Source organism: Lagenorhynchus albirostris, chromosome 9 (assembly GCF_949774975.1).
Source record: "Lagenorhynchus albirostris chromosome 9, mLagAlb1.1, whole genome shotgun sequence".
Taxonomy (NCBI): Eukaryota; Metazoa; Chordata; class Mammalia; order Artiodactyla; family Delphinidae; genus Lagenorhynchus; species Lagenorhynchus albirostris.
Window position 1 is genome coordinate 48,652,058 of NC_083103.1, and position 144,179 is coordinate 48,796,236.

General features: G+C 41.3%; 8 protein-coding genes, 1 long non-coding RNA gene and 1 pseudogene across 13 annotated transcripts; 5 read left to right on the plus strand and 5 right to left on the minus strand.

The window, feature by feature from the left end:
• The first annotated feature begins 8,430 nt into the window (after positions 1-8,430).
• Positions 8,431-9,375, plus strand: LOC132525284 (olfactory receptor 51F2-like). The gene has a single exon (XM_060157822.1). The coding sequence runs from the start codon at positions 8,431-8,433 to the stop codon at positions 9,373-9,375; it is 945 nt and encodes a 314-aa protein (XP_060013805.1).
• Positions 9,376-16,190: 6,815 nt separating this feature from the next.
• Positions 16,191-18,945, plus strand: LOC132525285 (olfactory receptor 51E2). Its single transcript, XM_060157823.1, has one exon. The coding sequence runs from the start codon at positions 16,206-16,208 to the stop codon at positions 17,166-17,168; it is 963 nt and encodes a 320-aa protein (XP_060013806.1). The 5' UTR covers positions 16,191-16,205; the 3' UTR covers positions 17,169-18,945.
• An 8,884-nt stretch (positions 18,946-27,829) lies between these two features.
• LOC132525286 (olfactory receptor 51I2-like) lies at positions 27,830-30,852 on the plus strand. Its single transcript, XM_060157824.1, is given in 4 exon segments — positions 27,830-27,925; positions 29,219-29,332; positions 29,334-29,971; positions 29,974-30,852. Coding segments are annotated over 3 exon segments (945 nt in total). The 5' UTR covers positions 27,830-27,925; positions 29,219-29,264; the 3' UTR covers positions 30,213-30,852.
• Positions 28,520-33,334, minus strand: LOC132525287 (uncharacterized). Its single transcript, XR_009542214.1, has 3 exons — positions 33,223-33,334; positions 31,985-32,090; positions 28,520-28,579 (listed from the first exon to the last, which is right to left on the minus strand). It is a non-coding gene; the product is annotated as an uncharacterized LOC132525287 (long non-coding RNA).
• Positions 33,335-38,978: 5,644 nt separating this feature from the next.
• LOC132525288 (olfactory receptor 51I2-like) lies at positions 38,979-39,996 on the plus strand. Its single transcript, XM_060157825.1, is given in 3 exon segments — positions 38,979-39,152; positions 39,155-39,755; positions 39,758-39,996. Coding segments are annotated over 3 exon segments (963 nt in total). The 5' UTR covers positions 38,979-39,029.
• A 2,444-nt stretch (positions 39,997-42,440) lies between these two features.
• LOC132525289 (olfactory receptor 51E1) lies at positions 42,441-53,494 on the minus strand. Of its 2 annotated transcripts, none has more exons than XM_060157827.1 (2): positions 53,434-53,494; positions 42,441-45,407 (listed from the first exon to the last, which is right to left on the minus strand). In XM_060157827.1, exon 2 carries the CDS (start codon positions 45,363-45,365, stop codon positions 44,412-44,414), a length of 954 nt encoding a protein of 317 aa, XP_060013810.1. In that variant the 5' UTR covers positions 45,366-45,407; positions 53,434-53,494; the 3' UTR covers positions 42,441-44,411. The 2 variants fall into 2 exon arrangements, with proteins under 2 accessions (XP_060013810.1, XP_060013811.1); XM_060157828.1 differs by having other exon boundaries at positions 53,454-53,481.
• A 5,117-nt stretch (positions 53,495-58,611) lies between these two features.
• Positions 58,612-59,581, minus strand: LOC132525290 (olfactory receptor 51D1). Its single transcript, XM_060157829.1, is given in 6 exon segments — positions 58,612-58,716; positions 58,718-59,232; positions 59,235-59,284; positions 59,286-59,439; positions 59,442-59,484; positions 59,486-59,581. Coding segments are annotated over 6 exon segments (963 nt in total).
• A 10,502-nt stretch (positions 59,582-70,083) lies between these two features.
• TRIM68 (tripartite motif containing 68) lies at positions 70,084-80,303 on the plus strand. Of its 4 annotated transcripts, XM_060159827.1 has the most exons (8): positions 70,084-70,134; positions 72,702-73,183; positions 74,785-74,880; positions 75,729-75,989; positions 76,456-76,478; positions 77,073-77,173; positions 77,366-77,506; positions 77,847-80,303. In XM_060159827.1, exons 2-8 carry the CDS (start codon positions 72,758-72,760, stop codon positions 78,008-78,010), a joined length of 1,212 nt encoding a protein of 403 aa, XP_060015810.1. In that variant the 5' UTR covers positions 70,084-70,134; positions 72,702-72,757; the 3' UTR covers positions 78,011-80,303. The 4 variants fall into 4 exon arrangements, with proteins under 4 accessions (XP_060015810.1, XP_060015807.1, XP_060015809.1 ...); XM_060159824.1 differs by having other exon boundaries at positions 77,366-80,303; XM_060159826.1 differs by having other exon boundaries at positions 75,729-75,890; positions 77,366-80,303.
• A 2,658-nt stretch (positions 80,304-82,961) lies between these two features.
• On the minus strand, positions 82,962-84,020 carry LOC132525291 (olfactory receptor 52I2-like). Its single transcript, XM_060157830.1, is given in 2 exon segments — positions 82,962-83,926; positions 83,929-84,020. Coding segments are annotated over 2 exon segments (993 nt in total). The 5' UTR covers positions 83,957-84,020.
• Positions 84,021-134,961: 50,941 nt separating this feature from the next.
• Positions 134,962-144,179, minus strand: part of LOC132526499 (olfactory receptor 52M1-like) — a 19,733-nt pseudogene continuing 10,515 nt past the window's right edge.

The window sequence follows — 144,179 nt, forward strand, 5'->3', positions numbered from 1 at the left end:
AGAGATAATTGTGACCTGGATAAGGAAGGCATTTTTGGAGGTGATGGAGAGTGATTAAATTCTGGTTATATTTTCAATGATATTGGCATGATTTGCCAATGGTTTGTATACAGAGTGTAAGAGGTAGAAATCAAGGATGAGTCTAAGACCCATCTACCCAACAGTGGTCCAGAAATGGTGGAAATATCTGAGGATCTAAAGGTACCATAAATAGACAAGATGGATAGCCCATAGAAATCTGTGGTTACTATTTACTAAAGACTAAAGAAGACAGTATTCACCTCACATCAGATGCACTCAGATGTGTAAAAATGGTACAGATGAACCTATTTGCAGGGCAGGAATAGAGACACAGATGTAGAGAATGGACATGTGGACACGGGGCGGGGGAAAGGGAGGGTGGGACGAATTGGGAGATTAGGATTGACATATATACACTACCAAGTGTAAAATAGATAGCTAGTGGGAACCTGCTATATAGCACAGGGAGCTCAGCTCGGTGCTCTGTGATGACCTAGATGGGTGGGATGGGTGGGGGTGGGAGGGAGGTCCAAGAGGGAGGGGATACATGTATACATATAGCTGATTCACTTCGTTGTACAGCAGAAACTAGCACAACATTATAAAGCAACTATACTCCAATAAAAAAAAATCCTCCAAATTTGAACACAAGTAGGGAGAACTCCAAATTATTGTGATTACTTTTCTTCCATCTAGTGGCCTGGGACTTTAAAACAGAATACAGGCTGAATTATGAAAAGATAAATAAACTTTATTTTCTGCACACTTAAATGACAGACTGAGATTATCTACTACATTTACCAACACTTGGTTCAGTCTCTGAGAAAAACTTATCATTGGTTATTGGTATTGGTAATTATTGGTTAACCTGTCTGTTTTCTACAGTAAACTAGGAGTCACTGGACAGTAAGAACTATTGTTGTATTATTTCTTTTTTACCTCCAGCCCTTTGCATGATGTTTGGAATACAGGACACTTTTATGAAATGTATAGATAAATAAATAATTTTTTCTTAGTTGAAAGAAGAGACTGCTAAAAGCACAGGTAGGTTAATGAAACAGGACTGCTGTTAATGATAGATCCTAGGGTTATGGGGTGGAATATGATTTACACTCACAATAGCAGAGGCCTTTTAGCAGTCAGCTATAAATTTTCATTTTAAAAAATCCTCTTCATGGTGATTGCAAATGGGCATGGGGTTTCTTTCTGGGGTGATGAAAATTTTCTAAAATTAGACTGTGATGATTGTTGTTGCACAACTCTGTGAATTTACTAGAACCTATTAAATAGTACACTTTATTTTTTAACATCTTTATTGGAGTATAATTGCCTTACAATGGTGTGTTAGTTTCTGCTTTATAACAAAGTGAATCAGTTATACATATACATATGTTCCCATATCTCTTCGCTCTTGCATCCCTCTCTCTCCCACCCTCCCTATCCCACTACTCTACGTGATCACAAAGCACTGAGTTGATCTCCATGTGCTATGTGGCTGCTTCCCCCTAGCTATCTATTTTACGTTTGGTAGTGTATATATGTCCATGTCACTCTCTCACTTGGTCCCAGCTTACCCTTCCCCCGCCCCATGTCCTCAAGCACATATATACAATGGAATATTACCCAGCCATAAAAAGAAATGAAATTGAGTTATTTGTAGTGAGGTGGGTGGACCTAGAGACTGTCATACAGAGTGAAGTAAGTCAGAAAGAGGAAAATAAATACTGTATGCTAACACATATATATGGAATCTAAAAAAAAAAAATAGTACACTTTAAATGGGGGAATTTATGGTGTGCGTCTTCTATCTCCAAACTGTTCTTATAAAAAAATCCTTCAATAAAAGGGCTCAGGACAAAAAATTACATCAGCTTATAAAGCACACAGCCACAGAAAGCAATTGCATAATGGAAGATACAAAAATACTGTATGAGGCAAAATAAGCCTTGTGGGAACCTCTATACCCTGGAGACACAGTGAATGACACCACTGCCGGGAATTGGCCTCTCAGCTCTGTGACTGTCTCCAACCAGGCGGGCAAGAAGTCTCCTCATAAGCTTGGCCCTCCCCTGGATCAAAAGCCTCCCCAGCATTCTGGGTCAGCCTGAGAGGGACAGAAAAATTGCTGCACAGGTCCTGTAAGTAAAATCATTTTGTTCAATGAAAAAGCTCAACTCTAGACAAGCCAAACTTTCTTACCCACAGAGGAGAGTTTCCTCACCCTGTGCAGAACTAGATTAGATAATGGGATGGTGGGCTGAGGCAGATGGTAGAATTTGTAGAATTATTTATTCTCAGGGAATCTATAGAGAAATGGCATTTTGTTCTGCCAGGTGTGGGTGGGATACCCTGTTGCTCATTAGTCAAATGACTTAATCAGTTGCTAATATATTTATCCCAGTCAGTGGTTTGGTGCTCAAGAAAACCAAAGAGGTCTTCAGGGGCTGAAAACCTCATTTCTAAGCCCAGAGATTCTTATTAAAAATGGAAAAGTACCAATTTTGAACATCTACTGCATGCTAGGTACTGTACTAGACACAGTGTCTATTTTATCTCGTAGATAAGGAAACTGAATCAAAGAAAGTTTACATTACTTGTAGGTTTCAGTGCATGAGCATTGGAATTAAAAAGAAATAGGAGCATGAACATTGGAATTAAAAAGAAATAGGTCTAGAATCCCAGCTCTGCTATTCACTAGTTGTATTGATCCTGTATATGTTTCATAACTTCTCTGAACTCAGTTTCTTTAACAGAAAAGTGATTTAATAATACTTGCCACATGGTATTGTAGTAAGAATGAAAAGATAAAATGTTTATAGAGTTCTTGGCAAAGTAACATTCACAGAACAAGTTACTAAATGGTAGCTGTTGTTATAAAATTTTTTGTTATTGCTGCCATACAAGATCTCAAAACTAGTTGGTTTTTGAGCAAGGATCTAAACCCAGATCAGTCACACAATACGTGCCATTGGCAATGACTTGGACAATACTGATAATGCCATATGGTCTATCTAATTCAGCAGTTAAAGACATAGCCACAAGCTGCAGCTCATGGCAGTGCAATGAAAGAAGAGCATCATTGTGATCTAAGTGGACAGGAAAATTAGTGGAGAGACTATAGCTTATTTCTCACAAGAGAAAATGAAGGTTGTGCAGCGATTGGAGAGGACGAATGGGGATGATGTGCAGGGATTGAACAGATTCGATTGTGATAGCTACAGAAAAAGAGTAACTTGGGGGAACTTTTGTGCTTCCTCCTAATAATATCCATTAGTCCTCCTTTATTTGTTGATATGAACAGTTTTGTGTTCTCAATTTAAGACAATTGCAATGAAATACAGCTTCAAGGTCCCACTACCAACCAGGCTGGTATTACTTAGCCTTCATATATAGACCTCCTGAGGCTCCAGTTTTTGACATTTCCGAAGTAGAATCAATACAAATTTAACGACAATGTGTATGTTGCAGATGAGAGAGAGAGGGAGAAGAGTGTGTGGTGTGTGCATGAGGTAGACAATTCTAAGCTGATGATTTGCTAGAATTTGATGTCATTTACTGATAAATGAAGCATTGGAGAGAGAGCCAGGTTTGGAATTGGACAGGGAGTGAGGTCTTTGTGGCTCTTACTGAGGTTGAGGTGTCTGAGGATGTATGAGTAGAGATATCCCTCAGCTATAGATAAAACAGTTTATTCACATTTTATTCACTGGCACTAAGCAGTGAGCTTTGATTTGTTCTCCAAACTGCTACCAGTTCTTTTTCTAAATCATCAATTTGATCTCCTCACTCTAGTTCCATGATTCATTACTGTCTTCAAGTTTAAGCCTAGAAATCTTGCCACAGCTTCAAAGATTCTATTAACTTTTGAAATACAGAACTCAGGAGAGGCCATAATTAGATTTAAGGTTTGCAAGTCATCTGGATATAAGTGCTATTTAAAACCATGGGAATAACTACTATATCCCAAGGAGAATATATGGAGAGCAAGAAAGAAAAGGAGCTCCTTGGAAGAAAAACAGACTCCTAAAGAACAGCAAAATTACAAGAAAGAGAACAAAAATATTATTTGTTGGGTTTCCCTGGTGGCGCAGTGGTTGAGAGCCCGCCTGCCGATGCAGGGGACACGGGTTCGTGCCCCGGTGTGGGAAGATCCCACATGCCGTGGAGCAACTAAGCCCATGAGCTATGGCCGCTGAGCCTGTGCATCCCTGTGCTCCACAATGGGAGAGGCCACAACAGTGAGAGGCCCGTGTACCACAAAAAAAAAAGAAAAGAAAAGAAAAACAAATATATTATTTGATAAACGGGGGTGGGGGGGAATCTCACAGAATCACTACCATCGAAGCTAATAAAGGAGAAAGTTTCAAAGTGGAGGTAGTCAACACTGAGACAATTTGAGATAAAGGAGAGGAAAACAAATGTGAAAATAAACCTTTGCACTTGGTATTTAGAAAGTCATTGGTGACATCAGTTGGAGAAATTTCTGAGAGTCATTAGGGGAAGAATCCAGATCGTTACTGAAGGTGAAGAAATAATAAAAGCAGACTGTCTTTCAAAGAACAATTTTGTTATTATAAAAGATATGGCAGGAAATTGAGAGAGAAACAGTATTTATATCTTATTTCTCCCACTAGCTAAGCACAATGGCCAATTATGAAAGATGTTCAATATGTCTTGGTTGCATTGAATGTGTTGACAACATTGATATAAATGTGTGGGAAGCTTTCATTAATAGATTGGGGTAAAACTTGAGTATTGCAGACTGCAGAAAAGAAGTCAATGGTACTAAATAAGATGCTAACAAAGGAAAGGAATTTTGTTGGTGTTAAATTAGAAGAGATGAAGAATGATTTATTTACTTATTCATAAAATATTTGGAAATGCCTGGCTTTTGATGTTCTGAAACTAAAATCCAAGTCCCTTATCCTTTCCATGGAATTCAAGATTTCAATGTCCTTCCCCCCACCAGCCTTCTCTTGCTTCATTTCCCACAGCACCCAGCTTCACATTTAAGGCTCAGCATATTGATTTTCTTGTAGTCAGCCAACAAACTGTATTGTGTCATTATTACATTCAGCTTCTGCTCCCTTGTTATGTATGTCAAGAATACCTCTTTCCTGCTTTCCATCCTTGTGAACTCACACCCACCCATCAAAACTTTACACAGTTAAAATTCATCTACTCTGTTAAGATTTCTTGGAACTAATTCCTCTTGACACACAGCCAAACACATTCATGTATACACGCACTCAGATTCTGTCACTCCACACTAATTTCTGTCTTATCTAAAGCATCTTACCCTTGTGCACTCTATAACTAGTGGCATTTCTTCGTCTCTGATTCCTCTGATACACACGTTGCCGAATATAGTGTCTGGCATGTAGTAGGTGTTCAAAATTGGTAATTTTTTATTTTCAGAGGAGTCCCTGGACTCATTAAAGATAAGGTTTTCAGGGCTTCCCTGGTGGCGCAGTGGTTGAGAGTCCGCCTGCCGATGCAGGGGACACGGGTTCGTGCCCCGCTCCGGGAAGATCCCACATGCCGCGGAGTGGCTGGGTCCGTGAGCCGTGGCTGCTGAGCCTGCGCGTCCGGAGCCTGTGCTCTGCAACGGGAGAGGCCACAACAGTGAGTGGCCCACGTACCGCAAAAAAAAAAAAAAAAAAAAAAAAAGGTAAGGTTTTCAGCCTTATAAAGATGAGGTCCTGACAACCTCTCTGGTTTCCTCAGGCACCAAAGCACCGTTATTTTATTTGCTTCGTACCCTTAGTGCTGACACAATACACACTGAGCTCCCAGTTTGATGTTGGAATGAATGAAGTGTTTATGACGGTTGATCAAGTGCTTAGGTGGGGTTATTGGCTATGAAAGGAATAAGGAAACCTCTGTGTCTGAGCCCAGCATGGATGATGAGAGGGTGCAGGGATTTATGGTTGTAGACCAATGAAAAAGAAGGAATCAAGGGAGTTCTCTTCTGCCAGGCTCAGCACAGATCAGTTCAACCTGCACTGTGAAAGGGAAGGGAAAAAATGATAAGAAGAATGAAAACGAGCAGTGAATAAATTGAATTACTGAAATAATGTAAGGGGAACCATGAAGATGTTAGGGTGAAAGAGAAATTGTTCAGATAGCAATTTATTTTTTTAAACTTATCTCTTATAAAATTTCCTAGAACTCAGTGACAAAAAGTGCAACTCAGTCATTGCATATCACCGTGAAAATCACTGTGATAGGCAGAATTAATTGACAGAGGCCTTCTGCACTCTCATAATCGTTTTTATTATTCATCATAACACACTGGATGTTGGAGTTATTTATAAACAGCAACATTCATTCTCCCTTACTTGATTATAAACTCTTAAAGAGGGGTTTTGTTTGTATTATATCTTAGCTTCTAACACAGCACTGTGCACAGAGTAGGTGTTCAGAAAATGTCTCTGAGAGTGTAAGGCAAGAGCAAAGGAAGAGATATTACAAGTTCATTCTGGCTCCACGTTTTCACATATGCCACTCTAAAAGCCTTGGAATACTTCATCTTGACATACACAAAACATAGAAATCTTTCAAGCACTGATTTTCTTGGAAAGCCTTCTCCAAATACCCCAAACCTTTTGTACACAGAATTGAAGTGATCCCTTTTTCATGATTACTCTTCTTCCCAGTAACCCCAGGAAGTTGTTAACTTGAAAAACTGAATCCAAGGTTCTGTGAATTAATAATAAATAAACAGGTCAAAGGCTTGTGGAAAATGAGAGGTGAACCCATTCTTTTCAATTATTATAAGTATCATTAATTTGATAGGTTTTTAGTTTATCTTTCTGATCAAGACATACTTTTTAAAAGTAAAAGCTATAAAAATGTTTGTCAGAAATCAATCTATTTATGAAAAGTACTAATAGAACTTGTTAATCTTTCAAATTTTCAGAGTTAATTGTGAAATGCATGCCAGTTGGGCAAGACCATATCTACTTCGTTTCTATACATTTGTCAAATTCATGACACTCAATAAACAATCATTGGAAGTAGTATCCAAAAAAATTCCCTTTTTAAATAAATGTTCCCTTTTTTGTTAACTCTCATTTCCATTATGAGGTTTGATAACACATTTGACAGTAATTTGATTGGTTCTCTGAGGACACTCTCATTATTCTAAACTGGAAACTCTAAAGTCATAGTTCACTGATTTGGTCAACTCATGTAACTTAACACTCTTTTTTTCTCTAATTTTCCATTAATTTGAATTAAAAATTTCCCATTGTTAAAACTAAGAGATTAATTTAGGGAATTCTTGAGGTTGCACTTTGGGTGAACTTGTGAGGTCTGGAAACACTTAGGTTCCCCTGAGGAACATTAACATTGGCTACAAGTTCATTCTTGTAAGTACAAGTTCATTCCGACTCAACACTTTCACATATGCCATTCTAAAAGCCTTGGAATAATCTAATAAACTAATCTCTGTTTTCCCCCAGACCCCCTCTTCCAACTCATACAGACCCATTTACCCAGTCTGCAATTCTCTACTCAATGAAAAAAGAAATATAATGTTTGCAACAAAGTTTTATATTCCCCTCCAAAGCTAAACAATAACGTTCTATTAGGTGTCACCTGAGAAGTATGTCTTAACAAAATGGAGAAAATCTGTTCTTTGCTAATGGAGAAAAGGTAGTCTTCAAGCAGATTGAAGAAAGAAATATATTTGAACATGGCAGCACATTATAACAAGTGGGGGTAGAGGCCTCTGTAGGTGATAGGTCTGAGTTCTAACTCTACATCTCTCTCAAATGCAATTCCAGATGCTGTACTGCAAGAGTCACTTGAAAGGTTAGATACTGTAGGCACCTGCTCATGACTGCACTGATGCCTAAGCCATTTATTACCACTTTATATGTGTTGCTTTGCATTATAAGTATCTCTTTCTCAATATTTTCTGGCTTCCCAAATTGTCTGTAAGCTTCACTGCTTTCTGTTCTCATGGCCAATGTAATATTGCTGCTCCAAAGCCCCAGTCTATTTTTCTCTGATGCCAACTATACAGAAAAACATCCCAAAGAAGATGGAATATGATTGGCCAATCTTGGGTAAAGCGTCTTTTCTTAGTCCAGGCATCTTTGGCTAGAGGAAAAGATCACATAGTATAAACCTAGCTACCAGCAAAGGGCCCCAGGGAAGAAAAATCATGGGCTGGGGAAAATACAAAAAAAAAAAAAAAAAGAGTACCTACTACAACAGTTGAAATCTTATAATTATTTTATCAATCTAAATGAGCCATTCATACTTACATAGTATATAGACATTCATCTGTGGTTAGTTTTTGGTTGAATAAAATTATTTGTAATTGGATTAATTTTTTAAATGTAGGTTTTTTTGCTTATTCCAGAATTTCATCTTGGAATTCCGTACTTTTAATCCAGCATGTCAAACTTCCAGAATATCACATCCTCTTCCGTTATTTTCCTGCTAACTGGTGTTCCTGGGCTGGAAGCCTTCCACACCTGGATCTCCATTCCCTTCTGTTTTCTCCATGTAACAGCTCTCTCAGGAAACAGCCTGATTCTATTTGCCATTGTTACTCAGCCCAGCCTTCATGAGCCCATGTATTATTTCCTCTCCATGTTGTCTACCATTGACCTTGGCTTGTCCGTATACACTCTGGTCACCATGTTGGGTATATTCTGGTTCAATGCCAGGGAGATCAGCTTTACTGCCTGCTTGTCACAGATGTTCTTTGTTAAACTCTTCACTCTCATGGAATTATCAGTGCTGTTGGCCATGGCTTTTGATCGTTTTGTCGCCATCTCTAATCCCATCAGGTATGCCACCATTTTAACTGACTCCAGAATAATTCAAATTGGAGTGACAATTGTGATCAGGGGGACACTAACACTGACACCAATGGTAGCAATTCTTATGAGACTGTCTTTCTGCCACAGCCACGTGCTCCACTACTCTTACTGCTTCCACCCTCATGTGATGAAGCCCTCATGCACAGACACCAGGATCAACAATGCAATTGGGCTGACTGCCATGACCTCTACTGTTGGTGTGGACTCAATTCTCATCCCCCTTTCTTATGTTTTGATCATTAAGACTATCCTCAGCATCACATCCCCAGAAGAGAGGAAGAAAGCCTTCAGCACCTGTATCTCCCATACTGGGGCTATTGCTATTTTCTATATTCCATTGATCAGTCTCTCCTTTGTTCACAGATTTGGGAAACAAGGCCCAGCCTATGTACATACTATGATTGCTAACACCTACCTGCTGATCCCCCCAGTCATGAACCCCATCATCTATAGTGTGAAGACCAAGCAGATACGCAGAGCTGTGATAAAAATTCTCCATTCCAAAGGCACATAGAATCATAGAATTCTAGAGACAGTCTGTGTCAGGTCATATTATCAATAGAAAAGTAAATCTGGTGTTTGTTGAAGCTAAGTGTGCAAATATTTAAAATCAAAGATGAAATATATTTAGAAAATCAGCTTGACTGACCTCTGTATTTTACAAATGAGGAGACAAGAGACATAAGAATGGGAGGAATGAAGAGCCTGTCTAGAATTTCTCCTCTGATCACTGTTTGTTCTAAAGAGTTTATCCTGCTTATGCTTGTTTATCCTGCCAGTAGTCTTTCTCTTTTTACTTTAAACATTCACGGCAGTTAGAATGGCACAGTATGAAAAAGTGACTCCTTTTTGAGAAATAGGTAGTATTTTTTAACTGTAATAATAATTGTAACTAGCATTTATTATTTCCTTTGACCAGTCATAGTTCTGTTTTTTACATATATTAACACATTTTTATATTCAAAACATTTACAAGGTAGTTACTTTTACTATCAATGGGAAAGTTGAAGCACAAAAATGTTAAGTAACTTATTTAAACAGCTAGTAAGTGACAAAGCTATATTTCACATCCACAGGCAAACTGACTCCAGGGTCCCCCCACTCTTAACTTTAATGCTGTATTGCTGTATATAATATAAACTATATATATATTTATATATCTAGACTATATTTATATATAATATAAATATTTATGTATATTATATATAATATAAACAAGATAATATACATTTATACATGAATTAATTAACTTGTACTGAGGGACATAATTTAGTCAAACAAACAAAAAACAAAACTCTGTTCTCTAGAAATTTTCAACCAATTTATGGAAGAAAAGCCCGAAACAAAATCTTCAAACCTCACAAATGTATTTCTACCTGATGTTCTTCCCCAACTAAGCATATTCTAAAATTTCTTTCTGCCCTCTGTCAACATTCTGTCCCAGCAGAAACTGAAAAGTGACTAGAATTGCAAAGGAATTACAACTTGTGTTATCTACTTAGAATTGTTTTAACTTGTAGCATATTTTTATGTAATGGCTTAATCCAGCAAGTTAATTATTTTTTCCAAGCTGGGTATATCCAATAATTCTAGAAATTTTAAAGTACATATTTCAATAATACATTGGTGTCACTCACTAATGGTGGGCCCTATAGCTGGTATCAGATCCAGCAAGGAAGTAGAAGTAGTCATTCAAATCTACAGGGAATTTATTAAGTGACTACAGTACCGGCTACTAAATAATTAGGATGATGTCAAAATCCTCAGCATATTTGACAATAATATTTTTAGTCTCAATTACTGCTAGTCTTTATCTTCCTGATCTTTGTACGTTGGAATGTCTCAGGACTTTGTTTTCAGACCTGGCTTATTCTTTGTTATATTCTCATTTTTGGTCATCTCATCTAGCATCATGTCTTTAAATACCATCTATATGCTGGCAAATCCCAAATTAATATCTACAGTCCAGACTCATATCTAATTGCCTATGCATCACTATCTTCACTTGAACATCTAACAATCATCTTAGACTCATCATGTCCAAAACCATATCCTAATATTCACATCAAGGAAAAAACATTCTCAACCACAGTCTTCCATAACTCAGAAACTCTGCCTTTCAAGTTGCTGTGAAAGAACACTTGGAGTTATTCCTGATACCTGTCTGTCTCTCCCATTCCACATCCAACATTTTCGCAAATGCTGACGACTCTTTCTTCCAGGTATTCCAGATGTTGCTATCTGGAGTACAACTGCTTTCTACTACCTCAACTGCTACCCCCATGATCCAAGTCATCATCATCTTGAACTTGAAATATTATAGTCTCCTGGTGGATCTTCCTTTAATCCACTTTTCCTTTACAGTACAGTAAAATAAAATAAAATTACAGTAAAGTAAACTAATCCCCCCCGTAGTTAGATGGATTATTTTAATACACAAGACAAATCATGTCACTTCCTCTGCACAGCATGTTCCAGAAGCCCCCTGTCTTACCCAGGGAACATTCACAGTCATTATAATATCTTGTAAGGATTTATGTGTTCTGGCTCCTCTCCATAATCTCAACTTCATCTCCAACTACTCTCCCCTTTATTTACTCTACTACACCCACATAGCCTCCAAATATTCCCTTAAACTCACCAAGCATGCTTCATCTTCAGACTTTGCACTTGCAGACTTTGCACTTGCAGACTTTGCACTTGCAGTTCTCCTTACTCGGGATGTTCTTCCTCCAGATGCCCCCTTGGCTTACTGCCTCTTACCATGCAGGCTCTGCTCATGTGTCCCCTTACTACAGGGCCCTTTATATTATAAAAAATAATAATGACAACACACCTCTCCCTCAATTCCTGCCTGATTTACTCTCTCTTCCTTACCTACCTTGTTTTAATTTCTAGCACTTTCACCCTCTCCCCAACATATTACATACCTGTTTATTTCTTGTCTCGTTTCCCCATTGCAAGGTAAGTTCTTTGGGAATAAGAACTCTTTGTTTCATTTACGTTATCTTCCAGACCCTAAAACAAGGCCTGCCTGATAGAAAAATCATAACATCTCTGGATGCTGTGGCTCCATTTACCTCTCAAGTTTCATTGCTTCCTCTCTATGCTCCAGGCACAACAAACAACTTGCATTTCCTTAGCCCTGATTGCTCTATCTCACTTTCAAGTCTTTGCACAAGCTGTCACCTCCACCTACAGCACCCTCACTCTCTCCCTTCTCCTGACTTAGAATAGAAGTGACTTTCCTTCAGAGATGTTTTCACGACTTCTCAAGTCTGTCTGGTGTCCTTCTGAGGTGCTCCTACAGCACCTTCCTCCTGACATCCCTTTTTAGACTCTACTGTAACCGTTCTCCCCACAGCAGACTCTGCCCACTTCTCAAGACCAGGGACCATGTCTTAGTCACTATTGGACATAAGTAAAAAAGTACAGATGATGTGGACTTACAGACTGGATTTTTGCTTGTTTTTTTCTACACGTGACGTAAGATGGGTCATGGAGAAAGGGAGGAGAGAAAGAAAGAGGGGCTTGGGCTAGAGAAGAAGGATGGGGTGCCCAGAGTCCTAAACATGGGAAGGAGAGGGAGCTTCAGTTTTAAGAACTGGACAGTCAAGATGTCCTCACTACTTCTACAGAGGTTTCTCCCCCAGCACACCTGCCACCCACTAACGTGTGAAAAGCCCCACTGTCCAACAATCCTAGAAACTTGTAAGTTTCCATTCCTAGGAAGTGAGTGTGTAATCTGGACACGTGGGGAATGGGTGTTGCAGAGTAAATGTCATCTGTGACCCAAGTGGACAAGCTCACCATGAATTGGAGACTTCCCTAAAAGCCAGAACAGTGGTGGATACATGGCCACTGTTGCAGTTACCTGAACCCAGAGTCCAAGTGAAAATCCTGTAAATCCTTTAAGGCCCTATATTATCCAATTCCCCATTACCTCTCTGATTCTATCAGCCTACTATTCTTGCCCTGGTTCCCTCTGCTCAGGAACACTGGCCTACCAGATACTTTCCCTTCTCAGGAACTTTACTTGCAGTTTCTGTTCCTTCTTCCTGGAATGGTCTTCATCGAATATCTCCATAAATATATTTCTCACTCCCTCAGGCTTCTGAAATGTTTTCATTATGTGTGGCCTTCTGCACATAATGTTGTGCAGGAGCTTCACTTAAAATGTCAACTACCCCCTTGATATTTATCTGCTCCCTTCTTCCCTTTATTTTTCTCCATAAGACTACCTAACATCCTATTTCACTTTTTATATCAACTCCATTTATTGTCTGTCCCCCTAACCAGAATACTGCATGAGGGTGGGGATTTGTGTGTGTGGCATCTATTTTTCTTATTACATTGTAGGCCCCTGATAAATATTTGTTGAATGTGAATGAATAAAGAGTCAGAATACCTTGTTCTCAGGCCAATATTATAATTCATTAACTATGTGATCTAAGCAAAGAGGCTTTATGTCATGTATTCTTTATCTGTGACCCAGGTGCAAGGAAAAGTGGCTTCCCTACCTCAAGGTCTGTGTCATCAACTGAAACAAAAGCTGGGAAAAGAAAAGCTCAGGAGGTGCACGACCTTATTTTGAATTATGGGACTACATTTTTGTGTACCCATCTCGGTAAAGATGTTGTGAACTCCTAGAGCCCAAGGACCTAACTATATACCCACGTTGTGTCTAGCAAAGTAGCTGATGAGGAAAAGCACTAACCACTGTGGCTAACTGGAGTTTGAGTTACTTGGAGGAGCGGAAATAGATTGTCTAGAGTCCTATATGTGTAAGTGCGGGAGTCATGGCAGAGGCGGTAGGTCCCTGGTGATCGCCCTCCCACCCACCAGACTGAAACAGTGGGAAGCCAGTGGGAGTGACACACAAGTGGCCATGGAGGTATTGTCCCCTGTCTGGGCCCTCAATCTATATTCCCCTAGCCTGTCCCCGTGGGCTTCATGGGCAGAGTTATAAATAAACCTGTGCTTGAAAGGAAAAGTCAGATTCAGCTGCATCTCAACAGGACTGTACCATATTCAAGTGAGTGCATCTTCACTGGGGTCAAGCAGACCAAGGTCCCTGCCATCCTGAGGGACCTCGAAGGCCCCACAAACTGTCTCATGGCAGGGGAAGGGGAAGCCCTTGCATCCCACACATACCTTCATGGGCCAAGACAAAATGTTCCAGAGCATTAGCTGACATCCAGAAAGGCTAGTGAGAGTAAATGCAACAACCACATTCAGACCCAAATTGAAGCTGAAACTGGGTCTGGCCAGGGGTCACTTTAGGCAGAAGGCCAGAGCACATAGGAGGGAAACATGAGGTCTTCTGGGATAGGTAACTGGGGAGATGTGATGATGGCCCCAAGTCTTAGGCTGTTACCAGCAAAGCAGAAAAGGGGCCCTGCGGAGAGAAGAGTCAGGGAGGTATCTGACTCTGAGACAAGCAGTGACCCTTCTGTCTGTCAGTGCTGATGCAGTAGCTTCAGAGGCCCTGAGAAAGGGGAAGTGTGTTACTGTGCTCCCCTTGCTACCCTCCGTGCCTGTAAGCATCTGCATCTGAAAAAGGCTTTTCATTCTCTGACAGCAACTGAGTGGGCCAAATCTGGGATCTAATATTTGCCAAGGAAGGTAGCTGTAATATCTTGGCACATGCTCTGAGAATGGAGAAGAACAAAGAGTAAACAGAGGTGTAGATTTTCTGACCTTTGAACCTTGGATCTGTTCTTCCTTGCTTATCCAAGATGAGGATAAACCAATTTAAAATTTTAGTTTTCATTTTATCATATTATATTCTAAGACCCATGTTTTCCAAACTCTCTCCACTAAGGCCAAATAGAAGGGCATGTCCCAGTAGCAGAAAGGACCCAGGTTAGGAGTGAAGAAGAATCCTGGGGGGAGGTGAACAGGTTAACCTGAATACCACTGATGAAGACACCTGCAGAGTTTATTCTCAAGATTGAGAAACTCTTCTTGAAGCTAAGCCCTTAGCTCTTTAGAGACAATTAGCTCTAAATACCAGGGCATCTAGGGAGCCTATCAGGGAGACAGTTTGATGATAGGTCAGAGAACAGGGTGAGGCAGGGCAACACCGGGCTTCCTAAAAAAGAAATGTCTCGCCTAACATGAATGGTCAGCAGAGGTTCCAAGAAAGATAAAGCTCTAGGAGTATTAGGACTCAATCAAGTTCTCTTTGTGGCAATGAGAGTGGCCTTAGAGGCAGCTTTTAAGTGTGGAGGAACCCATCAGCCAGGAACAGAGAGAAGAGCCTTCGCAGAGACCATGCCTGGCCACTAGGATCCTGCCAGCACCTCCATCTCCCAGGAATTCATTGGAGGGAGCTACTGCCTTTCATTTGATGACCCCAGATAAGTTTCCTTGTTACCTTAAGAGATTGATTTTGGCCTTTTTTTCTTAGTTTTTATTTTGTGTTTTTATTTTTTAATCACAATTGTGTTTTTTTCCTCTTCCACTGACCTTAGACCTGGGGACCTGGAATCCTGAAGATTTGCAAACAAAACAAAACCAAAAACCTCCCTATTCCCATTGTTTGGAACACCTTTTATTCCCTTCTCTGTCTGCTTAATTTTCACTCATGTTTCAAGATTAAACAGAAGGACCATCTTTTTTCAGGAAGATTCCTCTGATCATGCCTTTCACCCTCCCATGCATTAAATGCACATCTTTTGCTTACACTTATCCCAAGATTCTAATATTTGGGTTACTTGTCTATCTTTCACCCTAGACAGGGCATCTGAAGGGCAAAAGATGTGTCTTTGACTCTGTATCATCAGCATCTATCAAATAGCCTCCATATATAATAAGTCCTATAAGTAAATGCTTACAGAACCGATGAATGATTGAAGGGAAGGGAGGGGAAGGGAAGGGTAGGGAAAGGAAGGGTAAAAGGAAAACACAGCCTCTCAGGAAGAGTTTCCAGGTAAGGTATCTCTTAACACCTAGCTGAGAAAAGGGCAGCCCAGTATGCAGACAGTGAAGGTATGGGCCAGGATGAGTCATTCAGGGAACTTGGGAAGGATAGATTTTGAGATAAGCATTGTTATCTCCAGGTTCCCTTTTACAAGTGTAAATGGACTTAGAGAGTAGTGAATGATAAATGAATTTGAGCTGTCACTTTCCCTCTTGGCAGGAGGCTTCAAAGAGCCTTCGTATGAGAGAGCCCAAATGACTTGGAGAAGCAGAAAGAGAGAGTAGGGGAGGGAGAGCTAAGGTGCATTCAGTTCCCAGGTCTCCAGGGCCAGCCTCTCTGATTGTGCTCCTTATCCTAACAGGCTAGCAGGCTGCCAGTGTGACCTCACCTGCGCCAGTGCCCCCTTCTCCGTGCCAGCTATGAGTGCCTGCAACTTCACACATACCACCTTTGTGCTTATTGGTATCCCAGGACTAGAAGAAGCTCATTTCTGGATCGGCTTCCCCCTGCTTTCTATGTATGCCGTGGCAGTGTTTGGAAACTGCATCGTGGTCTTCATCGTAAGGATGGAGCGCAGCCTGCACGTTCCCATGTACCTCTTTCTCTGCATGCTGGCAGCCATCGACCTGGCCTTGTCCACAGCCACCATGCCCAAGATCCTAGCCCTCTTCTGGTTTGATTCCCGGGAGATTACCTTTGACGCCTGTATGACCCAGATGTTCTTTATTCATGCTCTCTCAGCCATTGAGTCCACCATCCTGCTGGCCATGGCTTTTGACCGTTATATAGCCATCTGCCACCCACTGCGCCATGCCGCAGTGCTCAACAATAGAGTGACAGCCCAGATTGGCATGGTGGCCGTGGCCCGTGGATCCCTCTTTTTCATCCCATTGCCTCTGCTCATCAAACGGCTAGCCTTCTGCCAATCCAACGTGCTCTCACATTCCTATTGTGTGCACCAGGATGTAATGAAGTTGGCCTATGCAGACACATTGCCCAATGTGGTCTATGGTCTTACCGCCATTCTGGTGGTCATGGGTATGGATGCCCTGTTCATCTCTTTGTCCTATTTTCTGATTCTACGAACAGTTCTGCAGCTGCCTTCCAAGTCAGAACGGGCCAAGGCCTTTGGAACCTGTGTGTCCCACATTGGTGTGGTACTGGCCTTCTATGTGCCTCTCATTGGCCTCTCAGTGGTGCACCGCTTTGGAAACAGCCTTGATCCCACTGTGCATGTTCTCATGGGTGATGTCTATCTACTTCTGCCTCCAGTGATCAATCCCATTATTTATGGTGTCAAGACCAAACAGATCAGAAAGCGGGTGCTAGCTGTGTTTAAGATCAGCTGTGACAAGGACTTTGCGGCTGTGGGAGGCAGGTGACCCTTACCATGGCAATTTTATCCTTAATGGCTTGATATAATGATTTCCTAATGTTAGCTTAATCCCAGTTGCCCATAAACACATCAGTGCTTTTCTCTGGTTGGCTTCCAAACACTTGCTCTGCTTGGGGTGAAATTGTTGAGGCTACCATAATTCTTTTCCACAGGTAAAAATACTATTGACATCCTTATTATATAAAAGGCTTAAATAATAAAATAAATCAATAGTAAAAGAACATAAAGAAGAGTGACAAAAAGTAGAATTGGTTTTGAAACAAAGGAAAAATTGTTCTGACTAATAATCCAAGAACCCTATAGTAAAACAATACGTAACATTTTTGCCGATTAAATTACAGTTTTTATTAATGAAAATTCACAATGAAAGAGTTTGTGTTGAAACACATATCCTCGAGCATCACAGCTGATGGTGTAATTGGCAAAATATAGCAAGCACTTTTAAAAAGTTACATGCTTTAGGGAATTCCCTGGCGGTCCAGTGGTTAAGACTCTGCGCTTCCACTGCAGGGGGCACAGGTTCAATCCCTGGTCAGGGAACTAAAGATCCCACATGCCATGTGGAGTGGTCAATAAATAAATAAATGTTACAGGCTTTAATGCTGTAATCTCATTTTTGAAAATTTATTCTAACGAAATATCTCTACCTATGTGGTAGGTACTGTTTTTGACCCCTGTTACCAGTGAAAGAAATGAGGTTTACATTAACAAGAAAGCTAAGTCACACAGCTTGTGGGTGCTGTGCCATGATCTGAAATTTAATTTCATAACCAAATACAGTTATTTAATATCCATGCTATCTTGCTTCCTGTTTAACATCTGCCATTCATTTCCTCAGCCTGTGTAAATCCTGTTTTCTCTCTGCAGTGTGCCTTATGAGGTGAATGACTGTATCTGTATTGAGTGGTGACCCTGCCCTTGTTGTGAGCAACAAATCTAGGTTACTCTTCATGTTTTACAGTGACCCTTCATGTTCTACAGCCTGCTTCTTTCCAGATTAAGGGAGAAGATATCTTCTCAATCATGTCTCCCTTTTTTAAAGTGTATTCTATATCTGTCAAACATTTCCAATGTCTGAGTTTCAACTTAGGTATAAGATATTATAAATTTTATTTAAAATTTTTCTAAGTGTAACACCTATTTCTTTCATGTTTATAGAATCCCATAAACTCAGATTTGGAGATGTGAGAAGTTCCCTGGTCTTCTTTCCCACCAGTGCAGAAATCTGAATGCATCTTTTCTCAAGATGGGCTATTCCCATTGTATAGTTGAGAAGGTCTGATGAGAAGCTAAAATCTGAAGGCAATCATTGGGCCTATGTGTTCCCTCAGTAGTTTCACCGAACAAGTCTTAGGTGGGGGATTAGGGTGGATAAACCATGGGGGAGACTCCAACCTGTGGGCTCTTTCTTAGGAGGAAGGAACCTCGGACTCTTAACCTCTCTTCTGGAGAAGGGTCTTCCTAGCATATGTATCTGTGAGCATCCAGTTGTGATTCCCTGCCCAGAGGCAGTAGAATAGGCTTCAAAGTCTTGCAGCTAATCAATGCAAAAAGACCAGGGCTGAGAGAAAGAGACAAAATGGAAGAACTGGATGATTTCCCTAAAGAAACGAAGGGGTGCTCATGCTCTGCAAAAGTGGAGATTCAGGTATTAGGCCTCACCCCAAATAATGAGGTCAGGAGCCTCGTTTTATGAGATCGAACCACCTATGTCTCTCCTCACAACTTCCATCCTCTTTTATTTTCCTGTGTATTACTCTGCCTCGAATCATACCCTCCTGGCTATTGCCATATACCTAAGAGGATGACAATTTAATAAAGTGTGTATCTCATGCTCCCAAATTCCTCACTGTTCACTGCAATACAATTTATTCATAGTCTATTGCTGTCTCCCCTACCCCTCCCTCCACCCTAATTTTCACTTTTTTAAAAGTAGTCCAACGTCTTATATTCATAGCAACACTATTCACAATAGCCAAAAATGTGGAAATAACCCAAGTGTTATTCAACGTATGAATGGATAAACAAAATTAGTATATACATACAATGGAATATTATTCAGCCATAAAAAAGAACAAAATAATGATACGTTCTACAACATGGATGAATCCTGAGAACATGATGCTAAGTGAAACAAGCTAGACACAAAATGACAAATACTGTATGATTCCACTTATATAAGGTACTAAAAATTCATTGAGACAGAAAGTAGAATAGAGGTTACCAGGGGCTAGGGAGAAGGGAGAACGAGGGGTTATTGTTTAATGGGTACTAAGTTTGGGATGATGAAAAAGTTCTAGAAATGGATAGTGCTGATGGTTGCATAACAATGTGAAAATACTTAATCTCACTGTATTGTACACCTAAAACAATTTGTTAGAATGGTACATTTTATGTATGTTTTGCTATGATAAATAATTATCAAAGAAAGAATATAAAACATATCACCATCAATTTAATAACAAGAACATATTGAAATGATTGCATTTTGGATACACTGCGTTAAAGGAAATATATTATTAAGATTTTTTAAAAAAGTATCCCAAAGAGGAAGATACTTAATCCCCATATTGAGAGGAGGACAGATCCTTGGGATGAGATTTAGGAGCTCAGAACCCCTCTTCTGCCACTAAGTGGTGACCTTGTCTAAATCACATCACATCTCTTTGAACGAAGTTTGTAAACTTGATGATTAAGTTAGATAAACTCTAAATCCCATCTCTATCCTAAATATTACGTGCTCTGAGCATTAAGAAGCCAGGAACAATTCTAAAGGTCCTGCAAGTCTGAAGCTCTCCAGGGTCTCCTTGGGAACTGCTTTCTGACCCACATAAGAAAACCAGCCCCCTTCCCTGAGGCCACACATGCTATTTACCCAAACACAGTATTTATCAACTTGATCTCCTACTCCCCGATTCTGCCAATTATAGCTCTTTCCAAAAATCAAAACTTCTCTCAAAGACTGAGGCTTTTCCACACAGGAGATATTCACGGGCTCTCTGAAAGGAAGCCCCGTCCAACAGAGAGAGCAAACCATTCTGACTCGTCAAGTCAATTCACTCCCTGTGAGGTTCGTTTCCCTCTTCTGTTTATTAGGAGCAATAATAGAATCGACCACTCAGTGATTTTGTGAGGATTATGTGCAATTATCCAGCACAACGCTTAGTGCAATATTTAATACATAGTATGAACTCAATAAATACTTATTATTATTATCATCATCATCATCAGGGAGGAGGTGGATAATAATTCCTGCCTCTCAGGGACATTGAGGGGATAGAAATGTGGGTTTCTGCCTTTGGCAAGCAAGGCACACAGATTTTTTTTAAACACTCATCTGATCACATTAGCCTGGGAGCTTGGAGTTTAGGACCTGGGCTTTTTTCCTCTCTTTCTCTTATACCAGTACCAGGACTAAGATTTGGGAGATGGGATAAAGGAAGGGAGTGTAGTAGATAGGGGAGGTGGGACTTACATGGGATTCAAATTGGATTGAAATGACTGATTTTATGCACTACAGGAGGAAGATCAACAGAAAGGCCATAGTTTTCAAAGTTGTCCCTGGAAAATGTGATTGCATCCTAGAAGGTGACAAACTAAAGGGGGTTTATGACCATTGCTTATTGCTTGTTCACACAGACCAGGGTCCTGGGAGAGTGTTTGCATTTTGTTTCCCAATGACCTGGAAGGGCTTCCAGGAGGAGGGCCTCTGGATGCTTGGGGAGCTGAGTCAACTCGTCGAGGTAGTCGCAGGCAGCCCCTTCCATGAGAGACCTCTTGGTCTCAGGCAAGTGTTCACTGTAGTGAGAGTATCTTTCCCAGTGAAAAAAGGTCTCCAGGGACTGAGGACCATAAAAGCACTGCCTTGTTCCCAGCCATGTTTATGTTGGCCTGGACAGTGGACAGCACCAGTTTAGGTAGGCAATTCCCCATGAGAGCCAAAGTGTCTGAGGTTGCCCTGTAATCAGGACAGCTCCCATCACTCCCCAGTAATTACATGTAGCCCCCATCTCTGAGCAGCACATCATTTATCCCACACTGGACTGACAAGAAATAAGGACAGAACATAAGTTTGTTTTTTTGTTTTGGGGGATAGATATTTCCTCAGGCTTTTTTTATTATTAGAAGAAAAGATTTACTCTCAATACACATTTAGGACCAGAGATTACCAGAATCAACATATCTGAGATTCTTTCCAATGATGATCACCACGAATTCTCCCAACTGATGCCAGAATTCATGCCCAATGCCTATTTTTTAATGTCATTTAACATTAAACGTTCGAGGATAACTTACAGTGTTCTAGGCTCTGTAAAAAAATGAGAAGGATACAAAAATAAACAATAGTGGATATTGTAGTGTATGTCAGATATTATCCGAAAGAAAAGAGATAACAAATGTTGGCAAGGATGTAGAGAAAAAGGAACATTTGTGCACTGTTAATGGGACTGTAAATTGGTGCAGCCACTATGGAAAACAGTATGGAGATCACTCAAGAAATTAAAAATAAAAATGCCATAAGCAAGCATTACCTCAAAGAGATATCTGCACTCCCATATTGATTGCAGCATTATTCACAATAGCCAATGTATGGAAACAACCTAAGTGTCTGTCAGTGGATGACTGGATGGAGAAAATGTGATATACATGTATATTACATATACATATTATATATATATATATAAAATATACGGAATGTTACTCAGCCTTTAAACAGAAAGAAATCCTGACATTTATGACAAGATGGATGAAACTGGAAGGAATTATGCTAAATGAAATAATTCAGACAGAGATAGACAAATAGGGCACATTATCACTTATATGTGGAATCAAGATGAAAAAACGTCAAACTCAAAGAAACAGAGAGTAGAAAGGTGGTTGTCAGAGGCTGGGGTAGGGGAGGTGCAAATAGGGAAACACTGGTAAAAGAATACAAACTCTTAGTTATAAGATGAGTAAGTTCTGAGGATCTAATGTATAACATGATGACTGTAGTTAATAATACTATATTGTATAATTGAAAATTGCTAAGGAAGTATAACTTAAGTGTTCTCAGCGAAAAAAAAATTTGTACTTGAGATAATTTGTTAATTAACTGGCTGGTGGGAATCCAATTCTTTCACAATGTATATGTATATATAATCATCACATTGTACATTTTAAATATATTGCAGTTTTATTTGTTAATTAGATCTCAATACATTCATAAATTAACTCAAAGTCAATCACTGACCTAAATGTAAAACTTTTTAGATGTATGTATAAATCTGTAAAACTCTTAGAAAAACATAAATGAAAATCTTCAGGATTTAGGGCAAAGCCTTCTTAGTCTTGACACCAAAAACATAATTCATTTAAGGAAAAACTGATAAATTAAGCTTCACTAAAAATAAAAATTGCTGTTATGTCAAAGACTCAGTTAAAAGGATAAAAAGACACTATACGGAGTGTGAGAATATGTGTATGCAAATTATATATCCGAAAAAGGCCTAGTATCTAGAATATAAAAAACTCTTAAAATTCAACTAGAAAAAAATTCTAATTAAAAATTGGCAAAAAACATAAAGTGATATTTCATGGGAAAAGATACATAGATGCAAATAAACACATGAAAAGATGTTCAAAGTTATTAGCCAGTAGGAAATGAAAATTAAAACCATGGTGAGATATCAATACACATCGGCTAGCATGGCTAACTGTTTTTACAAATATGAAAACATCAGATGCTAGCAAGGATGTGGGGAAATTGGATACTTAATTCATTGCTGATGAAATGTGAAATGGTATAGCCAGCCATTTTGAAAAACATTTTGGTAGTTTCTAAAAAAACTAAACATGCAACTGATATATGGCTGAGCATTTGCACTCTGGTATTGATCTCAGAGAAATGAATTATTTGCACTGAAAGCTTGTACACAAATGTTTATAGTAACTTTAAAATAATAGCCAAAAACTGGAAACAACACATATGTTCTTCAACAGATGAATGGTTAAGCAAACAGTTTAATATGCCCTACAATATTGTTAGGCATTTAAAAAGAATAAACTATTGAAGATGATGGAGTAGGAAGAAGACCCTGAGCTTAATTCCTCCCACGGGTAGACCAAAATTACAACTATTTACAGAGCAACTATTTATGAGAATGACCTGAGGACTAGCAGAAAAGATTTTCCACAGCTAAAGATATAAAGAAGAAACCTCAATAAGATGGGTAGGAGGGGCAGAGAGAGTGTAGTCAAGACTCACATCCCTGGGAAGGCAATGAACAAACAGAAGGATAATCACAATAGAGGTTCTCCCCAAGAAAAAAAAAATCCAAGTCCTACATCAGGCTCTCCAGTTCAGGGGTCTTGTATCAGAAAGATGAAACCCTGGAACATCTGGCTTTGAAGGCCAGTGGGATTTGCGTATGGGAGAGGTAGAGGGCTGTAGGAAACAGCGACTCTGCTCTTAAAGAGCACACACAAAATCCCCATGCTCTGAGTCCCAGCAGAAATTAAGGAAATAATCCCACTTACAATTACATCAAAAAGAATAAAATAACCTAGGAATAAATCTAACCAAGGAAGTACAGTAACAGACCTTTACTTGGAAAACTATAAGACTGATGAAAGAAATTGAAGATGACAAACAAATGGAGATATATGTGTTCATGAATTGGAAGAATTAATATTGTTAAAATGGCTATACTACCAAAGGCAACTTACAGATTCAACACAATTCCTATCAAAATGCCAGTGACATTTTTCACAGTACTAGAACAAATAATTCTAAAATTTGTATGGAAACACAAAAAAGACCCCCAATAACTAAAAGAATCTTGAGAAAGAAGAACAAACCTGGTGGTATCACACGTCCTAATTTCAAATTACACTACAAAGCTACAGTAATCAAAACAGTATGGTACCAGCACAAAAACAGACACATAGATCATAGAACAAAATAGAGAGCCCAGAAATAAACCCACACTTAAATGGGCAATTAATCTATGACAAAGGAGGGAAGATTATACAATGGAGAAAAGACAGCCTCTTCAATAAATGGTGTTGGGAAAACTGGACAACTGTATGCAAAAGAATCATACTGGACTACTTTCTCACACCATATACAAAAATAAACTCAAAATGGATTAAAGACTTAAATGTAAGACCTAAAACTATAAAATGTCTAGAAGAAACATAGGCAGTACACTCTTTGACATAAGTCTTAGGAATAATTTTTGGATATGTCTTTTCAGTCAAGGGCAACAAAAACAAAAATAAACAAATAAAACTACATCAAACTAAAAAGCTTTCCTTTATACATCAGAGGAAACTATCAACAAACCCAAAAGGCAGCCTACTTAATGGTGAGAAGATATTTGCAAATGATGTAACTGATAATGGGCTAATATCCAAAAATATACAAAGAACTCATAGACTCAACATAAAAACAAACAAGCAAACTTATTAAAAAATGGGCATAGAACCTGAATAAACAGTTTTCAAAAGAAATACAGATGGGCAACAGACACATGAAAAGATGCTCAACATCACTAATAATCAGGGAAAAGCAAATCAAAACCACAAAGAGCCACCACTTAACACCAGTCAGAACGGCTATCAACAAAAACAACAAATAACAACTGTTGACAAAGATGTGTAGAAAAGGGAACCCTCTTGCACTGTTTGTGGGAATGTAAATTGGTGCAGCCACTATGGAAAACAGTATGGGAGTTACTCAAAAAATTAAAATTAAAACTACCAAATGGTCCAGCAATTCCACTTCTGTGTTTTTATTCTGAAGAAAACAAAAACACTTATTTGAAAAGATGTATGCACCCCTATGTTCATTGCTGCATTATTTACAATAACAAAGACATGGAAGCAGCCTAAGTGTCCATTGATAAATGAATGGATAAAGAAGATGTGGTATATACAATGGAATATTACTCAGCCATAAAAAAGAACGAAGTCTTGCCATTTGCAATAACATGGATGGACCTGGAGGATATCATGCTAAGTGAAATAGTCATACAGAAAAAGACAAATATTATATAACTTCACTTATATGTGAAATCTAAAAAACAAACAAACAAAAACAGAGTCATAGATACAGAGAACAAACTGGTGCTTGCCAGAGTGGAGAGGCGTGGAAGGATGAGTGAAATAAGTAAGAGAGATTAAGAGGTATAAACTTCTAGTTATAAAATAAGTAAGCCGGGCTTCCCTGGTGGCACAGTGGTTGAGAGTCCGCCTGCCGATGCAGGGGACGCGGGTTCATGCCCCGGTCTGGGAAGATCCCACATGCCGCGGAGCAGCTAGGCCCGTGAGCCATGGCCACTGAGCCTGCACGTCCGGAGGCTGTGTTCCGCAACGGGAGAGGCCACAACAGTGAGAGACCCGCGTACCGCAAAAATAAATAAATAAATAAGCCATGAGGATGTCATGTACAGCATAGGGAATATAGTCAGTAATACTGCAATAACGTTGTATGGTGACAGATGGTAACTAGATTTATCATGGTAATCATTTTGTAATGTATAAAAATATCGAATCACTATGTCAGACATCTGAAACTAATACAATATTATAAATCAATTATGCTTCAATTTTAAAAAGGCATGAACTATTAATACATGGAATAAGCTGGATAAATCTCCGGATTATTATGCTGAGTGAGAAAAAATCCCAAAAGATTATATACTGTATCACTTCATTTATATAACAGTCTTGCATTGACAAAATTATAGAGATAAAGAACACACTAGTGATTGCTAGGGATTAAAAAGGGGATGGAGACGGAGGGAAGTGGGTGTGACCATAAAAGAAAAAAATGAGGGAGTCTTGTGATGATGGAAATTTTAAGTATCATGACTGTAGCAATGTCGATATCCTTATTTTGATATTGTACTATTGTTTTGCAAGATATTAATTTTGGGGGAATTGAGTGAAGGATACATGGAATCTCTGTATTAAGTCTTACAACTGCTTATGCATCTACAACTGCTCAAAAAGATTTTTTTAAAAATCTTGAAGTGTCTCAGTTTCTGCTATGGCATTCAGAATTTTTTGCTGTAAGTGACGGGCAGCCAACAAAGAAGTGGTTAAAAGGATGGAGATGGGGTTGACATGAAACACACATGCTTTAGAATGGTCTCTCTGGCAGGGTGTGGCTGTAGGAGTGGAAGCAGGTAAGAGAGCAGATGGGCTGGGCAAGACTCTTAGAGATGGCACACTTGATGGCCTTTGTTTCTCACTGTGAAGTTAGGAACAGTAACAAATTAGCTACGGAGAGTAAGATGGCAGGTTGGATAAACAGCTTGAGAAGAATGGTGACAATTTAAAAACTGAAAGGAAAATTATGGAGTACTGCTAAAGTCTCAGCTCAGGTTAATGACCATGACTTTGTTTGGATGTAAGATTTCAAAGTTAAGTAATTTTTCCTAAGTTTACCGATCACCTCTGGAGGAGAAAGGGAGACAGACTGGGCCCAGTTCAGATGGGAGAGTGCAGCCAAAATCAAAGAGGAGAAAAGTCAAATGTTTTCATAGAAAGCAGCACCAGGTGAATGAGTGTAGTCCAAATTGATATAGGAAAAAGCTGAGGTCAGAGCTATTTTGGAGTAGAGCTCTCAAGAAAGTGAGAAAGAAGGGACATAGAACTTGTATGTGGTGAGAAACTGAGCAAGAAACAGAGAAGAAATTGAACAGTTCTTTCTTTCTTTCTGGTTGCATTGGGTCTTCGTTGCTGTGTGCAGGCTTCTCATTGCGGTGGCTTCTCTTGTTGCAGAGCATGGGCTCTAGGCACACGGGCTCAGTAGTTGTGGCTCGCAGGCTCTAGAGCGCAGGCTCAGTAGTTGTGGCGCACGGGCTTAGTTGCTCCATGGCATGTGGGATCTTCCCGGACCAGGGCTCGAACCTGTGTCTCCTGCATTGGCAGGGGGATTCTTAACCACTGCACCACCAGGGAAGCACTGAACCAGTTCTTAATGGCTCTGAAGTTCATATACTTTCCACTAAGTTCCCTCCTTTTTGAACCTGTTGGATTCAGCAGGTCAGCCCCAGGATAGGAGTGTGAGCAGAGTCTGTGCTAGCCCCAGTCTGGAGCTACAAGCCTAGAGTCTTGGAGTCTGTCCCAGAATGAGACCTGAGAGTTTAGAACAGGATCTGTGGGCCTTTCAGAAGTCTGCCCTCTCCCCACTTGCTCTAGGAAGGCTTCCCTGATTCCCTCTGCCTGGGTTAGGCCAACACTACTAGGCTCCCAACACACCACTCCATAGCCCCCACCCTCTACAACAACTGGCTGCTCCTGCCAGATTCGTCCTGGGGCCTGGCTAAGAGGAGGCTGTCTTCAGGAATATTGTCTTGGAAGGATTTCAAATGCAAATGGGCTGTTGAAGCAGATAGTCTTGGAAGATCATTCAAACTTGGTGGGGTATTGTAGAATCTATGAGTCTGTCTCATTTTCCCCCTTATTGTTTGGTTCCTCCAACCACTTCCTGGTTCCAAAAGCTAGCCTGAACTTGTTCACTCCTCAGGGACCTGAGTGGAGTGACTCCTCTGTGGCTCAAGCCTGGCCTTCCCTGGAGATGGGCACTGCCGCTAAACATCCCAAAGACATCCTGGGCTCTTGCAGGATGTGGAGTGGCAGAACAGCTGGGGACAACAGCCAGGTTGAGTAACCTGGACCCTCAACACACCCTCTTCTCCACTTCCAGGATGGGTGGCCACCAGCACCTCATCCTCGACCATCCAGGTGGAGGTAACAGTGGGAAAGGTCTGGAAGTCAGGCAGAAGAAAGAGACATAACCAGTCTTGAACAATAGGAGACAGTAGTGCCATCTTGAAAAGAGGGGCTGAAGGAGGCTACCTTCCCGAGGGTCAGGAAGCTTACAACTCAGAGAAGAAGTGGAATCCCAGTCCACATTTCCAGGGAGAGCCGTCCCTCGTAGTCTCTGCAGAAAGAGAGTAGATGAGGGGAAGTGTCAAGTTCTCTCGGCATCTGGTATTCATTTTCCTTATTTATTATCAACCCATTTTATACTGTAATATCAAAAAATTAATTTGGTTCATGATTTCTTTATTTCAAAAAATTTTATAAAGAATTTTCCTCTCTCTTGAATAATTCCTTATCTCAAAGAGTATTTTTACATATCTTTAACTTGTTTTATCCCTTATAATTGTTTACAAAATATGTCTGCACAAGTTCTGTGTTGGAACTTCTCTGTTTATTTGTTTTTGAATGGAATGAGTTCCACCAGGTTTTGATGTGCTTAGAAATAGTGTCTGAGAGAGAAGGGATGGAGGACTCCAGAACTACACTGTCAGCAACTTTACTTCACTGCATTTTCTTTAAAAGGCTTCTACCAGAATATGCACAATCCTCTGCTCCAGAGGGACAATGCTTGTCACCCTCCTAAAATAAAGAAAAAAAGAGAGGTCAGTCCTACTTTCAGAGTGAGTTGATTATGTTGGCTAGATATGACATAACTGTAGACCCCAGGATTCAGACTAAAGCCCCTTGTAGTTCTCTGACCTATTTTTGGTGGATTTTTCATCTCTGCTAAAAGATATTTGTGAGGCTGTTTCCCTTACATTCTTTTATTAACCTACCTTTAAAGAGTTTTTTGTTTGCTTATTTACTTGTTTTGTTTTATATTGAGATTTAAAAGAAAATCCAAGAAAAACAGTTATAATAAGCCCATGCTGTCAACCCTTCAGGCTTCCACAGTATGTTTGAAATTTATTTCCATGAGGCCACTGCTTCTTGTTTAAAAATAGAGCGTTTTTTATTAGACTCTTTACGATCATCTCATATTTTTAAAGAAAGCACTGCTTTCTTCAATATGTGTAGAGATCAGCATTTCACGTATGAAATGCTACTTTTGTAGTCAGTGGGTTTAAATTATACTTATTCTCTAGTTTGCTTTTAGATGGAGTACATTTTTCAATCTCTTTCACATTTCATATTTGCTGTTGTGTGTGAACCCATGTCACCTAATATCAGAGCTGGTGTTTTCCCAATGCTTTTGTCTTGTCTTATTTTTCTGCCCAGATTGAAGAGGTCCCCTCTTTCTGAAGAACTCATCTGTGCCCCAAGGATGCTCCCTTCCCAGTCCTTTGCCAACATCTTCTTCTTCCAGCCACCTGCTTTCCGAATGATTGGCATCAGGGCTGGAGGCCATTCATGGCTGGATCTCCATCCCCTTCTCCTCCACGTTCACTGCGGCCCTCACTGGAAACTGCCTGATCCTCTTGGCTGTGAGGAGGACCCCCAGCCTGTACCAGCCCATGTACTACTTCCTGTCTATGCTGGCCCTCGTCGGTGTGGGCCTCACCTTGTCCACAATGCCCACCACGCTGGCTGGGCTCTGGTTTGACCATCGGCTCATCAGCTTCAATGCCTGTCTGGGCCAGATGTTCTTCTTCCACTTCTCTGTGGTGGAGTCCTCAGTGCTCCTAGCCATATCTTTTGACTGCTTTGTGGCCATCTCCAACCCCCTGCGCTATGCAGCTGTCCTCACAAACAATGTCATCATCAGGATGGGGCTGGCCTGTGCTACCCTGTCTCTCTTCCCAGTGCCATTCCTACTTAAATGTCTGAACTTCTGCCCTAATAAGACCCTCTTATCCCATTCATTCTGTTTCCATCCTGACGTGATGAGAAGAGCCTGTGCTGACATCACCATAAACATCCTCTATGGGTTCTACGTGGTACTGTCCCCTGGGGGCATAGATTCCCTGCTCATTGTCCTGTCCTACACTCTCATCCTGCCCACGGTCCTAGGGCTGGCCTCTCCCAGGGAGCTCATCGGGCCCTCAACACATGTGTCTCCCATATCCTGGCTGTCTTTGTCTTCTTTATTCCAGGTATCACCTTGTCCATGATCCACCATTTTGGGAGGCACCTGCTCCCCATTGTACATGCCCTTGTTGCCTATGTGTACCTGCTGGTGCCCCCTGTGCTCAACCCCATCATCTACAATGTCAAGTCCAAGCCCATCAGGGAGGCCATGCTCAGGGTCCTGAGGGGGAAAGGTCAGAGTTGATGATGCAGGATGCCTGCAGGATTGGGACCCTGAAAAGAGTTTGGTAAGCCAAAAAAATAAACTTCTGGATAGATCAAGTCCCACCCATAGTTTCGTTTTGGGCATCTGGGAAAAAAAATAATAGATAATTATGAGAGACTTTCATTTTTTTAGTCTCTCACTTATTTCACATATATTTTCTCAATGCTAACTTCTTTCAGGTCCTATGTTAAGTACCAGGAACACAGAAATGATTTATAAATGGTCTTGCCCTTCAAACATCTCACCTTTGAATATATATGAAAAATACCCAAGGTGGATTTCCCTGGTGGCACAGTGGTTAAGAATCCGCCTGCCAATACAGGGGACATGGGTTCGATCCCTGGTCCAGGAAGATCCCACATGCCGCGAAGCAAATAAGCCTGTGCACCACAACTACTGAGCCTGCGCTCTACAGCCCGCAAGGCACCATACTGAGCCCATGTGCCACAGCTACTGAAGCCTGCATGCCTAGAGCCTGTGCTCTGCAACAAGAGAAGCCGCCGCAATGAGAAGCCCATGCACCGCAACCAAAAGTAGCCTCCGCTCACCACAACTAGAGAAAGCCTACGGGCAGCAACGAAGACCCAATGCAGCAAAAAAAAAAAAAAAAAAAAAAAAAGCCCAAATAAGAAAGTGTTTAATACAGTGTAATAAGCTCATTGTTAAAGGTTTGTGCAGAATTCTGGGTAAGCAGAGGAACAAGTTATTTACCTCAGTGTGCTTTGGCTTTCTCTACAATGGGAATATTATAGTGTCTATCTTATAATGTTGTTATAAGGATCAAGGTGTGGAACGTAATGTACAACATATAGTAAATACCAATAAAAGTTTTCTCTTGTTATTATTGTATTAATCACTCATTTATTCATCAGAACCAATGTTTGATCTCTGGCTAATTTCTGAGACCTCAGAAATGAACCAGACTCAAATTTTTGCCTTTGAGAACCTCATTGCCTATTTGAGTAAAGAGAAAATAAGTAGGCAACTATGATAACAAGTAATAAGTTATTGATGCAGGGTAAGCACAGGGATGTGTAAGAAAAAAAAAACCCAGTAGAACTGTCTGGTTTATGCGTTTTCTGGAGGCTCTGTCTGGGCTAGATCCTTTGAAAAATAGAGTATATTATGCAGATGCGGGAATACGGAGTAGTTTGGGGCAAGTGGAGAAAGAGTAGGAGAGGATACTGCAAATGGAGGAAACAGCAAGTTTGCTTTCTTAGAAGAACAAATGGTTTAGTGTGATTAGAGAAGAGAAGTGGCAAAAGATGAGGCTGGAGTAGAAGGCAGGGCTCAAGCAAGCAGAACTTTTAAAAATATAGTATATGCAAAGGGAGTTGGGTCTCTTCCTGGGTACAAGTATGGTGCTGCTTCCAGTGGGTCATGCTCCACTATAAAGAGCAAATGGGATTTTGAAGTGAGATCTTAAAGGAATCTTTGTATGTTTATACAGCACTTACTATCTTCTACTTTATATCCTAGTGATAAGGAAATTACAGTGACTCCCATATCAAGGACTTTTTCTTTTTCTTATTTGTCTCCTAGAAGTAAAGGCCCAGCAGAGAATTTGTGCTTGGTGATGATTTGCCAGAGTGAATTTTCCAAAGACTAAAAGGGCAGAACCACACCCAGAAGAGAACTCAGTATTCTAGGTCTGCTGAAACTTTAGAGTTTTTTATTAAGTTGAAATAGGCTGTGAACCGATGGAAAGAATATTAGACTAGACATCAGAAGACTTAGATTCTAGTACTGACCTTGATATTATTTTCTTCCCTGTGTTCTTTTGAAAAACACTTTCTCAAGTCAGAGTATTAGTTTCTGCATTTGAAATATAGGGATAATAATACTTCCTTCATTCCACTACAAGAGGGATAAGATAATAAAATGAGGAAAAGAAATAACAAGGTTCTTGAAATCCAAAATAAAGTACATTTCTTTAAGCAAATATAGTTCCTAAAGTTTCATTTCTTCCCCTGTTTTTTATAGTTTGTGATGAAATTTAAAGAAAATATCCCCGTGACCATTGGTCAAAGTTTGGGGGACTACTCTTAGACAGAGGAAATCAAGGTGGATATAAGAAGAGGAAAATTGAGAAGTTAAATGGTACACAGTTTGGAAAATGCCCTCTTCCTAAAGTCTAAAACTCTTAGGACTGTATGTAAGACTCTTAGGTTGATTTCTCCCAGAAGCAAATTTTGAGACAAGACTTAATTACAAGTAGTCTATTCAAGAGGTTTTTCCAGGAAGTATTGTTAAAATAGAGAGAGAGAGAAGTAAGCAAACCAGTAAGGGTGAGTGATCGAACGTGTTACCTGTGTGAATAAAAGGGGTGAAAACGCAAGGAGTAATTTGGAAACACAGTGTAGAATATGCTTCAGAGTTATTACCACTGTGGAGCCAGGAAGGTGAGATATTTACCCTCCTGTTTGTCATTGGCTGAGAGCTGCTCCCTAGCACTTCATGTCTGCCCCTGTGTGATGGAAAGAAACCCTCCAAGTGGGGACTCATAATTGGGATGCAGGAGGATGCTGTCGGGATAGAAAAGTGAGTGTTGAGGGTTATGGGAGGGGTACTCGGTGTACACCACACTCTTCACCTGGCATCACTCTGATCACAGGTTTACACTAAGTTAACTGCATCCATCACTCATCCTTCACGGTGGTGGCAATTTCAGAAAGAGAAGGAAAGGAAAAAGATTTATAACTAAATGTATAGAGGAACAATCTAGAGGTCCCATTACTCCGACTGGTCCCAAGGTAAAATTAATATTCATAATTTCCCTCTTTTACCACCCATTCTAGATTCCACCCTTTCATGGTCAGACTTCTTACCCAACAGCAAGCAACCCAGACCTTTTCCTTAAGGAAGGCGCCACCTTTATAAGCAACTTATTCGTGTTGGTCTCTAATGTTAACAAGTCAGACATTCAGCAGTGGCAGTAACTAGATTTGCCTTGGGGAAAGGGAGTTTATTTCACTGGACTGTTGCTTACTTCCATCTCTGTCACCCTGGTCACTCAGTATAAGGGCCCATCATGCAGGCACTGGGGTGAGGAGGGACTGAAGCTTGTTGGGCACTGGATGTGTCATCCTGTCATCCTGTTTACCTGGTTGTTCAGCGCTTCCTTTAGGATGGAGACTCTCCGGTGAGCATTAATGTGAGACATAGATTTGCACATTTTAGTTACATTCTCATATAGCCATTCACATATCTTCCCCAGACTTTTTTGTTTTCAATCTTCCAATATTTCTTCTTTCAGGCCTCCTCACTATTCTACAGGACCACCTCTGAATAAAACTGTAGTGAGGCAGCACTATTTGTTTTACTTCTACCTACATATTAAGCCACTCCAACCGTGAATCAGGCCCAGCTTACTTCCTCCTCCATCAGTTAGACATAGGGAAATCCCCATGAGACTGTAGGTACAGCTGAGGAAGAGGCATTGATGCAAAAGAGACAGGTGACAGGAAGTCTAGGCTACATGTTTATGTAACTCACTTGTGCCTGCTAAACTTGTACCAGTATAATTCATAGTACTGTCCGTACTCACCCTTACGACATAAGTAGGCCTGACAATAGCCATTTAAAATAGGCAATTTTAGTCACATAGTCACTTGATGTCCCATGATCAAGTGTTTAATTCCTATTAGGGTCCAGTAACATTCCTATACCTGTCTTTTGAACAGAGAGGACTCTGCTGGAGACAGCATGGCCTTGCTCCAGAATCCTAGGAGTCTGTGCTGCACCTCTCCTATTAGGGCTTTATGGAGACTTCACACATATTTATCTACCACAGATACACAGGCATCATGGTTTTACCAAGTTATATGGCCCAAGTGACATAGATTTTTGCATCACTTGCTGCAAAGCCCTCTCTTGTTCTAGGCCCTCTCAAAACTGACAGCCTGCTACACACCTGTTGAATTATTCCTAAGGGTATATATGCTCTCTCTAAAATCCAAGGAAAACTAAAAGGTGCTGTGCCTCTTTGCTGACAGCAGGAAAGACAAGGTGCAATAACATGCCTTTTGCCTTGGAGAAGGTATGCTGACAGGACACAGAACACTAAACCTATAAGAACTTCACTGATGTGTCAGGCGGCCTAATGTTTGAGGACTTTATCTCCCACTCTGTGATGTGTATATGTCTTAAGAGTGTATTCAGAGTACTTACCAATTCCTGGTTTCCAAAACCTTGGTTAGTTATCTCAATATCCATGTCCAAACATCATGTTCCTTCAGTTCTTAAAAGCCCTTTTGGTGAAAAGCATCTTTCCTTCTGTGACATAGGCATTGCTTCTTTTCTCATGACCTACTGAGTGTTCCATCTAGGTATTAATCACAAGTAGTCTTACCCCCATGTTGGCTAACTCTGCCTCTTTCCAGAAAATAGAAAGATACTCTTTTTAAAAATGAGGTAAACAGTACAGATGGGTCACTGAAGCATGTCAGTGAACCTTTTGAAAGCATGTCTTAGAGAGGGCTGGGTTAGATAACCAGAGTCTCTACATACCCGAGAGTTCTGATGGCTCATGTCTCTAATCTCCCTGGGTTTTCCTTTCTCCTGAGAGCTCCCTTCAGCCTCCTCCATCTTCCTTACCCTCTCATCACATGTTCCCATTCCAGGGGTGAAGCTCAGCAGAGAGTAATTTCTCTGTGACACAAAGCTTGATGTCCCTGGAGATGGGCTGCATTTCCCTGCAGCAGCATAAAAGGGGAGTGTCTTGGCTGCAGGGTCTTCCTGGGCTTCTATAGGATATGGTACAACAAAACAGCCTGGGGAAGCAGCCAGGGTGAGTAGCCAGGACTGAGACTCAGACCCTTCTCTATGCCCAGAGTCCTGGAGGGTACCTCTTTTACCTCCTCCTCTCCTCCTCCAAAACAAGAGTCAAATAGAAATAAATGACAGAAGGCAGAGGTAGCAGAGAAATATGGACACAGGGGGTATTGAGTATCCTCAATGGTAGTTTCATATTCTGCATAAGGGAGAGATCAAGGAGAATCTCTTGCTGAGGCTTCTGATTAGCTCAGAGAAGGGCTCAGAGTCCCAGACTTTATTTCTAAGAATGACACCTATATTGACGATCTGAATTGGTAATGGTTGAGGATGCAAAATCTTTTCTGGGCTGCCATTCTAGAAAAAGAGAAATGTTCATGCTTGGCAACACACAAGCATAGTCTGCAAATCTCTTTAGTAAAATTTTCATTCATTCATTCATCAAAACAACCAAATTCCCAAGATATACCATATATTGTGCTGAATGGAGCCTTATCAATATAAATCAGAATTACTGTTCTTCGGAGGCTCAAGCTAGCTGAGAGGAGAGAGAAATCAGAAATTACCATGTAAGTGACTGAATGATTGAATGGGGTTTCTAAGAGACATGAATGAACAAACAGCAGGGAAGAAAGAAATGGTTGGGCGTGGGGGAGGGTTGTTTAGCAAAAACAAAAGGTTAGGAGCAAGAAAACCTTAGGGGAAGGATATTTAGAGGAGGGAAAAAAAAAAGAATAAAGTAAAGAGGTGGGAAATTTAAAAATAACTCTATTTCAGGACCACTGGATCTTGCAATCATAGAATGCCAGAATTAGAAAGATGGATAATCTAGTCCAGTTCCCTTTTACAGGTGAGGAAATTGAGCACCATAAGGAGAAAGTGACAAATTTTTAGTAAGCCTGGCAACAGGGTGCAATCTGTGACAAACAGATTTGGAAGAACAAGGTATTTTCTGGCAAACAGAACCAAGATTAGATCATTCTACGCTCTCTCCTCACTAGACACTTGACTTCTCTAAGCCTCAGTGTCTTCACTGATATATATGGAGAAAGATCTGTCTCATGATGTTGTTTCAGAGTTGAGGGAATTCATTGTTCATAAAAACTTGACTAATTTCTAATATGTGTCTTATATAACCAGCACAACTCAATGATATAGTGGCATAGCTGGGTCCAGAAATCTCTTCTCTAATTCTCTACATTAAAATAAGTTGAAATGCATCATATCTGTTTCATGCTGTATGATAGTTTTACTCCAGCAATTACAAACCATGGAGAGAAAACCAAGGGTCTCTGCCCTTGCAGTTGCCCCAGAGATGCTAGAGCCTTGAAGGAATATACATCCAAGTGACAGTACAGAGCTCCAGCTGAATGCACTGATGGACTGGCCTAGAGAATGATTAAGAAGTTCAGTGGAGCAGGGATATGCCAATTTCAATGCGGTGCCTTAGGAAAATTGAGCTGATTAAAGCAGTTCAAGAAATCTGCAAGAGGAGGGGAGTGGTGGACAGAAATGATACCAGCCAAGCAGCCACCCTAAGAAAACCATAAGAGAAATGATGAGATTATGAGCAATTGAATTAGGGGCTGAAAAATGGGAAGGAGAGCACAGATGTAAGGCATATTGGGCAGATAGAATGAGTTGATGAAAAGACATCCATTATCTTTAATTTTAAGCAGATCATCCAATGGTAAGATTGTAAGTACACATAGTGTCTGTGAGAGCCCCCATCACACTTCTCAAAGCAGAGTATGGATAGACCCAAATACCTGAGATTCATTGTTGACCTGTTATGAATTCATTTTTTCAGACATTTAACCAAACACTTCATTGGAAATTTCTTCTATGCCCAGTCTTCCATAAATCAAATGTGTTTCTGATTCTATGATGCATTATTGTCTGGAAAGACCTCAACCACACTCTTCTTCAAAATCAACCACTGATCCTAGTATCTGGAGGATAAGGAAACAGAAATTTTCTTTTATTTCCTCTCTTTCATGAGTTTGTAGTTTGATTATTGATTCTGTCATTTATTTATTCAAACAAGCAAATATTTGAGAATCTGCTCTGTGCCAGGCACTGCACTATGCAAGAGCTATGTGTCAGCAAATAAAACCATATGGCTGCTCTATTCATGGCTCATACAGTCTAGCAAGAGAGAACAAAAGATTTCAAGGAAAGAAGCAATCATAAAATTATAAAATGTGTAGAATGGTATAAAGGAAATTAAGAACGTGTGGGGTAAGGATAATGGGCTCTGGGCACCTACTTAGTGAGAGTCATCACAAATGGTCTCTGGGAAAATGATATTTAAGATCTAAAGACTGAGGAGCCAGCCATGAGAAAAGCAAAGAGAGGGATATTGGATGAACAGGAAAGCCCCAAAGTGAAGAAGTAACTTGGCTTTTTTAATAAACTGAAATAAGGTCAGTGTCGTTAAAGAATACTGAGCAAGCGTTAGTCCGTTACGTGATAAGGGTGGAGAGTTAGGCAGATACAAGATGCTAGGGGTTGGGAGGGATAAACTGGGAGATTGGCACTGACATATACGCACTACTGTATATAAAATAGATAACTAATAAGAACCCTAATAGCACAGGGAACTCTACTCAATACTCTGTAATAGCTTATATGGGAAAAGAATCCAAAAAAAAAAAAAAAAAAGAGTGGACATATGTATATGTATAACTGATTCACTTTGCTGTACACCTGAAACTAACACAACATTGTAAATCAACTATACTCCAATAAAATTTTTTTTAAAAAAATGATGGGTCAATATCATCATATGTCATCATATCACAAGCATTTTATCAGAGTGCACTGGGGAATGATTGAAGGGTGTTAAGCAAGGGAGTAACATAATCCAGTCTCTTCCCTGAGCCTCAGTTACATCATCCCTAAAGTAGGGATAGTAATCCCTTCGGGGTCTACATCACAGGATAATCGTGAAGATTAAAGGAATAATATACAGTGAAAGATTTAGAGATATACAACATGTTAGACAATAACAACAAAAATCATGTCTGTGGTGCTTTGCATTTAAGACAATTTTTCACATACTTTGTCTCATTTAAAGAAGAGGTCACAGAAAAGAATATTGGATTTGGAATGAGAGAGACTCAGATTCAACATCCAGGACTACAATATATGAGCCGTTCATTCAGAAGTCAGCCACTAGAGTTGAGTCTCAGTTTCCTCATCTGTATAATAGGAGGGGGAAGACGGCCTTGTCCAAAGTCTCTGTTGATTCTGAGATGGAGAAATTCAGTCAAAAATGCTTAAGTGCAAATCAATTTATTATACTCAAAAATGTATCATACAAAAGTCAAGAGCAAGAAAAACATGTGACCTTAGGAAGTGGTTTCAGGAAGTGCAAAGCCATCTCCATGGGGGAAAAAAAGCAGCTTCTCACTCCTTCAGACACTCTTTCTATGGGACTACAGGAACTCTCATCTTTGTCTCTTTCTGCATATCTGATTCAATGATCCTCATCTCTCTCCAAACAGGTATTCTCCTTTTCTCCCTATGCACATGGAAATAACACATCCTCAATCTGGCCAACAAGTAGACAATGACCAGTTTCTCTGAACTCTAATCACTGTTTCCTGCAGAGAAATTTCATTTCGTCAGTCATACCAGAGCTCAATGTTAAGGATGATGAACTTTTGCAGGATAGATAAGATTATGTAATAGTGACATGACTCTTAGGGCCCAGTACTGTGGCTGAGAGGGAACAGCCTTAAAAAGAAATTTATGATTTTTATAATAAAGTGAGAGAATCTAGGTAAATGCATTAGCATAGTATATGAAATATAATATAATAGGGAGTCAGTGAAGATTTAAATTGTTATCATTATTAGGTTTTAAACATATTGGTGAATAGTATAACCAGTTATAGAATTGATTTTTAGAATTGGGACTCAATACTAGATTTTTCTTTCCTATCATCCTGGATTCTCTAAGTGTCTACCCAGATTGAAGAGATCACATCTTTCTGGAGACCTCATCTATCCCACAAGGATGCTCCCTTCCTGGTCCTTTGGCAACATCTCCTTCTTCCAGCCACCTGCTTTCCTGATGATTGGCATTCCAGGGCTGGAGGTTGTTCATGGCTGGATCTCCATCCCCTTCTCCTCCATGTACAGAGCAGCCCAGCCCTCACTGGAAACTGCCTGATCCTCTTGGCTGTGAGGAGGACCCCCAAACTGCACCAGCCCATGTACTACTTCCTGTCCATACTGGTGGTCACCGTTGTGGGCCTCACCCTGTCCACAATGCCCACCACCCTGGCTGTGTTCTCGTTTGACCATTAGCTCATTGGCTTCAATGCCTGCTTGGTCCAAATGTTCTTCCTCCACTCTTTCTCCATGGTGGAGTCCTCAGTGCTCCTGGCCATGTCATTTGACCACTTTGTGGCCATCTCCAACCCCCTGCGCTATGCAGCTGTCCTCACAAACAATGTCATCATCAGGATGGGGCTGGCCATTGTGGCCTGTGCTACCCTGTCTCTCTTCCCAGGACCATTCCTACTTAAATGTCTGAACTTCTGCCCTAATAAGACCCTCTTATCCCATTCATTCTGTTTCCATCCTGATGTGATGAGAAGAGCCTGTGCTGACATTACCATAAACATCCTCTATGGGTTCTATGTGGTACTGTCCCCTGGGGGCATAGAGTCCCTTCTCATTGTCCTATCCTACACTCTCATCCTGCCCACGGTCCTAGGGCTGGCCTCTCCCAGGGAGCTCATCGGGCCCTCAACACCTGTGTCTCCCATATCCTGGCTGTCTTTGTCTTCTTTATTCCAGGTATCACCATGTCCATGATCCACCATTTTGGGAGGCACATGCTCCCCATTGTACATGCCTTTGTTGCCTATGTGTATCTGCTGGTGCCCCCTGTGCTCAACCCCATCATCTACAATGTCAAGTCCAAGCCCATCAGGGAGGCCATGCTCAGGGTTCTGAGGGGGAAATACCAAGGCTGATGTAATTATGAAATATCGCAGGGTCTGGGTATCAAAAAAGACACTTTCTATAGCCTCATAGGAACCTGCTACCCTCAGCAAACACTGAAAATTCCTAGTCTATGCTAATACAGTGGGAAGACCATCAGGCTTCTTCACGATACAAATGGATGTTCACCATTTACTTTGTACTAGAAGCAATGCTGTGGATTAAAGACTGAGAAATATGTTAAATATGGTCATTTCTTTATAGAAACTCACAATCTTGTGCCAGGATAAAGGCATGTAAATACACAATTAGACTGTAGACTTATACATACCATAATAAAGTTCAGTGCAAGAGATTACTAGGGACTGCAAATCCGTTCTTGCCAGAACTGTCCTGGGAAGATCGGACAAACCTCTACAAAGGGGAGAATGTTTTTATTTCATCTTGAAAAAATATATAGGGTTTTTCTAGGCAAATTATGAATTAACAAAGAGGAAAATCTAGGGCAAAAACACATGAAAAAGGCATTTTTAATTTTTTCATGAAGTTTTATTGAATAAGTGAATAAATAAATGTGTTGATCATGTGATATGGTACCACCCACCTCAGCGCTAACTCTTCTTATAACCCCTCTCGGGAATGTCCTTTTCTCCAAGAGACCCCCTTGCTTGACAGATTCCATAATGAAGTCTGACACTGACAATTGCATCCTCTTCTATAACCCCATTTCAGATCTGCTCCAGATTATCCACACCCTCATTCTTCAACTTTGTTAGAGTTAAAAACCCTACATCCTTGTTGGCTCCCTTAGGAAGGGAAATGGCAAGTTCTGCATCAGCTTCATTCCCTTTGGATCAAATCTAAGATGAAAAGCTGAGTTGCCAGGGGAGTGGACAAGAAGTTTGAAAGTACTTTGTTTAAGAGATGAACAATGAGTATCAACTCTGAAAGCCTAAACCAATGTTATAATATAATCCTTTCCCAAGTTCAGATCTGCCTATGTCAAGAAGGCCAAAAAAAAAAAAAAGAAGGCGGCCAGACATAGTGGAAGGCAATGACTCTTCACATGTATGTCTATTGCATCCAAGAGAGTCTTATCTCAATGTAATTAAAGGAGTGATATAAGATACCTTATTATCTTAAATAGATACAACTCAGAGGTCTCACTCAAACCTTTCTGAACTGGAAATGGTCCAGTTCTAAAGGTCTTTCAAGAAGTCTGGGAACATTGAAGAGGGAATACTTCTTTTGGCCTGACAAATCATAAACAGCTTCATTTAATAATGTGTTACTAAAAAGAAAAATGGCAAAAATCAAATCAGACAACAGAAATAGAGTGAAACAGAGGCTTTAAAAGTACATAAAATCAATGAGAGACACCAAGTAAAGTAGCTGAATAATATGGTATGTGGAAAAATTAGAGATATTATACTGGAAAAGTAAGATGGGAACAGGTACAAAAGGGGAAAGGAGGCTACTGTCATTCTGAGAAGTGCAAATTTTTATGGGAAGTAATAAAAGATCTCCGATGATTTTTAAGCAGGGAAGTTAATCAGAGTTGTGTTTGGAAAAATTCCTATAAGCTATGTGGGATTTAGGACTGATGCAAAAGATGTTTAAGGCGAGGAGACCAGTGTGGAGGTTTTGACAAGTGTCCAGGCAACAGGGGAGTATCTTGACTAGAGAATAGCTAGTCAGAATTGAGAACACAAGACATGTTTACAAATCATTTTTAGGTAAAACCTAAAAAAAATGAATAAGGGACTTGCAGACTGAAATTCCATATTATGCAGACTTCTCTAGGGCCCAACAAAGGTCCAATAGCTGAGATGGTGGGGCCAGAGACGAGAATATCCAAATAAAGGAAATGGGGACGGTAAAATGATGCCCATGTAAAACGTATATGATGAAGGTCTTTAAACATACCCTAACTTCTAGCCAAATCTCCTACAAGAGGCAGGCTTTTCCTCTTATCCTAGTTCTTAACTCCAGGCTCTTCTGGATGACCCAGTAAGTATTTATGAAGTAAATGACCGGATATAGTTTTGTCTCTGTATCTGGCATTTAGTACTTATTGAGAAACACAAGAAGGTGGTGGTGGTGGTGATGTGGTTGTGGATGTGTGTGTGGATGTGTGTTTGTATTTACATTCACCAAATGGTTAATCCATTTAGGATCAAAACCGTGAAACTTTATCCTGAGCATACAAACTATCATAAACTTGGAATCCTTTTTGAAATCTAAGATAGTGGCAGCATCCCCAGGAAAAGAAAACTATATGTGTCTGTCTGATTTATCTCTTTATTATCCACCTATCTATGTCTCCAATGGGATTTCAGACAATAAAATACAGATACACACATTCATCATATGTGCATACAGAAGCATGTACACAAACACTTATTAAAAATCTGGAAGAATAAACACCAAAACACCAACAATAATTTTTTTAAGGTGACAAGTTTATTGGAGTTTTTATTATATTTTTATTTCTTTTATATTTTCAGAGTGTCTAAGATTTTTGTTTACAGTGATCATATACTGGTTTCCTAATATGAAAAAAAATCTGTCTCTTTCTCCCTCTTCTCTCTCTTTCATTCTGTTTCTTTCTTTCAATTTCAATGTCAAGGCACTATCAGGAACTGGGATGACCCTCCAAACAGTTCAAAGTGACCAAAGCCAGCACTGACTCTAGTTTATGTCCCATGTTCTGCTGGCCATCACTCACCTGGGCATAGCAGATTCCATACTGCTCAAAATTCTCATCTTCTGGATTCCAGTCCAAGAAATTAGATATGCTCTTTCCATATCCTCTGTACCAAGTAGTCCTGTGCTACTAGCTATAGCTGGAAGAGTCTGGCCGGCCATGTGCCATGCTCTCTACTATACTACCTGCTTCTCACACTTACCTACCTCTCTTTTGGATGGAGATCTCATTCCTCCCCCATTCATTCCTACTGTACTCCTATAGTGCCCACACCCCTCCTTCCCATTCTGCTTCTTCTGGGAGTGCTGTGCTTGGCTTGTAGGGCTCCTGGGTGGGCCTCTGGAACCATACTCATGCTAAGTACAGCTAACAGGGATGCAGTCTTTACTGAGCTCTCCTATGGTCTTGATCTCTGAGCTTTGATGCTGTGGGCATTCCCTGAAGGGTAGCTCAGAGCCCTGGGAATACATGGTGTTCGCTTATATACTCTATTCACTTTCTTTGGACCTATGTTTGATTAAGCCTGCTTCCTGGCTAGCCACCCAGGCCACTGGCCCTACTCAGTCTCACAATACTTCCTGCTCTTGACTCCCTGGTCTATAACCAACCCTGCTCTTTCTGCCATGAGCTTCTAGGTTTTCTCAGCTGCATCTCTCCATGTAGAGTCTCTCCAGATATCCAGTGAATGTCCCTACTGTTAATTATACTATTTCCCAAACTAGCCACTGTTTGGGAATTACCCAAACATACTCCTGTTGCTACTACACAAGTACAATGGCAAATAGGCCAGGAACTATTGAGATTAAAGCCATCAGCAACATTAACAGGAAATTCCTAAATACAATACTGGATGAGTGAGAAAGGAACTTAAATACCTCCCCTAGAAAATGCAAGACTCTGGAATGTCTAACTCACTATCCCACTAGTCTAACATTCCCTCCTCACAATATGGGATTGGGCATCAAAAGACAATTTTTTTTGAGCCTGCATGATCTCATTGAACATCAGTTCCCCCACTGGTACAATGGGGATAACTAATCATATTCCTGCCTAAATCAAAAGGTTGATAAGAAAATTGGAAATGAAGGAAAAATTTTCACAGTCTATGAAAATGCTCAGGATACAATATATCATCTTTCATTAATGTAGATAAATATAATCTTTTGTGAATTTACTTTCAATCTTTTCTTAAGGATTGCTACTCAGAAGAAGAGAAATTATTTTTTCTCTGTGGTCATTTTGAAGAGGGAAATCCAGGTATGTCTCCTTTCCTAAGATCCAAAGTGGTAGGGCATTCTGAAGAGGAAATCATGGTTTTAAACCAGATTATCTAATTGTATTATATTCTCGTATTTATTTTATTTTTGCCTTGCCTAAGCCTTTGGTAAATGTCTTTTAGAAATATCACCCTTATTTCAGAATGCTATAAACTATCAGTGCAAGCAACCACATGAATTTTTTGGACTTGAGAATTGGACTGAATGGTTAAGTGGGAAGTAATAATCCTCCAACCACAACTACCTCAAAGAACTAAAGGGTAAAATAACATTTAAAAATAAGGATTGGAAGTATACAGTTCTGCTGCCCCTACTCAGATGGAGATTCTCCAATCAGTTTCATCTTTGAAGGATCAGTTGTGCTTTCATTAAGAATTTTTCTCCTAATACTGTCTTCCAAAATGTTGATATTAAAATCTGAATTGAAGGACTTCCTGTGAAAAAGAACTTTGATTCCTGACACCTAGGGATCTGAAGTGTGTGTGGTCACATGCAAAAGACGAAGGATACGCTGCCGGATCTCCTTTGTCTTCACTCCATACACAATAGGGTTGAGCACGGGAGGAACAAGCAGATAGGTGTTGGCCATGATGACAGGCAGGAGGGAGTCATGCCGCTTGTCAAACCGGTGCACCATAGACAACCCAATGAAAGGTACATAGAATATGAAAACAGCACACACATGAGAGACACAAGTACCAAATGCCTTTGCCTGGGCTTCATGTGTCAAGCCCAACACAGTCTTGAGGATAAGCAGATACGACAAGGAGATGAGAAGTGAGTCCAGGCCAATGGCAGAGATGATGACAATGAGGCCATAGATGATATTGACGCGGATGTCAGCACAGGCCAGCTTCATGACATCTTGGTGTAGGCAGTAGGAATGGGAAAGGATATTGGAGCGGCAGAAGGGCAGATGTTTGATGAAGAAAGGCAGGGGTGCCATAAGTGCAACACCCCGTACCACAGCAGCCATGCCGATCTTGGTAACACGAGGCAATGTTAGCACAGTGGCATGGCGTAGTGGGTGGCAGATTGCCACATAGCGGTCAAAGGCCATGGCCAGCAGCACCGTGGACTCCATGCCAGATAAGGAGTGGATGGCAAACATCTGTAGCAGACAAGCATCAAACTGTATGGTAGTGGAATTGAACCAGAAGATGGCCATCATTTTGGGCATGGATGAGGTGGAGATGAGGACATCAAGGCCAGAAAGCATGCAAAGAAAGATATACATGGGTTCGTGTAGGCTATGCTCCGTCCACACAATGTAGATGATTGTCAAGTTACCTAGCACAGCGATAAAGTAGAGGGAGCACAATGGGAAGGCCAACCAGAACTGAGCTTCTTCCAATCCTGGCAGGCCTATTAGAATGAAATATGTGGCACTGGATTCGTTGCCACTGGGATCCACCATAGTGAAGATGCTGAGCTGAGACCAATGCCAGGCGGGTAGAGGCTGGAATACAAAGATAAGTCATTGTCAGATCCTCCAGAATTCCACTGCCATTTTTCTTTTCCTCCACCCTGATGTCCTATTCTCTGACCAGAACTCCAACTTCATTGCCTATCCAAACTCTGATTCTATTCTAAACTCAGCCTAACTATCCTTCATAACTCAAGGCCCAAATGAGCATTCATCCAGTCTTTCTTACTAACCCCACCTCCGAAGTTAATTCTGAAAACAAATGAAATATTAAAGTAAAAATTCTAAGCATTTTAAATCTTTTAGTTCACCAAGGATAGGTTATTGACTAAGTACACATCAGACTTAGATGATAAAAATTCCCATCACTTCTATCTTATCCTACTTTATGCTCCCCTATGCTGAATATCCACTGTAATTCTAATTATATCATTAGACTATCATTAAGACTAATCCCAGTCCAATGTAGCAATACTCTAGTAACATAGATTAATGCTGAAATCTAACCTTATCACTAATCCTAATGATCTCACCAATTCTAGCCTTAACCCTAACTTTAACAATAACCTAAGACTTAACTTTAGTTGTTATTTAAAACTTAATGTAAAACTTCATACACCTATTTTATTATGATAACCCTTAATTTAATTTTAAAAAAAAGACACTAACTTCATCCTGAACTCTAACTCTACATTTCACTCTTGCCCAAATGTCCACCCAAAGTCTTACACTTGTTCAGACTGCCCAGATTATGTCATAAAAGGAACAATGACTGCAATGAATGCCAATGGTGTCCCACTCGGATTCCCTTCACCAAGTCAATGCATCTATATCCCATTTGCAGTGGGTGTTGAGTACTAAAGGCTCAGAGTTCTCCCTTTCTAGAGAAAATTTTCCTTGATCAAATGAGAGGTACTTCACCCAGGAAGTTATGTTATCCCCACCAGAGCACATCTAGAAGTCAATGAGTGCCTAACACAAAGATACAAAAGGCCGGCCTTCTTGTCTTCAGGTGGGACCAAAGCTGTGATGTAATGTGTGCTTCAGAGCTTCTTGAGGAACCAAAGCTGAAGCTGGTCTCCAACTGAGATCACAGCCTCACATAATTTTCTTTCCCTGCTCTATCCTATTTCCCTCACTCAACTTCTCATGACAATATATCCTTTAAACAAGAATTTCTACCTCAAGCTCTGTTTCTAGGGTACCCACCAGGCTTAAGAGAGTGGGACTGACACAGAGGACTAAACCTGAAAGATGATGGCATTAAAAGCACTGGAGGAACAATCAATCCTATACCAGGGTTCCAATATCCTTGAATCTGGCTATTAAAGTGATGGATATAAGTACAGATTGCTGAGGTGGGAAATGTCAGATTTGAGTTTTCTCAGATTATATCTCTCTGTTGAAACAATTACAGAGTTAACTAACTTCCTCCCTTTTTTCCTTTCCTCCATTCACAAATATTCACATGCTCCTACTAGTTATTAGATTATATAATTGTAGTTACACACACTATATATGTGTATGTATTCTCTCTCTCTCTCTCTCTCTCTCTCTCTCTCTCTATATATATATATATATATATATATATATATATATATATATATATATAGCTGTCTCCTCTTCCCATTAGGAAAATAGTGACACTTATCGCTAGGGTATATTTAAGATAATTTTATCTTGGTAAGAAAAAAAGAAGGGTTAGGTTCTTAAGATCTGGCCCTTGACAACTGGGGTAGGGGCTTCTGCACGGGCTACCAGACAGCAGTTGAATGCACAGAAGAGCTCATGGGCAGCATCAGGAGGGGCTTACACCATTCACTGGGCTCAGGATGTGTTGATGGTCTTTGTTCCACTGTTGAGCTGTCACCCAGAGGGTCCCTCAGACACAAAGGAGAAGACACTGGGAGCATGAATTTTAGAACAGAGAGTGACAGAGTTTAAACAACTGGAGGGAGAAGATATAAGGAGCCATGCTTAACCAAGAACTTCAGGCTAAGAGGCCAAAGTCTTCCGTGTCACTTAAATCTTCTGTACTGACCTTTCCATAGCATATGACACTGTGATCAGTTCCTTCCTTCTTAAAATTTCTCCTTGTTCCTTCTGCTTCTCCTCATTTCTCTCTGATTACTAGTTCTTGGTTCTTTCTGGGTCTTCAGCCTCCTCCACTTGACCTTTAAGCATACTTTTAAATGATAATGCTCTCAGAATTTTATCCTCAGATCTCTTCTCTCTATATACACTCTCCCCGGGCCATCTCATCTCCTTCAGTAAACCCATTATTTACGTATAAACTATTGATTCCCAAATCTACTTGGGAAGGCCTGAATTATCTTTTGTGATCAGATCTATAATTCTAGTCACTAAAAGAGTCCACTGAGTTGTCTCTCAAGCACATCAAACTCTCCATGTCTGAAGATCAAAGTCTTCCAGAGGCAGTATTGTATAGCTTAATGTTAAGAGTATGAGCTCTGAAATCGATCCTGGATTCAAATTCCAGTCAACAGCTATGTTAGCTGTGTGATCTGGGGCAAATCATTTAATCTTTCTAAGCCTCAGTTTCTTTATTGTTAAAATTACGATAACAGTCACTGCCTAATAGAAGTCAACGTGAGGATTAAATGAGATGAGTGTAATGCTTTTAACACAATGCCTGGAACAAAGTAAATATGCAAAAAATTATATCTGTTGTTGTTAACTGTTTTCCTGTAGTGTTTCTTTTTTTCTCTTAAGGTGGCCTAAACAGACACATGAGCTAAGTACCCTGATTCTCATGGCCATGACCCTAGTGTTAACTTTGTCATCGGCACAAGCCCAATAATCTTCTACCCACATGAAATCAGGTCACCATTTATTGTTTAAAAAATACCTTTGTAAGCTCCAAATTAATTCTGGAATAAAGACTAAACTACTAGGGTGGGACAAAGCTCTGTCTTTCAGCATTCAGCCCTAGTTTCTCTCTCACCACTCCTCACCATGGTCCGTATGCTCCAGGCATGCTGGAATACATGCCATTTCATAAATGTAGCATTGATCCCATGCCTCTGTGTCTACTTGTCTTTTTTACTTCTCTTCCCTTTGTCATGGCCCTCCCAGATCTCCCTCCTTAAGTTCCCACTGGGCAAAATCTTATCTTCCACATCCTGGTTTACTGTCTCTTTCCTATGCACTTTCTTAAGTCTCTTTCCCTTGGGTATGATTAAATGTTTCCTGCTCTGGACTCCCAAAGAAATTTGTTTAGGTCTCTTTTTATGCATTTACCATCCTGAACTGGAATTATTGCTATGTTTATTTCCCACTAAATTATTAATTCCTTAATGTCAGGGACCCTATCATATTGATTAATTAGTGTTTAGTTACTGTTGGTTGAAAATAAACATTATATTATAAAAGGAGTTTTATCAAAAGAAGAATTCCTCAATAAGTGTCTAACAAGGGTAGCACAGCCAAGGGGTAAGAAAGACTGCCATTTGTCTGAACTATAGAGATTTTTGAGAAGGAATGAAGACTGTTTGGAAGGTTAGGGCATGGTGGTCATAAGTTCAGAACAAGAAACTTTAGAGTCAAACAGAAAAGACCTTTCTTACCCAGGGAGCCAGAGGGCATGAGAATGGGCATGTGGAGAACAGGGCAAGTGCAAAGCCTTGGCTCTAAATAAATGCAAAGTGGGCATGCAGCATAGTCTGTGCCCAAGAGAGGGGGTGACCTAGGATCCCTGACTGGAGACATTAGCAAAAAGGCTCTAGTGCTCCAGAGGGTCAGATATCAATACCATCCAGAAATTTTACATGGACAGAGAAGGTAAAGCTGGGCAATTCCCAGGATAAAAATGTGCTGCCTTAGGAAACATACTGAGGAAGAATCATGGGTTGGCACATTCAACCCTATTACCTAGGAGGGTAAAGTGACGTGTTGAGCAGAACCCTGGGACTAGAAATGAGAGTCTTGGGTCTAAGTAAACGCAGAGGACATTAATAACCTCATTGTGTTGCTGCAAAATTAATGAGGTCAGGAATGTCAAAAGATGTCATAAAACAGCATCACAGGGTACAAAGCACTTTTTTTCATATTTCCATAAAAATGGGGAATAAGTCTCTGAAAATGTCTGAAGTTTCCAAAAACTTTTTATCCCCCTTCCATCTGTCACCTTAACTGCCACTTCGCCTCAAGCACACACTTATACACACACACACACACACTAGCAGCCAGTCTCTCACAATGGCAAAGACTAAGCACTGAGATGAAGATACTGAAACACAAAGTTGAAGCCCTGAGATTCAGCTGGCCTGAAAGGGAGGCACCTCCACAGCACGAAGTGGGCAGTTCTCACTGGAGGTCAAATCAGGATGGACCTCAGAAGGCGGCAGCGGGAGAGAAATGAAGGAATAGAGAGGGGAGCCAACCGGAGGACCCAAGCATCACCCTTCAGACTCTCCAGCCCTGAAGTACCCTCATCTCCCACAGTCCTGCCAGCTGACTACCAGCCTGAGCAGCTTTTAGCAATTAGAACCATAACACACACTCAGATAACATTTGGAGGCTCTGAAGGAAACTGGAGCTAAATCACTCTATTTTGAAAACAAAACATAATCAAGGAAAAATAAACAAAGAGAGGGGTCTTTTTCTTTATTAGAAAGCCTGCACTGCCTTAACCCCCAGGGAGTAGCCCTGTGCTTGAGATTTTCTCTGAAAAGTCACACTATTTTAGCAAGTCTCAGGAAGTTTATTGGAGAACTGTGAAGAACATCTTAGACCTTTCTTGAGGACGGGGCATCCGGAGCCTCCAGTGATACAGAATAGAAATCTACATCGAGGCCTTCAATCCTCCCCATTCCTTCCCCCAGCCTCTAGGACTCTGTCCCCCAGTGCCCTCACAGCCCCCATACCAGCCCATCCTCACATTCTTTCCCAGAGCTCTCTGAATGCCTTCCATCTCAGACACGTGTGGAAAAGCAGTCAGGGATACAGACCCATAGAACAATGAGGTTACTGCCAGCATTGATTCTATTGTTTTTAGGATTATAACAGAAATCACTGAATACCTACAGAATGCCAGACACTGTATAAATATTATCTAACCCAAGAGCAATTCTGCATAATAGGACTTCTATGTATCATTTCTACATTATAGGTGTAAAAACTGAGTCCCCAAGAAGTTAAATAATATTCCCAGAGGTTTAGTAGCTGACCGGTAAAAGAGATATTTGACCTAGACTGTTCAATTCCAACACCTGTACATTTTCCCTTTAACCGGCTTTGTGTTGCAACTTCTGAAAACAAATAAAATCTGCCCAAGAGGCAGGGTAGAAGAAGGGCTTGGTAAGTAGGACACCTGGCCCAGCTAGACTCTTGGAAGGGAAACCAAGAGGGCAGTAAAGAGGACCCTCCTGGACCGGGACTTGGGTGCTCTCCCCTTTTCAGCCTCAACTCCTCGGGCTGTGACTTGGGAAGGGCCCACAGTGGAAAGTAAAAAGGTTTATCCTCTACTGAGTACTTTCTTCTCAAACAATAGAGGCCTCTCATCAACCTGTCAGGCAGGTAACATTAATCCCATTTGACAGATAAGGATGTTGAGGGTTAGTTAGAGCTCTCAGCTTCAAATCCATGTGCTTTCCAATAGGCCAAGCTACTGCCCTGCCCCTTTCCCAGTTTCCTTTTGAATAAACCAATGGTTTTTAAGGATTATTTCAATGTTAATCTCCAAAGAATCCAAAATTTGGTCCAGAAGGCCTCTCTAAGACTCAGGACACCTGACCAGGTCTCCCCACTTAGGTTCAGTGGCTAAACACACAGAATGTTCCATGCCGAGAGCAGTGGGGTAGGGGCCTCTTGTGCCCCTGCCAGCCGCTATGGGAACACCTGGAAGAAAATGTCCTTGGAGGGAAGCCCAGGAATACCTGGGAACCTCTGGCTCTTACTCCCAGGCCCAGAGAGGGAAGGCAGACCTCAGGGGTGATGCTGTGGCTGGCAAGGATGATCAGAGCTCATCACTCAGTTCATGGAGAGGGAGCCCTTCTCTTAACACTCCATGAGGGTGCTGGCCCCAGAATCCTATCCACCCCAAATCTCCTGCATCTTCTGTCCCTCATACCTTGCTTGGATTTGATAATGCAGATGAACCCTTATAGGGCCTTGGCCATTCTTTTTAGAATGGCCGCGAGGAGATTGGAAAGATGAGAGATTGCAATTTCTGACTCACAAAAAGCGGTGTGAGGTTCCCACTCCCACTCTCCTCACTCAAGTCAGCCTGGCCCTCCAAAATCACCCCCAGGCAAGCTCCAGGGGTCCAGGGCCCTGCTGATCCATTTCCCAGGTAGAACCAGAGCCAATAAGATTCCCACACACCTTCAAAGTTTGACCTAGTTATCAGGACCCTTCTAGGCTTCTCTGAGTGTTGCCTACATGCGATGGAAAAGCCTGATCTGGGACTTTGATTGGTACACTGATTTCTTTTTTTTTTCCCCAAAATTAGTGACTGAATGACTACGCCAGACTCCGTGCTAAGCGCTGGAGATACTGAAATACAGAGTAAACAAGTCATGGTTCAGCCCTCTGTGGTGGGGAGACATTAAGACAAATATGCAGCTATCATAACACGTTGTGTGTGATAAATGCTAGGACAGGGGTAAGTACAAGAGCCTCGGGAGCAAAGCAGACAATAGCTCACCAAGTTATCAGGCTCAGAGGGCTTCCCTGAGGAGGTGACATCTGAGCCAAGACTTGCAGGGCCAGTCACAGTTAAGCTGGCAGGGTTGGGGGCATGGGGACAGCAGCATTCAGTGAGATGACAAAACACATTAAGCGCCTACTATGTGCCCAAAACTGGAGATAAAACAGTGGATAAAACAGCAAAGATCATTGCTCTCATGGAGCTCAAGCCTAGGAGAGCCATAACAGAAGGTAAAGAAATAAGCAAGAACATTTCAGGTAAAGATAAGTGCACTGAAGATAAAACAGAGTGATGGATAGAAAAGGACAGCGGCGAGGCACCCTTATGTGAGAAGCAGGTCAGTGAAGGCCTCTCTGCGGCAGTGATATATGAGCTGAGAGCTGGGTGATGAGAAAACACCAGCCATTCTAAGATCGAGGCAAAGAGTGTTTCAGGCAGAGGAGGCAAGAGAAAAAGGTCTTCTGCTTTGGGGGTTCCCAGAAGGAAGAAGGTCAAGGTGGCCCATGTATCAAGAGCACAGGAGAGTTGTAAGAGATGAGGTCAGAGAGGAGGGCAGGGGCCAGATCGTGTAGGGGCTTGCAGGACATGGCAAGGAGCTTTGATTTAATTCTGAGTGACTTGGGGGAATTTAAGCAATAGACCTGACCTAATTTGTTTTCAAAAGTGCATTCTGGCGAACGCAAAGACCCAGAGAGAAAGAGAACACACGCTGTTTGAAAAGCTGCAAGTGGTTCAGTGGGAAGAGGGGGGTGGGAGGTTAAACGAGTGCAAGGCAGGGGCAGTCGCAGTATGGACACAAAATCCACTTTTTAAATGGGCTGAAGACTGAACCCTGATCCTAGACACAGACAGGGTCAGGATCAGAGCCCCGGGAAGATTGCTAAGTCTCAGTCCCAGCCACAGCCTGACTCCTGATGCAAAGTACAACGTGAGCCTGGACCCCATTCAGAGCCCACAACCCAAACAGAGCTACGGTCTGACCCCGGATCACAAAGTGAGCTTTGACCACACTAACGACCTGAGTGGGACTGGCTGTGTTCTCACACTGAACCCCAATCAAACTCTAGCTCAGTCCCAGCCCCATCTGTTCTCTGCCCCCATCACTTTCATTTAGGCCAATTCCCGCCAGGCTCTACATGGGCACCCCAGTAAACCGATCACTAGAAAATTTCTTGAAAACTGCCGAGGAAGCATCCAACACCACCCATGCTTCCCTTCACCACACGAACATAGAAATTGCTAAGTCTGTCTGTCCTTTGAGTCAGGGACCTCCTTTACATCCCCGGTCCTACCCCTGGACTTCTGGTTCTTCCAGGCCTGGTTTCTCATTCACTCAGCAGGGCTAATGAGGGACCCCTAGCTGCAAGAAACCCACACACCCGGACTCACCCCCAGTCTCCTGCATTCACCTCAACTGCGCTGAAGGAACGTGTGCCCTTTTCTCCAGGACTCTTCCAGAAGCAGTCTGGCAGGCTGCACTGAAGAGCAGCCCTCTCTGTCTCCGCCCCCTCCTTTGAGCCTCCCACATCAGGCTTTTTTATTCTGTCATACCTCCTCCCTCCTTTGGCTTCTCCCTGCTGGGGGTCAGGGTGCTGCCAGAGGGTCTATCAGCAGGTACCACTTGTACCCAACTGTGGGACTGGTGTCCTTCTTGGCTTCTGTGTTCTGGGAAGGTGTGCTTGGAGTACGGGGAAGGAGGGGCAGTGGGTAGAGGGGTCTCTAGAATCCTCCCCAGATGGGCCCTCTGCCAGCTGGGATATTTCTGCCAGTTCCCATGTGAAGTTAGACAGAGTGAATGAGTGAGGAAAAGCTAGCAGAAACTCATGTGTGTGGCCATGGCCTTTGCGAGGAGTTTTCTCCAAGTTTCTTACCAGGCTTATCAAACTCAGCCAGAGGAAAAGCAGGGTGTACTTTCAGGGGAACCCCAAGATTAAGTGCCAACTCATCGCCTTCCTGAAGCTTTCCCTGACCTTCTTTCCATTGGTGGTGCCGCTTGGGTCCTTGCTGGGCCTGGATCTCAATGGACCCACCTGCTTTTCCCCAGAGCTCTAGGGCTGCACCTTCTTTGTCCCCCAGGCTCTGGGGACTGTCTCTAGCTAATGCATAACAGGGATCCCTGGGGACCATGCCTCTGCCTTCCACTCCCTGGCCTTGAGTTCCTGAACTTCTTGTTGAGGAAGGAGGACGTGGTTTCCTTAACCCTCCCTTACCTCCAACCCCAGCCATATAAGACATCTGTTTTTCTCTTAAGGGCAAAAATAGTGAGAGGACATTTTAGAGAGTTAGAGAACAGTTTGAATGTGAAACGAAATACCTCGCATATTTAAATGTTTTTAAAAAGTCTATTAATAAAGCAAAGTAAATTTTAGTTGGTTTCTCCTTATGTTTTACTCATCAGTTTCACAACTACAAGTTTAAATTCACAACACAGTGCATGCTGATTTAAACTATGTAAAATTAGACAATGTCAAATCAGGCCATTCCGACTCAGACCGCATCAAAACTAGTGACTACCTGATCTCCAAGTACCTGTAAACCTGCAGCCTGACACTCACTGCCATCACCCTGGAGCCATCTCTGCTGCCTCCTTCAATCTCCCATAGACTTAGACGATGTGAAGACTTAAAAAGTGATACCCCAGGGACTTCTACTTCTGGCCAAGACAGAATAACAGGAAGTAACATCTACCTGAAGGAACCTAAAATGGACAATATACATAAAACAATACTTTGCAAGATACTGGATATCAGGCAATGAAGGACAATGAGCTCTGCAGCCTGGGAAACAAATGAGGTGAACCTGGGGTTTCCCCAACTTACTGCCTTGAGAGAGGTTCCCTGCTGCAGGCCAGGGTAGGAGAACCCAGGCAGAATCCAGAGGACACCTTAAGTTAGGGCCGTGGAGCTGAGAGTCCAGGAAGCTCCAGCTAGCTAGAGTTTGAAGACCAGGTATTGGAGGTGAGAGATCTACACAGAGAAAGAACTCCAGAGACATGTAGAGGGCCCTCTGCAAGATTCCAGCTGAGTACTGAGCCCACATGCACGTGAACAAGCTACCTAAAGCTGGGACAGAGCCACCTGGAAAGATGAGAGGTAGCACCACCACCCAGTGTTCACACAGGGCCAAGGAAAGTGACTGTTTCCACCAGCCAGACTGGAAAACTTCAAGATTCACAGGGCGTTGAGTAGAGATTACAGAAGGATCCTGCCTCCATAGTGGGGAATAATTAACCAAATATTATCTATAGTATAATGTTGGGCTTAGATCATAATTGATCATTAATGGGTGGGGAAAGTACTTTGTTGACTTTATAAAGTAGCACAGGTCAAACTAAGGACTATAATTTATAGAGACAGGAAAAAGAGATGAGCATGGATGGGGTGGGGAATGGGAGAGCTGGGGAGGGATAAGTCAATTTATTTATCTTAGGTAAACCGGAACTCACTCACCCTCTCCTTCTCTCCAAGGGGTCCCAGCCAAAGAGCCATTGAGCACATTATATGTCAGGCCCCAGAGACAAAGAAAACTAGTGTTGTCCTCAAGGGAGACAGACAACTATGTATATGGATATTTCAGTTCTATGATGGAAGATAAACAGACAGCTATCATAAAACTATTTAAGCTCTATGACAGAGGGATAAACATCCAGTTGGAATGCAAAGCTTTAAGTTTTATGACAGAGGGAAACAGACTCTTCGGGAGCCTAGGGGAAGCCCTTAATTTAGTCTGGCAATTAGCCGACTTTTCCAACAAGCAACAATTAGCCCAGTCACCCCCAGTTATCCAAGTAAAGAGATTCTGGAGGAACAGAGATTTCCCAAGATCTCCTGAGAAAGAAGGCCATGAGTTAATCTAAAGCCAGTGATACTGCAACCTGGATAAGGGACTAGCTCCTGGCCTTGACACAACAGGTTGTTATGAAAGGTGAAGTCTGCTGTGCTTTGAAAATTCCCTGTAATGCAATAAACATATCTCGTTTTATCAGTTTTATTATTAAAACCATTGCCACCAATGTGTATTGATTACTTTCTATTTTCCATGTGTTTTCACACCTATTATCCTATTTAATCCCCACAACCACCCAACCAGAGCTACATTATATCTCCTTTTTACAGCACTTAGAGTTTCCAAAAATTACTGAGGTGCAGTAGGCTAAGTAACTTACCCAAATATTAAAGCTAGTGATCCTAATGTCTATTGCATCTAATTCCAACCCCACAATGTCTCTTTTCCTAATACAGTTATCTACCATGTCTAAAGGAATTTCTTGGCAAGGTTGTGCTGTCTTTGAATTTCATTTGTAAATTTGAACATCATTTGTAAATCAGACACCAGCACAGGAAAATAAATGTCAACTTGTCTGAAGCTTTGTGAAAACACTTTATTAAGAGACAAAGAGTTGTTTTAATAACAATAAGTCAGGACAGCCACATGTGGCAAAACTGGTGATGCACTGCACAATACGGGAGCACCATTCACGTGGACCATGGTGCGGACAATGTTTCCTAAAGCTGTACAGTGAGACAACCATGAATATGATCATTTCTTGCATATTTACAACACTTTGAAGTCTACAAAGAACATTCATAGGGTTTAAGCTTTGCAACATCACTGCTATTGTAGTTTCTCATTATACGGAAGAGGAAACAAAATCCAGAGAGGTAATGCAGTATGTCACTTTATGATATTTCCAGGACTTTAACCTTATAAGTCGTACTTCAGTGTTCTTCCTTCTGCCTCAAATGAGCGTACATTGTTCTCTACCTATAATTCTTCAATGTGAACGTTTTTGACCTAACAAATTTCAAGAGCTGGAAGTTAAGTGAGTCTACGTGGGGGGGGGGGCGAGACCCCTGGGGGGGTGGTGACAGAGTCTTCACAATGTCTCCTATTACTCTCCTTCACACCCAACCCCCATCCTCGTTCACTGATTCCCCAAAGGGATTAAAAGAAACTCCCTACTATCAAGGACACCTAAACATGTTTAGTAGATTAGCAAGAAAGCCAAGGGAGAGGGGAAGATATGTGATTTGCTACTGAAGGCCAGCAATTTAGGGAGATCAGTGCCTCCAGAAGGGTGGGAGGAAAGAAGGGAAGAAGTCACAGAAGCACCTGAAATCCTTGTGGTCAGGATGAAGAAGGTATGGTCTACCTATTGAGAAGATAACCACTGTGCTTTTCTATCAGTCCCAGAGACTGAAACATAATCCCAGGCTGAGCCCAAGCCAAGAAACTGGGCCTCTTTGAGTCATGGCTCCCAAATATGGAAATTATTTCAATTTCCTACCTCCATCCTGATATATACACACATTCTTCAATCAGTGCCCAGGAACACAGAAGTTATACCCATCTTGTGTCATATAATCCATACCCAGTGCACAAAGGAAATACTCCCTAAAACACAATAATCACAAACAAATCATACACACACACACCCCCTTGTACACATATCTTTTTTTTCACATATCCTTCAGACATTATATTCCACTGACATATGACTAAAGACATATATATTATACAAATGGATTTCATATCACAAATAAGATGCACAACAGATATACGCCCAAAGGTAAACACCACACATGCCAAAAGGCACAGCATCCCAACACTACACATTCCACACACTCATGCATATTATATATTCCACATTGTTATGAATATGTAACATTGTACATTTACATATTACAGATATGAAGGAAAAAAGAGGCAGCATTCTCATCAGATACACATAAAGATATTGTCCATCATTCTCACATAGATGCACATCACATACCAACTAACAGAGGCCACATAAACATAATAAACGTACAGAGACATTATTTATGAAGTGTATACACACCAGGACACAACTATCACACAGACCAAAACACAACTGCCACATGTTCTATGTACTGACACGCACACACTAAAAATACATATAGTCACATAAACACACATGCTCACAGCCACAACCAGGATAAACATCACCCTTTAGGAAAAACAGTCTCCAATAGAACCACATAGATGACATTGACATTGGCAGATTCCACATAAATACACTCACATGCATACAGAAAAGTAACATTTCACGTGAGCTGTTTCTTCGTTTGCTACCGTCTCCCTCCCTCCAATTACTATCACCCAAATACCTTCATTAACCCCTAAAAATGGCTGTGTAACCACTTTGGGGTCCAAGAAAGAAGCTTTATAGCTAACACAGATTCACTGACATGGATACATGGAAGCAAAATAATTAAAATCATATATCAAGACTGGAATGAATCCTAAGGTATGTCATTTACAGCCTTCTCATGTCAGTACTGGGTGTATTTTCTAGTTGGGAGAGAGGAATACAGCAAGGCCACCATAGCAGAGAGACTAGGGTGACCATTCACCAGGATAACCTGTCCAAACTGTCGTAAGTCCTTCTGTATTGACACATTCCTGGAGACAGAAATTCAAGGTCTATTTAAGTAACTGGGAGCAGACATCCCAGTGGGTTGGATGTGCCAGTCACCAAGATGTTCAACAGGACCCAAATCCTGCCATCTTTGGTAGAGACTGAGGACACTGAAGAGATTATCCTGCTCACCTGCCGTCCTGTAAGAACGTATGGAGGCCCTGTGAATGAATCTCCTTGGTTTTGGCTCCATAGACTATAGGGTTAACCATGGGTGGTAGTAGTAGATAGATAGATATTAGCCATAATCACACGGAGAAGGGAAGTGGGGCCATCCAGTCTGTGTACCACCGAGAGCCTGATGAGGGGCACATAGAAGACCAGCACAGCACAGAGATGGGAGATGCAGGTGTTGAAAGACTTGAGTGCTGCCCCCCGAGAGGACAGCTCCAACACTGCCCTCAGAATGAGGATACAGGAGAAGCCTGGGAAGAGAGAGTCAACGTCCATGACCGCGAGGATGATGAAGAGCCTGTACACCACACTGACCGTGGTGTCAGTACAGGACAGCTTCATAATATCTTGGGGCAGACAGAAGAAGTGTGTGACAGTGTGTGTTTGACAGTACGACAACTGCTTCAGGATGAAGGGCAGGGGGAAGAAGAATACAAATCCTCTGGTCAGGGCAGCTAGTCAGATCTTGGTGACCGTGGTGACCGTAGGCCCTGGGAGCACAGAAGCATGCCGCAGTGGGTGGCAGATGGTCACAACGTGGTCAAACGCCATGGCCAGCAGGACAGCTGACTCATGGCTGACAGAGCATGGATAAGGAACAGCTGGGCCAGACAGATGTTGAACTCGGCCCGTCAGGAAGAGGCTGGCCATCTTGGGCATAGTAATGGAGGAGAGGACTAGGTCAATGCTAGAAAGCACAGCCAGGAAGAGGTACATGGGCTCATGAAGGCACCTTTCCACACGGATGATGAGGACAATGGCCAGGTTGCCCAGGGTGGCCAACACAGTGGGAAAACCAGCCAAAAGTGGACATTAGGTCCCAGGCCCCAGGCCAGGGATGCCCACCAGCAGGAAGCATGCTGGGTAGACCAGAGTTCCATTTGGTGTGGCCATGGCAGGAATCAAGAATCAAGGTTTCTGCATCCCAAGTCCAGGGTCTATGAAACGGAAAAGGAGAAATCACTCAGTCATGGCTCAGAGGAGAGAAAGGACTTATTAGGAAAGGACACTGAAACAGTGAGGGCAGCAAACAAAGACTAAGTACTTTTGGTAATTCTGAACTCCAGCCTCCTTCTGCTCTAATACCTCCTTGGGGGTCCCATTAATCTCAGTGTATGAAGCCCACTCAGAACACATGTGCAACAGCTCTTCATTTCCAGAGCTGATGTTTCTGACCACAGACACTGCTCTTGGCTACTTCCACAACAGAACTGCCAGGCTTGCACAGATCCTTCCAGATCCCAGCTTTTCTAGTGCATGTTAGGGTTAGGGTCTGTCTGAGTTCAGAGTTTGAGGTTCAGTCTGTGGTTGCCTTTAAGACTCACTCTAATCTGATTTTAGGATGGGAAGCAGGGAGTCAGTCTGAGCCTAGATTTCAAGAGATAGGTTTGTGTTTCAGCCTGAGTACCGTTTCTCAAAATTCCTTGATAGAATCATCTGAAGTGGTTATTGAAAACACTATCTCTCCAGGTCCTACTCCAGGCCCAGAGAATAAGGTTTTCCCGGGAAAGGGCCCAGAAATCTGGTTTAAAAAACAATAAATTCTTTCTCTCCAGGTGATTTTCTTTTTTTAATCAGAAAAATTTGGGAAAAGCTTTCTGGACTTCTGGGAGGTAGGGAGACAGGAGTGAAGAAAGACTGTCACTTCCAGCCCCCAGCAAAGAACGGAATATAGTCTTTCATTGGGATCTCTCAAGGCCCACATGAGAGTCAGTCCCAGATTGTGCTTGGCTGGGCTGTGACATGGAAACCAGATACAGCTGAGACATGAAAAGAAAATCAGTCTGTGTTGTCACCAGTGCTCTGTAGTATCCACAAGCACATCCTCCTTCCTCCACTACCCTCCCTGGGGAGCACAGAACACCCCAAGGTCAATTTCCTTTCTCTACACAGACCACTCTGTGATCTCCCCTCCCCTCCCCTTTCCTCCCCACCCTGGGCTAAGCCTGGCACACTCACGAACAATGCTTCCGCCCCAGGCAGCTGCCCTTATATAGCTTCCCTGGGGGCCCTAGGGAGCCTGAGGGATGATGAACAGTGCACTACGCCAGGCTCCCTGGGAGCACCGCTCCGCTCAGGTGCTCAAGTAAATCTGAACCCAGACTCCTACCCCGGGGGGCTGCATTCTGTTACTAGTCTAAGGCCACCTTAGGAGACTAGAGGTAAGGGTAATGCAGTGGAGGTGAGGGATAACCTGCACTGGAAGAAAGGAGCTACTGGAATGGAGGCGTGGGCGCACACCTAAAAGCACACAGACGTGAATACGCCTGCTCACTCTCAGAGGCACTATCCTAGGGGATCCAGCCCTGTGCTCAGGCACTGCCTCTCGCTTCTTGATGCTGCCCCCTTATGGTAATGTAGGCGAATTGCAGCCCCGTGGCTACTTGGGCACTGACTGAGGTTGATGAACCAAGGACTTAACTTACCTTGAATGTGAGCTCCTGCCACTGCACTACGGCTGCTCCTTAGCTCACACCCCTCTCCCTAATAAGCCAACTCTTTATCCCTCGGGCTGCTAATAATAGCTCTCCTGCCCCCCGCCCCCAAATGAGACAGTGTAGAATGGTTGTTTAAATGTGGGGCTCTATCAGGAAACAGACTTATGTCCAAATCTGGGCTCAATCACATACCATCCTTAGCCTCAGTTTGATGTGAAAAATAAAATGAGATACTAGCAATTCTCCAGTAAATGACTGTGTTCATTATTATTGCTCAAAACAACTGGAAGAGCCAATGAAATAGAAGGAAATCCAGTTGAGATAGTGCTACAACAGCCAAAGGAAGAAAATACATTGAGGGGGAAGAGTGGACAGCAGTGCAGAAGGCTGCTTAGAGATCAAGTAGTATGAGGACTGAAAATAAAAAGCCACTGGTTACCTTGGGAAGAACTGTTGAGGTGCGTTGGTAGGAGTGGAGTCCTGAATGCAGCAGAGTGAGGAGTGAGTGAGTTGGGAAGAAATGGAGAAAGTAGATGTAGACCACTATTTTGAGAAGTTTGTACGTGAAGAGAAGGAGTGAAATGGGCAATACATGAAGAATTGATAGCTCTAAGGAGAGTTTTTAAATTTGTATTTTGGAGCTTAAACACAAGTAAATGTCAACAGGATGGAGTTAGTAGAGAGGCTCCCTGTCCTTTATTTCTCATATTCCTAGTGGAGTTCATCAACGCTGTGACCCAGGTAAACCCTCTGTCCTTCCCCCTCTATATAGTGACCATGAGAAATTGTAATTGTTCCCATAGCATCACCCAAACAGGCAAAACCAATATCCTGAACTCCAGACATGGTAATGTCTATTGGACATCACTCTTTAAGCATTCTTCAGGTACCTCAAACTCAGTGCCTCCAACTAAGTTATCTCTGATCTACAGTCTCTGCCCCCAATCTGTATTTTTTGTTCCCTGTCACAGAAATGACTCTGTTGCCCCAGCCAGGAACCTAGAAGCCTTCATCTCTGCCTTCTCCCTCTCTCTTACCTCTCTCTGATCCCATCCAATCAGTCACCAAGTTCTCTTTAATTTACATCCTGGATATCTCATGAATCAGATTATTTTTCTCCATCCCCTTTGCCTCCTAACCAAGATAATCTCTTGCCTAGACCATCAGAATAACTTGTTCACTGGTCAGCCTCATTGAAGATCTTTCCTACCAATTCACTGTCCACACTGTGGCCAGTGTGATCTTCCAAACACAAATCAGTTCATAGCATTTCCCCATTAACTTTAGAATGAAAAGTTGAAGTTCACACTCCATAACCCAATTCTTAAACCTTCTTGTGCAATCTCAGTGCACATTTCCACCCTATCTTCAACCATTCTACCTCCCTTTTTGCATGCCAAGTAGCAGGCACACTGAAATTATCCCCCTGCTTCAATGTACCATGCTTTCTCTCACCCTTCAGCCTTCGCATATGTTTTTCCCCATGGTAAAAATACTCATCTTACTTCCTGTTTTTCTTAATTCTTAGCTTTCAGATATCTGTTTAAACAACCTTCCTTAGGAAGATCTATTCTGGGTCCTAATCTTGATGTAATCACTTTACTTTTTTTCCCTTTGTTTCACTTAAAGACTTTAACGTTATGAGATTAATTATTCTTCATAGTTCCAAACAGATCATATCCTCCTATTTTTATAGCGGGGGATGGACACTGATGTGTACGTTTAATAGGGGAGGTTTACATAGACTTCTTTCATTCACTTAATACAGAAATTATTGGTCCTCTTATTGATGTTCACTCATAACTCACAATTCAGTTACTTCAATTGAGTCATGTCTAATGGGCCGGTCCCCTTAAATTTTTATTAGTAACATCAAGCACCAAGTTGGCACAATTTTTGAATGAAGATTTTTCATGGGAATTTTTCAAGCATTTTTTCACTTGTTACAGTCACAAGAATAGTATCTTACTGCATAAGGTGAACTTTTAAAATAATAGTATATCCCTATATTTTTGTTTCAATATTTTTCACAAGAAATAAGGAAAAATCATTCAACATAAACAGAGTGTTAAAAGGTCCAGCCAACAATGGACACTTCTGGCCAGGGATATACTCAAATTCTTGGCATAGGAGATGCTCAGTTATATGAACTTGCTGATAATAATTCCCCAGCTCCATATCATGACCCACCAGCTGTCCCTGAATATGGTCCTACACTGGCATTCTTTCAGTTCCTCAAATGAAAGTTCTCTTTTCTTACACCCACTTCCAAGCACTTGCTTTGTCTGGAATAGTCAACCTCTTTGTTTCCCTCCTCTACATATTAACTATTCTTAGATTCCACTGTAGGTACTGTTTCTACAAGGAAATCTTTCCTGTAAGAAAATGCTCTCTTGTTTCCAAGGGTATCCAAATTCCTTTTGCAGATGAATAATTCCCTTGTTTTTTGCTAGGAAACACTGATGGACATGGCCATACAAAGCCACAGACAGCCTTCATGAAAGAGAATATGGCTTTAGAAATGATTCTTTACATTAATAACTTGTATTAAGGCAAGAAAAAGAAATATATAGCATGAGAGTTAGAAAAAAATTATATTGAGTTGGCCAAAATGTTCGTTTGGGTTTTTCCATAAACTGTTATGGAAAACCCAAATGAACTTTTTGGCCAACCGAATATAATCATTATTTGTGGATTAGTGACTGAATATGTATAAAACTCCGAAAGAATCCATTGATAAATAATTAGAATTAATAAGTACAAAGAGATTGCAAATTACAAAGTCAATATACAAAATTCCACTGTATTTCTTTATAAAACAGACATGGTTTTATTAAAACAGCATTTACAATAGGAGAGAAAAGTCATATATCTAAGAATAAATCCAGTAAAGGATATAGAGAAACTTCTACACGGAAACCAGAAGGAATCCCTAAGAGAAACTGAAGAAGATCTAAATAATGGAAGAATAAACTATGTTCTTTTATTGGAAAACTCAATAATATTAAGAATTTAATTGAAGAATTTAATTATCTCCCCTAATTTTTCTACAGATTCAATGCAATCTCATTAATATCCTAACAGGTCATTTTGTAGAACTTGATAAGTTTAATTAAAAATTTATAGTGAAATGTAAATTGCTGAAAATAACCACAACACTCTTAAAGAATTGGACCAATGTGGGAAGACTTGCTATATCAAATATCAAGACTTATTATAAAGCTATAGTAATTATGAAAGCGTGATATTGGTGTAAGGTAGAAAATTGGGCCAATGAATAGAAATGAAAGTCCATTTGCTTTATTCATTCATCAGTGGACATTTAGATGGTTTTCATTTCTTAGCTATTGTAAATAATGCTGCTATGAATGTGGCGGTGCAGATATCTTTTTGAGATAGTATTTTATTTTCTTCAGATATATACCCAGAAGTGGTACTTCTGGATCATATGGTAATTCTATTTCTTTTTTAATCTTTGAGAAACCTCCATGCTGTTTTCCATCGTGGCTGTACTAATGTACCTTCCCACTAACAGTACACAAGGGTTTCTTTTCTTCACATCCTGTCAACACTGATCTCTTGTCTTTTTGATAATAGCCAACCCAATAGATGTAAGGTATAATCTCATTGCATCTCCTTATGACTAGTGATGTTGAGCACCTTTTCATTACTTGTTGTCCATTTGTATATTTTCTTGGGAAAAAATGTCTTTTAAGTCCTTTGCCCAAGTTCTTTTTAATGGGATTGTTTTTGTTTTTTGCTATTGAGTTGTATGAGTTCCTTATATATTTTGGATATTACTCCTCATCAGATAGATGATTTGCAAATATTTTTTCCTGTTCCATAAGTTGTCTTTTTATTTTACTGATTGTTTCTTTTGTTATTATGCCTGTTCAACTCAAACTCAAGTGATAGCAAGGAATATCTTGATCATCACTCTATCCTCAGTGCTAGGATTGCACCTGATATTTCTATCTATCTATCTTGGGACCATACAAGGCTATGTAGCAAAATGGAAGCCCATTATAAAATAATAAAAAGAGGACTTCCCTGGTGGCGCAGTGGTTTAGAATCCGCCGGCTGATGCAGCGGACACAGGTTTGAGCCCTGGTCTGGGAAGATCCCACATGCTGTGGAGCAACTAAGCCCGTGCGCCACGACTACTGAGCTTGCGCTCTAGAGCTCACAAGCCACAACAACTGAGCCTGCGTGACACAACTACTAAAGCCCGTGTGCCTAGATCCTGTGCTCCATAACAAGAGAAGCCACCGCAATGAGAAATGACAAGCCCACGCACCGAAACGAAGAGTAGCCTCACTCACCGCAACTAGAGAAAGCCCGCGCACAGCAACGAAGACCCAACGCAGCCAAAGAAAGAAAGAAAGAAGAAGAAGAAAAGATTCAACATTGCACTCAGGAGGGTTCTGGGAATATGGCAACACATCTTCGATTCTAATTTTGTGTGTCAAAAAATTCAAATAAAATAAAATTCAGTAAGAATCTACAATCCTGTCACACAAAAGAAAGCAAAAGTTGTTTCTAAAATTTGGGATTCCTGTGAGTCTGTACAGAGTAAGGTGGAAGGCAACTAACCTACCTTGAAGGAAAGCTTTGATGAAACCATGCTGAGAGACCCTCACTTCGGAGCCTCCAGTATTTGGCCCCTGTGGAAAGAGCTCTGCCTCATGTCTCCATGGTTCTTACCTTACTTAAGAGTATGGGCCAGCCAGCTGACCTGTGCCGTTCCTTATAACCTTCCTAAGATGACGCCCAATCTAATGTTCACTGAGAAGGAGGCAGAACTCCATGAGAACCTGCATCAGCTAAGAACAGTGACTTATCAAATCATCTCTCATAACCATGAGCAAACAAAGGAAGCAAGTAATGTGGAAAATATCAGAGCCTGAAGAAAGGGAACAAATATGAGAAAACAGATCAAATGCCCAGCAGGAAACAGGGCAGAACTGGAAGAATTTAGAAAAAAAAAATCCATAGCATCAGTGAGAGCTGAGAAAATCCTGTTGTGTTAAAACATGAACAGATTGCTACTGAATAAAAGCAATGTGCAAGAAAATAAGAATTATTTGAAATAATAACAATAAAACAGAGTGTGCAAATTTTATGGGGAAATCTTGGTTGGTTCTTAACCAAGAGTGGGAAGAGATAGGAGTATTTTCTTGAATCCCTTAATCCCTAAGGTGTAAAACACAACAACAATAACAACAACAAAACCAAATCACTGAATAGAAACAGAGTATCTTTTGTCTTTCTGCACAACATTCTAGGAGAATCTCTCGAGTTGGCCATGCACAGTTCTTTGCTTTTTCAGCAAATATACAGACTTGGGCAAGAAAAAGTAAGAGACATGGAGGGGAAAATACAGGCATTCCAGAAGGAAAGGAAGGAGGGGATGGAGCAGATGGAGTAAAATCAACAATCAAGGAAATAACTAGGAGAAAATTTCCAAAAGCCCAAAACCTGTCTTAAGATACAACATGCTCACTCATTCATAAAATAAAAGATGTATACTTAATTTCGGATGAAATTTCTGAATTCCAATAAAAAATAAACTATCCTGTATGCATCTAGACAGATATGCCTACAAAGTAATGCCAAAATATACCAGCTAGCATGTAAGCTCCACAAAAGCATTTTTCTGTTTTGTTCACTGATATATTTCGATCACTTGAAAGAGTGCCTGTTACATAGCAGGTACTCAATAAATATTCATGGATGAATTTGCTGGCATTAAGGAATCAATCTCTACCTGAGGTCATGAAAATATTCTTTTAAGTTACTTTGGGAAGTTTAATTGCTTTGACTTTTACAGTTATAGCTACAATCCATATGTGAGTGATATGAGGTTAGGGTTCGTGTTACATTTTTTTCCATATGGATATTTGGTGTCGCCAGTACCATTTATTAAAAATATCCTTCTTTCCTCATTGCTCTATAGTACTACCTTTGTCATAGAACAACTGGCCATATATGAACGGGTGTGCTTCTGGACTTTTTTTCCTATTCATTGGCCCAGTGGTACCCTGCACCAATATCACACTTTCATAATTACTATGATAACATGGAGAAATTATTTAAGAATTGTCTTAGCAAATAATCTGACTTGTCTTAGTGTGGATGTCCCAGAAACAAACTGGAAACATGGATCTGATTTCAAGTAGCTTATCTGGGAGGTGATCCCAGGATGAAATATTAGGAGTGTTGAGAAGTGAGAAATGGAAGGAAAGGAAGTCAATAAAGTGTGTATTATCAAGCAGGTTATCACCATGGGAAGCTGGGACTCCATTCTCTGCCACTCCTCTCCCTTAGCACAGAGAGAGCTCATCCCACAGTTAGCCACTCAACTTGTTGTCCTGGTCCATCTTAGATTCAGGCAGAGGGTTGGAATCTGTAGTTACAGTCATGGGCTATATCCAAGACAGAGCCTCACCTGGACACAGCTGTCTGCCTCTCACAGCAAACAAAGCACCCTGATGGAGGCCAGGAAGAAGAGCTGCTGTGCTTGTGCACTGCACTGATGTATCTTCAAAAGTGCTCTGTCCAGCTTTCTCCTCGGGAACACAAACCCCCGCCCCCAGGAATACTAAGGTGCCCTTTTGCCAGGGCCCTTGAGAGTCAATCATAGTTATGGACAAATTGCCAAGTTACAAATGAAAAAGATCTCCCCTTTAACTGCTTTAACTTCACAGAAGCTCCAGAGAAGTGCAATCGACCCTTGAACAACACAGGTTTGAATTGTGTGGGTCCACTTATATGCAGATGTTTTTCAATAAATATATCAGAAAATGTTTTGGAGATTTGCAACAATTTGAAAAATCTCACAGATGAGCCATGTATCCTGGAAATATTGAAAAAGTAAGAAAAAGTTAGGTATGTCATGAATGCATAAATTATATGTAGATACTAGTCTATCCTTACATAGGCATAAGGTGAGTGATATTTAATATAAAATTAATGTGTTAATTTTCTTACTGATTTACAACTTTTCTTTCAAAGAATTACATTATCATACAATATACCTGTCTGTCTCATAAATGGAGAAATTGTATATCAGCCTATCATCACATTTAAGTTGTTTTTTAAAAAATGAAAGTGTTTCCAATACTATATTATTAATATGACTATAATACTGAATGCCATAAAAATTTTATAATGATTCCTTCATTAGTGTATAGGCTAGGCTACGGTGAAGCAATCATATCAATTATACAGGCTACCACAAAGCAATCATATTGCTGCTTCTTTGTTATCAATGCATGAATTATTATAACTACAAATATTAATTTCTTTTTCACATTATCTTTTCATTTTTTATGTCTAGTGTTAATAATATCTATAACATCTACAGTGTTTTGTATAAGACAATATTGATGTATGTACGGATAGACTGGTGATTCATCTTTTAAACAGAAGATGCAAAGTTATGATGTTGATATAGTACAGTATAGTAAATGCATTTTCTCTTCCTTATAATTTTCTTGCTAACGTTTTTTCTCTAGTTTACTTTATTATAAGCATATAATACAAACAAAATATGTATTAATCGACTGTTTTATGTTATTGCTAAGATTTCAGGCCAACTGTAGGCTACTAGCAGTTAAGGTTTGGGGGAGTCAAAAGTTATATGCATATTTTTGACTGTACAGGTGGCCCCTGCAATATTTAAGGGCTCACTGTACAACTAACTTGATTTTGAGTTCCTTAAACAGTCTGTGGCCTATGGTTGTAATTCCAGCATCCAGCACAAAGCGCAAAAAGTGAATGCTCAATAAATGTTTAAAGTGGCTTGTTCCGATTAATCCATTTACTACTCTGTTAGGCAGCCGTGCCTACAGATCCAGGTGAGACACAGGGTACAGCTCAGACCTCAGCTACCTCTTTTCTTCTTTTTTTGCTCATGGTCCCATTTGTTTCAGGAATTTTCTGGGCCTCACCCTTCAGAATTTCAACCATGGCCTGAGCCCTGACATTGGCATGAAGAACCAAAGGGTATCAGTCCCAACAAGAAAATCATTTGGAACTGGGCTTCAGTTGGAGGATTTCCTGGTTATTTTCCACACAGGCAGGATGTGCCTTTATTTGCTTATTCAGTAAACACTGAAGTATCAGGAAAAGGACAAGGTGCAGAGACTACAAAGAAAAACCGAAATCACTGCCTTAAGTATGACTTTGCGTGTGCACATGTCTGTGTGTTTAGGCGAGGGACGAACACCGCTCGTTTAAAATTTTTTTCCAATTTGTATAGCAGTTTCAGACGAGGAATTCCACTTCTCCTCCGCCAGTTCCCACCATCTGCTTCTAACTCTGAAGGGGGGGATGTGGCAATAGTGATGAGAGACTGCCTGCTGAAGTACTGAAGGATAAGAGCTTGCCAAGAAAACCCAGGGTTTTTTATGAGAAACCACCATCTGCAGCCTGGAGCCAGGAGAGGTCGCTCATCTTGCAGGAAAGTGCAGAGTCCACTGCATTATCAGTGCCCAGCCCCGCACTAAATTGGGTCTCAGAATCAGACATGGCTGATCTCATAGGCTGCTGAGTTTAACGTGGAAAACTGGCAAAGGAACAGCATTAGGTCTGGGGCTACGACCCGGAAGGAACAAGGTTCGCTCTGAAGAGCCACTAGTCATCCAGAGCGTAAGCGTGAGGCGCAAGGCGTTCTTTGAGCCGAGGGCCAGCTAGGCCTCTGTTACTGCATGGCCCGAGGGGCTTCATCCAAGGGCCTCACCCCTTCGACCCCTCCTCGACTGGCTCCTGGGCCCTCTTACAGTTTAAAGGGCTCTGAGTGGGGGAAGAGGCCAGAAAAACCGAAGAGAAAATACGCCGTCCGGCCAAGTGGTGTGCGGGGCCCTGTCCCCTCCTCCGATTGGCTAGGGTTGTCCTGTTCCCTGTCTGTGATTGGCTGCTCCCACAAAGATGCCGCCGGCGAGCTCATTGGCTCCGGCCCTGTGGGCGGGGTCTCGAAATCCTGCAGGAGAAACCAAGGAGCTGGGTGCTGCTGAGGCCTTGGTCTCCGAGCCGGCGGTAAGTGCCGGGCTGGCTGGGCCAGCCGGTTCGGAAGCTGCGGACACTCGGCCGTGGGAACCAAGCGGGCGTCTCCACGTTTGGTTTCAGCCTCGGGGCGCTACTCCCGGCTGAGAAGGGAGGTGGGTAGACAGTTGTGCCTCTTCAGAGGTCCTGCAGGCCGTCAGCCTCACTCTGCCCCCACCCGCCCGGGACCCTCGGGCCCTGCCCGGCGTCCTGTGGCCCGGAGGTTACCCTCCCCCTCTCTCCTCCCGAACCCCGGAGGTCACCGCCTCCTCACTTCCCACTTTGGCCCCTCCTCTCGAGTCTCTTCCCGGCTTCGCGCCCCCCCCCCCGCAAATGTCTTTCCTAGAAGGCTTCCCACTGTGCCAAATGCACGGTTGAAGCAATTAAATGTTTAATAATTAAAGTTTTGTCAAAGTAATCTGTGTATCATGAAAACAAAACAATAAGGCAATAGATGCCCGCCCCTAAATCCTTTTTTGCAGAGGCCACTACATTTAACTTGTTCATGTTTAGAGCTTTTCGTGACCCTACTAAATCTAAATAATGTGCTTCCATCGCATTTCTTGATTTATCATTTTGATATTTCTTTACCTCACTTCCCTTCTCCACCATCTTCTCAGTTTTTCAGTAGCTATTTTCAATTCTTTGTTAATCTCTGTAGCTTTAAATCATAGATATCAGCCTCTGTTGTGTCAGCCTTAGGTAGTAGTTCTTGGGGCCCCTCCGTGGTGGTAGATGAGGATATTGACATTTCTTCCATATCCAGCCTACTATCAGCTAGACCTTAACATTTACATTTAATACTCGTGTATTCAAAAATATTTGAGCACTGTTTCTGGCCTTAGGGGTATGGTCGTGAACAAAATAGAGTATGTCAGTATCCTCATGAAACTTCTACTGTGGGAAGTAAGACAATAAACACATATGTGTCAAATGACATTAAGAGCAGGAATTTGGAGAAGTCATTTCAAGCTGGGAGGACAGCAGGAATCCAAGTGGGTGGAATGAATGGACATGGGGTCTGCGAGAAAATGTGGAAGTTCCTCCTTTTGCTTGACTGGGCTGTTTCAGGGTGAAGAGAGAGCTTCTTGTTGGACTGAGGGCTGGGGAACCAGGATAGGCTCTTCAGTAGGTTAGTGATTTAGTAAAACAAGGTTTTAGGATATTGGTCCTACAGTTTGGTAGTGACAGTGGGAGGAGGAAAAGTAAGAGACAGGCCAGTGAGAAGGCAAGACCTGCTGATGGCCTGTAACAGACAGTTCTGCAAAATCTACTTACTGCCCCACTTCCTTCAGGAAACCTCGCAGGACTACCATTAAACCACAGTGATTTCTCTCTCCTCTTGAATTTTTATTATACTTTGCAGCTGGAGAGGTTAAGTACTTTGCCCAAGATAGAATGGCAGAGCCCAGGACCAAGCATCTGCTAAATGAGGGGAGGGTAGAATAATGGTTTCTACTTAGGGTTTTGAAATACATTGAGCCAATCCATGTAAAATGCTCAGAAGAGTGCCTGGCGTATAGTGTACTCAAGGAGTGCTCGCTTTTATTATTAATGTATAATATGCTCTCAACTCCCTAACTTAATTATAAAAGCATTTTGGGTTTTAGAACTGTTTTCTGTGTCTAGCTCATTTATTCCTTCAGCAAATGCTTATTCAGCAATAACTGCATGACAGGCACTTTTTAGGTCCTAAGGATACAATGATGACTAAGACCATCAGGGCTTTTCCCTTTATAGACTAACTGGTAACACAGACTTGCATGGTGAACAAATAAACATTGTCAACTGTACCAAGAGCCTGCCATTGGTCATTCAAGTTCTGTGCCCACATATGGCCCTAGCAGAAATCTCAGGTTTCTTGCTGGAGTAGTAGATTCATCAATATGGGTTTAATTATCATCAGATGACCTTTGTTTTTATCTTCCAAGGGCTGTTTGTCCATATCTGCTTCTAATGTATCACTGAGGAGGGTGTCTTGGCATCTTAGCGGTTGTTAGTGCTGGAGAAGTGGGCAGAGGTTTACAGGAGGTGGGGAGAGTTGCTGGTTCCCTTATACCTTACACTTCAGTGTGCAACACAAGAAAACAAATTGAGCATATAGGCCATGGGCTTCTGGCATATTACTTTTTCTGCACCTTGACGTACATAAATATACATGGAAACATCCTAGAGAGTGAGGAAGGTGGGTATTTCTGGCCTTATTTTGGAGAGTGAAACCACACGAAGTTCAAGAGAAACAGTGCTGATTTCGAGAGCACAATGGAGGTGGAGTGAGAATGGGCTGGCGAGCGAACCCACAGGAGGGTCAGAGATGACCAGGTGAATGGGAACTGAGAATTCCCAGCATCCCAACATTCAGGCATCCCCAGATGTCCCTTCCATGGCGTGAGAAACGTGACCCAGTGGATTCAGTTGGGAAGGCCAGAGCTTATTAAACAGGGTTCATAAAGGATCCAAAAGCGGAAGTTATTTTTTTCAGTCACTACTTATCCCTTTTACCTATCCCTCTGCTCTTCTGCTCTTTTATCCCTTATTTGGGTTTCTTTCGTTCTTCTCAGCCTTCAGTGGCTCCGCCTGGTTTTATTCATATTCTGAGGAGGGTGTGACAGGAGCCATGGATCCCGCAGCATTGGTGGAAGCCGTTGTAGAAGAAGTGGCCTGTCCCATCTGCATGACCTTCCTGAAAGAGCCCGTGAGCATCGACTGTGGCCACAGCTTCTGCCACAACTGTCTCTCTGGACTCTGGGAGGTCCCAGGAGAATCCCAGAACTGGGGTTACTCGTGTCCCCTCTGCCGGGCTCCCGTCCAGCCAAGGAACCTGCGGCCTAATTGGCAGCTGGCCAACGTTGTAGAAAAAGTCCGACGGCTAGGGCTGCATCCAGGAATGGGGCTGAAGGGCGACGTGTGCGAGACCCACGAGGAGCAGCTTAAGATGTTCTGCAAAGAGGATGGCCTGATCGTGTGCGAGGCCTGTGGCCGGTCCCCCGAGCACGAGGCCCACAGTGTCGTGCCCATGGAGGATGTCGCCTGGGATTATAAGGTGGGAGATTAAGGCCAGCTCCCCCCAGTCTCTCCCCTGCCCTTCACTTGGCTATCTCTAGATCAAGAACTTGACCAGGGACCCCAGAGACAAAATGAGAGCTGATTCCTTTGGCTTCTCGCACCCCCAGATCCCAGGGACCTGTGAGCCGTTCCTCTCCTTACGTTTGTGACCTCCTTTGACTTCCTTCTTTCCCACTTCCACACCTCACCCCAGTCCCAACAGGTTTAATGCCTAACCCAAACTTGCTTTCCTTACTAAGAATTTGAGGGAGACCATTTTGGTCTAGTTGGGGTTCTGGGCGCCTTGGATGAGGTGGTCAAGTCTGTACCTATCAGAGCGTGCAAACTCCTCCTAGCAATGCCACAGATAATCATTGAACATCAGGTGAGTCACTTTAAACTCCTCATTTTATAGACAAAACAAAGGCTTAGAAATTTGAGATCATGATCATTGGTTTTAGAGCTAGAAGGGACCGTGGCTGAGTCATTTAGGATTGAGTGAGATTGTCTGATGTTGTAGGGACCCTTCTGACTTAAGTTAGTTAAAGGAAGATCAAAGGCCTTCTTACTCTTCAGCCACTGTTCTTTCTCTTCTCCTTACCTTCTATTTATTGGGGGCAATAGGGGGAGCCATCTCTGACACCCACTGCTCCTTTTTTATAGCTATCCTATCAACTTCTAACTTCTTATATTTTCCTTAGATGTCCATGCTGACATATCTTTATTGGAATCACTATCCCAATGATTCTGTGATCCATTGATCCTGTACTGGTCTTAATTCTCTTTTTTGAAGTTGAGATTAGAAGGTAAAATTGTAAGATGAATCCCCTGAATTAGCTGTTTTCCTATGCAAAAAGAATTTCTGAAAAATTAAAAGTATTTATTTATTTTGTTTTGCAAGTATTAGAATAGGGAGGCAGTATACCATAGGCATAAGAGTTAAAGAGCTGGGTTAAATCCCAGCCCAACCATTTACTAGATGAGTGACTTTGCGTAGGTCACTCTCTAAGCCTCAGTTTTGTTGGTACATCTTTAATAAAATGGTCCATATTATTATGAGATTACTTTATGCTTCCCAGTAGTCATCTCTTGCATTAGAGTCTAGGATGGTACTTCTTATCTTTAGGGTGCATATGAACCACACAAGGGTCTTGCTAAAATTCAGGAGGTCTGGGGTGAAGCCCAAGATCCTGCATTGCTAACAAGCTCCCAGGTGATGTTGATGCTGCTGACACACGTGGACCACACTTTGAATAACAAGGTTTAGGAGGCTGTAGGATAACAAAGCAGATAAGGATAAAAAGAGGCATGGATAGGAAAAGTCCAAGATAGTTTTCTGGCCAGGTTGGAAATGGACCTTTTCTTCTGCTTTACAGAAACTTAGAGACTGTGGGAGTTGAAATGATTCTCAGATTGAGAGACCTTGGATGTAATCTGGGCAGGAATCTGCTCCCTCTGTGGTGTTCCCTTTTCTCCCAGCATGCATTCTGGCCCACCCCCTGAGGGATGCTTGTTTTCCCATCACCTACCAATGCTAGGAAGCCTGGCTATCCACCCAGGCTGCCCGAGGTGTCCTCATGAGGTTTTTGTCTCTTTCAGTGGAAACTCCATGAGGCTTTGGAACATCTGAGGAAAGAGCAAGAAGAGGCCTGGAAGCTGGAAGTTGGTGAGAGGAAACGAACTGCAAACTGGAAGGCAAGTTGCCCCCTGGGGAAAGGAGTCTGTGTGGTCCCTGTGTTGTCCTGAAGCTGGCCCATGGTACCTTCCTCATCTCTGTGAGGCAGAATGTGGGGTTTGAGGTCAGAGAGCCTGGGGTCCTCATGCCCGCTTTCTCTACTAGGTGTGTGGCCTTCAGCTGGCCTTGGGACCACTCACTTCCAGTTTCTTGAATGTGATGTAGAGATAACTTCTGGGCTCTCCTCATATGTGAGAAAGGAAAAGTACACACCTCACATATGCTTTAGCTCACAGAGGTATGACTTGTATAATGCTTAGTAAAGCATAGTTTCTGTTTCTCTTTCCTCAGCTAAAGCATATTTACTAAAAGTTAAGTCATTAAAATAGTGGAAAATCACTTCAGAAATAAACCCAAGGCCCACAACTATCAAACTATCAGAACTTGTGATCGACGGAAGGTAACACTGAATCAGTCTAAAACAGCATATAGAATTGATAACAATACCAGTAAGAAGCAAAATCATCTGACAGTGTAGTTGTTACACTGCCTGGTCATTATTCTGAAAATAGAATATATTATTCTGAAAATGGAAAATAGTCTGGAATATATAGTGCAAAGGTAATATCCTGGGCCCTCCTGGGGTCAACAAGAGTTAGTAATAGGGACTGAGGAGCATGTACTGGAGCTGTGGGAACAGGAAGTTAGGAAAAATCATATCCTTTGTCTGTGCCTCTACAGTGCCTGGCACACAGTTGGTACCAGGACATTCCAGAGTGCGTGTGTGTGTGCACATACCAGCGTCCTCAATCCTGGGTGGCCCTTACACGACCAGTATCCGTGCTGATTTCTGATCTTGGCTTTACAGATACAGGTGGAAACCCGCAAGCAGAGCATCATATGGGAGTTTGAGAAGTACCGGCGATTACTAAAGAAAAAACAGCCACCAGGTCGGCGGCTGGAAGTAGAGGCCGCCGCCGCTCTGGCCAGCCTGGAGCAGGAGGAAGGGGAGACCACGCAGAAACTGGGGGTGAGTCACAACGCACTCATCCAGCAGAGCCGGGTCCTGTGGAGGATGATCGCAGAGCTGGAAGAAAGGTCTCAGAGGCCTGTCCGCTGGATGCTGCAGGTGAGGGGCAGGCTTTCCTGGGAAGTCTGAGCAAGAGCTGAGGGTGGCCTGGGACTGTAGGAGAGGGGGGACCTCGTCTTCAGTGGGACCTGTCAGCACTCAGCCTACCAGATATGGATTCCGTATACCCACTGCTAATGCCGGCTGTTCCCCTACCCCTGGTTGGGTGGATGACCTCGTGGCCTCCTAGAGGGACATTGTCTAGGCAGCCCTCACATCATACCCGTCCGTCCCTCTGGCCAGAGAGTTGAGATGGAGCCCGAAGTTGGCCAGTGAAGCCAGGGCTCAGCCTGCCCTGCCTGCCTCCTGTAAGCTTCTCCCCTGCTCCCTCTACACGCCTTCTCTCCAGCTTTGCTCTCTGCCTTCCCCTTCCCTCGGAGAAACTCCCTCCTACAGCTCTGTGTCTGTCTGGTCCCTCCAAAGAATGGGGCATACTCATGTGCTGCATATCTTTTTCTCCTTCTAGGGTATTCAGGAAGTCTTAAACAGGTATGTTTCCATCTCTGGAGCCCCTCGACAGCCCTGTAAGAGAAAGTGGGTCCTGGCCAGAGCCAGAAGTGGGGAAGGAACGTAGACCAAGTACCTACAGAAAAGTGGGTGCTGGTCCGTAATCTTCTGCCCCTTCCATTGTATTGGCTAAGGAAGCTTTCAGCATCTTTCTTTTTTCTTCTTTGTGCTTGGCCAAATTCATTTCAAGCATTACCAATAAGAGTTTCAGGTAGAGCTATAAAATGTATGGTTTCAAGTAGATGGCCCAAGGAGGGGAGAAGACTGCAGCTGTCTCCAGCAGCATCGGTGCTCTGAGTCTGCATATGGGCCCTTCTCCTCTGCAGTACACCTCTTCCTCTCCAATGTCAGATTCACACCTAACCCTTCCCATGGCCTAGGTATGTGAATATTCTCTCTGTGCCACAAGCCGTTCAGCTCAGTCAAATAATCATCACATCTCTGCTCTGCCTGGTATTGCTGGGGAGGGGCACCTCGCTGACCCCGTCCCTGGCCAAGCCCCCTTCCCTGTACTAAGGGAAGGCCCATGTGGCAGAGCCAGGACTTCTGGCCCCAAGGCCTACCCCTCTCTATCAGGAGCAAGTCTTGGAGCCTGCAGAGACCAGAACCAGTCTCGCTGGAGCTGAAGACGGACTGCCGTGTGCTGGGGCTCAGAGAGATCCTGAAGACGTATGCAGGTAATGAACGCTCGGCGGGATTGTGATGAGCGGGGGGCGGGGCCCCTCCCGGAGAAATGAAATGGCTCAGTGCCCTCTGGATGCCCATCGCCCACCCGTCACTGCGGAAATCGCTGGCTGTATCTATCACAGAGACCTCACCCAGGCCCCCTCGCTCTGTGTCAGGGTACCAACCAGGATCTTTTTCCCTAGCGGATGTGCGGCTGGATCCAGACACTGCTTATTCTCGCCTTATCGTGTCTGAGGACAGAAAATGCGTGCGCTATGGAGACACCAAGCAGAAGCTGCCTGACAATCCTGAGAGATTTTACCGCTACAATATCGTCCTGGGCAGTCAGTGCATCTCCTCGGGTCGGCACTACTGGGAGGTGGAGGTGGGAGACAGGTCTGAATGGGGCCTGGGAGTGTGTAAGGAAAATGTAGACCGGAAGGAGGTGGTCTATTTATCCCCCCACTACGGATTCTGGGTGATCAGGCTGAGGAAGGGCGATGAGTACCGGGCAGGCACCGACGAATACCCACTCCTGTCCTTGCCCGTCCCTCCCCGCCGGGTGGGAGTCTTCCTGGATTATGAGGCCCATGATATCTCCTTCTACAACGTGACTGACAGCGGCTCCCACATTTTCACTTTCCCCCACTATCCCTTCCCTGGGCGCCTCCTGCCCTATTTCAGTCCTTGCTACAGCATCGGAGCCAACAACACCGCTCCCCTGGCCATCTGCTCCCTGGACGGGGACGACTAAGAGAGCCACCATTTTACCCAGAGGCCTTGGAATGTCGCCTGGCCCGCAGGGGTCTTGGAGGACCCTGCCCCTGATGAGTGTCCCCTGGAACTGAGCTGAGCCTGGAACCCAGGGATTCCTCTGCCTGACCCAGTGGTGTGTCGCTACTGGGCCAGTCTCCCACTAAACCACTCATGTTAAAAAGCTGAGGCTCGGCAAAAGGAGCATCGCACCCCCGCGGGAAGTATGACAAGGCTTTTGGTGAGGATCACAGCGGCTCTAAGGACCAGGATAGTGCTTTCTGCAGGTCACGCCCCTCTTCCCCGTCCCTGTCAGTGCCATAATTCAGTGAGGGTGATGAATTAGATCCGATCTTCAGGAAACCCATTGGGTCAGGTTTACCGACAAGCCAGAAGAATACTGTCCGTGTCCAGAGCTGGTTGCTGTGCTGATAGCAGCAGGAGGATGCTTCACCTGAGGTGTACTGAGGTGCCTCTGAGCACCCATATTTCACCCCAACTCTCTGACCTCCCAGCTAGAGAAATGCATCACCAATTGCCCAGACCGCCCCAGTGGCCATCTCCTCTCTGAGCACAAGCTGGGCAAGTCACTAATCTCAGACTGTAATGAGAGCTGTGTCCTGGTCCTGCCCTTTTCTCTAAATGTCAGAATCGGAAAACCTGTGCGCCTTGTTTCTATTTTCACTTCATGGATGAAGAGACTGAAATGGCCTTAGCGCAGTCAGTTATTTCTAACAAAGCTGATGGAAAGAAGAGTGTATAGATCATAAAGTATTTCTCACATTCAAATGAAACCAGACTGACAAACTCACTTCTCAGGTCACATGTCTGCATATCATTCATTACATTCAGGTCTGAAACACCCCAATGTTTGAAAGATTTTAAGTGTCCTCAATGGGAAAATGGGTATAGTAACTGCATACTCTCCTACCTCGCAGGATTGTTGTGAAGATCTCAGTTCCATCCCGTACTTTTGTTCCTTTCTCAGGGACAGGGAAGGCAAGCCATGAATTTTGCCTGTGGTGGCAACCTTCCCATCTCACCTTTTTACAGCATCTTTGCAGCACTGCCTTAGCTTCTTAGGGCCTCTCCTGACAGTCCTGTCCTTTTAGACCAAAAGATACCCATGCCCTGGCCAACTCCGGGCCACGGTAATATATTGAGCGTCTATTATATGTGTTTGTCTTTGGGTTAGAACAGGGACTGTGACATTAGGGTAGAGAATGGAAATAATACAAAGACAAATGTAAAACAAATGCACTGAAAGGAAGGCTCACCCACAAGCTCGTTGGGCTAAAGTTTGGATCTTTGTTTGTCACCAAGGGAATCTTCATGGTTCTGGTAAATATTCTGTCTTTCTCTTCCCTAAATCTGTGACAGAAGGAATAAAGCAGGAGGGAGGTGTGGGGAGGAAGAATAGGACTAGGCAGAAAAAGCCATATATGATAATGAAAGGGAATTAAGACTGTATATCTGGGCTATTGGCCCTTCAGAGTGATTGTTGTGTGTGACGAAAATAATTCATTACCGGTCTTAAAAGTGTGATGTGGGAATGATTGTGCTGGAAACAAACTGTAAAGCAAGCATATGAGAACTATGGGTTTTGCCTGTTGTGAGGGGCTACAATATATACATTATGTATTGTCACTGTGATGCTGTGTAACACAACCTCTGATGTAGTCTAAGCTTGAAAGTAGTGACTGTTGAGTTAGGATTGGGTAGCAAAGTAGATACTAGGTTAGGTACAGGCAGAAGCAAAATCATTCCTGTAATAAAGAATAGCAAAAATTGTCTTTCTACCTTACTTGTGTTGGTTGTTCACATATGAAGGAGGTGAAACAGGCCAAAGTGGAGAAATAAACTCATTCCTCCCACCATGCTTCCAAGGTGCTCCTTGAGCATTAGCAGTAGAAGGGGAGAACTTGCTATCATCCGCCTGGAGGGAAATGAACTGGTAAGTCACAGACCTGGTATTGGCAAAGGGTTGAACAGACCTACATTAGAGGGTCCATATATCTTTGTGTGTGTAGGGGAGCAGGGCAGGGCACGGGGACTCCCTGAGGAAGTGTGTATAGACTTGAGAAATAGATCTTTAGGAAGTGCTTCCAGCTATGTCCATGGAAACTTAACAGAGAGTCTAGGAACTGCATCAGTGTTCTTTTCTGTGGTTTTATTAGGCCAAATCTTGGAAGGTTCCTAAAAAAGAGAATTATTAGGTGATAAATTCATTCAAACCTAGAATGAATTAAGGAGTGGAATGGCATTATTTGTAATGTGCTCTTTGGGTTTTTTGTTTGTTTGTTTGTTTTTACATTTATAAGCTGATTTGGGTGCTGTGATTACTTGTTAAAAGAATTACAAGGTTAAATATATTATGTGTTATCATAATGTCTGATTTTTAAGACCAGGCAAAAAGATAAAAGGTCTTAAGTGTATGAAAACCCTTTTCTCTAGGGTAGTTGCTTACACTTCCTTTCTAAGAACAAGAACCTTATTTGTCTGCTTCACCATTGTAGCCCAAGTCTAGCATTGTGTGTGTGTGTGTGTGTGTGTGCATGTCTAAATATTTAAGTGAGGGAACTTTCATTCATATACCTAGAATCAAAACGAAAATAAGATCTTCTTGCCTCATAGGGGCATGAAAGACTGGATGTTATTTAATTACAGTCCTGTTCAAAAACTAATTTGATGGCTAATGACAAAAGTGGTCCTGAAGGGGACAAGGCAGGTAGCCATGTGGAGGGCAGAGTGCCTGCACCGCTCCCTGGAATGCCTAGGGTTGTACCTCCAACTTGGTGTGATAATTCACTACAAGGCAGGGGTGAACTTTGCCCATCCTTGTTTTGCTGGCAAAGAAACCAAGGGGTGCAATGTCTGAGCCTTGAGGGGAAAGGCTATTCAAAGGGTAAAATGCTTGGGTCCTGCGAAAGGTGGATACAGCGGGCAAACCTTGGGGTAGCAACTCCCCACAGGAAATCCAATCTCTCTTTTTTCCAAGCAGGATTGGCTGTAATCTCAAGAATCCTAACACAGAGTCCACTGTTGCTCCCAGGCTCTAGTTAAATGAGCACACGTTGCTTCACGTGCTGGGCAGGGGTCGTATCTGAATATATTGGGAGAAGCGCAGGTTTTTCTGTTTGGGGCAGCCATGGCAGAGAACCAGTCCATTTTGGGAAGTATGAAGTTCAATATTTGAGTACCAACGGTGGGTCTCAGCTAGTTTCAGTGAGTACTGGCGTGAATGAAACACAAAGCTGGCAGGGCAGGCTTCTGATTGAAATGCCGAAAAGAAATTTCTGTTTTGAATGCAGGCTGGACTATCCCTTTGTCACTTTCCATCAGATGCTTTAATGCGTCTGATAACTCGTTGATTAAATGGGCATAGCCAAATCATTGGGTTGCTTGTAGAGAAAGAATAGTGTGACTAAATTGAAATCTTATCAAATACGCTTAACCATCTCACGATCTTGATTTGGTTTTATGTTATGGGGTTGAAGGAGAGTTTCTTTTTTCTACTCTTTGGGAACTCAATGCATTGTTATCTGATTTTGAGAGGTTGATTCCTACTTCTCTGATATTCAGAAATAGAATACATTCTAGGTAGGTAAATATCAATATTAGCAAAGAGTATGGATGCTAAGTTGTTAAGCATGAGATCCCTCTGGAACAGTTACTACATGAATGCTGATCTACGCAGGAATACAGTTTCAATAGTGCCTAGGGCTACCCTTTAAAATTATGGAATTAGAAATTTACTGGGTATATTTTTAAAGTATATACAGTAATTCAGGTATTGTTTTATGTGCTTTCCATTCATTATTTTATCTTCAATATCCTCTATGAATTAGTGTTGTTTCCTCATCAGTAGAAAGGAGATATTAAGACTCAAATACAATAACTTGCTGTCAACACATACTGGGAAATTATCTTAAGATTTTCAAATATACCAGGGTCAAATATATGTATCTCTTACATACAAAATCTCTTTCTTTTAGCATATACTGATTATTCAGTTTAAGACTTTCTGAAAGGGGAAAAATAAAAACAAAAACCAATGAATTATCTGATGACCTGGAAAGAGTGGTGATATTTCAACTTCATTATTATTATTGTTCTCTATTAACTTTTTATCCCAGAGCATATCTCCTTAGAGATGTCCAAAAGAAGAAAGACCTGTGTTATATTTGATCCCTCTATTTTGTATCTTTCAGTTTAGTTACACAGGCAGGACTAAGAAGCAAAGAGATAGATGTCAAAACCAAACTCACGTTGCTTTAGCTAATGTTGCTTAGAAACAAAAATCTGGTGATTAGTATACTGATTACAACTAGCTTAACAATAGTGGGGATATTAAAAAGCTATAGAGGTATATCTTACAGAACTTAATAACAGGGGTGTACCTAGGTGTTCAAAATGAATTGGAACCAGAGACTCAGTTTCTTCATCCCATTTTGCTAATCTGTTTCTCTTGCTGTGGAACAGATTTCTCTTTCCAAGTTCGTGTGTTGGAAAATGGCCACCATCAGTGACCCCAAGTTTGTATCTCCTCAGATAAACTGGGATCCATTTTGACTGGAGACAGACTCTGGTCCAGGTGTGAGCACATGACCCAAGTTGAGTGGATTCATCAATGGGCCAGAGGTCAGGGTCACATATATTAACAGTAGCTTCCATATAATAACATAAGGAGATGAACAGTTGTGAGAAAATCAATCAGGTATAGGGGTACCTAACAGTTGGTTTCTTCTGCAGAGGGACTGGTAGGATACTAAGTTGGAAGTGTAGGTCAGGAAGGGAAAATCCCAAATCTATATTCTCTTCCCAAACTTACCTCTGATTCAGATACTAGTTAATTGAAACCATAAAACCATTGTCAGAAAATTATTTCTTTTATATCCTTGCTAAAAATTGAAAAGTTAGGCAAAGTTACCCTTTACAGCTTCATCTTAGAAGTACCAGGTACCAGGTGAACCAAACCAGCTCCACAGACCTCTCAGGCATCTTTGAACTTGGCTGGAATGCTCAAGGTCTGAACAGACTTTGTGTTCATGAACCCAGGTTGGAGTGGTTAAAGAGGCAGTGCGTCAGCAAGCTCCATGTTCGCTCCCTTATTTGTTTGGTTCTCAGGGCATAGATGATGGGGTTTGAGGTTGGTGGGATGATCAGGTACAAGTCAGCTACCAGCACCTGGATGTGCAAAGGCACTGTGTCCTTCCCTAGCCAGGCCACATAGATGGATGCCATCCCAGGTAGGTAGTACAGAGCCATAACCCCGACATGGGAGCCGCATGTGCTTAATGCTTTCAACTGAGCATTCTTTGCGGAGAGACCAAATACTGCCTGAAGAATCAAGTTATAGGAGGCAGCGATAAAGGCCACATCAGAACCCACAGTAATGGAGGTTCTGTGGGTTTTCACAGTAATGGAACCAATCAAGCTGTAGAGACTACTGGGCATGGGGTGGGCATATGCCAACTTGGCCACAGCTATGTGCTCACAGTAGGAATGGAGAACCACATTGGAGCCACAGAAAGGCAGATGACTCACCATCCAACTCAATGGAGTCAGGAATATGATAGCTCTGATGGTGATGATCACACTCATTCCCAGTATCACTTGAGGTGTGAGAATTCTCGTGTAGTGTAGGGGCTTACAGATGGCCACACGGCAAAAAGCCATGGCCAGTAGCAGCCCTGTCTCCACAGCTGTGGCTGCATGGACAAAATACATCTGAGTGAAACAAGCATTAAAGCTGATGAAGCTGTCTCCTAAGGAGAAAATGCTCACCATCTTGGGCGCTACCAAGGAGGCCATGACAATGTCCACAGCAGCCAGAATATACAGGGAGCAGTACATGGGCTCTTGTAGGGTGGAATCCATCCACATTACAGTCACTATGAGGGTGTTTTCTAACAGGGCTATGGTATACACGATGTTCAGTGAGGTAACCAGCCAAAGATGTGAAGATTGCAAACCTGGAATACCCACCAGGACGAGGTGGCAAGGGGTTCCATTGTATGGTTGTAGGGTGGCCCCAGCATCACAGATGAGACTGCTTTCCTGTTAATATATAAAATGATGTAAAAGGATGCAATCCTGTAAGACTTGTTCCCAGCTATGGTGTTAGGAGAGCCTGGTGGTATTCTTAACTCAGTGGACCACAGGATTAAGGAAGTGACATCTGACAAAGTTTTCCTGCTCCACCTTCCATCCTCCTCAGTACTGTGCCTTACTAACTTCTGTTCATCGTTCAAATATCATGAGTTACGTCCTTCAGGAAGCCTTCTCTGCCTCCTGCCCCATCCCATGCGGAAACTAAATTAGGTACCTTCAGAGCTTTTATGGACTCTCATCCATGCTGACCTCTGAGGGACCTAAATTGACAATTCCAATACTCTACCTGTGACTTTATTGTATTCAATCATATGTGTCTTGTTCATGGCCTTATACCTTATACCAACTGTGTGCACCCATAGCTGGGGTGCACAAGTCCATTAAAAGAAGATATGTGTACTCATTATAGCAAACAGTTGAATGAATGAATGAGAAAACAAAGGAAAGAGTTTTTCTGTTATTTTTGTATGTTCAGTTCCTAATATTTAATAATTGTTGAATGAAACTTTGTGAGATTGAACATGTCACATTGTGCATCTTCTCCTTCCTCAGTCTCTCACTTCCCTAATATTGCATCTCTCAAGGCCTCCGGCTAGTGGGTCACCACACCAATTGTGTGACTATGTTGACTTTACGATAGTCATATATAGCCCAAGAACTGTTTCCCAGGTGTCCAGGCAATCTTAAATGAAGAGTGCTTATTTGCCAAGCCTGGAGACTAGCATGCTATTAATTATCACCCCGTCCCTCCCCTCAGTCAGGAGTTTTTTAAGGCTAAGAACTTTCCATATCCTTGGACACTGCCTTCACTTGACCCTTCTTGGATTTCTTATCAGGCCTGGCTCCTCCCTAAAAAATTGAGTAGATCAGATTGATGGAGTACTGGCCACAGAATCCCATCAGCTACAGTAGCATTTTCTCTTTTAACCAAGGATGAGACAAAAATTTACCTGGTTCTCAATGCTAATCAAGTGACATACATTTGCCCCTTCCATTTACCCCCTGGAGAGCCTACCACTAATTGACGCCACACCCAGGTACCAAAGCAGCCTTGATGAGAGTCCTCAGAAGTTTTCTAAAAAGGCAAATTTCTGGGATATGATTACAATCTGTGGTCTTTATTGAAACAAACAAAAAAAACCCTAAACATAAGAAATGCCTTATAACGGAACAGACTGAATAAACTAACGAGCTCTGTTTGATGGTCAGAGGACCTTGCTGTGATGAGTGAAACATCTTCAGTGATAGATCATGAGAAGATGCGGGAAAACTTTTTGAAGTAGAATGATAGTGCAGAGTGAAAACATATATATCCTTAAGACAGCTGTGTGTTTCCTGAATGCCACAAACTCAAGGTTAAGCATCATTCCTTAAAAAGTCGAAGAAGAGTCTAAGGAACCAGAATGCCTCCTCCCCCCACTCACCTCTGATCCAAGATCTTCCTCTCTACATCTCTGCCCTGTATAAAATCACCTTTCTTCTGAGGGCAGTCTCAGCCGGTGCCTGCCCATCCCTCCTCTCTCTAGCCCTCGCAAGTTGTAACTAGTCATACCTTTCATTCTCTTGAGAGATTTTTTCCCCCTCATTTTTTCCCCCTCATTCCTTTTTCTTCTCAATTAGCACTGCTAAAGGTTTACATATCTTATTAGTGCTTTCAAATGACTGGACAGTTTGGTTGGTCTTTTTTTTTTCCTTTTTGACTCTTCAGTCTATTGCTACTAAAAATTTTCTTGCTAAGACCAACAATGATCTCCATCAATAACATGTTGCCAATCCAGCGTTTTCTTTTCATTCTTTATTTTACTTGACCTATCCCAAACATTTAACATTACTACTTGGTCTCTCATTTTTTTTGGTTAAATTTTTTTAAACATCTTTATTGGAGTATAATTGCTTTACAATGGTGTATTAGTTTCTGCCATATCACAAAGTGAAGCAGCTATACGTATACATATAACCCCATATCCCCTTCTTCTTGTGTCTCCCTCCCACCCTCCCTATCCCACCCATCTATGTGGTCACGAAGCACAGAGCTGATCTCCCTGTACTATACGGCTGCTTCCCACTAGCTATGCATTTTATATATGGTAGTGTATATACGTCCATGCCACTCTCTCACTTCCTTGCAGCTTACCCTTCCCCCTTCCCGTGTCCTCAAGTCAACTCTCTACGTCTGCGTCTTTATTCCTGTCCTGCCCCTAGGTTCTTCAGAACCTTTTTCTTTTTTAATATATTCCATATATATGTGTTAGCATACAGTATTTGTTTTTCTCTGTCTCACTTCACTCTGTATGACAGACTCTAGGTCCATCCATCTCACTACAAATAACTCAATTTCGTTTCTTTTTATGGCTCAGTAATATTCCATTGTATATATGTGCCACATCTTTTTTTTCTTTTAACAACTTTATTGGTGTATAATTGCTTTACAATGGTGTGTTACTTTCTGTTTTATGATAAAGTGAATCACTTATACATATACATCTGTTCCCATATCTCTTCCCTCTTGCGTCTCCCTCCCTCAAACCCTCCCTATCCCACCCCTCTAGGCGGTCACAAACCACCGAGCTGATCTCCCTGTGCTATGCGGCTGCTTCCCACTAGCTATCTATTTTACGTTTGGTAATGTATATATGTCCATGCCACTCTCTCACTTTGTCACAGCTTACCCTTCCCCCTCCCCATATCCTCAAGTCCATTCTCTAGTAGGTCTGTGTCTTTATTCCCATCTTGCCCCTAGATTCTCCATGACCATTTTTTTTCTTAGATTCCATATATATGTGTTAGCATACAGTATTTGTTTTTCTCTCTCTGACTTACTTCACTCTGTATGACAGACTCTAGGTCCATCCATCTCACTACAAATAATTCAATTTCCTTTCTTTTTATGGCTGAGTAATATTCCATTGTATATATGTGCCACATCTTCTTTATCCATTCATCCGATGATGGACACTTAAGTTGCTTACATGTCCTGGCTATTGTAAATAGAGCTGCAATGAACATTGTGATACATTACTCTTTTTTGAATTATGATTTTCTCCATGTATATGCCCAGTAGTGGGATTGCTGGGTCGTATGGTAGTTCTAGTTTTAGTTTTCTAAGGAACCTCCATACTGTTCTCCATAGTGGCTGTATCAATTTACATTCCCACCAACAGTGCAAGAGGGTTCCCTTTTCTCCACACCCTCTCCAGCATTTATTGTTTCTAGATTTTTTGATGATGGCCATTGTGACCGGTGTGTGGTGATACCTCATTGTGGTTTTGATTTGCATTTCTCTAATGATTAGTGATGTTGAGCATCCTTTCATGTGTTTGTTGGCAGTCTGTATATCTTCTTTGGAGAAATGCCTATTTAGGTCTTCTGCCCATTTTTGGATTAGGTTGTTTGTTATTTTAATATTGAGTTGCATGAGCTGTTTATATATTTTGGAGCTTAATCCTTTGTCCATTGATTCATTTGCAAATATTTTCTCCCATTCTGAGGGTTGTCTTTTGGTCTTGTTTACGGTTTCCTTTGCTGTGCAAAAGCTTATAAGTGTCATTAGGTCCCACTTGTTTATTTTTGTTTTTATTTCCATTACTCTAGGAGGTGGATCAAAAAAGATCTTGCTGTGATTTATGTCAAAGAGTGTTCTGCCTATGTTTTCCTCTAAGAGTTTGATAGTGTCCGGTCTTACATTTAGGTCTCTAATCCATTTTGAGTTTATTTTTGTGTATGGTGTTAGGGAGTGTTCTAATTTCATTCTTTTACATGTACCTGTCCAGTTTTCCCAGCACCACTTATTGAAGAGACTGTCCTTTCTCCATTGTATATCCTTGCGTCCTGTGTCATAGATTAATTGACCATATGTGCGTGGGTTTATCTCTTGGCTTTCTATCCTGTTCCATTGACCTATATTTCTGTTTTTGTGCCAGTACCATACTGTCTTGACTACTGTAGCTTTGTAGCATAGTCTGAGGTCCAGGCAGCCTGATTCCACCAGCTCTGTTTTTCTTTCTCAAGATTACTTTGGTTATTCAGTGTCTTTTCTGTTTCCATACAAATTGTGAAATTTCTTGTTCTAGTTCTGTGAAAAATGCCCTTCATTGGTAGTTTGATAGGGATTGCACTGAAACTGTAGATTGCTTTGTGTAGTATAGTCATTTTCACAATGTTGATTCTTCCAATCCAAGAACATGGTATATCTCTCCATCTGTTGGTATCATCTTTAATTTCTTTCATCACTGTCTTATAGTTTTCTGCATACAGGTCTTTTGTCTCCTTAGGTAGGTTTATTTCTAGATATTTTATTCTTTTTGTTGCAGTGGTAAATGGGAGTGTTTCCTTAATTTCTCTTTCAGATTTTTCATCATTAGTGTATAGGAATGCCAGAGATTTCTGTGCATTAATTTTGTATCCTGCTACTTTACCAAATTCATTGATTAGCTCTACTAGTTTTCTGGTAGCATCTTTAAGATTCTCTATGAATAGTATCATGTCATCTGCAAACAGTGACAGTTTACTTCTTCCTTTCCAAGTTGGATTCCTTTTGTTTCTTTTTCTTCTCTGATTGCTGTGGCTAAAACTTCCAAAACTATGTTGAATAATAGTGCTGAGAGTGGGCAGCCTTGTCTTTTTCCTGATCTCAGTGGAAATGGTTTCAGTTTTTCACCATTGAGGATGATGTTGGCTGTGGGTTTGTCATACATGGCCTTTATTATGTTGAGGTAAGTTCCCTCTATGCCTACTTTCTGGAGGGTTTTTGTCATAAATCAGTGACGAATTTTGTCGAAAGCTTTTTCTGCATCTATTGAGATGATCATATACTTTTTCTCCTTTGATTTGTTACTATGGTTTATCACATTGATTGATTTGCGTATATTGAAGAATCCTTGCATTCCTGGGAAAAACCCCACTTGATCATGGTGTATGATCCTTTTAATGTGCTGTTGGATTCTGTTTGCTAGTATTTTGATGAAGATTTATTTTTGTAAATTTTATTTATTTATTTATTTACTTATGGCTGCATTGGGTCTTCGTTGCTGCACATGGCTTTCTCTTGTTGCGGCGAGCAGGGGCTACTCTTCGTTGCGGTGTTGGGCTTCTGATCGCAGTCGCTTCTCTTATTGTGGAGCATGGGCTCTAGGTGCACGGGCTTCAGTAGCTGTGGCACGTGAGCTCAGTAGTTGTGGCTTGCGGGCTCTAGAGCACAGGCTCAGTAGTTGTGGCGCATGGGCTTAGTTGCTCCACAGCATGTGGGATCTTCCCGGACAAGGGCTTGAACCCATGTTCCCTGCCTTGGCAGGTGGATTCTCAACCACTGTGCCACCAGGGACGTCCCTTTGTTGAGGATTTTTGCATCTATGTTCAACAGTGATATTGGCCTGTAGTTTTCTTCCTTTGTGACATCTTTGTGTGGTTTTGGTGTCAGGCTGACGGTGGCCTTGTAGAATGAGTTTGGGTGTGTTCCTCCCTCTACTATATTTTGGAAGAGTTTGAGAAGGATAGGTGTTAGATCTTCTCTAAATGTTTGATAGAATTTGCCTGTGAATCCATCTGATCATGGGCTTTTGTTTGTTGGAAGATTTTTAATCACAGTTTCAACTTCAGTGCTTGTGATTGGTCTGTTTATATTTTCTATTTCTTCCTGGTTCAGTCTCTGTAGGTTGTGCTTTTCTAAGAAAATGTCCATTTCTTCCAGGTTGTCCATTTTATTGGCATATAGTTGCTTGTAGTAATCTCTCATGATCCTTTGTATTTCTTTAGTGTCAGTTGTTACTTCTCCTTTTTCATTTCTAATTCAACTGATTTGAGTTTTCTTCCCTTTTTTCTTGGTAAGTCTGCCTAATGGCTTATCCATTTTGTTTATGGCTTATCTGTTTTGTTTATCTTCTGAAAGAACCAGCTTTTAGTTTTGTGCAGATTTTTTTTTTTTTTGCGGTACGCGGGCCTCTCACTGTTGTGGCCTCTTCCGTCGAGGAGCACAGGCTCCCGACGCGCAGGCTCAGCGGCCATGGCTCACGGGCCCAGCCGTTCCGCGGCATGTGGGATCTTCCCCGACCGGGGCACGAACCCATGTCCCCTGCATCGGCAGGCGGACTCTCAACCACTGCGCCACCTGGGAAGCCCCAGCTTTTAGTTTTATTGATCTTTGTTATCATTTCCTTCAATTCTTTTTCATTTATTTCTGATCTGATCTTTATGATTTCTTTCCTTCTGCTAACTTTGGGGGTTTTTTGTTCTTTTTTCTCTAATTGTTTTAGGTATAAGGTTAGTTTGTTTATTTGAGTTGTTTCTTGAGGTAGGATTGTATTGCTATAAACTTCCCTCTTAGAACTGCTTTTGCTGCATCCCATAGGTTTTGGGTCATCATGTTTTCATTGTCATTTGTTTCTAGGTATATTTTGATTTCCTCCTTGATATCTTCAGTGATCTCTTAGTTATTTAGTAGTGTATTGTTTAGCCTCCATGTGTTTTTATTTTTTACAGTTTTTTTTCCTGTAGTTGATATCTAGTCTCATAGTGTTGTGGTTGGAAAAGATCCTTGATACAATTTCAATTTTCTTACATTTACGAAAGCTTTATTTGTGGCCCAAGATATGATCTATCCTGGAGAATGGTCCATGAGCACTTGAAAAGAAAGTGTATTCTGTTGTTTTTGGATGGAATGTCCTATAAATATTAACTAAGTCCATCTTGTTTAATGTGTTATTTAAAGCTTGTGTTTCCTTATTTATTTTCATTTTGGATGATCTGTCATTGGTGAAAGTGGGGTGTTAAAGTCCCCTACTATTATTGTATTACTGTCAATTTCCCCTTTTACAGCTGTTAGAATTTCCCTTATGTATTGAGGTGCTCCTATGTTGGGTACATAAATATTTACAATTGTTATATCTTCTTCTTAGATTGATACCTTGATCATTATGTAGTGTCCTTCTTTGTCTCTTGTAATGGTGTTTATTTTAAAGTATTTTGTCTGACATGAGAATTGCTACTCCAGTTTTCTTTTGATTTCCTTTTGCATGGAATATCTTTTCCCATCCCCTCACTTTCAGTCTGTATGTGTCCCTAGGTCTGAAGTGGGTCTCTTGTGGACAGCATATATACGGGTCTTGTTTTTGTATCCATTCAGCCAGTCTGTGTCTTTTGGTTGGACATTTAATCCATTTACATTTAAGGCAATTATCAATATGTATGTTCCTATTACCATTTTCTTAATTGTTTTGGGTTTGTTATTGTAGGTCTTGTTCTTCCCCTGTGTTTCCTGCCTAGAGAAGTTCATTTAGCATTTGTTGTAAAGCTGGTTTTGTGGTGCTGAATTCTTTTAGCTTTTGCTTGTCTGTAAAGGTTTTAATTTCTGAATGAGATCCTTGCTAGTTAGAGTAATCTTCATTGTAGGTTTTTCCCTTACATCACTTTAAATGTATCCTGCCACACCCTTCTGGCTTGCAATTTCTGCTGAAAGATCAGCTGTTCACTTTATGGGAATTCCCTTGTTTGTTATTTGTGCATTTTCCCTTACTGCTTTTAATATTGGCTCTTTGTATTTAATTTTTGATAGTTTGATTAATATGTATCTTGGCATGTTTCTCCTTGGATTTATCCTGTATGGGACTCTCTGAGCTTCCTGGATTTGATTGACTATTTCCTTTCCCATATTAGGGAAGTTTTTGACTATAATCTCTTCAAATATTTTCTCAGTCCCTTTCTCTTTCTCTTCTTCTCTGACCCCTATAATTCGAATGTTGGTGAGTTTAATATTGTCCCAGAGGTCTCTGAGACTGTCCTCAGTTGTTTTCATTCTTTTTTCTTTATTCTGCTCTGCAGTAGTTATTTCCACTATTTTATCTTCCAGGTCACTTATCCGTTCTTCTGCCTTTGTTATTCTGCTATTGACTCCTTCTAGAGAATTTTTAATTTCATTTATTGTATTGTTCATCATTGTTTGTTTGCTCTTTAGTTCTTCTAGATCTTTGTTAAATGTTCCTTGTATTTTCTCCATTCTATTTCCAAGATTTTGGATCATCTTAGTATCATTACTCTGAATTCTTTTTCAGGTAGACTGCCTATTTCCTGTTCATTTGTTTGGTCTCTTGGGCTTTTACCTTGCTCCTTCATCTGCTACATATTTCTCTGTCTTCTCATTTTGCTTAACTTACTCTGTTTGGGGTCTCATTTTTGCAGGCTGCAAGTTCTTAGTTCCCGTTGTTTTTGGTGTCTGCCCCCATTGGGTAAGGTTAGTTCCATGGGTTGTGTAGGCTTCCTGGTGGAGGGGACTGGTGCATGTGTTCTGATGGATGAGGCTGGATCTTGTCTTTCTGGTGGGCAGGACTGCTTCCAGTGGTGTGTTTGGGAGTGTCTGTGAACTTATTATGATTTTAGGCAGCCTCTCTGCTAATGGGTGGGGCTGTGTTCCTGTCTTGCTAGTTGTTTGGCATGGGGTGTCCAGCACTGTAGCTTGGTGGTCATTTAGTGGAGCTGGGACTTTGTGTTGAGATTGAGATCTCTGGGAGAGCTCTCACCGATTGATATTATGAGGGGCTGCAAGGGCTCTGGTGGACCAATGTCCTGAACTTGGCTCTCCCACTTCAGAGGCTCAGGTCTGACACCCAACCGGATCACCAAGACCCTGTCAGCCACACGGCCAGGTACTTGGGGAGTTTCTTGCCTTTTGGGAAGTCTGAGGTCTTCTCCCAGTGTTCAGTAGGTGTTCTGTAGTTGTTCCACATGTAGATGTATTTTTCATGTATTTGTGGGGATGAAGGTGATCCCCATATCTTACTCACTCAGCATCTTGAAGCTTATTTTTTGGTTAACTTTTTGATTGAAGTATAACATATCAGTATATACTGTGTAAAATGCACAGAAGGTGTATAGTTGATAAAGTTTTATAAAGTGAGCACATGAACACACCCTCATGGCCACTATCCAGATCAAGATACAAGCACAATTGCTCCCTGGTTGTTAAGGTGTACTGTTCTTCAGAAAGCTCTGTCCAAACTCTCCTTAGACATTTCCAGCCTAGAGCCTGCCTCTGCCTTCAACTCTGCAGAGACATTCACATGAAGACCTGGAGAGCCAATCACTAAACAAAAGCTTAGACAAGTCACTTAACTAAATCATAGGATATGTGAGGAATTTTTTATTCCTATTTAAAGGGTGGGAAATACACAATTCAAATTAAGATTGTCTTAAAGGTAAAAGCAGTAATGCATAATTCATTCAAATGAAGCCTTTGTGTTTATGATAACCCTATGTCTCCACTCTACAACCAAAAACACATACCCCCAATCAGCCCTACTGCCCAGTTTCTATTCTCATAACTCCCCCTGGTCCCTGAAAACTGTCTCTCTGTTATCCGAAGATGATACATACCCCTTCCTCTCACAGCTTTGAACCAAAGTATCATGTGTTCCCTGTTCCTTTCCTTTCCCCAATTGTCCCATCACTTCCAGAATGTGATCCTAATATCAGCAGTACTCACAAGACCTGACCAGCCCTTTTTAGTGGGGTTAAGGACTTAGATCCTCCTTTCTAGGGTGACCTTGCCTTTGAGACTTCATCACTCCCAACACCCAGTCCCCAACTCAGTTACCCACCACTCTGGAGTTTTCTGTATTTGACTTCCTCTGGTAGTCCACATTTCTTTCACTCAAAAGAAGGGGGATTTATACAGGAACCTTCAGGAGGAGCAGGAAGAGTGACACAAGATCAAATATGAACAACGTAGAGTCATGGTGAGGAGTATCGTCATTTTCAAAGACTTCCCATGGGGAGCCCTCTTCCCCTATAGATTCTCTATCACCCTGCTTTTTCCCTGGACCCTCCAGCTTCCCTTGGCCTCTGCCCAGTAACCAAACACTGTAACTCCTCCAGAGACTGATTTTTTGTTTGTACTCTACCCCCTGGATTGTTCCAAATGGCAGGAACAGGAAGGTGCTTAGTGGATGAAGTCTTTGTTTCTTCAAGTCCTCAGGGGATACCTAAGAGTTAGAAGAATATAGCATGCATTCTGAAAAGAAAACAAAAGGCCCAAGATTAGTTAGATTTGTGAAACCCTGTTATATGCCGAGCACCCTGCTAAACACTTTTCAAAGATGATCTCATTCAATTTTTACAATCCTTTGAGGTAAGCTACCATTATCACATCTACATTTTACAGATGAAATTGAGGTGCATAGAAGGTCACAAAGATAGTAAACCAGTCATGATTCAGATTCTAGCACTCATATTTCATTTCACTTTGTTGTCACACTGATAGCGTACTTAATCTCCAAAGCCTGCTTCTCTGTTCATTTCCTCCATTCCACCTGGAAACTCATATAGGGCTTCTCCTAGCAGTGTGTTATAAAGTCTTATTTGAACAGAGAATGGAAATAGAGTGTAAGGGAGGCCAAGGAAGATAAGCTTTTCAAACTGGGGGTAGAGCATGGACCTCAGCACAAAGATATGAAAAGGCAAAATATTCTCCAAACAGAAGATAAACCAGAGAAGGTAGAATGCAGGGTACTTGAAAGAGAATGCAAATAAATGAGGCTAGAGAGGTGCATGGGCCATATTTTAGAGGTCCTGACTTCTGCCTGGGTATCACCATGGGGCAGGAATAAAGCTGAGAGAAAGAAGCCAACATGTGCAAGATATAAAGGTTTTTTAGTGGCAAAAGATATAGAGAGGGCTTCCGTGGTGGCGTAGTGGTTGAGAGTCCGCCTGCTGATGTAGGGGACACGGGTTCGTGCCCCGGTCCGGGAAGATCCCACATGCCACGGAGTGGCTGGGCCCGTGAGCCATGGCCACTGAGCCTGCACGTCCGGAGCCTCTGCTCCGCAACGGGAGAGGCCACAACAGTGAGGGGCCCGCGTACCGCAAAAAAAAAAGATATAGAGATATATGGAAATATGAAAAATCAGGAGACAATGCTGCATGCTCCCAGTTCCCCGATTCCTCAGCAGAGACATAGTTATTAGTGATGTGAATGGTGAGAGGCATTCTGCTGCCTTTTGAAGGGGCATCGAGCTGCTTCATGCCTTCCTCAGCCAATATATTTCTAATGACTGGGAGGTAGTCTAGGTTCAATGTACTATGCTTAGCCTCCATTAGAAGGTCCATTCTTCAAGCCTGAAAGAGAACTAGTCCCCAAAACTGCTGTACTGTGCTCTGCCTCAAGGTAGATAAGGAGACATTCAGAAATAAACCAAAGATCTATCCTTAGGAGCATGCCATCCAAGTTTATTAACTTATTTACATTAGTTGATGCAGAACCTCAGTTCCCAAGACCCCTGCCCAAAATATTACTGAGATTTCTCAGGAGTTACCTGTAGTAGGTATCTGATATTCATACCCATTTGTAATCCCCTCCTCCCCTTGAGCGTGGACTCAACTTAGTGACTTGCTTCTAATGAGTAGAAAGCTGCAAAAGTGACGGGATTTCACTTTGGAGAGTAAGTTACCAACAGACTGTGACTTCCAACTTGCTCACTCTGTTTTGCTGTGTTTCTCACTCTTTCTGAGGTTCTGAGGTAAGCCAGCTGCCATGTTATGAGCTGCCCTGTGGAGAGATCCAAATGGCAAAGAAATTATATCTCTGAGTGAGCCTGGAAGTGCATCTTCTGAGGCTTGCCACCAGCCATGTGAATGAGCTGGGAAGCAAATCCTCCTCCAAGTGAATCTTCAGATGACTAAGTTCTGGTCAACACCTTCATTGCAACCTGTAAGACAGTCTGAGCCAGAGGCACCTAATTAAGCCACATCCATATTTCTGACCACCCCTCCCCCATCAGAAACTGTGAGATAATAAATGTTGCTGTCTAAGCTGCTGAATTCGGGCTAATTTGTTACACAGGAAATATAACTAATACAGTAGATAACCACATAGCTATAGTTTCACATTTACTACAAGAGGAAAGTTAATGCCACCACCACTGGCCATTTTTGCTCTTGAGGGCAGTTAATTGATCATGACCATCCTGGACTTCTGGGTCCCAAAATTGCATGATAATGTGTGGGGAAGATGACTTTTCCTGCTGTTAATGATCTGATAGTTCTGTTCCACTAAAAACTGAGAGGTAGATCTCAAGGCAGTTTGCTTGTGAGATGGTATGTCTGAGTTTATTTGCAAACCTCTGTGCCTGGGACCCTGGAGGAACAGACAGGGGCCAGATGCAATTAACCTCCTTCAGGCTCTCTACCTAAATTACCTCTCACATTCAACATACCTGGCTTCTGTTCCTCTTAGGAGATATTATCTGTCTAGATGATCTTCAGTGCCACTCTGCAGGCAACAACCAGACTACTTTCGGAATATTTGATCATTTAAATCTTCGACTCAGGATCTGCTTCTGAGAAAACACAGTCTAAGGAAGTGGATGCTCTTGCCTTATTCCTGATCTTCATGGTAATGGTTTACTCTTTCTCCCTTAAGTAAGATGCATTTAGGAATGAAGTACACATATCAATTACAATCAGTTCTTATTCGAGTGCTTTATGAACAGTAAGTGGCAAGAGTCTTTTTACCGTCTCTGGAAAGAAGCCTGTTGTGCTGTGTTTTCCTTTTATCGATTAATGTGGTGATTTAAATTAAAGGATTTCCCATAATGGAACCACACTTATTTTCATTGAATAATCCCACTTGGTCATGGTGGATTACTTTCATAATGTGGTTGGATTTGTTTGCTGATATTTTGGTTAGTATTTTTGTATCAATACTTATGAGGAAGTTCATCCCTAGTTTTCCTTTTCTGCACAGTCTGTCTCAGGTTCAGCCATCGATGTAACTCTTCCTATGTAGAGGAAAAATGGATGTCTTTCTTCTTTTCTTGCAAATCTCTCTTTTGTTTTCTGACTCTCCTGTGAAATCATCTGAACCTATTGTGTTTTCAGAGTAGTTCTTACGTTTATTTCTTCAGTGCAAATTTGTACTTTCTACCTCTACTGAGGTCAATTTTGACCAAAGGTATTGCATTCTATTTACTGTATTGTACTGTATTCTACTGTACCAATTTCACACAGGTTTTCCAACTTATTTGCATAGAATTGTGTAATCTCTAATCATTTTTTATTTTATCAGTTTCAGTGATTACTTCTTCTTGTTCTTTTTATTTTCTCATACTTTAATGAAGTATAGTTGATTTACAGTGTTGTGTTAGTTTCAGGTGTGCAGCAAAGCAGTTCAGTTATATACATATTTACATTCTTTTTCAGATTCTTTTTCATTATAGGTTTTTAAAAGATATTGAATATACTTCCTTATATTATACAGTAGGTCCTTGTTATTTATCTATTTTATATATAGTAGTGTGTATCTGTTAACCCCAAACTCCTAATTTATCCCTCCGCACCCCTGTCCCCTTTGGTAACTGTAAGTTTGTATGTCTTTGTAAATTAGTTCATTTGTATCATATTTTATATTCCATATATAAGTGATATCATATGGTATTTGTTTTTATCTTTCTGACTTACTTGATTTACTGTGATAATCTCTATGTCCACCCATGTTGCTACAATGGCAATATTTCATTATTTTTATGGCTGAGTAATATTCCATTGTATATATATATATCACATCTTCTTTATCGATTCATCTGTCAATGACACTTAGGTTGCTTCTATGTCTTAGCTATTCTAAATAGTGCTGATATGAACATTGGGGTACTTGTATCTTTTCAAAACAGACTTTTCTCCGGATATATGACCAGGAGTGGGATTGCTGGATCATATGGCAACTCTATTTTTGGTTTTTGAAGGAACCTCTATGCTATTTTCCATAGTGGCTATATCAATTTACATTCCCACCAACAGTGCAGGAGGGTTCCTTTTTCTCCAACCCTCTCCAGCATTTATTATTTGTAGACTTTTTGATAATGGCAATTCTGACCAGTGTGAGGTGATACCTCATTGTAGTTTTGATTTGCATTTCTCTAATAATTAGCAGTGTTGAAAATCTTTTCATGTGCCTGTTGGCCATCTGTATATCTTCTTTGCAAAAATGTCTATTTAGGTCTTCTTCCCATTTTTGATTGGGTTGTTGTTGTTTTTTTGATATTGAGCTGTAAGAGCTGTTTGTATATTTTGCAAATTAACCCCTTGTCAGTCTCATTGTTTGCAAATATTTTCTGCCAGTCTGTAGGTTTTCTTTTCATTTTGTTTGTGGTTTCCTTTGCTATGCAAATCCTTTAAGTTTAATTAGGTTCCATTTTTTATTTTTGCTTTATATCCATTACTCTAGGAAATGGATCCATAAAAAGTGTGGCTGTGATTTTATGTCAAAGACTGTTCTGCCTATGTTTTCCTCTAGGAGTTTTATAGTATCCAGGCTTACATTTAGGTCTTTAATCCACTTTGAGTTTATTTTTGTTTATGCTGTTAGAGAATGTTCTAATTTCATTCTTTTATATGTAGCTGTCAAGTTTCCCATCACCACTTATTGAAGAGACTGTCTTTTCTCCATTGTATATTCTTGTCTCCTTTGTTGTAGATTAATTGCCCATTTAAGTATGGGTTTATTCTTGGGCTCTCAATTTTGTTCTATGATCTATGTTTTTGTGCCAGTACCATAATCTTTTGATTACTGTAGCTTTGTAGTATAGTCTGAAGTCATGGAGCCTGATTCCTCCAGCTTAGTTTTTCTTTCTCAAGATTGTTTTGGCTATCTGGGATCTTTTGTTTCCCTACAAAGTTAAATTATTTTGTTCTAGTTATGTGAAAAATACCATTGGTAATTTGATAGGGATTGCATTGGATCTGTAATTGCCTTGGGTAGTATGGTCATTTTAATAATATTGTTTCTTCCAATCCAAGAACATGATATATCTTTCCATCTGTTTATGTCATCTTCAGTTTCTTTCAGCAGCATTTTATGGTTTTTGGAGTACAGGTCTTTTGCCTTCTCTGATAGGTTTATTCCTAGATATTTTATTCTTTTTGATGTGATGGTAAATGGGATTGTTTTCTTAATTTCTCTTTCTGATATTTGGATGTTAGTGTATAGAAGTGCAACTGATTTCTGTATATTGATTTTGTATCCTGTAACATTACCAAATTCATTGATGAGCTCTAATAGTTTTCTGGTGGTGTCTTTATGATTTTCTATGTATAGCATCATGTCATCTGCAAACAGTGACAGTTTTACTTCTTTCCAATTTGGATTCCCTTTATTTGCTTTTCTTCTCTGATTGCTGTGGCTAGGACTTCCAAAACTATGTTGAATAAAAGTGGTGAGAGTGAACACTCTTGTCTTGTTCCAGTTTTTAGAAGGAATGCTTTCAGCTTTTCACCACTGTGTATGGTGTTACCTGTGGGTGTCATATATGGCCTTTATTATGTTGAGGTACATTGCCTCTATGCCCACTTTCTGGAGAGTTTTTATCATAAATGGATGTTGAATTTTATCAAAAGCTTTTTCTGTATCTATTGAGATGATCATTGGTTTTTATCTTTCAATTTGTTAATGTGGTGTATCACATTGATTGATTTGTGGATACTGAAAAACCCCTTCATCCCTGGGATAAATCCCACTTGATCATAGTGTATAATCCTTTTAAAGTATTGTTGGACTCAGTTTGCTAGTATTTTGTCAAGGATTTTTTCTTCTGTGTTCATCACTGGTATTGGTCTGTAATTTTCTTTTTTTGTGTGTGTGATATCTTTTTTTTTTTTTGTGGTACACAGGCCTCTCACTGTTGTGGCCTCTACCATTGTGGAGCACAGGCTCCAGATGTGCAGGCTCAGTGGCCATGGCTCATGGGCCCAGCTGCTCCACAGCATGTGGGATCTTCCCGGACTGGGGCACAAACCTGTGTCCCCTGCATCAGCAGGCTGACTCTCAACCACTGTGCCACCAGGGAAGCCCAGTGTGTGTGATATCTTTGTCTGGTTTTGGTGTCAGGGTGATGCTGGCCACATAGAATGAGTTTCAAAGTGTTCCTTCTTCTGCAATTTTTGGGAATAGTGTGAGAAGGATAGGTGTTAACTCTTCTTTGAATGTTTGGTATAATTCACCTGTGAAGCTATCTGTTCCTGGACTTGGGTTTGTTGGAAGGTTTTAAATTCCTGATTCAATTTCAGTACTGGTAATTTATCTGTTCATGCTTTCTATTTCTTCCTGAGTCAGTCTTGGGAGATTGTACCATTCTAAGAATTTGTCCATTTCTTCTAGGTTGTCATTTTACTGGCATATAGTTGCTTGTAGTAGTTTCTTATGATCCTTTGTATTTCTGTAGTGTTGGCTTAACTTCTTTTTCATTTCTGATTTTATTGGTTTGGGACCTCTCCCTTTTTTCCTTGATGCATCTAGCTAAAGGGCTATCAATTTTGTTTATCTTTTCAAAGAACCAACTTTTAGTTTTGTCGATCTTTTTTTTTTTTTTTTTGTCTTCATTTCATTTATTTCTGCTCTGGTTGTTAAGATTTCTTTCCTTCTACTAACATTGGGTTTTGTTTGTTCTTTTTCTAGTTGCTTTAGGTGTAAGGTTAGGTTGTTTATTTGAGATTTTTCTTGTTTCTAGATGTAAGTTTGTTATCACCATAAACTTCCCTTTTAGAACTGCTTTTGCTGCATCCCATAGGTTTTGGATGGTTGTGTGTTCATCTTCATTTGTCTCTAGGTATTTTTAAATTTCCTCTTTGATTTCTTCACTGATCCATTGGTTGTTTTGTACCATATTGTTTAGCCTCCATGTGTTTGTGTTTTTTGTAATTTTTTTCTTGTAGTTGATTTCTAGTCTCATAGTGTTGTGGTCAAAAAGGTGCTTGAAAAAAAAAAGGTGCTTGATATTATTTCAGTTTTCTTAAATTTACTGAGGCTTTATGGTCTAGCATGTGATCTATCCTGGAGAATGCTCCATGTACACTTGAAAAGAATATGTATTCTGCTTTTGGATGGAATGATGTGTATGTATGTATATTTTATATATATATATATATATATAATATACATACATAAAATCAATTAAGTGCATTTGGTGTAATGTGTTGTTTAAGGCCTGTGTTTCCATGCTGATTTTCTGTCTGGATGATCTCTCCATTGGTGTAAATGGGGTGTTAAAATCCCCCACTATTATTGTGTTACTTTCAATTTCTCCTTTTATGTCCATTAATATTTGCTTTATATATTGAGCTGCTCCTATGTTGGGTGCATATATATTTACAATTGTTATAACTTCTTCTTGTATTGATCACTTGATCATTATGTAGTGTCCTTCTTTGTCTCTTGAAACAGTCTCTATTTTAAAGTCTATTTTGTCTGATATATGTATTGCTACTTTGGTAGTTTTGGTTTTGATATATGTATTGCCACTTTGCTTTTTTTGGTTTCCATTTGCATGCATTACCTTTTCCCATCCCCTCACTTTAGTGTGTATGTGTCCCTAGATCTGAAGTGAGTCTCTTTAGGCAACATATATACAGGTCTTGTTTTTGTATCCATTCAGCCAGTCTATGTCTTTTGGTTTGAGCATTTAGTATGTTTACATTTAAGGTAATTATCAATATGTATGTTCTTATTGCCATTTTGTTGTTTTGTATTTGTTTGTAATAGGTCTTTTTTTCCCCTTTCTTCTTTTGTTCTCTTGTGATTTGAAGACTATCTTTAGTGTTATGTTTGGATTCCTTTTTATTTTTTGTGTGTAGATCTATTATAGATTTTTGATTTGTTGTTACCATCAAGTTATTATATTGTAGTATACGCACACACACACACACACACACACACATAATGTGATCGTCTGAAGTTGCTGATCTCTTAATTTCAAATGCATTTTAAAAACCCTGCATTTGTATTCTCCTACCTTCACAATTATTATTTTTGATATCATATTTTACATCTAATTCTTTTGTGTATCCCTTAGTTGCTTTTTGTACATGTAGAAAAGTTTACTATTGGGTGGGCCAAAAGATTCATTCGTTTTTTTCTGTAAGATGGCTCTAGTAGGACTTAGTTGTCTTTAACTTCATTTGAAACAATTTTGTTAGATTGTACGTGACAGCTGTCATATCAGTGTGCATTTGAAACAAACGTGTCAGGCTTCCCTAGTGGTGCCGTGGTTAAGCATCCGCCTGCCAGTGCAGAGGACACGGGTTCGAGCCCTGGTCCGGGAAGATTCCACATGCCACGGAGCAACTAAACCCGTGCGCCAAAACTACTGAGCCTGCGCTCTAGAGCCCAGAAGCCACAACTGCTGAAGCCCGCGTGCCTACAGCCCATGCTCCACAACAAGAGAAGGCACCGCAATGAGAAGACTGTGCACCGATACGAAGAGTAGCCCCCACTCGCCGCAAGTAGAGAAAGCCCACACAGCAACGAAGACCCAATGCAGCCAAAAATAAATAAATTAATTAAATAAATCTATATTAAGAAAAAGACATCAGGGCTTCCCTGGTGGTGCAGTGGTTGAGAGTCCGCCTGCCGATGCAGGGGACGCGGGTTCATGCCCCGGACCGGGAAGATCCCACATGCCACAGAGCGGCTGGACCCGTGAGCCATGGCCGCTGAGCCTGTGCGTCTGAAGCCTGTGCTTCGCAATGGGAGAGGCCACAACAGTGAGAGGCCCACATACCGCAAAAAAAAAAAAAAAAAAAGACATCAAAATTGGTGAATTTTTGTGTAGCTATTTTAATATTGATGATGGAAGGAAAAAAGCAACATTTTCAGCATATTATGCTTTATTAGTTCAAGAAAGGTACTAATGCAACTGAAACACAAAAAAAGATTTGTGCAGTGTATGGAGAAGGTGCTGTGACTGATTGAACATGTCAAAAGTGGTTTGCGAAGTTTTGTGCTGGAGATTTCTCACTAGACGATGCTCCGTGTTGGGTAGCCCAGTTGAAGTGGATAGCAATCAAATTGAAACAATAATTGAGAACAATCAACGTTATACCACATGGGAGATAGCCGACATACTCAAAATATCCAAAGCAAGTGCTGAAAATCATTTGCACCAGCTTGGTTATGTTCATTGCTTTGATGTTTGGGTTCCACATAAGTTAAGTGAAAAAACCTTCTTGACCATATTTCCGCATGTGATTCTCTAATGAAACGTAATGAAAATGTTCCGTTTTTAAAACAAATTGTGACAGTGATGAAAAGCGGATACTGTACAACAATGTGGAATGGAAGAGATCATGAGGCAAGTGAAATGAACCACCACCAACCACACCAAAGTTCGGTCTTCATCCTAAGAAGGTTATGTTGTATAAGTGGTGGGATTGGAAGGGAGTTCTCTATTATGAGCTCCTTCTGGAAAACCAAATGATTAATTCCAACAAGTACTGCTCCCAATTAGACCAAATGAAAGTGGCCCTCGACAAAAAGCGTCCAAAATTAGTCAACAGATAAAGCATAATCTTCCATCAGGATAATGCAAGACTGTATGTTTCTTTCTTTTATTTTCTTAACATTTTTATTGGAGTATAATTGCTTTACAACGGTGTGTTAGTTTCTGCTTGATAACAAAGTGAATCAGTCATATATGTACATATATCCCCATATCTCTTCCTTCTTGCGTCTCCCTCCCTCCTACCCTCCCTATCCCACCCTTCTAGCTGGTCACAAAGCACCGAGCTGATCTCCCTGTGCTATGCGACTGCTTCCCACTAGCTATCTATTTTACATTTGGTAGTGTATATATGTCCATATATACACTACCGCTTTCTCACTTTGTCCCAGCTTTGGCCAGGCAAAAACTGTTACAGCTTGGCTGGGAAGTTCTGATTCATCTGCCGTACTCACCAGACATCGCATCTTTGGATTTACATTTATTTCAGTCTTTACAAAATTCTCTTAGTGGAAAAAATTTCAATTTCCTGGAAGACTGTGAAAGACACCTGGAACAATTCTTTGCTCAAAAAGATAAAAAGTTTTGGGAAGATGGAATTATGAAGCTGCCTGAAAAATGGCAAAAGGTAGTGGAACAAAAGGGTGAATATGTTGTTCAATAAAGTTCTTGGTGAAAATGAAAAATGTGTCTTTTATTTTTGCTTAAAAAACTGAAGGCACTTTTTGGCCCACCCAATACTTTTCTCTTTTAACCTCCCTACTAGCTTTGTGTGTGGATGATTTCCTACCTTTACTGTATGTTTGCCATTACTGGTGAGCTTTTTCATTTTGTAATTTTCTTTTTTCTAGTTGTGGCCTTTCCTTTTTCACCTAGAGAAATTCCTTTAACATTTGTTGTAAAGCTGGCTTGGGGGTGCTAAATTCTTTTAGCCTTTGCTTGTCTGAAAAGCTTTTGATATCTCCATAAAACCTGAATAAGAGCCTAGATGCCAGTTTGAGAAGGCCTTGCTAGTTGGGGAGCTGTCCTCCAGAGTGAAGTATTCTCTAAACCAACATCCAACGTATAGAACTGTGTCCCCAATACCTAGAATCCATGTTCCAGGAAGCAAGGGATAGGAATATGTTTAGCTTCTCTCACCATCACCCCCAGCATTCCAGTTTTGGTATTTAAACTTCCTCTTCTCACAATCGTAGGCTCTTTTAAGTTTGAGATCTTAGTTCAGAGGAAATATTTCTACCAGAGTTCTAGTAAAACTTCTACTGAACTTGAATCCTCAACTACCACTTGGTCTCTTTGGGTTCTTCATGTCAACAGACTAGCAGGTAAAGATGTGTATCTCTACTGATAACCTTAGCTGACCCTGATTACCAAAATGAGCCATCATTGTTGCTACACGATGGAGGTGGAGAGGGATATACCTGGAATGCAGGGGATTAATCAGCATGTCTCTTGGTTTTTCCATGCTCAGTAGTAATAGTATATGGGCAAATGAAGCAACTGGCCTGACAAGGACAAGACACATAATAGTTCAGACTCCTGGGGAGTAAAGATCTAGTTTACCCACTAGGCAGGCAACCGACACTAGTCAAAGGGTTAGACAAGAATGAGAAAAATCTATAATGAGTGGAGGAGGAAGAGGAGATGAACATCAAATATAACCTTAGGGTCAGAAATTACAGTAGAGATTATAGCTTGTTTTACTCATCCCCTTGCCTTAACTCATGTCAGAGATTGCAGCTAGCTACTACTTTGAAGATAAATACATAAATGATTAACTCGTACCTTACCTTTCTGGGAAGAAGTGAAAGCATGTTGTTTTTACAAAATAGATAGGCCACGTATTGTGGTGTGAGAGCTGGATATAATGGATGGCATGCATAGACATGCATGATGCAAGGAGTGAAATATATCCACCTTTGTATACACCACGTTGGGTCTTCTCATCTTCATCTGTCCCCTGCACCTTTGTCCACTTGTTTCATTCCATCCACTGCTGTGGCAGCTTCTCTGTGTGGAGCCTGATCAAGTTCATGTAGGCACATCCACACAGTTCTTCACTTCATGCCCAAAATGCTTATGTCTCACTTCCCACCTCTAGGCTTCCTTGTTCACACTGAGTAATAATGTCCTGTGGAACCTACTTGGTACTCATGCATGGGCAATCCAGAAGTAGGACCAGTTAATACGTAATGCAGCCAACCTTTATTAACAGGATATGGAAGCTGGAAGATAAATTCTCCTTCCCCTATCCTTACTCCGGACAGGTTTTTCTAATATATCGTTCATTTGCACTTTTACAAGATGCTTGCCTGTTGGTCAGCATTCAGTCACGCTTGTTACAAAATGATGATCATCTTAGTAAAACACCATCATATTCCCTTGCCTTTCTTCTCTGTATCACTTCACCTTTTCTCACTCCTGCTTTCCTGAAATTACAACTGTTAATGAAGTACCAGTAAATAAGCTTTTTTTTACATTGATCTACATGCATTTTATTTATTTATTTTAACATCTTTATTGGAGTATAATTGCTTTACAATGGTATGTTAGTTTCTGCTTTTAACAAAGTGAATCAGCTATACATATACATATATCCCCATATCTCCTCCCTCTTGTGTCTCCCTCCCACCCTCCCTATCCCACCCCTCTAGGTGGTCACAAAGCACCGAGCTGATCTCCCAAACAAAAACAATCAGTTAAGTTTCTTAAGCTTCTACTCTAGAATGTTCTTTTTTTGCAGGCAGGTCTTGTGTCTTTCTGGTTTCTCCCTTTTCCCACAGTGAAATTTCTAGTGTGTAGTAGAAAGTTAAATATTTGTTGTGCGTATTTGTTGAACACAGCTGTTGACTATGTTCAACAAGTACTAATGTTTCATTAATTCTCTAAATGTAATCAGAAAGAAATAAGAAATGGTCTTTCAAAAATGAAAGAAGCTGAAGGTAGAAATACTATTTGACTATCCATGGGCACTAATTCTATCCCTGAATGCCTTTTTGACATTGAGTTTGCTTCAAGAAGCCAGAGAACTTGATGCTTGTAGACATTCTCTTAAAGGATACACATAAAATTAGCATTTCTTGCTTTTTAGATTTTACTTGAGTAGTGACATAATTTCCTAATCTAAAAGGTCAGGTGAGGGGGCGGTGGAGGAGGGTTTATTGGGAGTTTGGGACTAGCAGATGCAAACTATTATATATAGAATGGATAAAAAACAAGGTCGTATTGTATAGCACAGGGAACTATATTCAATACCCTGTAATAAACCATAATAAAAAAGAGAACAAAATTTTTTGGATAAAATTAAATGATATGGAAAAAACTGGTCAGGTGCAACAAGTTTTGAGCTTCCAGATCCGGGGGATTCTAAGTGTCCCCGGCAGCTGTGACCACCCCCTTCAAGTAGGAACCCTTCTGAAGTATGATGTATCTACGTCTCCTCTGGGTAGACACCTAAGCTCTGATAAGTTTTTGCATCCTAGGGGAAAAATTATGGATTTAAACTACCCTGATAGTAAGCCCATATGAGATCTCTGTTTTTCTAATCTGTGACCTGCCAGGAATGCGTTGAAAAATGAATTGCATTAATAAGTTACCTAATGTTAACCTATCTTTGCAGTATTTGGTTAGAATTGCTTGGTTATTTATGTGTTATTATGATGCACCTTTGGTTTTGATTTGCTGCTTTTAATTTTGGGAAGATTTTTTATCCTTTGTCATAAGTGAATAGTGTATAATTTTGTTTGTTTCTTTTCTATACTATTGTTATTCTAATTTGACTTCAGGATGATGTTACCTCCATATTGTGAAGCTTTCTATATTTAACATATTGTACAATAAGCCCCCATTTGGATTTCCATCAAGGTTTTTCCATAGCAATTACCTTCTTCCCCATATGCCTTTGTCTATACTTAGTAGAGTTTTTGCTACATAGGAGATACTTGAGTGCCCACTTGTTATTGATTTACTAATTCATTGAACTGGCAATTCTGCAATGCTGTTGTTGAGTTGCTTGCCTTTTCCTTTTATCTCTAGGAAATTAGATAATCTTAAAAAAATAAACAAAACAGTGCTTCTAGGTAACTTTAGGATGAGTATAATGTAAAACCTTTATTCTGTAGCTAGGAAAATAGAAGAGACCTATGGGGGAGAAGGGCTTTTCTTGACATATCAAAGAAATGCCTCAACTTTGGTCCCCCAAATCTGTAATTGCGCTTATGTTCTATGAAACCCTCCTTTCAGGATTTTCTATATGCTGTGTGAATCCTAGCTCCTCCATAATTTTCGGAAGTCTCTATTCTAAGTCTATTCTGTCACTCATGTCACACTTCAAGTCAGCTGATTCTGTTCAGTAATGAACTGCTGAGAAGTAGCACGGACAATAGCAGAGTGTAGTAGTCTTTAAACAAGTTATGTTCTTGAATCTGGGCTTGGTCACTTATTAATTGCTTAGTTTTGAGTAGGTTATTTAATATCTAAAAGGCTCAGTTCCTCAAATATAAAAGAGCTCTGAAAATAGCTACCTCACAGTGATTAAATAAAATGGTAAATTGTAAAGCACTTAGCACATGGCCCTACTTGTAATTAGTTCTCTATAAATCAGCTGGGTATATTGTCCTGGAGGTGATGAGGGAGGTCTGGATGCGAGTTAAAGATTTGGTAATCAACTTCAGTTTGCACCAAGATGGTAACTGAATTCATGAATAATGAAGGCAGTGGTTAACAACCTTGGCTGCACAAATCACCCAGAGAACTTTGCAAAAGCTACAGTTGGTGTTTAGAAAAGCAACACAGCCCCACAAGATTCTGACTGCACTGCTATAGAGCAGTGGTTCTCCAACTTCAGCATGCATTGGAATCACCTGGAAGGCTTGGTAAACCACAGATTGTTGACCTCTATCCCAAGAGTTTCTGATTCAGAAGATTAAGAATTTGCATTTCCAATAGTCTCAGGTGATGCTGCTGGTGCGGCTGCTGCAGAGACGATTCATAAACATGAATAATCTCCTGGCAGCATAAGCACTCTTCTACTAATGTGTCAGAGTAAAAATAATAACTGCACTCCAGCTGTCCTCATTAGAGATTTCACCAATTTTCCTAAGCTCAAAGCTGAGGATGAGGATGTACTGATGAGAAAAACTAAGACATGAAAAGTGGGTTTTGATATCAGGTACAGCTATCTAGAGGGAGAGTGTGAGATGATGAAGTGACTGAATGGCTACTAGTCACAGTCTTGTTTTGCCCAAACCTGTTTCTGGAGGGAGACGGTTGGGCTGTAAGAAGAGACCCTAAAAAGGAGGGAGTTCACAGTGGTTTCTGCTCACACAGAAAGTGATACGACTTGTGTCTTTTTCTATAATAATTAAGGAACTGTTTATTGTTTTTCAGGTGGAGTGGTGTAATATCACTATTTACTAAGTTTATTTTCTTTACTATCAAGTTTAAGATTCTAGCCCATTTCTGACAGTTGCAACTTTTTTTTCTTGTTGAAGAGTGAATTACCATAAGTACTTACAGGTGGACATACTTTAAGGTCTCCCTCCCAATTAAAAAAAATAGTAAGCACCAGTCCTCAGCTGCCACTTTACTTCTGGTTTAACAGATTCAGGAATCTCATTGGTTCCAGCCTGACCAATCATGTCCGGCCCCCAACTCTGACCAATTAGGTTCACTTCACTTCTGCTTAAGTGAGATTCTGCAGCTTGCTAGCTCTTTCTACTGCGGACTGCAGCGAAACGAGGATTGATCATAAGTACTAGAGGTGAGAGCCTGGAGCTTTTCAAATTTAGGTTCTATTTTCTGTTAGTGTCTGTTTTTCTTTGCTTTTCTGTTTCTAACTCCTTTGGGAGACAGTGAATTTCCTGCTGCTGGGTGGGGGTGGGGTGGAAACAAGCAAAATGAACAAGGCACCTAGATTTTAGTCCTCTTTCCTTTCATCTCGCTTACAATCCCAAACTATTTGCAAGAATTCAAGACTTGGGCTTTCTTTTCACTAATGAAAAAAGAGAAACTTGGGGCTTCCCTGGTGGTGCAGTGGTTGACAGTCCGCTTGCCGAAGCAGGGGACACGGGTTTGTGCCCCGGTCCGGGAAGATCCCACATGCCGCGGAGCGGCTGGGCCCCTGAGCCATGGCGGCTGAGCCTGCGCGTCCGGAGCCTGTGCTCATCAACGGGAGAGGCCACAGCAGTGAGAAGTCCGCATACTGCAAAAAAAAAAAAGAGAAACTTGGTACTGAGTTAAAGAAATGCTTAGGGCTGATCAGATACTGGAAACTATCTCTTCAGGTGGAATTCTTTCCTCCACCCCTGCTTCATTTACTTGGCTTGTTGTGGGGCTCTTGGAAAACCTGGAACTGGAAATAAGTCTCAAAGATGATGCTAGCTAAAGGGCCGGGCTACCAGCACTAACCCTGCTTTCATTAGGAAGGGCATTCCTAATTTTCCATATGGCATCCCTTACGATGGAGCGCTGCAAGAAGGACCTTCTTTGGTTGGCTCAACCTTTGGTTCTAACTCTAGCTTAATCTCTTAAAAGTAGCCTCACCCTCCCTGACAAGGGCGGATATGGGCTACTTTCTCTCCTGACTCATAACATCAGAGGGAAACTATGAATACAGCCTATTGTCTTCCTAGTGGCTTCAGTAGGCTTACTTTATAGTTACCTTCTACTCCAAAGCCATCCAGAACTTTCAGGAAGGATTCAGTGTCTAGTCATTTTGTGTCTAGAACATTTGTCCTGTATGAGATCCATTTTTTAAGGAAGTCTTTTCAGGACACAAGGGTTGTTAGTCTAATTTAACTTTCCTGATCTCTCCATTCCTCTTAATCAGACTCTTTCTTAGGTTGAAATCTGGGAGACACTTTTTTTTAATAATAATAATAACTTAAAGTGTTTAAAATTTTAAATTAAAGCATTATAAACATACACATATATACATATGTACATGTATACATATGTGTGTGTGTGTTATGGAAGTAAACCAAATTTCTGGTGAAAATTGGAAATTTACAAGATAATTTCATTCTGATCTAATGCATTTTTTCTTGGTAAATTATAAAGAAGTAATTAGTTTCTTGAAATTTGCTATCCCTTAGACTAATTCCTGAGAAGCATCATAAGAAGCATCATTAGAGTTGATAGGACATCTCCTCATAAACTTTTTTTTGTTGTTCTTAATAAACTTTATTTTTTAGAGCAGTTTTAGATTCACAACAAAATTGAGCAGGAGATATAGAGAGTTCCATATACATACAACTTCTATGCTCTGCACATTCCTCACCAGAATCCTACACTTGTTAACAATCAATGAATCTTTGCTGACACATCATCACCCAAATCCATAATTTATATTAGGGTTTACTCTTGTTGTTATACATTTTATGAGTTTTGATAAATATAAAATGACATGTATCCACCATTGTAGTATCATAAAGAATTGTTTCACTGTCCAAAATTCCCTTGTGCTCTGCCTATTCATCTCTCCCTCTGGGAGACACTCGTGTTCATTTAGATTCTGATTCCATTTGTATTCATGGAATTTTGGAGGCAAGACCCAAGGCTAGGGAATGACTTGTACTGAGGGGATAGACTATACTATCCATAATGTCTTCATATTCGTGCTGTTTAGATGTCCCTCTTTTTCTTTCGAGCTCTTGACTTGGCGTTTTTGTCTTCATAGAAACAGGTGGTTCCTCTTGTGTACTTCCTTGGCCCCTAACGGTTAAAGTCTTTGAAATTATTTAATTTTTTCAGAAGTAGTCTTTCTTTTATAACCCTAGGATTTTCAATTAATCATAACGGTACTGCTGAAATCACAATCTGCAGCTTTCTTATGGGACACCAGACTTGAGAGTTCCCTTCCATAATTCATGTCTAAACTACAGACCTTTAAATTCAAGAATCTATACTTCAGAACCTATTTTCTGGTAGGGTTTGCTCATGTTCCTCAGCCTGCAGTTGAGACTCATTAACCTCATAATTGAGTTGAGAAACAAGATCCCTGTAAGGTATATGGGTTGGAGGATGGAATTGGGCCAGTAAATGGGATTATGACACTGATTCCAGAAGTTTTCCTTCCTCCCTGATACTGCTTGTGTCCTCAGAGAGTGAAAGAATCCTGTTACAGGAGAAGCCATGAAATGCATTGGGACCCTGTTGATAGGTGAAATCTAAGTGCACTTCCTAAAGGACTCATTTGTCTGTTGCTTAAAGGGAATTCAAAGTTTTCCTTAGTGCATGAGTAGTTATTTCTGACTGAGGGCTGAGATAGCATGTTAAGTCAGAAGGTCACAGATGCCGTTCGTCACTTACTAATACGACTAACCCAGCAGGATTAAATACCCTCACTTGTGGCTGGCTTCCTTTAGAGAGCTTATCTTCATCCATGTAGAATAATCTTATTGTGAGCCATCACAACATGAAGCAGAATATCTTAGGACCCAGTTTCCTATCAACTATTACAGAATTTTTAACTTAAAGATGTGATAAGGCAGACCAACAACCCACTAACAATCCTAGTTATGTGGTGAAAGTGGCAGCTGCCATATTGTGTGGGGGGAGGTGGTCAAATCCTGGATCAAATGATGAGGAAGGAGTTTTCACCGGGGAAGATGAGAGCAGGGACAATTAAGGAGACCTGCGAGTTCAGGAGAAATGCCCCTTGCAGTAGGGTACCCTAGGTGTTTGTAGCCTCGAGGACTCCCTTTCAGGAATGCACACTGCTATAGTAGCAGGAGTTGCTGTTCAATCTAACATGTTATCTTTAGTAGCTGTTATCTAGACATAATATTAAATACCAGTGGAAAGCTTCCTAGTCCCTGTTTTGCTAACAGTATTGCCTTGGGCTTATTTTAGGACTCTTGTCCCACAGGAACTAGAGGTTGATGGTTCAGTGCTCTTCACAAGATTTGTGAGTCTGCATAACTGTTCTTCTAACTGAAGACTATTCAGGTCATTGGGAGCTTTTTGTTTATGGTTACATGATGGCTCCTGAGCTGGGTTCAACTTGGGACGATGTTTTAAAGCAGTCTTAAACTTTTGCTGTCTGGTCTTGTGGAAGCTGTCCAGGTCAGAGCAGTGATAATTGTCAACCCTAAGAAAAGGACATGACAGGGTAATTGCATCTTCAGTTTCCTCATATTGCTGTGTTCTGTTGCTGAGGATTCCAAGCCCCCATGTGGGGTTTCTCCAGGGTTTGCATGTCCGATATTGCTATCAAGAATTCTTTTGAGTAGATCTAGGTAGAAAGCAATCCTTTTTTGCAACAGTTAAGTCTGGACTCACTGCACATAAGTTTGGATGCACACAATAGGGTGCAAGCTATTACCTTGCTTCCTTTTTTCCTATAAACAGACTTCTGATTGGCCGCCTTACTCCATGCTCTTTATAGAGGTTGTGGCGGCAACAGCCAGAAAAAGTGGGATGTGTGTTGGTGAGAGGTTAATGCAAACTCAGTACATGCCTTTTCCTTTTGGCTGCTGCTACTTAACACTAGTTTCTTGGACAGCAAAGTTTGCAGTATCTCTCTTCTGCAATGACCACCAGTTAATGCTGTTCTTAAAGAATCACTATTGAACTTGACTGTCAAATAACAAGCCATAAACATTCATCCCTCTGATAAAGAACCTCTTATAAACAGTCACCTTTTCCACCAATGACTGCCTAACACTCAAAAAGGTTCTTTATTCATGCCCTTAAAGACAGTTTTCAGATTTATCCAGGTTCCTCTAAAACCTTGCATTTTGATATTGTTGGGGTGAGTTAGGGTTAGTAACTGAGAGAATCTGAGTGAGATACCAAGAAACTTAGTTAACATTCTACAACTAGGATACTGGGGCTTTGTATTGTCTAGCTGACAACTTGACTCAGCATCCTAACTAGTTTTGAGGAAATAAAACTTTAAACACAACATCCTGCCAACAGAACCACTCCACAAATGTACAAGAGAAGTTTTGAATAAGCGTTAGCATGTGGTGCTCATGACAAGCAACTAGCTAAAGAGATTGCAAAGACAGAAATTTTGTCCATTTATATAGCAAAGTAGGTATCCCATTACATGCCTGTTATCAAGATAGATGATAAATAAGGACGGAAGAGCACCATTGGTTGCACAGTTATCTTAAATTCACCTGGTAATTTGGATAGTCATCTGTGTTTAATAGCCTTTATCCAGAGGAAAAATTTCTCACATTTTCATATGTGAGGTAGATTGGCAACTTGGAGCCAAGCATTGGCTGAAATAAGGCTCCTACCCTCCTGCCACAGCAACTTGGAGATAGACTAGTACAATTCAATTTTAGATGGCTTAGAAAGCCAGGGAGAGCAGTAGAGATAAGATGCCTATAGAAAGAGATGTGGTACACCCAAGTTAATACTCTTCACAAGACTTGATCTGTTTTTGCAGCAGCTCAAATTAATTGAGCTCTGCCTTAAATGCAGAGCACAAAATCCATGTTTCTGTTTATCTAAATGTACATATTAGAAGTTAGTCATTCTTTACTTAAACGGTGTTCTGTGTAGTCCCTTCATATATCTGATTTGAAGACGTCATCTCTATGTTGCCGTAGTTCATTCTGACTTGTCTGACATTTCATTGTGTAAATACATAGTTTATGCATGCTCTTACTGAGTCTTTGGAGTTTTAGGACTTTGCTATTAAGTGCATCTGTGAACACTTTTACATGTCCATTGTTGTACATGTAAGCTTCTTGGTATACTTAGAGTGAAACTCAAACTATAAGGGTATACAAATGCTCAATTGTAGGAGACAGTGGGAAACCGTCATTCAAAGTCATTGCCTTGATTTACACCATAAAGAAAACTTAACCAACACCCTCTCCAACACTAATCAGATCTTATTTTTCAAACTTAAATGGCCTTCAATGATAATATCTTGATATATAATACTGATTGCTATTTATAATTTCTTGTGTGTTTAAAGGTTTTGTTTGAAACCATTTTCTTGTCCAATTTCTCTTAGCATTAGGACATTTGATGGTTATTTAGATCTTTATAAGTCCTTTGTGTATGTGAATCTTTCCATTTATAATGTCTTATAATTTAAGGCGCTTTTGAAAATTTAGTCCAATTTTCTACATTTCTTGGAGGAGACTATGTCTAAATTCTCATTTCCCCCAAGAACTAACTTATTCACCCATATTTCTATACCAAGAATTAAAGCTACTTTCACATTTAAATTCTTAATACATCTGGAATTCATTTTTGTTTATGGAGTAAGGTTGGGATCTAAAGAATTTCCATGTGGATAGTGATTTTTCCAGGTACACTAATTGAACAGGCCCTCCTGTCAGTAAGTTCTTACTGAGTTAAGATAAAGGTGGAATGCTGTGCACCAAGAGATGATTGTCCTGTTGACTGATCTCCTGGTCTGTGAGAAAAAGATGGACCTGTGGGTCTATGGCATAGGTCCTGGATGTATATACTTGAAAAGGCAAAACTCCAGTGGAATATCAATGCAGGGATCTCTGTGTAAGGTGGAACGTAACTCATGTTAGCCTCATCCTTTGATCCTTTCTCATCTTCATTCACATCCCTGCAGGGATGAGAGTCCAGGAGGCTGCATAGTTATAGACCTCCCAATGGGACTGAGGATGAAGGACTGTTCTATTTCCTCACCCATATACTTCTACAAAGCAAAGGCAAGTTTGTGCCAAGTTAAAGCCTGTTTGTCTTATGCACATAATACAAACACATGACCACTGCTAGTAGTCATCCATCTGTTCTAATAATTCTCCTTTAACACCTTATTGGAGTATAGCTGCTTTACAATGTTGTGTTAGTTTCTGCTACATAACAAAGTGAATCAGCGATATGTATACATATATCCCCATATCCCCTCCCTCTTGCATCTCCCTTCCACACTCGCTGTCCCACCCCTCTAGGTGGTCACAAAGCATGGAGTTGATCTCGCTGTGCTATGCTGCTACTTCCAACTAGCTATCTATTTTACATTTGGTAGTGTATATAAGTCAGTGCTACTCTCTCTCTACCCAGCTTACCCTTCCCCCTCCCTGTGTCCTCAAGTCTATACGTCTGCGTCTTTATTCCTGTCCTCCCCGAGGTTCATCAGAACCATTTTTTTTTAGATTCCATACATATGTGTTAGCATACGGTATTTGTTTCGCTCTTCCTGACTTCACTCTGTATGAGAGACTCTAGGTCCATCCATCTCACTACAATAACTCAATTTCATTTCTTTTTATGGCTCAGTAATATTCCATTGTATATATGTGTTACATCTTGTTTTTTTAACATCTTTATTGGAGTATAATTGCTTTACAATGGTGTGTTTCTGCTTTATAACAAAGTGAATCAGTTATACATATGTTCCCATATCTCTTCCTTCTTGCATTTCCCTCCCTCCCACCCTCCCTCTCCCACCCCACTAGGTGGTCACAAACCACCGAGCTGATCTCCCTGTGCCATGCGGCTGCTTCCCACTACCTATTTTATGTTTGGTGTGTATATATGTCCATGCCACTCTCTCACTTTCTCACAGCTTACTCTTCACCCTCCCCATATCCTTAAGTCCATTCTCTAGTAGGTCTGTGTCTTTATTCCCATCTTACCCCTAGGTTCTTCATGACTTTTTTTTTTAAACATCTTTATTGGAGTATAATTGCTTTACAATGGTGTGTTAGTTTCTGCTTTATAACAAAGTGAATCAGTTAATACATATGTTCCCATATCTCTTCCCTCTTGCGTCTCCCTCCCTCCCACCCTCTCTATCCCACCCCTCCAGGAGGTCAAAAAGCACCGAGCTGATCTCCCTGTGCTATGCGGCTGCTTCCCACTAGCTATCTACCTTACGTTTGGTAGCGTATGTATATCCATGCCACTCTCTCACTTTGTCACAGCTTACCCTTCCCCCTCTCCATATCCTCAAGTCCATTCTCTAGTAGGTCTGTGTCTTTATTCCCATCTTACCCCTAGGTTCTTGATGACCTTTTTTTCCCCTTAGATTCCATATATATATGTGTTAGCATACGGTATTTGTTTTTTTCTTTCTGACCTACTTCACTCTGTATGACAGACTCTAGGTCCATCCACCTCACTACAAATAACTCAATTTCGTTTCTTTTTATGGCTGAGTAATATTCCATTGTATTTATGTGCCACGTCTTCTTTTTCCATTCATCTGATGATGGACACTTAGGTAGCTTCCTATATTTACAATAGCTTTCCTGGCTATTGTAAATATAGCTGCAATGAACATTTTGGTACATGACTCTTTTTGAATTATGGTTTTCTCAGTGTATATGCCCACTAGTGGGATTGCTGGGTCATATAGTAGTTTTATTTTTAGTTTTTTAAGGAACCTCCATACTGTTCTCCATTATGGCTGTATCAATATACATTCCCACCAACAGTGCAAGAGGGTTCCCTTTTCTCCACACCCTCTCCAGCATTTATTGTTTGTAGATTGTTTGATGGTGGCCATTCTGACCGGTGTGAGGTGATATCTCGCTGTGGTTTTGATTTGCATTTCTCTAATGATTAATGATGTTGAACATTCCTTCATGTGTTTGTTGGCAGTCTGTATATCTTCTTTGGAGAAATTTCTATTTAGGTCTTCTGCCCATTATGGATTGGATTGTTTGTTTCTTTGGTATTGAGCTGCATGAGCTGCTTGTATATTTTGGAGATTAATCCATTGTCAGTTGCTTTGTGTGCAAATATTTTCTCCCATTCTGAGGGTTGTCTTTTGGTCTTGTTTATGGTTTCCTTTGCTGTGCAAAAGCTTTTAAGTGTCATTAGGTCCCATTTGTTTATTTTTGTTTTTATTTCCATTTCTCTAGGAGATGGGTCAAAAAGGATCTTCCTGTGATTTATGTCATAGAGTGTTCTGCCTACGTTTTCCTCTAAGAGTTTGATAGTGTCTGGCCTTACATTTAGGACTTTAATCCATTTTGAGTTTATTTTTGTGTATGGTGTTATGGAGTGTTCTAATTTCATTCTTTTACATGTAGCTGTCCAGTTTTCCCAGCACCACTTATTGAAGAGACTGTCCTTTCTCCATTGTATATCCTTGCCTCCTTTGTCATAGATTAATTGACCATAGGTGTGTGGGTTTAGCTCTGGGCTTTCTATGCTGTTCCATTGATCTATATTTCTGTTTTTGTGCCAGTACCATACTGTCTTGATTACTGTAGCTTTGTAGCATAGTCTGAGGTCAGGCAGCCTTATTCCTCCAGCTCTGTTTTTCTTTCTCAAGATTACTTTGGCTATTCGGGATCTTTTGTGTTTCCTTACAAATTGTGAAATTTCTTGTTCTAGTTCTGTGAAAAATGCCATTGGTAGTTTGATAGGGATTGCACTGAGTCTGTAGATTGCTTTGGGTAGTAGAGTCATTTTCACAATGTTGATTCTTCGAATCCAAGAACATGGTATATCTTTCCATCTGTTTGTATCGTCTTTAATTTCTTTCATCAGTGTCTTATAATTTTCTGCATACAGGTCTTTTGTCTCCTTAGGTAGGTTTATTCCTAGGTATTTTATTCTTTTTGTTGCAGTGGTAAATGGGAGTGTTTCATTACATTCTCTTTCAGATTTTTCATCATTAGTGTATAGGAATGCCAGAGATTTCTGTGCATTAATTTTGTATCCTGCTACTTTACCAAATTCATTGATTAGCTCTAGTAGCTTTCTGGTTGCATCTTTAGGATACATCTCTATGTATAGTATCATGTCATCTGCCAACAGTGACAATTTTACTCATGCTTTTCTGATTTGGATTCCTTTTCTTTTTTTCTATGATTGCTGTTGCTAAAACTTCCAAAACTATGTTGAATGAGAGTGGTGAGAGTGGGCAACCTTGTCTTGTTCCTGATCTTAGAAGAAATGGTTTGTTTTTCACCATTGAGAACGATATTGGCTCTGGGTTTCTCATATAAAGCCTTTATTATGTTGAGGTAGTTTCCCTCTGTGTCCATTGTCTGAAGAGTTTTATTAAAAATGGGTGAATTTTGTCAAGCTTTTTCTGCATCTATTGAGGTTATCATATGGTTTTTCTCCTTCCATTTGTTAATATGGTGTATCACATTGATTGATTTGCGTATACTGAAGAATCCTTGCATTCCTGGGATAAACCCCACTTGATCATGTTGCATCATCCTTTTAATGTGCTGTTGGATTCTGTTTGCTAATATGTTGAGGATTTTTGCATCTATGTTCATCAGTGATATTGGCCTGTAGTTTTCTTTCTTTGTGACATCTTTGTCCGATTTTTGGTATCAGGGTGATGGTGGCCTCATAGAATGAGTTTGGGAGTGTTCCTCCCTCTGCTATATTTTGGAAGAGTTTGAGGATAGGTTTTAACTCTTCTTTAAATGTTTGATAGAATTTGCCTGTGAAGCCATCTGGTCCTGGGCTTTAGTTTGTTGGAAGATTTTTAATCACAGTTTCAATTTCAGTGCTTGTGATTGGTCTGTTCATATTTTCTATTTCTTGCTGGTTCAGTCTTGGAAGGTTGTACTTTTCAAAGAATTTGTCCATTTCTTCCAGGTTGTCCATTTTATTGGCATATAGTTGCTTGTAGTAGTCTTTCATGATCCTTTATATTTCTGCAGTGTCAGTTGTTACTTCTCCTTTACCATTTCTAATTCTGTTCATTTGAGTCTTCTCCCTTTTTTTTCTTGATGAGTCTGGCTAATGGTTTTTCAATTTTGTTTATCTTAAAGAAACAGATTTTAATTTTATTCATCTGTGCTATTGTTTCCTTCATTTCTTTTTCATTTATTTCTGATCTGATATTTATGATTTCTTTCCTTCTAACTTTGGGGGTTTTTTTTGTTCTTTCTTTAATGGCTTTAGGTGTAAGGTTAGGTTGTTTATTTGAGATTTTTCTTGTTTCTTGAGGTAGGATTGCATTGCTATAAACTTCCCTTTTAGATCTGCTTTTGCTGCAACCCATAGGTTTTGAGTCATTGTGTTTTCATTGTCATTTGTTTCTAGGGGTTTTTTGATTTCCTCTTTGATTTCTTCAGTGATCTCTGGTTACTAAGTAGTGTACTGTTTAGCCTCCATGTGTTTGTATTTTTTACAGTTTTTATTTTCTGTAATTGATATCTAGTCTCAAAGCGTTGTGGTCAGAAAAGATACTTGATACAATTTCAATTTTCTTACATTTATGAAGGCTTGATTTGTGACCCAAGATATGATTTATCCTGGAGAATATTCTATGAGCACTTGAGAAGAAAGTGTATTCTGTTGTTTTTGGATGGAATGTCCTATAAATATCATTTAAGTTCATCTGATCTAATGTGTGTCTTTTAAAGCTTTTTCTTATTTTCATTTTGGATGCTCTGTCCATTGGTGAAAGTGGGGTGTTAATGTCCCCTACTATTGTGTTACTGTCGGTTTCCCTTTTTATGGCTGTTAACATTTGCCTTATGTATTGAGGTGCTCCTATGTTGACTGTATAAATACTTACAAAAGTTATATCTTCTTCTTGGGTTGATCCCTTGATCATATGTAGTGTCCTTCTTGTTTCTTCTAATAGTCTTTATTTTAAAGTCTATTTTGTCTGATGTGAGTATTGCTACTCCAGCTTTTTGATTTCCTTTTGCATGGAATATCTTTTTCCATCCCCTCACTTTCAGTCTGTATGTGTGCCTAGATCTGAAGTGGGTCTCTTGTAGACAGCATATATATATATATCTTTTTTTTGTATCCATTCAGCCAGTCTGTGTCTTTTGGTTGGAGCATTTAATCCATTTACATTTAAGGTAATTATTGATATGTATATTCCTATTACCATTTTCTTAATTGTTTTGGGTTTGTTATTGTAGGTGTTTTCCTTCTCGTGTTTCCTGCCTAGAGAAGTTCCTTTAGCATTTGTTGTTAAGCTGGTTTGGTGGTGCTGAATTCTTAGCTTTTGCTTATCTGTACAGGTTTTAACTTCTCCTTCGGAAATGAATGAGATCCTTGCTGGATAGAGTAATCTTGGTTGTAGGTTTTTCTCTTTCATCACTTTAAATATGTCCTGCCACTTCCCTTCTGGCTTGCCAAGTTTCTGCTGTAAGTTCAGCTGCTAACCTTTGGGGTTTCCCTTGTATATTATTTGTTGCTTTTCCCTTGCTGCTTTTAATATTTTTTCTTTGAATTTAATTTTTGATAGTTTGATTAATGTATGTGTTGGTGTGTTTCTCCTTGGGTTTATCTTGTATGGGACTCTCTGTGCTTTCTGGACTTGATTATTTACTTTCCCATGTTAAGGAAGTTTTCAACTATAATCTCTTCAAATATTTTCTCAGTCCCTTTCTTTTTCTCTTCTTCTCCTGGGACCCATATGGTTCTTATGTTGGTGTGTTTAATGTTGTCCAAGAGGTCTCTGAGGCTGTCCTCAATTCTTTTCATTCATTTTTCTTTTGCTGTGTGGTAGTTATTTCTTCTATTTTATCTTCCAGGTCATTTATCCATTCTTCTGCCTCAGTTATTCTGCTGTTTATTCTGCTGTTGATTCCTTCTAGAGTATTTTTAATTTCATTTATTGTGTTGTTCATCATTGTTTGTTTGCTTTTTAGTTTTTCTAGGTGCTTGTTAAACAGTTCTTGTATTTTCTCCATTCTATTTCCAAGATTTTGGATCATCTTTACTATCATTACTCTGGATTCTTTTTCATGTAGACTGCCTATTTTCTCTTCATTTATTTGGTCTGGTGGGTTTTTACCTTGCTTCTTCATCTGCTGCACATTTCTTTGTCTTCTCATTTTGTTTAACTTACTGTGTTGGGGGTCTCCATTTAGCCGGCTGCAGGTTCATAATTCCCGTTATTTTTGTTGTCTACCCCCAGTGTGTGAGATTGGTTCAGTGGCTTGTGGAGGGGACTGGTGCCTGTGTTCTGGTGGATGGGGCTATATCTTGTTTTTCTGGTGGGCTGGACTGCATCTGGTTGTGTGTTTTGGAGTGTCTGAACTTAGTATGACTTTAGGCAGCCTCTCTGCTAATGGGTGGGGCTTGTTCCTATCTTGCTAGTTTGGCATGGGGCTTCTAGCTCTGGAGCTTGCTAGCTGTTGCGTGGGGCTTGGTCTTAGTGTTGAGACAAAGATCCCTGGGAGAGCTCTCGCCAATTGACATTACATGGGACTGGGAGGTTTCTGGTGGTCCAGTGTCCTGGACTCAGCCCTCCCACCTCAGGGGCTCAGGTCTGACACCCGGCCAGAGCACCAAGACCTTGCCAGCCACACAGCTTAGAAGAAAAGGAAGAAAGAAAGAAGAAGAAGAAGAAAAAAAAACCAGACAAAATCCTTGGACAAATGGTAAAAGCAAACCTAAAAAGACAATCACACAAATAAGCATACACATATACACTCAGAGAAAAAGGAAAACAATTTTTTTAAATGTTTAAAAATGTATAAAAATTAAAAAATATATAAAAATTTAGAGAGCACCAAACGAATAAACAAATCCACCACTGATAATAAGCACTGAAACTAAACTAAGATAAATATAAAATCAGAAACAAATTAGACACAGAAAGCAAACCCCAAGTCTACAGTTGCTCCCAAAGTCCACCACCTCAATTTTGGGAACATTTGTTGTCTATTCAGGTATTCTACAGATGCAGCGTTTATCAAGTTGATCGTGGGGATTTAATCAATTCCTCCTGAGGCTACTGGGGAGATTTCCCTTTCTCTTCTTTGTTCTCACAGCTCCTGGGGTTCAGCTTTGATTTTGGCCCCCACCTCTATGTGTAGGCTCCCCTGAGGTGTCTGTTCCCCACCCAGACAGAAAGGGGTAAAGCAGCAGCTGATTAGTGCTCTCTTGCTCACTCAAGCCTGGGAGAGGGAGGGGTACGGTAGTCATAATTGGAATGAGGGGTGATCCTGTAGCAGCAGAGGCCAGTGTGACATTGCAACAGCCTGAGGCATGCCGTGTGTTCTCCTGTGGAAGTTGTCTCTGGATTACGCGACCCTGGCAGTGGCGTGCTGCACAGGCTCCCGGGGGGTGTGCGTAGTGACCTGTGCTTGCACACAGGCTTCTTGGTGGCAGTGGCAGCAGTGTTAGCAGTTCATGCCCAACCCTGGGGTCTTAGCTGATAGCCGTGGTTTGTGCCCGTCTCTGGAGCTCACTTAGATGGTGGTGCTCTGCCTTCTATGGGCACACAGGGAAGGAATCCCCTCTTCTCATACACCCTGAAACAATGGTCTCTTGCCTCTTTGGCAGGTCCAGACTATTTCCCGGACTCCCTCCCAGCTAGCTGTGGTGCACTAGCCCCCTTCCGGCTATCTTCACACAGCCAACCCCAGTCTTCTCCCTGGGGTCTAATCTCCAAAGCCAGAGCCTCAACTCCCAGACCTCACCCGCCCTGGTGGTTGAGCAGACAAATGTCTCAGGCTGGTGAGTGCTAGTCAGCACCAATCCTTTGTGTGAGAATCTCTCCGCCTTTTCCTCTGCGCTCCTGTTGCTGTGCTCTCCTCCGTGGCTCCAAAGTTTCCTCCACTCCACCTTCCGTCCTGGCCAGTGAAGAGGCTTCCTAGTGTGTGGAAACTTTTCCTCCTTCACAGCTCCCTCCCAGAGGTGCAGGTCCTGTCCCTATTCTTTTGTCCTTTTTTTAATTTTTGCTTTTGCCCTATCCAGGTATGTGGGGATTTTCTTGCCTTTTAGGAAGTCTGAGGTCTTCTGCCAGTGTTCAGCAGGTGTTCTGTAGGAGTTGTTCCACATGTAGATGTATTTCTGATGTATTTGTGGGGAGGAAGGTGATCTCCACATCTTACTCCTCTGCCATCTTGAAGGTCTTCCCAGTAATTCTCCTTCTAATGGACTCTAATTCAGTGGGGTCTTTTTTCTTAGAGTAGTTTCTCAGACATCTTTGTTCTGTCTTGTGAGGTCACCGCCCCTGGACGCATTGGCTACTATAGGACGATGAGCATGTGCTGCAAAATCCCCAGCATCAGTGAAAGGTTGTATGAGGTCCTTGGATGAAGAGCCCAAGGCACCAAATACAGATAGTAAATCTTCCCTCTCCCCACAAAATAAAATAAAAAACCTACATCTAATAGGGAAGAATCAGATTTGGGGGTAGAAATGTCCTTGTGTAATGTGTCAGTCCTCAGTATTAGAAGGCTGGGGACACTATTACCTGTAGCTCTATGTGAACCAAAATGGGCAAAGACCATTATCTATGAGTTATGAATGTTCTAATATCAAAGCTGTAGTTTGGAGCTGAGAGAGTCTCATTAGGTATTATCTATTAAATAAGTAAGAGACACTTTCCAAGAGTGAGCTGAGTAGAGATAAGCATAGGGCAACCTCAGGGAACAGATGGAGAAAGGGACCTCCACATAGGAAGAAAGTCCAAACAACTCAGATTGGTAGTCAACACAACTAAAATTTCAGCCCAGTGGCTGAGATGCTGAGGTACCTCCAGGAGTATTTTAGTCAGCTTCCCTCAAAATCCCAGAGCTGTTCAAATTTTTGTCTCACAAGGGCCAAACAGTTGGTAATATACCCCTTATACTATTTTCCCATCTGTTCTGAGTACAACAGTTGGGAGGGGGAGAGAGGAGCAATTTGGAATGAAAACTTAAAAAAAAAAGTGGTAATTCAATGGTAGTAACCAAACACTTAAAAACTAACAGTGTTGTAGCCCAGGTTCCTCAATCTGCTAGTCTAGAGCAGTATCAGGCTATTCTTATAGCTGTGTCTCCCTTCCCATGAGGCATCATGAATTGTGGGAATGCCTGTTAACGTCAAGCTAGCTGCTCTGCCTTCAGGCTACACCTTAAACTCAATTGCTTTAGGACATTACTGACACGAGGTCCTTCAGATTTATCTGCACTTAGAACTTTGCTCATGTATTCTGTTCCAGGGTAAGGAAAAGAGAGCATCATTAAGCTATGTCTTGAGAGTTGTGACAGTTACACAGCTTTCATTCTCAAAGTTCTGAGAGCAGTCTTTGAAGAGAGATCAGGGGCTGGATGACAGAAATAATCAATAAACAGCCTATAATAGGAAAGACTTTCTTGAGCCAAACAGGACTGTAGCCCAGGAGACAGCCTCTCAGATTCGAGAAACTGCTCAGTTGATGCATATTTCTGCCTAGTCTTATATTCCTTGTTCTGATAAGGCATAAACATGATAGGGGGATGTTCCTTTAAAGTTTCAAAAGAGACAAACTGAGTATCTGTACAGTGAGACAGCAGGACCCTGGTGTCTGAGAAGGGAACCTTATTTTTGATGGAGTGTTAACATGGATGCCATAGGCAAGGAGTTATTTATCCTTATCTTGAAAATGGACATTCTTTAGCTTAATGGTTAAAGAGCATGTGCTGTGTGTTTGACAGGATATGAATGAGTCTGTCTTAGTTCACAAAAAGTCAAGTTGAACCACGTATAAGCCAAAAAGACTTCCCCATACCTCAATATGTGAACATTTTCTCCATCAGGTTTATAATCATAACAGGTATTAGCTTTCCTCACAGGACTGACTTGTGCACACGAGTTGAAGATTTTTCAGTGGGAGTTACCATAGTTGCATTAGAATGGGCCCTCTGAGGAGCAGGTGCCAACATTAAATTAGATGTGTCAGAGGTACACAGAGGGGAAATGCTCATGAAGGAAATGCTCATGAAGTAAGACAAAGAGGGATCCTGAGGCTGGAAGAGCCATGAAATCACAAGCAGATCTGATCCGAGAAGGAGGGAGGAAAGAAGAGGAAGGTCTTAGGCTTTTGTGTATTTCTAAGAACACTTTGGCAAGGCTGCGTGTAAGTCTTGAGGCAAGGGAACTCATGAGAAATCCGGTCTCACACTCCAGTAGATTTGCCTTATTAGCGCTGTGCTCATCTATTGGTTGGAAGCCACTAGGGCTTAGCAATGCCATGAACTTGAGAGCACAATGATTGAGACTATCAGTCAAATATGCTCCTTGCAGTCCAATCTGAAAAGCCTGTTTTTTACGGTCTCCACATCCCTGCTTGCCTTGCACAGATCTCCTTCAGATTTTAGGAGCAGCTCCACCATAGTTACTGTGGGCCTGTCTTGCTAAGGGCAAAATGGAAAGGAAGGAAGGATGAGCTCTACAGCCCCAGTTTCTGAAATTTTGCTCAGATACAGCTGTTACTTCAGTTGATAGATTGCATCCTAAAGGATAGGACTTCAGTTCTGTGAAGTGCTGCCTTTTGAACTGTTTTTTAGCTGTTTTTAGAAGACTGCTCTGGCATTCTATGGGTCCAGCTCCTTCTGGTTGGTGAAACTGGTAATGCTACCAGTGGATCCCATGGTTATGAGCCCTGTCCTGCATATCCTTCTCTGAAGAGTGTCTATTCTTTCAGTAATATGTCAGATGGGATGTCCTGACTATAATCAGTCATTCAGGAGGCCCTCAAAGAGAAGTGCTGGTCAAGGCTCTGTGGGAAAGAAAGGCAAATACATGCCCAGAATAGTATGTGTCATTGGTAGTGCAAACCACCGTACTTCCTAGGATTCAAGAGGCCCAGAGGAGTTGACTTGCCAGCAAGTGGTCTCCTTGAGGAATAACCCTAATATATCTGGGTTTCAGCATTGATGTCTATTGCTGACAGGCATTCAGAGGCAGCAGTCAACCTTGATCATGGGGCACCTACGTGGCTGGGTCCACACATAGTCTCCTTTGCTTCTACTGTTGCTCGTTCATAATGTTAAGTGGCAGTGATACTTGTACCGTAGTCTGGACCAAAAACAGCCTTCTTGCTTTGGGCCCACTCAAAGCTATACTTCCGTGTCTTTGGGTATATGGACTAAAGCAAGATTCCTAAGTGAGGGATACATTCTCTTCAGAATCCAAGGTGGCAGGCATTATGCTTTCTATCTGGTAAAATATGTAAGATGAAGATCTTTTACTGATAATGATTTTTAACCATTGGCCCCCTAAAATTCACTGAAGTTCTAGGTTTTGAGTGTTAAGATTTGTCTCCTACCCTTTGGAGCATGTGTGTCTTACTAAGGCCTCTATTGTACTAAGCACCTTTAGCTCATTTTGCCAGATCAACATGCCATCGATGGATGATGGTGGAGGTCCATAGGATGCCCAGTCATCTTTAAATTATGTTATGACACAGGAAGAGTTAACATGCCCTTGAGGCAAACTGTATATGAGAACTATTGTCCACCCCCTGTTAATGGAAATTGTTTTGGGGATTTTATCACTAAGATGGAAAACAATACATTTGCCAAATTCTCCATGTACCTCTGCAGCATTTTTGACTCTTGGTGGAGAGAAGTGTTAGAGGTTATTTGGCCTTCCCAACTCTTTGGCTCTTACCTCACAGGCCAGCAACACCACATGGAAGTTACTCAACCTACCAAGTACAGTCATTCTAATTATTTAGAATTATTTACATCCCCATATCCCCTCCCTCTTGCATCTCCCTTCCATACTCGCTGTCCCACCCCTCTAGGTGGTCACAAAGCATGGAGTTGATCTTGCTGTGCTATGCTGCTACTTCCCACTAGATATCTATTTTATTTGGTAGTATATATAAGTCAGTGCTACTCTCTCTCTACCCAGCTTACCCTTCCCCCTCCCTGTGTCCTCAAGTCTATACGTCTGTGTCTTTATTCCTGTCCTCCCCGAGGTTCATCAGAACCATTTTTTTTTAGATTCCATACATATGTGTTAGCATACGGTATTTGTTTCACTCTTTCTGACTTCACTCTGTATGAGAGACTCTAGGTCCATCCACCTCACTACAAATAACTCAATTTCATTTCTTTTTATGGCTCAGTAATATTCCATTGTATATATGTGCTACATCATTTTTTTAACATCTTTATTGGAGTATAATTGCTTTACAATGGTGTGTTTCTGCTTTATAACAAAGTGAATCAGTTATACATATGTTCCCATATCTCTTCCCTCTTGCATCTCCCTCCCTCCCACCCTCCCACCCTCCCTATCCCACACCTCTAGGTGGTCACAAACCACCGAGATAATCTCCCTGTGCCATGCAGCTTCTTCCCACTAGCTATCTATTTTACGTTTGGTAGTGTATATATGTACATGCCACTCTCTCACTTTCTCACAGCTTACACTTCCCCCTCCCCATATCCTCAAGTCCGTTCTCTAGTAGGTCTGTGTCTTTATTCCCGTCTTACCCCTAGGTTCTTCATGACTTTTCTTTTTCTTAGATTCCATATATATGTGTGTTAGCATACGGTATTTGTTTTTTTCTTTCTGACCTACTTCACTCTGTATGACAGACTCTAGGTCCATCCACCTCACTACAAATAACTGAATTTCGTTTCTTTTTATGGCTGAGTAATATTCCATTGTATATATGTGCCACGTCTTCTTTATCCATTCATCTGATGATGGACACTTAGGTAGCTTCCATCTCCTGGCTATTGTAAATAGGGCTGCAGTGAACATTTTGGTACGTGACTCTTTTTTAATTATGGTTTTCTCAGGGTATATGCCCACTAGTGGGATTGCTGGGTCATATGGTAGTTTTATTTTTAGTTTTTTAAGGAACCTCCATACTGTTCTCCATAGTGGCTGTATCAATATACATTCCCACCAACAGTGCAAGAGGGTTCCTTTTCTCCACACGCTCTCCAGCATTTATTGTTTGTAGATTGTTTGATGGTGGCCATTCTGACCGGTGTGAGGTGATATCTCGCTGTGGTTTTGATTTGCATTTCTCTAATGATTAGTGATGTTGAGCATCCTTTCATGTGTTTGTTGGCAATCTGTATATCTTCTTTGGAGGAATGTCTATTTAGGTCTTCTGCCCATTATGGATTGGGTTGTTTGTTTTTTTGGTATTGAGCTGTATGAGCTGCTTATATATTTTGGAGATTAATCCATTGTCAGTTGCTTTGTGTGCAAAATATTTTCTCCCATTCTGAGGGTTGTCTTTTGGTCTTGTTTATGGTTTCCTTTGCTGTGCAAAAGCTTTTAAGTGTCATTAGGTCCCATGTGTTTATTTTTGTTTTTATTTCCATTTCTCTAGGAGATGGGTCAAAAAGGATCTTGCTGTGATTTATCTCATAGAGTGTTCTGCCTATGTTTTCCTCTAAGAGTTTGATAGTGTCTGGCCTTACATTTCGGTCTTTAATCCATTTTGAGTTTATTTTTGTGTATGGTGTTTGGGAGTGTTCTAATTTCATTCTTTTACATGTAGCTGTCCAGTTTTCCCAGCACCACTTATTGAAGAGACTGTCCTTTCTCCATTGTATATCCTTGCCTCCTTTGTCATAGATTAATTGACCATAGGTGCATGGGTTTATCTCTGGGATTTCTATCCTGTTCCATTGATCTATATTTCTGTTTTTGTGCCAGTACCATACTGTCATGATTACTGTAGCTTTGTAGCATAGTCTGCAGGCTGCAGGTTCATAGTTCCCATTATTTTTGGTGTCTACCCCCAGTGTGTGAGGTTGGTTCAGTGTCTTGTGGAGGGGACTGGTGCCTGTGTTCTGGTGGATGGGGCTCGATCTTGTCTTTCTGGTGGGCTGGGCTGCATCCGGTTGTGTGTTTTGGAGTGTCTGAACTTAGTATGACTTTAGGCAGCCTCTGTGCTAATGGGTGGAGTTTGTTCCTGTCTTGCTAGTTTGGCATGGGGCTTCCAGCACTGGAGCTTGCTAGCTGTTGAGTGGGGCTTGGTCTTAGTGTTGAGACAAAGATCCCTGGGAGAGCTCTCGCCAATTGACATTACATGGGACTGGGAGGTTTCTGGTGGTCCAGTGTCCTGGACTCAGCCCTCCCACCTCAGGGGCTCAGGTCTGACACCCAGCCAGAGCACCAAGACCTTGCCAGCCACACAGCTCAGAAGAAAAGGGAGAAAGAAAGAAGAAGAAGAAGAAGAAAAAAAAAATCAGACAGAATCCTTGGACAAATGGTAAAAGCAAACCTAAAAAGACAATCACACAAACAAGCATACACATACACACTCAAAGAAAAAGGAAAACAATTTTTTTAAATGTTTAAAAATATATAAAAATAAAAAAAAATATATAAAAAGTTAGAAAGAGAGCACCAAACCAATAAATCCACCACTGATAATAAGCACTGAAACTAAACTAAGATAAATATAAAATCAGAAACAAATTAGACACAGAAAGCAAACCCCAAGTCTACAGTTGTTCCCAAAGTCCACCACCTCAATTTTGGGAACATTTGTTGTCTATTCAGGTATTCCACAGATGCAGCGTTTATCAAGTTGATCGTGGGGATTTAATCAATTCCTCCTGAGGCTGCTGGGGAGATTTCCCTTTCTCTTCTTTGTTCTCACAGCTCCTGGGGTTCAGCTTTGATTTTGGCCCCCACCTCTGTGTGTAGGCCACCCTGAGGCGTCTGTTCCCCACCCAGACAGAAAGGGGTAAAGCAGCAGCTGATTAGTGCTCTCTTGCTCACTCAAGCCTGGGAGAGGGAGGGGTATGGTAGTCATAATTGGAATGAGGGGTGATCCTGTAGCAGCAGAGGCCAGTGTGACATTGCAACAGCCTGAGGCATGCCGTGTGTTCTCCTGTGGAAGTTGTCTCTGGATTACGCGACCCTGGCAGTGGCGTGCTGCACAGGCTCCCGGGGGGTGTGCGTAGTGACCTGTGCTTGCACACAGGCTTCTTGGTGGCAGTGGCAGCAGTGTTAGCAGTTCATGCCCAACTCTGGGGTCTTAGCTGATAGCCGTGGTTTGTGCCTGTCTCTGGAGCTCGCTTAGGTGGTGGTGCTCTGCCTTCTGTGGGCATACAGGGAAGGAATCCCCTCTTCTCATACACCCTGAAACAATGGTCTCCTGCCTCTTTGGCAGGTCCAGACTATTTCCCGGACTCCCTCCCAGCTAGCTGTGGTGCACTAGCCCCCTTCCGGCTATCTTCACACAGCCAACCCCAGTCTTCTCCCTGGGGTCTAATCTCCAAAGCCTGAGCCTCAACTCCCAGCCCTCACCCTCCCAGGTGGTTGAGCAGACAAATGTCTCAGGCTGGTGTCCTTTATGTGAGAATCTCTCTGCTTTTTCCTCTGCAGCCCTGTTGCTGTGCTCTCCTCTGTGGCTCCAAAGCTTCCCCCACTCCACCTCCCATCCTGGCCAGTGAAGAGGCTTCCTAGTGTGTGGAAACTTTTCCTCCTTCACAGCTCCCTCCCAGAGGTGCAGGTCCTGTCCCTATTCTTTTGTCCTTTTTTTAATTTTTGCTTTTGCCCTATCCAGGTATGTGGGGATTTTCTTGCCTTTTGGGAAGTCTGAGGTTTTCTGCCAGTGTTCAGCAGGTGTTCTGTAGGAGTTGTTCCACATGTAGATGTATTTCTGGTGTATTTGTGGGGAGGAAGGTGATCTCCACCTCTTACTCCTCTGCCATCTTGAAGGTCTTCCCAGTAATTCTCCTTCTAATGGACTCTAATTAAGTGGGGTCTTTTTTCTTAGAGTAGTTTCTCAGACATCTTTGTTCTGTCTTGTGAGGTCACTGCCCCTGGACACATTGGCTACTATAGGACGATGAGCATGTGCTGCAAAATCCCCAGCATCAGTGAAGGGTTATATGAGGTCCTTGGATGAAGAGCCCAAGGCACCAAATACAGATAGTAAATCTTCCCTCTCCCCACAAAATAAAATAAAAAACCTACATCTAATAGGGAAGAATCAGATTTGGGGGTAGAGATGTCCTTGTGTAATGTGTCAGTCCTCAGTATTAGAAGGCTGGGGACACTATTACCTGTAGCTCTATGTGAACCAAAACGGGCAAAGACCATTATCTATGAGCTATGAATGTTCTAATATCAAAGCTGTAGTTTGGAGCTGAGAGAGTCCCATTAGGTATTATCTATTAAATAAGTAAGAGACACTTTCCAAGAGTGAGCTGAGTAGAGATAAGCATAGGGCAACCTCAGGGAACAGATGGAGAAAGGGACCTCCACATAGGAAGAAAGTCCAAACAACTCAGATTGGTAGTCAACACAACTAAAATTTCAGCCCAGTGGCTGAGATACTGAGGTACCTCCAGGAGTATTTTAGTCAGCTTCCCCCAAAATCCCAGAGCTGTTCAAATTTTTGTCTCACAAGGGCCAAACAGTTGGTAATATACCCCTTATACTATTTTCCCATCTGTTCTGAGTACAACAGTTGGGAGGGGGAGAGAGGAGCAATTTGGAATGAAAACTTAAAAAAAAAAAGTGGTAATTCAATGGTATTGAAACACTTGAAAAAAGTGGTAATTCAATGGTAAAAAATTGAAAAAAGTGGTAATCCAATGGTATTGAAACACTTCAATGGTAAAAAATTGAAAAAAGTGGTAATCCAGTGGTATTGAAACACTTCAATGGTAAAAAATTGAAAAAAGTGGTAATCCAATGGTATTGAAACACTTCAATGGTAAAAAATTGAAAAAAGTGGTAATTTAATGGTATTGAAACACCTAAAAACAAGCTGCTACAGAGGAAAACTAACACTGTTGCAGCCCAGTTTCCTCAATCTGCTAGTCTAGAGCAGTATCAGGCTATTCTTATAGCTGTGTCTCCCTTCCCATGAGGCATCATGAATTGTGGGAATGCCTGTTAACTTCAAGGTAGTTGCTCTGCCTTCAGGCTACACCTTAAACTCAATTGCTTGAGGACATTACTGACACGAGGTCCTTCAGATTTATCTGCACTTAGAACTTTGCTCATGTATTCTGTTCCAGGGTAAGGAAAAGAGAGCATCGCTAAGCTATGTCTTGAGAGTTGTGACAGTTACACAGCTTTCATTCTCAAAGTTCTGAGAGCAGTCTTTGAAGAGAGATCAGGGGCTGGATGACAGAAATAATCAATAAACAGCCTATAATAGGAAAGACTTTCTTGAGCCAAACAGGACTGTAGCCCAGGAGACAGCCTCTCAGCTTCGAGAAACTGCTCAGTTGATGCATATTTCTGCCTAGTCTTATATTCCTTGTTCTGATAAGGCATAAACATGATAGGGGGATGTTCCTTTAAAGTTTCAAAAGAGACAAACTGAGTATCTGTACAGTGAGACAGCAGGACCCTGGTGTCTGGGAAGGGAACCTTATTTTTGATGGAGTGTTAACATGGATGCCATAGGCAAGGAGTTATTTATCCTTATCTTGAAAATGGACATTCTTTAGCTTAATGGTTAAAGAGCATGTGCTGTGTGTTTGATAGGCCATGAATGAGTCTGTCTTAGTTCACAAAAAGTCAAGTTGAACCACGTATAAGCCAAAAAGACTTCCCCATACCTCAATATGTGAACATTTTCTCCATCAGGTTTATAATCATAACAGGTATTAGCTTTCCTCACAGGACTGACTTGTGCACACGAGTTGAAGATTTTTCAGTGGGAGTTACCATAGTTGCATTAGAATGGGCCCTCTGAGGAGCAGGTGCCAACATTAAATTAGATGTGTCAGAGGTATACAGAGGGGAAATGCTCATGAAGGAAATGCTCATGAAGTAAGACAAAGAGGGATCCTGAGGCTGGAAGAGCCATGAAATCACAAGCAGATCTGATCCGAGAGGGAGGGAGGAAAGAAGAGGAAGGTCTTAGGCTTTCGTGTATTTCTAAGAATACTTTGGCAAGGCTGCGTGTAAGTCTTGAGCCAAGGGAACTCATGAGAAATCCAGTATCACACTCCAGTAGATTTGCCTTATTAGCGCTGTGTTCATCTATTGGTTGGAAGCCACTAGGGCTTAGCAATGCCATGAACTTGAGAGCACAATGATTGAGACTATCAGTCAAATATGCTCCTTGCAGTCCAATCTGAAAAGCATATTTTTTATGGTCACCACATCCCTGCTTGCCTTGCACAGATCTCCTTCAGATTTTAGGAGCAGCTCCACCATAGTTACTGTGGGCCTGTCTTGCTAAGGGCAAAATGGAAAGGAAGGAAGGATGAGCTCTACAGCCCCAGTTTCTGAAATTTTGCTCAGATACAGCTGTTACTTCAGTTGATAGATTGCATCCTAAAGGATAGGACTCCAATTCTGTGAAGTGCTGCCTTTTGAACTGTGTTTTAGCTGTTTTTAGAAGACTGCTCTGGCATTCTGTGGGTCCAGCTCCTTCTGGTTGGTGAAACTGGTAATGCTACCAGTGGATCCCATGGTTGTGAGCCCTGTCCTGCATATCCTTCTCTGAAGAGTGTCTGTTCTTTCAGTACTATGTCATATGGGATGTCCTGACTATAATCAGTCATTCAGGAGGCCCTCAAAGAGAAGTGCTGGTCAAGGCTCTGTGGGAAAGAAAGGCAAATACATGCCCAGAATAGTATGTGTCATTGGTAGTGCAAACCACCGTACTTCCTAGGATTCAAGAGGCCCAGAGGAGTTGACTTGCCAGCAAGTGGTCTCCTTGAGGAATAACCCTAATATATCTGGGTTTCAGCATTGATGTCTATTGCTGACAGGCATTCAGAGGCAGCAGTCAACCTTGATCATGGGGCACCTACGTGGCTGGGTCCACACATAGTCTCCTTTGCTTCTACTGTTGCTCGTTCATAATGTTAAGTGGCAGTGATACTTGTACCGTAGTCTGGACCAAAAACAGCCTTCTTGCTTTGGGCCCACTCAAAGCTATACTTCCGTGTCTTTGGGTATATGGACTAAAGCAAGATTCTTAAGTGAGGGATACATTCTCTTCAGAATCCAAGGTGGCAGGCATTATGTTTTCTATCTGGTAAAATATGTAAGATGAAGATCTTTTACTGATAATGATTTTTAACCATTGGCCCCCTAAAATTCACTGAAGTTCTAGGTTTTGAGTGTTAAGATTTGTCTCCTACCCTTTGGAGCATGTGTGTCTTACTAAGGCCTCTATTGTACTAAGCACCTTTAGCTCATTTTGCCAGATCAACATGCCATCGATGGATGATGGTGGAGGTCCATAGGATGCCCAGTCATCTTTAAATTATGTTATGACACAGGAAGAGTTAACATGCCCTTGAGGCAAACCGTATATGAGAACTATTGTCCACCCCCTGTTAATGGAAATTGTTTTGGGGATTTTATCACTAAGATGGAAAACAATACATTTGCCAAATTCTCCATGTACCTCTGCAGCATTTTTGACTCTTGGTGGAGAGAAGTGTTAGAGGTTATTTGGCCTTCCCAACTCTTTGGCTCTTACCTCACAGGCCAGCAACACCACATGGAAGTTACTCAACCTACCAAGTACAGTCATTCTAATTATTCATCAAGTGACTGAGAACTGACTTTCTCCAAAAGTTCAATTACTAACTAGACTCTGTTACCCAGAGTAGAACCCCAACTCTAATAGAGGGACCACGATTATGCTTTTGATTTCTAGTTGTCAGGGTCAACTCAAACTTTAACCTTCAATGCCTTGGTATTCCCCTCTTTTTAGTATAAAATTGCCTGAGTAAATGGCCAAAGTTATCTTTTAGGAAGGTCTCAGGAAATCATCATGGTATATAATAGGCATGCTTTTTTCACAGTTCTTCCACTTAGGTATCCAGGTACCTCTTTAGTTACAGCCCTAGATCTTAACACTGGCACAGGTCTGGGAACTGAGCAAGAGACTGACTTTATTGGAGTGACCATCCTCAGCCTCCTCATCCTCCATTCTTGCCTTGTTCTATGAATGGTAAGCAGAGCCTTGCTGGATGCCCATCTGTTTTGGCCCTTGGGACACAGTATCCTATTAACTATCTTTAACACTCCCTGTGGGCCAAGCCCCTTTGATTTTCACCAGTTTTTAGAGTAATTTCAACCCTCTGGCTTGTTAAGTGCTTCCATCTGGCCTCTTGCTATGGCAAGGGGACCACAGCCATGTGCTCACAGTAGGAGTGGGAGATGACACAGGCTTTGTAAAGGGGCAGCTGCAGGTGGATCATCAGAGGCAGGGGCCCAATGTGGAATACACCCCAGAAGAGGCCAGCTAGCCCCAAACATCCCACCATAGTATGAGTGAGCACTGTGGTATGATGGAGTGGGTCGCAGATGGCTATGTAGTGGTCAAAAGCCATGGCAAGGAAGATGCCTTACTCAACCGTGGCAAAGCAGTGGATGAGGAACATTTGAGCCAAGGAGGCATCCAAGCCAATGTCAACAGCACCAAATCAGAAGATTCCCAGCAGTCTGGGAATAGTGGAAGTGAACAGAATGAACATCAATGATAGCCTCTAGGCACAGGAAGAAGTACATGGGCTGGTGCAGGTAGTGCTCCACCATTACCACAGCCAGAGTGGTGACATTCCCTTCCATGGCCACCAGGTATATGGAGCCAAAGGGGATGGAGAGCCAGATGTGCAGGGACTCCAATCCTGGAATGCCAGTGAGCTGGAAGGAGCTGGGTGTCGAGCAGACATTATGAAAAGTGAGTGTGGCTAGTTATAAATGCACCTTCTCACCTGTGCCTCAAAATGCAGTAGAACTTTTTTCTGGAAATAAAAGAAGAATATTCTTAGGTCCTATAATAAGGAATAGGTTGTTGACTAGATAAGATTCTATAAACATTCTTCAAAGTTACAGAATAATGTCACAAGTTATTACTATGTGAGGATATCTACAGATTTTTCAAGCACAGGCCAGAATACATATTTGAATGAAATGTATGAATATCTTTTTTGCAATATGACTCTCAAAGTAATGTTTTTGCATCAATGAAAGTGACCTAAGGTGGACAAGTAACTATTAAGTCATTTAACTCTTGTAGGTTGGCTATTAGGTATTTCTTAGAATCATATAAGCAGGATTCGGTGTGAGGGCTCCTTGATTAGAGATGCATTGATACTGAAAGATACAGTCTGGGACTCTAGATAGACCCCTGGGACTATCTAGACTCTATAGTAAGTCAAAGCTTAATCTTGGGGCCAGCATTAACTATTGGATGAGCTGAAATATTTAATCTGCAGACCAAGATCACAAGGCAGATGCAAGCTGGTGAAGAAGACTCTCCGGGGGGTGGAACAAAAATGATTTCTGACAGGTGAGAGCTGATGATTGGAGCTCAGTTTGTGTCTGCCCAAAGGCAGATCCATGCAAGGGCTTACTGCTTTCTTGGAGGCTGAGTGAGGATAAGATTCTAGAAGCAGAGAGGGTTCTCCCCAGGAGGGAAAAAATATAATATTCATTGTAGAATAGCATGAAGCCTAGATGACTATTTGGCCAAAGAATCGGATTTGCTCAGAGTTCAGTGCAATTGGCTAATGGGGAGATGTATATTGAGAAAGACAACATGGAAATACTTTTATATTTTTTTAGGATCTAAAGGATCATGCCAGAATGTGTTCCTATATACAATAGAAGAATGTCAGGGGAATAAGTATGTAAGAAGCTTTGTCTTCTACATCTTGAGCCTAGTTGCTTTGGATATAGCAAAGTAGCCAGTATCTGGCCTTTAGAATTTTTCAGATCTGATTTCATATCTTGGCAGTAGGAGCTTGAGGCAAATTACTTTATCCCATTAGTTAAATACAACTGACCTCATTCTACAACAAAATTAAGTAGTGTGTCCTAGAGAAGTCATGAGGATTGAATGAGAAGGCAGTGTCTGAGGAACAGTAACCCTAAGCTTTAGCTCTTTAGACAGTTGAGACTAATGTGTAAAACCAAAGATACATTCAGTAAACTTCAAGAAACGTTGGAATGTCTCTCTCCAGGTAGCCATGGTGCCAGGAGGATGGCAACTCGTGTAAGCTGTTTGTAGTGACTTTATCCCACAGAATCCCTCCGCTTGAGCTGGGTTTTTCCTCCATCTCAAGATTCTCATAGATGACTATGAATGAGAATAGAGAAAGTGTTGGCAGAAGCAGGAAAAAGGGAAGGTGAAAAGGCTGAGTTACTGGGGCTGGGAAAGAAAGTGTGCACAGGAGTCAGCCTGTGATTGAGATGAGGAGGTGGGGTGAGGCAAGGCTTTAGGCTGGGGGGACCCTGTCTTTGTTTCTTACCCTTTGTGTTGCTTATTCTCCATCTGTTCTCCATCTATTCCTCCAGATCTCTGTTCTCTGTCCCCAGAAGCTGACATTTATGGAGTACTGCTTTTCTTTTTCCCTCCAGTTTCTAGGTGGGTTCAGCCCATGTGATGCAGGAGATGAGAGGGTGAGACTAGCCATCAAGAACTTATTCCCCAGTCCCTTTCTGCCAGGCGCACTTGGCAGTGCTGTGATTTTCTACCAAAGACCACAGCTCCTGAAAAGTGACACCCCATCCCCCACACTTGTGTTCTGGCAACTGCATCTTGCCTTACCTGGTAGGCCTGAGTTAGGTGATGCTGCTCCCTGGGGTTAGTCCTGGGCCTCCACCATCCCCTGTCAGTTTCCTTAACCCTTCCCAGGCCTCTGTAGATGATCTCTTCAGTTGCCCCCTTGACCATGCCACTTCTTCTTTGGATATATCAGACCAGATCCCAATAGTGTACAGTCTTCACCAGTATCATCTCTTGAAAACCTGCCTGCTTCCTCACTAGGACACATTGGAAAGTGGACAACTTCACAGAACTAGTTCCAAAGGCAAAAGAGTTCTAATCTCATTGTGGTCAAATGCTAAATGATCTTTATCACGATTTTTAGATTTACAATAAAAGGGGACTTGTCTACTTCACTCCTACCTCCTAATTTACTGGCTCTCATAACTTGATGTTTTACCAAGCAAAGTGTAATCATGTGAAGAAATCTAGTTTCCCTCCAGAAAAGAGAGAGTCCTTAAATGGAAAAATCAGTGAGACTTGCCAAATGAATTTGTCTTCTGTTCTGATGCTTGTCTCCCTTACTGTGGTTACCTTCCTCCTATGTTAGTGGGGAAGCTGTTTGACTGTCTATCTTCCCTTCTGAAGTTATTTGAGTCCCATCACTACTGAGCCACACCCTGGGACAGTGGTTCCCTTCTAGGTTTGAGCAGAGAAGACACATTGTAGGATGATCTCACAGACCAAATTACATAAGAGGCTAAATCTATATCCAGTGAATTATGAGCATAAGAAATGTTTTCTCTCGAAAGTAGGCAGACCTCTACTACGTCTCAGACCTTGTTAGATCCAAGCCAAATGTCCTCAGTCCTGTGAACTGGCCTCAAGCCCTGGAGAAGGTGGATTTGATTTTTATCCCTCTTTCCTTCCTCATACCTGACAACACACAGAGCTGTTTTCCTGATGGATGTTCCATCTACATTTCATCTCTTCCTCTTCCTATCCATCTCCAGGAACGTATCATGAAACTGAAAGGGGTACCTACGACTGGAGGGATGCACTTCAGCTCCTGGATGGAGATGGATGAGCCTTGGGGTTAGCTTTACTGACTTCTATCCTTTCCCTAATATCGTAACACTCCTTAACTTATGCCTCCCTAGTCTGAATGGCAGCCCTTGCTGCTTAAACACAGTAGAAGGAGGCTACGGCAGCTCCTGTTCAGTGGGGCTGTGAGTATATGCGATCAGAGCAGGACAGCTCCCACCTGAGCTATAGCCAAATATATTTGCGAATACAAACCACAATTCTTAGCATTTTCACCCTGCTCACTACCTTTCTACATGGCTGAATTTTTCTTTTTCCCAAATGTGTCATGATCTTTTGCCCCTGATAATTACCGATGTTCTTTCCTGGTGTTGGAATAGCCTACTCATCTTCCTCTTCTGGCTAGTCCTTATACATGGCACATTGCCACAGCTTAGGTACCGACCTAAAGAGGCCTGTCTTTGTACTGCACACACATAGTACTCTGGATTGCTTGTTTACCTGCCTGTTTCCCTGAACAGAATATGTTTCATGAGAGTAGGGAGCATGTTTATCTCATTCTCTGTTGTAATACTTATGCTAGCACAGTGCCTGGCAATTGAAGAATAAAATACATCGTGCCTTTTTAAAGCACCTGGAGGTATTTTGGAGGTTCCTGTTTTGGCATTAGTGAACTAGAGGGCCTCTTCAGCCTCCTTGTGTATGGCTCTGTGTGGACTCCACCCTCTCTGTCTCCTTCCAAGAGAATTCCTTCCCTCTGGGTCTTAGAAACTTATATAGGAGCACGATCTAAAGTTGGTTGCCCAACTTTAAGTTCTTTCTTATAGGCTGGGAACACATACTGATGACCTTTGCTCCTTTTCTAGATCCTCCTTGTAAGATGTTCTTACCTGGGATGTGTAGTGTCAGCAAGAGCCTGGGGCTCTGCAAATGCCTGTGAGGCCTGGCACGTATAAGCATTCTGCTCAGGGGTAATTCCACTTGTAACCTTCCCACTATCTTAGTGGAGAAGGAAAATAGCAGTCTTTGTCCCAGAAGGATGGACACAGATTCTAAATTTGAACACAGCTATCCGCAGCATGTTAGGGTTGGTCCAGAGAGGTCTAAGTCTATGGAGGACAGACCTGTTAATTGAGTCATGATCCCTTGGGTCCAAGTCCTGCTCTTGTTTGTTGTCTGGCCTCCCTGGAGTCTGCAGCTAGTCTAAGGACGCCAAGTAGAAATCAGAAAGGCCTTTCTAGAAGAGGGATGAAGAATCTTCTTGGGATTAGAACTCAGCCTGGCTGTCAAACTTTAAGGAAGTTTGATACCCTTACAGTACTTGGAAGTGGTGGTAGAATCCTGAATTAACTTCAAGACAGACAAATAGCAATTACCTAAAAGTAAGATACTGCAGACTTTTCCCCTTGCTCTGGTTTACATTGTGAGGGAAGGACCCCATGGACTTGTGTGGAGCAGTGCATGTCCTTTACATCCTTCTGAACCTAAATTTCCCAACCTGAAATCCTGTTTCTTAGGAAGGGGAAAACCTGCTTTCTCAGTTTGACTTATCCCCTGGTGTGTCCTAATGGGCTTCTCTTGGGTTGTGGGGCATCACACTTTAGGACATGTGACAAGACATGGCCTTTGAAACTCCAGTGGCTTGAGTTTGCAAGCCAGCTCAGTGACATACCTACTGTGTAACCTTGAACAAGTTGTTTCACTTTCACTTCTTCAAGCATAAAGTGGGAATAATACCTATCTCTGGGTAGCTCTTATAATTGAGATACTATATACAAAGGGGCTAGTAAGGAAACTAACATACCAGGTGCTTAAATAGCATTGTTGTTACCATCACTGCTTTTTTGTTTCTTGGAGGGGTTAAACCTCGGAGAGACATTTTTTACTGTCTCTTTCAGACCAGGAGCCAGTATGGTCAGGGCAGTGGCTATGAAGTAGAATCAATGAAGAAAGAATTTACTTTTTACTCTTACTCCCCTTTTAGAGGATTCTATTTCTATGGCACGTCAGGAAAAGCTAGGAACTTCTAGAAGCTTGCTCTCTGCTCCCCAATCTTAAACTTTACTTTCTATGTAAAACTGCTTGTAGTTGATTTGAAATATAGTGTTATTTCTTCCAAACCTGTGCACAGGTTATACCCTCAGCCCAGTAAAAGGAGGAATTTCATTCCATACAGATTCATATCTAGCTTTTGAAACTTTGGTTCAGTAATCTCCTTGTCCAGTTGATGAACTCTGCCTTTAGAGTTTAATGGATGAGCTATGTTTCTTTTGTACCTGACTCTCTTGCATGATATTTAGAAATAAGTATTCAATAAGTCAGTGCATTTGAATTTAATCATATTATAGCTTAAAGTAAGGCTTCTGCCTTTAATAATTAGATTTTTTTAACATCTTTATTGGGGTATAATTGCTTTACAATGGTGTGTTAGTTTCTGCTTTATAACTAATAATTAGATTTTAAAGACCAACTCAGTACAACCTTTCTCAACTGATGGAAAGGTACAGAAGAGCATTAGAGATAAACATTTCCATAGACTATATCTTAAATATATATTAAATAAGATTTGTATTCAGCCTTGGAAGCAGAGATGAATCAGAAGCAAACTTTACCTGTGCTCATTCTAACACTGTCCAGGAGAGGGAATTCTGGCCCAAGGATGAGAAACCAATAGCAGACTGGGCTCTACAAAACAAAGGAAAACATCAACCTTGGTGTCACTAAATATCTTTTTAAAAAAATTTTATTTTATATTGGAGCATAGTTAATTAATGTTGTGTTAATTTCAGGTGTACAGCAAAGTGATTCAGTTATACATATATATGTATCTGTTTTTTTTCAAATTCTTTTCCCATTTAGGATATTACAGAATACTGAGCAGCGTTCCCTGTGCTATACAGTAGGACTTTGTTGGTTATCTACTTTAAACATAGCAGTGTGTACATGTCAGTCCCAAACTCCCAATCTATCCCTGCCCCACACCCTTCCTCCCTGGTAACCATAAGTTTGTTCACTAAGTCTATGAGTCTGTTTCTGTTTTGTACATAAGTTCATTTGTGTCATTATTTTTAGGTTTCGCATATAAGTGACATCTTTTTTTCTTAAGTGACATCTTATGATATTTGTCTTGCTCTGTCTGACTTACTTTATTAGTATGATAATCTCCAGGTTCATCCATGTTGCTGCAAATGGTATCATTTCATTCTTTTTTTTGCTGAGTAATATTCCATTGTATATATGTACCACACCTTCTTTATGCATTCTTCTGTCAATGGACATTTAGGTTGCTTCCATGTCTTGGCTATTGTAAACAGTGTTGCAGTGAACATTGGGGTGCATGTATCCTTTTGAACCATGGTCTTCTATGGATATATGCCCAGGAGTGGGATTGCTGGATCATATGGTAACTCTAGTTTCTTAAGGAACCTCCTTGCTGTTCTCCATAGTGGCTATACCAAGTTACGTTCCCACCAACAGTGCAAGAGGGTTCCCTTTTCTCCACACCCCCTCCGGCATTTATCGTTTGTAGATTTTTTGATTATGGCCATTCGGACTGGTGTGAGGTGATATCTCATTGTAGTTTTGATTTGCATTTCTCTAATAATTAGTGATGTTGAGCATCTTTTCATGTGCCTGTTGGCCATCTGTATGTCTTCTTTGGAGAAATGTCTATTTAGGTCTTCTGCCCATTTTTGGATTGGGTTGTTTGTTTTCTTGAGCTGTTTGTAAATTTTGGAGACTAATCCCTTGTTAGTTGCATTGTTTGCAAATATTTTCTCCCATTCTGTGGATTGTCTTTTTGAAAACAAGTTCCACCAAATGAGATATTCAGAGATCAAAAACAACTTCTCTCTTCAACTCTTGCTGGATATCTGGGGTTCTCTGAGCCACAAAGGGTCTGATTAACTAACTTGAAATTCCTCAGGTTATCTTTATCCACACCTGTATATTGCAATATGCGTCAAATCTGAGGGATTTTCTGGTGGCCATGGGCACACCCCTTACACCTTATTGAAACTTCCGCTTCGGCACTTGCTTTCAGAGCCCTACCAGGATGCCCTCTCCATAATGCTCAACTCAAGCCTTATCTTCTAGGTCATTCATGTCCCACCCTGGATCTGTGGTGGGAATTGCATTTGCTGCTGGTGCTCAGATAGGATTGCCAGGCAGTAACATGCAGTGTATCTGCCTCTTCATTAGCCTTTTCTAGCACCATCTCTCTCTTCCTCAGTCAACAGGGTAGTTAGTACACTTTGAACATAGCCCTACTTGAGTTGTGGGTGGCAGAGATGGAGAATAAATTTCCTATCCTGGTAGGGTCATTCCAAAAAGTTGGCATATTTTTCCAATTAAACAAGTCTGATGTGAAAAGGGAGAGTGAAAATAAAGGGGGGTAGGAGAGTGTCTCCACACAGATCCTGCTGCCTGATCTTGGGTATTTATTCCTCCAATGGGAATCTGCCTCAGTGGGAATTGCCCTACCTGAACAAGAGTGGCTCCCTGGCTGAATTGGGTGCCCTGTCAGGTACAGGAGGGAGAGATCGTCCCTCTCTCCTCCAGGTTGTTTTCTCTTCCTTCAGCTCCCACCAGAGTTGGTAGGAGTGTGTCAGCACTATGGGATCAAGGTCCCTGGCCCCTGCTTCCCCATTCTGTTCTCCATGCAACAGTGGCAGTGCTGTAGGATCATTTGTTTGTTGAATTTGTTCATCTCTCAATTCCTGAGAATTGGGTAAAACTTTTAATATCTCCTTATTGGAAGGAATTTTTTTGTATCATAATTGTATGCATGTTACATTTTCTCTGAATAGTCCCCCTTTGATGCAACGTAATAAAAGCCTGTATATAAGAAACTTCACTCCATTTTCCTCCCATTTCACAAAATAGTTCTAGTTGAAAGATGGTGTTACAATTTAGAGAGCCATTAGGGGCTCCAGATCCTGAGGAGAACTGAGGCCAAGTAGTGTTACAAGAGAACACCATCTTATTTCTTTTCATTGGTGCATAACTAAAATTCCCAATTCTTCAAAATACACCCTAGTGGGCTACAAGGTGGAACAGAGCTCTGAGTACTCATTTTTAGTTGTTCACGGCTGATGCTGTCAAATATCAAGCAAGCAAGCAAATACAATGAGGTCTCTCAGGGTTACAGATTGCTTAGTGCAATAGGGAATAATCCCAGCAAAATCAATGTCCCATCACAGACAGAGCCAAGTGACTAAGCGAAAAATACCCTGGTGCCAGTGCCTGTGAGCTCTACTACTTAACAGAGGCATCTCAGCCAGCAAGTGCTTTGTTTCCTTCACCACAAAATCAAAAGCATCATGGGCCAATGATGTCTGGTGGCAGCAAGCACTTGGTGCTGTCCATGAGACAAAGGTGCTCGGGCATCTTCTGGACAGAACTTGAGAACTGCCACTAGCCAGGGGCCAATGTGCCATGGGCAAGATGCCCACTCAGGATGGTAGTGCCTTTGTGGTCACCAAAATTGTTACTAAATGGATCTCAGTTTCACTCACCTGACACACAGCAAAGCCAATCTACTGACACTGGCTTGTGATAAAGGAAACTACAGTGTTTATTTGCAGAGCACCAAGCAAGAATAAGCAGCTAATGCTTAAAGGCCCCAATCTCTCCAATGACTTTCAGGCAATGGTTTTTAAAGAACAAAATTAAGGGTAAGGGTCTTAAGTGCATGATCAACTCATGGGTTCTTCTGATTAGTTGGGTCTTAAGCAACAAAGAGATATTTATGGGTCTTGAGCATCACTCTTCTTGCTCCCAATTGATGGGGTCTCC

What these genes read in the sequence shown, in the direction of transcription:
- LOC132525285 (XM_060157823.1), top strand. Translation starts at nt 16,206, where the DNA reads ATGAGTGCCTGCAACTTCACACATACCACCTTTGTGCTTATTGGTATC.
- LOC132525284 (XM_060157822.1), top strand. Translation starts at nt 8,431, where the DNA reads ATGTCAAACTTCCAGAATATCACATCCTCTTCCGTTATTTTCCTGCTA.
- TRIM68 (XM_060159824.1), top strand. Translation starts at nt 72,758, where the DNA reads ATGGATCCCGCAGCATTGGTGGAAGCCGTTGTAGAAGAAGTGGCCTGT. An exon ending in ATGTCGCCTGGGATTATAAG is followed by an intron (nt 73,184 to 74,784) that starts GTGGGAGATTAA and finishes TGTCTCTTTCAG; the next exon opens with TGGAAACTCCATGAGGCTTT. An exon ending in GATCCTGAAGACGTATGCAG is followed by an intron (nt 77,174 to 77,365) that starts GTAATGAACGCT and finishes CTTTTTCCCTAG; the next exon opens with CGGATGTGCGGCTGGATCCA.
- LOC132525289 (XM_060157827.1), bottom strand. Translation starts at nt 45,365, where the DNA reads ATGGTGGATCCCAGTGGCAACGAATCCAGTGCCACATATTTCATTCTA.